Here is a 112,310-nt window from a genome sequence, read left to right as displayed (position 1 = left end):
CCCCCCATCCCCTGATATTCACCAACCTTAACCACACGGCTCAAATGTAAAGCCAGAACACTTACACTTCCTGGTTTGAAACATTTGCATTGCTCAGCTCGCCAGAAAATTTGCTCAAATGAGGCCCAATTACAGTTTCTTACAACAATGACAAATATCAAAACAAAATAAAATTTAAAAAATCAGCCAAAGAGCTCTTTCTGCACCCATCTTCCTGCTTTAGTGCAGTTTTTGCGGCAAATATCAGAAGCAAACAACCAGAGGAAGCGCTATCTCGAGGAAGCCATTTTGTCAGGCATGAGTAAGCTTTTCTGTCTGAGCTGCACATTAAGAAGTCTGTTAAGATAAGTGTAAGAATTACTGTTATTGGTTCAGAAACAGGGCAAAATGCAAAAATCTACAAGATGACTTAAACATTTACACAATTAGGATGATACAAGAAGCAAAACTTTTGAGAATTCAGTTTTAAATACAGTTTTTTAAAATCCCAAATCCAAATAAAATAGTAAAATAAAGACCACTTTACCAAAGTAAAATCAAAGAAATGCAGAAGTAACGTATACTGATTAAGTACAAACTGTACAAAAAAAATGTCTCTTTCAATACCTCACACATGTAAAACATTTTTACCATCTTGCCATAATAGTTCCAGTAATAAATAGACAATGTCGTATGTCATACTCTACCTGAACCCCTCCTTTTTTTTTTTTTTTTGTCTCTGTTTTCTAAGTTACTATTGTCCGCCAGCCTCGCAGGTGTCTTCTGTCCGTCCAAGAAGTGGATGCAGAAGAAGAAGATGTCTCCTTTTGAACCCTCCACAACCACGTGATGCAACCACAGGAAGAGGTTTAACAGTCACAGCCGCTCTCTTTCTGCGCTTCCGCCCTCTCTTTGCCTCCTGCAGACGCCTTTTTTTTTTTTTAAAAAAAGCCGACAGCAGGTCAAAAGACTTGATGACACACGACTACGAACACTAGAACGTCCCACAGTTTCTTAATAAGCCTCGAATGAAGATATTTAAGGCTTAAGCTCGGTTTTTCCAAGTCTGTTCAGGTGTGTTGCTCTGCTGCAGAAGCTTGAAGATGTCATTTATACTCGCACAGAGACCTCTTGCAGTTTCTTCCGCAGTGCAGTGCAATTTTGAAGTTTTGTAATGAGCCCAGAATGAAGTGGAAAGAGATTACAACACACACGGCAAACTTATCTGCAATGACCTCTTAGAGGGAAGCTCATATGTATTCCATCAGTGGAACAGGTTCATGTTTGTATGTTAGTGTGTGAAACGTATATTTATACAAGTGTCCTGAGCGTGTCAGTTCTGAATTTGGCTCAAATTAGATCTAAGAACACAGAGGTGCAGTTAGGCTTGGTGGAGCGCTTCCTGTGAGAAGATGGTAAAACTGATAATCTAATGCTTCCTCACGAGAAAGAGCTCCTTTTACGATCATCACATTTACTGTTAGAGTTAAACACAGAGGAATTTACACTGTACTTGAATTCAGTTGATAAAAGAACAAGATCAAATCCACAGGTCTCACTTAAGAATATGTTCTTGTACAGACATGTACATCTGCTTTTGTTCCCCACTATTTATACTGAAGTCAGTGGCCCTTGATTTTATTGTACTTCTGTGCAATGACGATAAAGCTTTCGATTCATGGGGGGCATTGGAGTGCATCCAAAAGTGAAAGGGAACAGGTTTTAATTCCCCTATAAATTTAAATGTCTAACTGTAAATGTGGTTCCCCATAAAGCAGACCCTGGTGGAGAGTCCGGTGAGTCTACAGAGCTCTTACACTGCACTGCATGCATTTCACAGCTATGCTTACCTCTTAATCATCAAATTCAAATTTTACACACAAGACATGTGACGAGCCAACAAATCTAGTCGTTTTATATCGGTTAACTACCTAAAATTAACATTGGAAGACAAAAATATTCCTGACATACATCTGAGTCTGAGAGCTCTGCTATGTATTGCCTAAGTTCACAGTTTAATTTAGGCCACCTTAAGATGCAAAGTGATGACATCTGATCTCATTTTCAGGTCAATAGCCATAATACAGAACTGGTTTATTCGTAAGCTCATTAACAGTAGCTCTAAAAATAAGCTGCTCATACCTACTCATTTATGTGGTGGCTTAACTTTAAACCGTCCTATATAGCATTTATATACATAATAAAAAAAAAATGTAATACAGACAGTTGTATGTTGCTCATGAGTATTTACAATTATATTGCCAAGACTAAATGTTTAGGACACATTTTTTCTTTAATTTGGCATTATTTTTCAGTTCTCCTACCACCCTTTTCGTATCTTTATTATTCTTCAAGTTAAAATATTCCTAAAACTACATATGTGAGTGTAGCGCTGGGACATTTCTCCATAAGAGTAGCTGCACAAATATTTACATTATTGCATTTAATTTTTGTTTGCCTTTTCGTGGGAAGACCTGATTCCCTGACCTATTTGGTGGTATCAAACAGCAATAATAAAGTTCCACTCTCACTACTGGGTTTCAGATTCATTCTCACGACATCTACTCCAGTTAAGAGAAATGGCGCTCGTCACTCTGACATCAACACTTTCAGGCCAGTGGATGTGAGAAACAAATTAGTCTGCCCTGCAAAGTAAACGTATCCAATTCAACGCAAAGGTTTTAGAGAAAAGATGACCCAAAAGTTATCAAATGTGGACCAGATTGAATGTCTCATCCAGACAATCTCCTCTGTGCTCTAAGAAAACTGTAATACTACATGTTTTGCCTTTACTAAATAAACATCTGTCTATGAATAAATATTAAATTAATAATGATGGGTAGATAGAATACCATCAAATGTGTAATCTTGGAGGAAAAAACTGCCTTAAACTTTTAAAAGAAAACCATAATCAATGTAGCAGATTGCATTCAAACTAGTTAAGACTTGCTGGCACGCTCAGCTAAAGCTAATAGGTCACCTTTTTCAGCTTCCTGGAATGTGGATATCAAATATTTTTACTCCATTGTCTTAAGAAATGAATTATCTGTACCACCAAAAGCAAGATGCTTACTAAATCGTGAATGAAAGAGAAAAAAGTAACTCACAGAGATGTCACCCTAAAAGCTAATTAGCCTAGCTTAGCAGAGTAGCAGAGTAGCAGAGTCTGCAGCCTTTTACTGCAGTGAAATTCAAATAATTTAATTAAATGGATTTAAAGATTCACATATAAAAAAGTTCAAGACACATAGTGTTAGTAGCTCTATTTTAATCAGGTCTTATTTAGAGGGCCTGTGACTACTTTTACAGGCTGTTTGAAGTATTTATAACTTATTACACAGTTTAGTGAAGAGTCTTCAAACTACAAACCCCTTTATGCTCATACTCAATGTGTTTTATCTTGTGAGGTATTAATATGAGGTTGTGGGTATTAGGATTATTTATTAAATGAAAGGGTTAGTAACAATTCCACAGATACAAATATAACAATAACAGCCTAAGGTGTCTTTAAACACATCTTGTTTAGCCTCAAATCTACTCGGCATTCTTCTGCTCTCCTCAACTCACTGAGGCACCAGCCTTCATCTCACAGAGCAGTAAGTCTTCTATGCCTGAGCCTTTGATGAAGTGATAAGGTAAAGGTAGTAAAAAAAAATTTAAAAAAGTAATATTGATGTACAGGAATAGATTTAACAAAAAATACAAGCTGAACTGGGCCCATCACTTTATAAGGAAATGAAAGCCTTGACCAAGGCAGGCTTCTCTCGGTTCTGTAGCTGCTTTCTAGTCTGCCAAAGAGAGGAAGTTTGGTCAGCCTTATGAAACACAAGCACACTCACACAGCAGTTTGAATGTGTGTGGGTTCTGTTGATAATGTCCACCCCCCTGTAAAACACATCCCCTTACTTCCCTTTCTCCATGTTATCCCTGTCAGACAGCACATTTTAAGACAAAGCTGAAGAAGCTTCCACCTTCTTTATCTAACAGAAGTCCCAGAGCAGTAAACCTTCTGTCAACACCTCATCTTCTGATCTTTGCTTTCCCTTTAGCTTAACGCCTTGATATAGCCAAATAAGGGCAAAAGCTGTGGTTGCAAGCACAAAAGAAGTCTCGCTGGTGTCTCTAAAGTGAAGGGTGTGCTTCTACAGCATTTGATGTGTGGAAGACAGCACATGGGCGGAGCTGTAAGCCTTCCTGACAACGCCTGTGGTCGTCAAAGCTGAGTTCTCGGTTTTGTTTCGTGAAATGACTTCACCCTCATGTAGATTGAAGAGGAGAAAGTTCAACTCGCACTGGAAAAAAAAAAAGAGGGAAAAAGTGCACGTCTAGTGTTAATAGTGGTTAAAAGTGAGCAATTTGAGTACCTTGAACTTGATCTATAAGACCATCATGGAGGTGTTGAACTGAGGCCTCTGGTTTATTTATTATTTGGTTATTAACTATCTACAACCAAAGAAGACAAGGTCTCAGATGAAAAAAAGTTTATTTTCTTCTTGTGAAGGAAAGAAAGACTCAGTACTCATTTGAGACATTTGAATGGCAGCAATATTCAGTGTGTATGTAGTTCAGTTTCACGAAATAAAGGTTAAGCTTGTGTTAAAATCCAGAATGGTGAATAGGATAAGTGTTTGCTGAGCTTCAGCATGGATATTATTTTCAAAACTGTGCTTCAATAGAAACAAATAGCCAATACATATCTCCCCAACAGAATGCGATGTTACAAATTAAAGTTTTGTTTCCTCTGTTTGTTAACGTGGCAGCTTCAAGAAATGGAAAAGGTGAGCGTTGCTGAAACATTAAAGAGTAACACAGGAAATACAGAGGTAGCGGTTACAAAGTGGGGGGGGGCAGAGGAGCAGAGCATTGGTTACAACTAAGCCAAGCAATAAGAAATAGAATCAGGGTATTAAAAGCAATATGTGCTTTATCAAAAGATACTGTGGTTTAATGTGTTTGTAGGTCTCTCGCAGATGAACAGGTGCAGCTTGGTTGTTGACCCCTGACCTCAATGTGGCAGCAGAAGAAGAAAAAAAGTTAACAGTGTATTAGATACTGAAATAATTTTCATTTCTTGAATGTAATGTTCATTCATAATCTGTGTACGCATTTATTATCTGCACGGTAGTGCAGAACACCTATACACTTATTTAATATCAATAGCTACTAGTTATGATTTAAGGAGATTAATATCATTAAAACACACTGTGTGTGATGCATTACAACCTGGTTTCAGAGCTAACCATGGCACTGAAACACTGGGTTTGTACAGCTTGATGCCTTCATAGCAGTTTGTTTTGTTATCCTAATAGAAAAAACTTAATGGTTCTATTTATTCTTATTCTTATTAAAGACACTATTAGCAGAAACTAAAGTGGGGTTCAACAGGGGTTGGTCTATAGTCCACTGTGCTTTAACCACTACTGCTTAACACAAAAAAAAAGAATCATAACATTTTCTACCATTTAAATCATGCAGATACTGTCAGTTCTATTTAAAAACATTTATGAATATTAATCGCTCGATGTTCAGAAACATTTTAGAGCTGAACAGAAACTAAACTGAGATACTCGTGGTTGATCCAAAAGCTCAGAGACGGGGCTGTCGGTGGCGTAGTGGGTTAAGCAGCCGCCCCATGTACAGAGGCTACAGTCCTCGCTGCAGCTGGCCCGGTTCTAGTCCCGCACCGGATAGCCCTTTGCTGCATGTCTTTCCCCCTCTCTCTGCCGCCTGCTTCCTGTCTCTCTCCAACTGTCCTATCCATTAAAGGCATAAAAAAGCCCAAAAAAATATTCAAAAAAAAAAAAAAAAAGCTCAGAGACAGAAAATTTCTTCACACATAGTTATTTCTGAAATACAGACAGCAGGTCAGAAGTGTTGGTATTATTAAGAACATATTTATATTTCGTGTAAAAATTTCACCGACTCAGATGTTGACTCATGAATTCATCTCAAGCAGGTTAGACTGTAGTAAAACTGTAATTGCAGGACTAATTAGACAATCATTTGAACAGCTCCTGTTAATTTGAATTGAGTTCCTACCCTCGCATGCATATCACTCCAGTAGTAAAGACACCGTCACTGTGAAACTGAATCTTTGAAGAGTTCATTGTTCAAACTTGCTCACTATTGCAGCCTCTTAAGTCATCAGGTGCAGCTCTTCTCGCTGTGCCCAGATTTAGGTCCAACTCAGGTGATGTTGCTTTCAGTTACTGTTAGCTTGAGGTCCATAAGTACCGTTTCCACCATCAGTAGCAACTCGCCATCAGTCCTAACTCGCCTTTTCTCCCGAACCTTCTGTGCGTCTCGTCTTTGCTTGTGTCGTGGAACTTGTACAGTTCGTCATATGTGTGGATACATTGATGTGTTTGGGTTTTAACTGATATGTAATATTTTATGACTGAGTTAGTGTTTTCTTTATTGAGTGAGAATCTGCCTTTTAGATGCTTATGCTCTCAGAGATGCTCAGAGATATTTTCAATTTGCAACTGTTGCCTCATATTTATGCCAATATTTCTATATTTTATTTCAATCAAATTCGCAACCTTTTTTTAACAAACGCAAGTAGAAAGGAAATAATTTTCATTGTCTTCACTGACCAACTTCATTGTATTTAGAAAATATTAAAAAAATCTAACATTTTAATGCCAGCAACACTACACAAAACTTCGGGATAGAGGCAAAGAAAGACAGAGAAGTTTATATATAAACTTTATTACAGGCTCAAAGCCCACAGTGGAAACATTACAGTACAAACATAATTAATACAATACATTACACATTCATATATACATATACTAAAAAAAAGGGGAGCTAATGAAGGCACTCATACCAGTGTTCCCAGATCATAGAGATGTACCTTACAGAGCTACGACTCGGATCAACTAATTGTGAAATAAGCTCATTTGTTGCACGGTCAAGCCTGCTCATGAACTTAAAAGTAAGATTTCTCAGCAGTGCCATGAAAGTAGTAAGACCTAGATTGCAGAATAAACCACTTGCTCTAGTACTCCTTGGTTTCTTTAGGAGAATCCTGAGACAATCATTATAAGCTACCTTCAGTTTCAGCAGACTCTCCTTCTTGTATCTAACCCAGAGTGGAGCTGTATAAAGAGGGGAGCAGTAAGTTCGAAACAGGTTAACTTTAACATCTGTAGTGCAGTGATGGAATTTTCTAACCAGCATGTTAGCTTGGACATATAGCACTCTCCTCTGTCTGCTCATGTCAGCGTCATCTTCCAGCGTATCAGTTAGGATGTGCCCCAGGTATTTTGTGACATTTACTCCCAGCTCTTCTCCAGATAAATAGAAAGGAGGGAACTTAATTTTCAGATCATCCTTGGTTCTACAGATCATTACCACACACTTTTTAGCATTATATTTAATATCAAACTCTAACCCATAGTCAGAACAGATATTGAGGAGCTGTTGGAACCCACTACTACTAGGAGATAGAATGGTAAGGTCATCGGCATATAAGAAATGATTAATCATCATATCACCAACCATACAACCTGTTTGACATGTCCCCAAATGTCTTGACAGGTCATCCATATAAACGTTGAATAAGGCAGGAGATAAAATCCCCCCCTGCCTTACCCCGTTGCTGACATTAAAAGGTGTAGAAAGGATGTTACCCCATTTCACCCGCACACTTTGGTTGGAGTACCAATAGGCTAAGATTCGTACCAGACTACTGAGGACTCCCCTTTGCTGAAGTTTATTGAACAGTTTAAAATGATTGACACAATAAAAAGCTCTAGAGGCATCAATAAATCCTAAAATTATAGTAGAGCCCTGACTCCTATATGCCTCTACAATCTCTTTCAGTGCATAGATACACTGGTCAGTGCTATGCATAGTTTTAAAACCAAACTGATTGTCAGTGGTAGTGATGCAGTCACTTATAAGGTCCAGTATTAGACTTTCAAGAACTTTTGAGATGATGCTAGCAAGGGCTATAGGTCTATAATTATCAATACTACCAACCTTGCCAGCCTTATCTTTGATAACTGGGACAAGAATAACTGACATCATGGAATTAGGCAGTATGCCATGACACACCAAATTAGAGAAACAAATAGACAGCAGCACTGCCAACCTGGGGCCAGGTAGTTTTAAGTGCTCAGCTGTAACATTATCAGTGCCACGGGCTTTTCTATCTGAAAGTTACCCTATGGCCTTAACAACTTCAAATGTGTGAAAAAAGACATTTTTATCCTCTATGACACCAACATCATAAGGCTCACTCTTTATACAGTTAAACAGAGCTGTATAATGCTGCCTCCAGAGGCCAGCAATGTCCTCTGGTGCAGTTACCCCCTCTATGTTACAAGGAAGAGAAGTTTTGGCTCTATTAATGGTTTTCACCTCATTCCACAAGTTAGTGACATTATTTTTAAGCAAATGGTCAGTCAAAAAGGAAGCACTCAAAACCTGTTCTTGCTTAGTTATATATCGTAACGCATACTCATATTTGGCATTCATCTTCTTTTTATGATCAAGCACAGGTCCCTGTCTGGGCCGCCCAGCTAAGACCCAATAGAGTGTAAAAGTAAAGGTAACACCATTCTGTAAGATTCTTAAATTGGCAGATAAATTGGGGGCGGGTGAGGGTGTCAGGATTGGGTATAAAAGGAGCGTCCACCAAGGCGTTTCTAAGATGGGATGGATCATGGTTCACCACTGCCAAAGTCAGTATTTTTGATTGCAAAATTGGAAAGAACTCTAGTCTTTCAACATCTACAGTGAGTAATATTGTAAAAAAGATTCAGGGAGTCCGGAGAAATCTAGTAAAGGCCAAGAACTACAACCTCACTTGGACGGTGGGACCTTTGACCCCTTGAGCAGCACTGCATCATGCCGCCATGATCAGTATAACCACGTGACTGAAACTTTATTGCTGAGAGATCAATCCAAATATCAACTCATATTAAGTTGTCTGGACATGAACTCCTCTCAGATAGACAGAATGACGGTGGACACGTGTTCTGTGGTCAGATGAGTCCGATCTGACAGCTGGTTCTATGTGCCAAAGTTGTTAAAGACCATCCACGCTGCTATCAGAGAAAAGCGCAAAATTCAGGATCTATGATGGTATGAGAGCGCATCATTGTTCATGGCATGGATAACTCACATGCATGTGGAGGCACCATTGATTCAGAACCGTATACTGGAATTTTGAGAGATGTGTGCTACCATTAAGATGACTTCGTCTCTTGGGAGGTTAAAGGTTATTTCAGCAGGACAATGCTAGACTACGCGCTTTGAGACATACATCGTAGCTTAGTGGATAAAATCTGTGGAGCATCATGAGGAGAGGAATCGACAATACTGTTGAGCAGCCGATATCTTGTTTTCTCAAGAATGATTTAACAGACATTTATCATCCTCAGTTCACAATCTATTAAAAGCTGTCATTAAAAGGACGATAAGGTAACACAGTGGTTCTGAGTGGTTCTGGACTAAAATTTGAATTAAAAAGCAAATTAACAAATTACAGATTTAAGATTTTGTTGCAGTCAAAACATTTTTACCGAAACTTTTCTGGAATTGGGGTTTCTATTTCGGTAAACGACCACAAACCTTTATCAAGAAGAGAAACAGAAACCTTTCAAACTTCCTGGATACCGATAGGATCATGATAATGTCGTTTCATCCAAAACACACTGAGCAGGTGAGCCACCATAACCACAAATCGCTGTACAACACATCCAGGACATACTCAATACAAAAATCGTCTGTCCTAAAGTACTTACTGGTTGCTGTGTTTGGGAAAAATCAATAATTTCTCCAAAATAAACCTACCTGAGCTCTTATGGTAGGTTTATTTTGCTCTTAAACATTTATCATAAATGTTTATTTTAGTAACTCATGTTTAACTCATCTTCTTCTAACATCAGTCTGTAAACATGTGGCAGCTGAGGAGACCGGTTGTTGGACCTTTGGAGGAGGAATGTCGCCCCATTCTAGTCTGATGAAGGATTCCAGCTGCTCAACAGTCCTGGGTCTTCTTTGGCAGGCCAGGCCAGTCCAGCCCCAGGACTCCATTACTATGAAACCATGCTGTTGGAATAGATGCAGCATTTGTTGGAACATTGCCTTGCTGAAATATATAAGGCCTTCCCAGAAAAAGATGTCATCTGGATGGGAGCATGTGTTGCTCTAAAACCTTTCAGCACTGATGGAGTCTTTCCAGACGTGTAAATTGCCAATTCAGTGGGCAATAATGCAGCCCCATACCATCAGAGATTCAAGCTTTTGAGCTGAATGCTGATAACAAGCCAGATGGTCTCTCTTCACTTTCGTCCGACGACAGAGCAGGTATTCCACTTGGTCTCAGTCCATTTTAAATGAGCTTTGGTCCAGAGAGGACAGCAGTGTTTCTGGATCATGGTCACATATGGCTTCTTCTTTGCGTGATCGAGCTTTAACCTGCATTTATGGATGGCACGGTGAACTGTGTTCACAGACGATGGTTTCTGGAAGTGTTCCTGAGCCCATGCAGTGATTTTCATATGTCTGTTTTTAATGCAGTGCTGCCTGAAGGCCTGAAGACTACAGGGCATCCATGATGATTTTAAGCTGTGTCTCTTGCACACAGATGAGAAGTTTCCAGATTCTCTGAATCTTTTGGTGATAAAATTTACTGGAGATGATGAAATATTCAAAGTCTTCACAGTTTTACGTTGAGGGAAACCTCTGCCTATCTTTACTTCTGAGAGACTCTACCTCTCTATGGTGCTCTTTTTTATACCCATTCATGTTACTGACCTGTTGCCAATTAACCTAATTTGTTACATGTTCCTACAGCCGTTTCTTTAAAGTACCACTTACTTTTGCAGCCTTATGTTGCTCCTGTCCCATCTTTTTTGAGATGTTTTCATCCCATCAAATTCAAGATGAGCTCATATTTTTTGTCCCACTTTCAACATTTAACGTGTTTTCTATGTTGCATTGTGGGTAAAATATTGGCGAATGATATTTGAAAATCATTGCATTCTGTTTTCTTTTAAATTTTAGTGTCAGAGTCTTCATCCCATATCGAACTTTCGTGAGCCATTGGGTGTGATTTTCCTGGATTAAGAAAGGTGGGATATCTTTCTTGGATATATCACGATGATACATAAGTCCTTTTTTTTTTATTTGTTCTTCACATCATATGACAACTTAAGATCTCTACTAGGTATCTTGTTTCTTTACTTTTGCTACAAGTCCTCAGTCAGTTGTTTCCTTGGAGTATGACAGAGCCTTTGAATCATATCGACAGCATGTACCTGCGTAGTCGAGACTCACTTTACTTTCATGGATTAGCGTAATTGGGGTGAGTGACCCCGATATTTCAGATACATTTTAAATCAGAAAGTGCTCTGACACCCTGACATTACAGGTGGTTTCTTTCCAAAACAACGCGTGATACACACAGCAAATGGCAGCTTGAAAACCTGTGATGTTATCCAGTCCAGAGAGATTCTTTAGGGTTCACCTCGAGGGATGATGGGCAACACTGAATGTGACTAACCACAATTTAACACTAAATATCTGGACCATTGCTCTCCCTATCGGCAGTGTGTTGCTGTTGCATGCGATTCAGGATCTCAGTAGAAAGCACCACCTTGTGGCCCAACTGTATACAACACTTTTTTCTGCGGACAATCTGTCCAAGCAGTCTGTCCTTTCTGCCAAAGCGCCAAGTCCATGTTCTTTGTGGAGCATATCGAAGAATTAGAGTCTACAGCGCCAAATTCCTAATAATAAACTTACCGCACATAAAAGAGAGGATTCCAGTAACATGGAGGAGGCTGTTTGTGGCCAAAAGGTGATAGTCAAAGACACAAATACTGGTAATAAAATACTAATATTGGTATAAAATGAATTGAAAAAGAAGACAACACATCTTTGTTGTAAGCTAGGCTTCATTATCATGACAGCCCTAATTACACCTGAGGTCTTTTAACTGGAGACGAGTATGAATGAGTTGAATGTACAACTGAGGGTTCCGTCAAGCTTAATGAACAGAAAACATCTGCAGATTCCCAGCATGGGTCGTTACGTGTACGTAGGTGAGTGAACGGTCTTTATCAGTGTTCTGTAGCTTTCAGTTCTTTATGAGGAAAAAGGGACTTTTGAAATTAAATGAAAAGCATGGTCACTGTGGCTTAAATGTTGAGGTCAGACACTTAAAAGACTACTAAGTCATGTTCAATTAGGTTCTGTTTTTAAGGCACCCAGAAACCTTTTTTTTTTTTAATCCCCAACTCCATTATCTTGTTTGCGTGTTGAGGTTTGTCAGCTGGGCTCAGCTATTCACTCAGTGATGCTGAATGCTGTGTCATGCTGCAGTCTGATTAGCTTTGCTGCATCAGGCAGAGAAGCTGGCTATTTTTAGAAAAATGTTCTGGGAAACAGCATAATCGCTGGCAATGTTACACACTTTTCAGTACACTAACAAGCTGCTTAGAGTAACAGAATGGGGAATATTGGTCTTTTATAGTAGTCTCTGACCTCTCTGAGTTTGCACAACACAGACACATTAATATCCAAAACACTGTTTGGTTGTTTGTTTTTTTGACAGTGACCCACATTTCTTATAAAAATGAGCTTTATTTTTTTCCACAATTACTCAAAGAAATACGACCCCTCCCCCATCCTGTAGCTTGTGATAATCACAACAAAAAGTTTAAAAAGTTAACAGTTCCATAAGACATCAAAGACGTGGTACTTCAGCATGCTGCAGCTCTGATGAGGCTCATCAGATATGCCATCTGAACAGAAAACAGTCCAGGTCACGACTTCACCGCTGTGTCTCTGGATTTGTAGATCACACCTCTGCTTTTCAACTCTCTCACCACACCTTCAGAAAAAGAAATAATGAGCAACGCAGCTGACAGGAAAGTGAAACAATCACAACACCAGTCAGGATACAGGCAAACATTTACGTTCCAAGTGTGTTTAAGCGTACCTGGAGGTAGTCTGCCTGTTACTGACACGGCATATACGCCTGGCTTAAAGGTGCCCTGAACCCTGCCTGCAGAATGAAGCAAAAAAAGGAAAATGAAGTGACTAACAAAATCATTCAAATGAAAGTCTCTGTGCACAGTAAAAACTGGATTTCAAATGTTTGGTTCAAAATAAGGACATTTTAAGAGCGTACACATAGCTCTACAATAATGATCTATCAGTTATTTCTGTGCAATTGCCACAGCAGGCATGCCTGTCCTGCACTAAGTAGGTGGAACCTTCATACATAAGGTCCAGCCGAAAAGCCTGTTTTACATGGGAAGGTTCTGAACTAAATTAAATGACCCAGATAGATCAAAGGGGCAAGAGCAATAAAAACAGGCAGAATCTTGTAAATGCCTCAATGCTTCTTTAGCCATCTACTTTAGCATTTGGAAACACCTTTGGACCATCCTTACTGAAAGGAAAGAACATAATTACACACCACTATTTTCATTGGGGCACCAACATTAAGTGCTGCGCTCGATTATTTTTGTACAGTCACACTGGATGAGATTTATCCAAATAACACATCGCCACATTTCCTTAACTTTATGACGTTTTCCAACGGGGTTCGTTTTTTATTAATTCAACTGTATCAGCCTGTCCCAGCAGTAGGCGCTAAAATACAGACACTTACCTATTCTCTGCCATTTAGCCACCCAGCTGTCTTCAGGACTCATCATGGCTATAACCCTGTGAATATTGACAGCGTTTGTTAACAAGAGGGACATCAGCATAAATATATATATTTTTTTTAAATGCACCATGAGTGTGTTGAATCAGTGTTTACCCATCAAACGATGAACTTGTGCATTCGTAAACCATCTCTCGGTTCCCCTTCATTTGAAGGAACGACTCACAGTTGTCACAGCCATCGTATTCAAACTGGTCAATGGTCTGAGGAACACAAGAAGGAAAAATTCACCATAAATACGCTATTTTAATATTTCGGTTCATCTGTGAGACTAAGCAGCAACACGTTAGCACAGTAGCTAGTTTGGCGTGTCTTTGGTCGTAAATGTCGGTTTACCTTTACGAGCGAACAAAGAAGACAGGCCCGTAAATGGCGCAGGTCTTTGGGGACTGTTTCCAACGCCATTATGTTCAACTACCATACAAAATACCGCACCAATACTTATAAAAGAAAAGTCAGGCCGTATAATGTTTGTGATATTTTCTTGTCGCTGTGGATCGACGTCACCACAAGGACCTCGTATAGGACCCACTTAAAAGGCGTCCTTAATGTGTGCCTGAATAAAAACCTCCATCACACGATGATACAGTAAAACTAATTTAATGTTGTTGGGTTTTTAAAAAATGTTATTTGACCTATGGTGGCCTAAGACTTTTGTTATCTTGGGAATATAAGTGTAACAAATTACCCCCAATACTCCTGACTGGTGGGAAAGACCTCCATGACCATTTGTCAATCAACATGTAAGGAATGTTTAACTTTACAAGGAGCTTTCCCCTCCAAATCTTTTGTCATAATAAAACTTTTTTTTAATATCAAAATAGATTATTGACTTCCAATAACATAATTTTGAATTTCCCCCATTGGGGGATGAATAAAGTATTTTTCTATTCTATTCTATAAAGGAGGTTCACATAAAAAAAATATTGCATATTCTACACTTACAATTAGCTATTGAACCAATTCAAAGTTTGGCTTTCGCCAACATGCTCCTTTTGCAAATCTAACACCGAAGCCATCTGTCACTTGTTTTTCAAATTTGAAGTTGACTCCAGTGTCTAAAGAAAATTTTTTTTTTTTTTCTGAACTACATTGGTCATTCTTTCAAATCTATATATCTTGTTGGAAAATGCCATATTCATAAGCTAGAATACTCCAAGCCATTCCTAATATCCAATTGTTTGTGGCAGAGCTTCAGTGTCTCTTTGACTCAGTTTCTAAGATTGACAAACTCAGGCAAAAATAATAAGAATTAAAAAAAAATAAAAAATTACAAAATTATTACGAAAGAACTGTGTGAAGAATTGTGCATTTGACCTGCTCTTCCCCCTTTTTCCCCAGTTGTATAAAAATTTCTAAACAGTATCTGTCTTGTTTATTTCATTGATGGCACGTCTCTGGTAAATGTTGTCTCTTTTCTATTCTTTGTGTTGTTCTGATGATGCATTTTACAACAGTTCCTTGACGGGATTTAAGACGCATTTCTATCTTTTTGCTACTTTTCCCAACAGTTTGTGGTCTAAAAAAATAATAATAATCATTATATTATATTTATTCTCATAATTTCATGCCCTTCATTGTTATTCAGCTTGCATTAATTGACCAATTCCTAGTCTAGTTTAAAGCAGCTCACACTACAAGTCCAAACATTCATATATTCTACCTATTAAGGACACTTTAAAGGAGAAGTTTTTTTTTTTTTTTTTTTTTTAAACTTCATTTCAATGGAGGATCTCAAGCTGACCTTTCTGGAGAACATTTGGCAGGAAGACTCTTAGTAGATATTTTATTACTCTTGCTCAATCATTTCACTATTCAGGTTCCTCCAGCTGCTGGAGGAATTGTGGTTCTCAGGATGCTAATCACTTTCATGTGTTTTGGGACTGTCCAAAGGTACACTCTTTCTGGCGTAATATTCATTCCGAATTAGAAATCATATTCGTAACAACAATAACTTTCAACTGGTACGACCTTTTTTTTGGACTCCAAATTTCAACAAACACAAACATTACAACGAATAAACTGTTTGGAATGCTGAGTGCAGCTGCTAGGAAAGCAATTACAAGGAAATGGCTTAAACCAGATACCCCATCTATTAGGGAATGGTATGATATTGTATATGAAATCTATCAAATGGAGAGAATTACTTTCTCTGTGAGGCTCCAGGACTGGAAATTTGGAAGAAATGGAAAATGTATATTCTCCCGAGATGCCCAACCTATGTTTAACAAGAAAGAAGCCTATTAACATCTTGCTTGTATGTTTTAGTGTTTTTTTTTTGTTGTTTTTTTTCCCTTTGTGGTCTTATTTTTATATATCACCTCATGTTCTGTTCTAATTATATATAAAAAAAGGAAAAGGATCAGACTGTAAAGGGATGTAACCTGTGATGATAGTATGATTGACATGTAACGCTCGTAAATAAAGACAAAATAAAAAATAAAAAATAAACCTGGACCTTATTTCAGGCATAAAATCCGTTCATCTACTCATCGATAACAGTTTGGTGAAAGTCTGCGTCCTTCAGAAGATATTTAGATCCGCATATATTCATATAACAGGAGTGAACAGGGGCATCGGCCGATTTTATGCCAGAAATAAGGTCCATAACTTCTCCTTTAAAACCAACATGGACCTAAGTGTGATTCTGCTGCTCAGTGAAGTACCCACGCCCCTTGAAATCTTAATTGGAAAGAAATTGGGAGAAAGAAACTCCAAAAACAAATTTGGCACGAGACTATAAAAATCAACTGAAAAAGATAAACATAAGCGTCCCACTGATCGGGGGCCCGTTGCACAAAAGCAGGATTTAGACATCCAGGATGAGTTACTTAGCCAGGTTCAAGGAATCCAAAACATGGGCGCCCAGGCTTAGTTGGTTGCACAAAGGCCAAGCCAGGATGAGCAGACACGGATTCATCAAGCCAGGTGAAACCGATCCTGGATTAGTGCTGCACACGGCTTGCTTAAATAGACCCCACGATCGATCATAGATTCACTGATTCACCATGGCAACAAGGGCGGCGTATTTCTCCCCAGCGGAGCAAGAATTATTAATGGAAGCATATGAAGAGGTGAAGGAGAAAATAAAACAAAAAGGAAATACTGCCACAGTTAAAAAACAAAGGGAGCAAGCGTGGCAAACCATTGCTGACCGCCTGAATGAGTAAGTAGTGCACAAATACACACTCACCACTCCACTGAAACCATCACAACTAGGCTACAATCCAAATAAAATGTTAATTAACATATTTGAAAACATATATGTAGCCTACTTTGATTATGAATAAGTTGAAATTCACTGCATGTGAGTGAAACTATCTAAATGTAACTCCATGCTCCTCCACTGTTTCATTGTGTGTTTTTGTGTGTGTAGATTTAACATGACTGGGCCAAAACGGACATGCCAGCAAGTCAAAGTAAAAAATAAGAACATCCTGCGGAATGGTAAGTGCCCTGACAAATACTTAACAAGTGTACTTTTTATTAAGAATGTGCCTGCCCACACAATGCCTGTACTGTTTTAGCAGTGAAAAAAAAAAAAAACGCAATTAAAGGACTTGCAAGCATCTTCATCTCCTTCCCTGGGCATAGAAGACTCTGTGACATCAAGGAGGAGTTCTATAGGATTGCAGGTAAGAAAAAAATTTAAAAAATTACAGTTACAATTACAATGTTAACATTCAGAGTAAGATACTCATTGCATCGTATTACAGGTTTCCCCAATGTCATTGGTGCAGTGGACTGCACACACATCAAAATAAAATCCCCCTCAGGTGGCCATGAGGGGGATTTTGTGAACAGGAAAAACCTCCACAGCATCAATGTACAGGTGAACATGACTTTTGATAAAGTTAATTAATGAACACTGTACATTGCCTGTGATGTGCATTAATTGGTTTACAATCCTGCCATCTTCCCGGATGACGACTGTGGTCGGCTGGTCAGAGACCAATATGTGTTCAATTATTTTAATTAATATGCATGTTGATTTAAGTTGGGCCTGCAATGGCAGAAGATTTTTTTGTTAGGTTTTTGTGCAGTATAGGCAAGGCAATTTTATTTGTATAGCCCATTTTTACAAACAATTTGTCTCAAACTGCATGCTTTGATTCTGTGCTTTTTGTCTTGTAGAGCACTGTGTGACTTCAGTTTTAAAAGGAGCCGATGGTTTACTTGCTTTGATTCATCCTTGTTCAATAAAGGAACATCATGGTACTCTCTAATGTATATTTATATGGTGATGTACTGTATGTGTAGTCTGTGGGAAACTAAATTATCTAATGATTGCAATTAATGATCACAAATGTTTCAATAATGATAGTGGGTATAGTTAAATGTTTTAACAATATGTTTTAGGCAGTGGAATAAATATTGGTTTCCATCTGACTGAGATAAGGAATGAGATTAAATAGATCCTGGAAATTAGCCTGGTCTGGAGCAGGCTAGCTTCACAGAATAAATCTCCATGGTAACTTACGTCTGAACATATCCCATTCCCTCTATCCCCCTTTTGTGCAACTGGATCACAGATAAGCTGAGCCAGGATAGCCAACATATCCCCGCTTAATCCCTTATCCTACTTTTGTGCAACGGGCCCCAGGTCTCTCTACACCACATATTTAACCCGCTTTATGACCTCAGTCACATATGCATCATTTTAACATGTTCAAGACACACGTTTTTAATTTCCAAAAAGGACTGACAAACACGAAGGCAAACAGTCATTTACATTCAAAGTTTTAACTTTAACAAAAGGCAGTTACTTCACGTTGTTTAGTATCTTCAGAGACCGAGAAATAAAGTTTTATAGAAAACACCCTTGTGTTTAGCTGTTATGTGGAATTGTTGGGGCTTTGATATGGTGCAGCTTATAAAAAAAAAAACTTACTGGGACAACTAACTTGAAACGGACCAATAACAAAGTACAATCAAGAACTATAATGATTCTTACTACTTTAACTTCCAACAGGTTATTCAAGCTTTTCAAAGCTCCAACGCCGCAACAACCGCTTAAACTTAATAGAGTAACTTTAAACGGCACCACCCCATGGACTGTCTAATAAAGGGCACAGCAAACTTCCTTAGGAGCCCTGGTATGAAGGAGCTTGTAATAAACTGACCAGCCCAGCAGAATAATGGGACAGAACGTGGCAGTTGGAACCAGAATCAGTTTAAGATGGAACCGTTGGACCTTCCAACAGCTCCAACGGTTCGGGAACTTCAAACGGTTGTAAGTGCGGCGATTCAGGTACGGTTGTCTTTATGTTTCCATTTGCTGTCGCTTTACTTCGGAAATAAACAGGGAAATGGCGAAAGATTTAAACGCGCCCTTTAATTATCATTACAGCACGTTATTGTCAATTACTTTTTTTTTTTTAACAAGTACAGAACCATTACACCAATGAGAGATATGCTAGCTACGTAGCAGTCGCAAAGCTAGCATCATCGGGCAAAGTCTCGATCATTTACAGCATTTTCTTTGTAAATTTGCACTAATATTATCCACACAGGGTTTTTTTTTTTTTTTTTTTTTTTTTTTAAGATTGGCGCAGGGAAAAGTTTACTTATTAGTTGGGTAAATTAAGTTATTTGAAGTTTTTTCTCATGAATCCATGCCTGTAAAAGTAACTCTGTTTCCAGCTCCACGGACTAAAGCATGGACGATGATGATCATTCCCTCCCCGACTCCATCAACCCCAATAATTTTCCTGCCAAACTCTGGCGTTTGGTGAACAACCCGGCCAACCAAGCCATCCGCTGGGACAGCCTGTGCGAGGTCATCGTCATCGATCAACAGCTCTTCGAGAGGGAGATCTTGTCCCCCGGCACCATCTCCCCAAATGAAGGCACCTTCAAGACCACCAACTTCTCCAGCTTCGTCCGGCAGCTCAACCTGTACGGCTTCAGGAAAGCCGACCCCGCTGTTAATGACCAAGTCGCAATGGACAGCGGGGCTTATCACTATTTTTACAACCCAAACTTTCAGCGGAACCGCCCTGAGCTGGTGGCGAGGCTCCGGAGGCTCACCGTCGACAATAAGGCCAAGATTCAGGCGGGTCTGGACGTGAGCTGTCGGCTTCCGAATCGATACCAGCGATTGGGTGGAGATGGGGATACACCTCTGAAAAGAAGTTAGCTGCTTTTCATTCATGATTTCATATTATTTATTATCTCAGCCATGACAGCCTACAGAAGTAATACAGAAACCTTTTCCACAGTGTAGTCCAGTCTAACAGGTTGATGTAATGCTGTGTTTGCTGCAGGAAGCACCCCACTGCCCAGCCACGCACACCAGCAATTCACCCATCCTTGTCATACTGATCAAAGCCAGGCCATGAAAGCACAGAGTGGAACCCCAGTTCCACCAAGATACCTGATTAGGGGTCATGGCGCAGCCCTCTCTCCTACAGTCTACTCTGCAGCCAAAAAGATGCCGGCGCCCTCAAGCCACCACTACACTGGAGTAGCCTCGAGCTCCAGTGCCATGCATGCTCAGCCAGGTCTGCTGACCAGCGCCAACCATGGAAATCCAAATTTCTGTAGTTTTAATCCTCCGAATGCCCACTACCAGCCCGGCTTCTATCCCACAGGTAAGAGTGGGTTTGGGGTGGATGAAGTTAGACACCACATTGGTTGATTGGCTGTACTTATAAATACAAATGAGGAGACACTGACATATTTTCATGAAACATTTTGCCCGTTTTGGTTTGTGAGATGTGCGAATCATTGTATTTTTATGTTGTTTACATTTTTCAGTGTCCAGACTTTATTTTTAAGTGCATCTGCAAAGGATGCAGGAGCACAAACGCTTCGTTTGATCGTCTAAAATCTTTTGTCTTTCTTGAAGTATGCCACTGCTGCCATCCAAACCTGGTGGCGCCGCATGTTGCAAGCCTTCAGGCCGGGCTGTTTTGTCCCCAAAGTTATTATCAGGTAGGCGAACTGGAGTGTACTTCCTTCGTCTTTGATCGGTGATGTTCTTTTTTCTTAACATATCCGACGTCTAAATGTCCAAAACTTGTTTTTATTTGACCGTTTTAGGCAGGATATCCTGCGAAAGTGTTTGACCACAATCGGGACTTGCAGCACAAGGAAAACCAGGAGGGAAATAAATGTGACATTAACTTGGATGCAGTTTTCCAGATTGCAGATGAGGTGATGCAGACTTTGCCCAATACGTGTCTGGTTAAAGTTGAGACTCCTGAGAAGCCTGCCCCTCTGTTTGGGTCTCCCTCCAACGAATGTAATACCACTCAGTGTGAAAACAGCAGCAGCACCGCCACAGCTAACTCCGCCTGTGCTGTCCCGGTTATTGTGTCCGTGCTAAGCGCTCCTCCTGTGCTGACATACAAACAGCAGGAGGAGTCTGTGGTGTCAGTGCCCGAACAAGTGCCCGAGGACGCTATATTTGAGGTAAGCCTCCATGTACTGTATACATCCTGAAGGCATTTAGCTTCATTTATAAAGAAAATATGCTTTAAAAGTGTTAAAAGGATTTAGCTGGTTAAGATGAAGCATTTAGTTTTCCTTTGGTCAGCCAGTGAATACAGCATGTACGTATAATCTATCTGAAGTCTGTCTTATTTGCTGTCTTCTTCCTCGGTTCCCCGCCAAGATTTCTAGTGTTCAAACAAACGACGATGAGATTATAAGTGTTGAGATTTGTGACATCAGTGGTGGAACAGGTCAGGATTAAAGCAGCCGGAGCACAAGAAGTACAACAGATCTATAGGTGAGACGTGATCGAACCTCAAAGCACATTCAGAGGAAAGCTAGCAGAAGTAGCTTAATTTACTGTTGGTTGCATCTTTAATTCAGATCTCAGGTGGATGACATGGCATGAGACTCCCTCCACCGTGTGATCTTAAGTTCTCTGAGGACTTCAGTTTCCACTTTAAAGATTGTCGTATGAAAGTTTGTTCTCACACAAATCTTTTTCTTTTTTCTTTTCCTGCCAAAGTAGGAATATATATATATATATTTATTGTACTTTAGTGATTATACGGTTGTGTTTTCATGACTTTATTCTAAACTGTTTTAGATATTTTATAGTAACTTTCATTCAGTTCGATGCTGAAGTACTTGTGCCTCTGTGCATTTTAAAATATTAATTTTAAACGCAGCTGTAATGTAATCTGTAATGTTTTTAAATTGTAATTTGAGAATTTAAGGGTCACACATTTCAATATTTATATTTTGGACACGTAGTGGAAATCTTTTGCAAAGGAGAAAATAATTTATAGTGAATAATTTTGTAAAGAAAAGAAGAACTAACATGAAGCATTTAATATACTTTGGATTAGTTTGCTTTGAGGTGGTGACCAGGTGATGGTGGCGTTTTATCCACCTTTTTATTTTTCACTGCATCTCCTCAGGAAAGGACTGTTTCTCCTTTATAAAACTGTCGTATTGTTAAAAACTCTTGTGCAAAACCATTATCATTAAAATGAAATCTAGTCTGGGTGGTTCGTTTGTGTGTAATCATTGCTGATGGGGAGTGTGCGGACACTAGGGGGCGCCACTCACCCGCTGTTCCGCTGCTCCGCCCTCGGGCTCTCAAAATGCTGCCTTCAGGGATGACTCGGAAGTTGCGCTTACATTAACCGAGTGTCATCTAAAAGGATTATTAATTATTCTCCTTTATATATTTATAAGATTAAATGCCTTTGGATGGGTGAATCTAAGCTCATAGAAACGTATTATGTGATAACCCTCCATCGTTAAAAAAGCATGTACTTTTTTCATTGAACCTTGCAGCAACTCCAGTGGTATGAGATAAACGTGTAATTCATGTGTAAAATATTCTAGCAGGATTAACTTTTCTGGATTTTTTTTCTCCGATATTATGTATCGATCTATATTGTTTGTGATATTTGAGTGAATTGTTGATAGAAGCCGTATTTCCGGTTGTACGCGGAGGCAGCAGGACGGAGAGCAGGTAGAGATCCCAGGGGAGCGACACAGTCCGGGAGATAAACTTTTGGGACGGTGTCATAGCTGTTTCTCCACACTATCACCTTTAAATGGACACTAAGTGGAGCCGGGACTAGTGTTATTTCGCTTCTTCTGCGGCGTGTTTTCTCCGTACTTGTTTCTAATTTTCATAAACGGTTCGTTTCCCCTCGGTGCTCTCTGGAGGATCGGCTCTAATTTCTCTCTGTGCAGCGGAGGCTCAGAAATCCGGGAAAGCCACTCTCTTCTTGTCGTTTCTTTAAAATAACAGAGATTAGGGTTTAAATGAGATCTAGTTAGAGAAAAATAAATTATAATAATAACAAGTTGATGCTGGTTGAGAGAAGTCATTTAGTTTTTGGACCCGATTTAATTACAAAGTTGTTGTGAGTGAAGTGGAGTAGTCGGTCCGTTTGCTTCGGTTAATAATTAGATAGAAGTGGAGCACAGAATTGAACAACTTCGAGGATTATTTTCTTCGCAATTCCTCGGCTGTAAAAGAAACTTCTTACACAACGTTTCGGCATCCCATTTATCCTCCAGCACGCCTTATATCCCTCCGGCGGCAACCTGTAGCCCAGCCTTTGAAGTTCAAGTCGTCGCTTCCCAGCGTTTGCGGTGGATTTATCAAGAAAATGTGGCGCCCACGGGACGGGCTCTGCTCTGACACTTTAATCAAGTCGGGATTTGGGTCACATAGTGCGATTTGAAAGATACAGCGATCGGCGTGCACTGTGCCATCAAACACAAATCGGATACACCGTAAGCAGGACCAGTCCTTCTGGAAAAGGGATACAACAGTTCAGCTGCAAATGAGGATATCTGTTGTCTGATGGAGACCAGCCTGGTGGGAATCACTGCACACTTGAGGTTTTAAAAACACGGTGCGTCTCCACCACCCGCACTAATGACACTGGATTCAAGTTCATTAGAGCTCGTTTTTATCACAGGGGGGGTGAAAAACAAAAACAAAAATGTATTTCTGGCACCATCCTGCGGAGTTTGACTCTTAACTCTTGCTGCTGAATGGAAGTTTTAGGACGTTCGCGTTTGAGTTACGATGGAAGTCCTCCAGCTTTAAAAGTTTGGATTATATCTGTTCAGCAGTAGTCATCAAGGCAGGGAAGAATTAAGTGGGACCTGCACGTTTAACTGTACACAGACATTTTCGACGTTTCGTGTATCCGCGGTGCTTTGCCTGCTTTGAAGTCCACCATGTGCGGCCGGGCACCGCCGCTACAGCCGAGGCCATGACCGTCCCCCAGCGGAGCCTGGCCGGGCTCTGGGTGCTCATGGCGGCCCTGCAGGTGGTGCTGGGCCAGCCGGGCCTGGAGTCCGAGCGGTCGGCACTCATCAAGGTGACACTGGTGAAGCATGAGCCGACGGGGAAGCCCATCGTTTTGGAAGGAGTATTCGTGGGAGGAAGTGCCGGCAGAGCGGAGGGAAAACTAATGCAGGTAAGGTGTCATTAAAGAGCGGTTCCACTGTAAGAGCTCAGCAGGGCTTCTGATCCTCAGTTACCATTTACCCCCCCCCCCCCAAACACAACCCACCACCCTGGCACCTGGTGTTAGACCTGTTTCAGAGTTTCTACAGGCCAGGTGAATGGTAGCCTCAAAACTGTTGAAAGCAATGCGGATAAGTGGGAATATTTGCTCATCTCATGTTGGAATTTGTTGACAGCTTTTATTACCTCCACACTTGTGGAGATCAGGTTGAGGTGAAACAAAAACTAACTAAAGTACTGTACTGAAGAACAGAAATGTGTTAGAAGAGGTTCATGTCGATTGAATATAAAGACAATTCTTTGAAAATGAGTTCTTAAAACACACTTGCAGCTCACCGTGGAGTGATTTTTGGCCCCAAGTGTCTGTCTTAAGAGTTTACACAGCATTCACCCTGATAATGATGTTAGCACCTGTACTTGAATAAAATACTGAGATGACCATGAGTGAAGTGTGCAGTAACTCTGAGAGGTGCTCTACAATATCACACTTTCTACCGAGCATGTGATGACAGAATATCTTAATTCCTTTTCCAGTAGCGATGACAAACACGCATTACTAAGGTTAGTTTGTTTTTAGGCTATTTTTACCTACCTCTGAGAAAACATGTTGACTGAGGTTGCCAACTTTTGTAGGTGTATCATTTCCAACATGACAACTTTGTTTTGCCGTAACTATTTTTGGAATCTAAGGCTCAGGCAACGCAGTTGATATCGAAGTGTGGTCAAAGGCCGTTAAATAGCAGCAAATCATGTTGAGACCTGTGTAGGCCTATAATTTCTTTTTCTTTTTTCTCCTTTCTTTCTGTTTTCCATTTGGATAAGAACATGGTGTTAACCCTGTAAATGTAAAGCATGTGGTCCATTCAGTGTGCATATTTAGGATTCAGGAGTGGATTAAGGTTCCCGGGCCATAAAGCGCGACTGCGTGAATTTATTTACCGTCTCCAAAGAAACGGGACGACAGATATGAGGCAACGTAAGATCCCGTCTCTCTTCACTCACCACGTGTGGGAGAGTATGTGACTGGTAAGCCAGATGCTTCAGTTTGCCATAATTGATAAGGCTGATAAGCCACTGATGTTTTCCTCTCTGCCTAATGCTGATCTGACTTTGGTGCATCTGTGTGAGATGTTGACAACATGTTATGGATGCATATTACAGCACTGCTCAGATCAAAGCCACTTCCAGTTCTCTGGGATTTCCAACTTTCTTTAGTCCCCCGACCCCACACACAAAACGTTGCACACTTTAAGGAGTGATGGATCTTTATTCTACTCCAAGGATAAAGACAGGTTATGAGGCCGTACATCCCTAAAGGTGTGAAAGAAAGTCCCACATTCAAGCTAATGATTCCTATATTTGCTACAACCGAGTAGCCACAGCCTACATCACTCTTTTTGATGCCTAAATACCCTGCTATGTTGTTTCTTGTTTCCATAAATCAGATCATTGATTGTGTTTCTGTCCAAGACAGGGAAGGCGTACAGTAGTTTGTGGCGGACACTCTCCTCAAAGGCTGTTCTCACAGTGCACAGAGGTGGTGTTATGCAGCAGGATGCTCTATGCTCTTTGTTGCAGTGCAGGCCTGTTCCAACAGGTCTTTTTTGCCTCTGCAGGCAGCTTTATGGTCCCACTTTATGCTCTTGTCTTCCAGTGGATGAGGAGGATGAAGGCTGGGAAGTTCCATAGATCCATTATTTTTTGGCCAGTTTCTATCTTAGTTTCTGCTCTCCTCTGTCTTAATACATCAAAGTACAACAAAAGCTCCCCGTCAGTTTAAAAAAAAAAATAAAAAATTATAGCAGGTGTGCATGAGGAGTTTTAGTAGGTTTGAACCACACTGACGCAAGACAGCCACTCACCAAATCAAACCTTTGGTTATCTCTTTTGGAGGGGTAAGTCTTCCCGGGGTGAAAATGGTGTTAATTCTCGCATTAAAATGTTGCATCCTGCGTCCAACGTGTTTGCTCACATGAGGGGGACAAATTCATCCAATACTTGGGATGGAAGAAGTTCCAAGGTTTCTTTAGTGTGTCCAAGTCATGAGACTTTACTTTGGTACGACTTTCCCTCTCATCTATTAAACTGTGATCTCTCTGGAAGTATGCCCTGTCCTCTGAATGAACACGTTCATTGGAACACTCTCTGGGGTCTGGCCAGCAGTATTTGGACAAATACAAGTGCTGAGGAATTTTCGCTCCCTCTCCCCTCCGAAATGAAGCTCAGTGATCAGTGGAGAACTCCACAAGCCTCTGAGATAATGCTGAACGTGGGAGGATCGTCGCCGACCCTTCCTCAGGTCTCCGTTGAGAGACGGAGACGGTTTTTATCCTCTTAGCAGGCACAGAGCCCAATTATGGAGCATCATTAAACTCCACCTATTTCCACTTAAAACCATCTTGACTTTCTTTTTTTCTTTTCCTGCATTGTGTGTTTGGTTCATTGTTCTTTGAGACGCCATATTGACCTGTGAGAGCTCCCTGAGACACATCAGCTGTAATTAAGGCTGGCCGGACCGCTGACTGAACACCAGTTAGCTCTGCACCACTTCACATTCTTTCGTCTCCCCTCTCAATGTCCCAAAAGGTACTGAATGCCTCCTCGTCTGTCTCTCCCGGGGCCCTCGCCTGTCCGAGGCCGCTATCTGAGCGCCCCCCTCTCCCTCGGCCCTCAGTGCAGTCGTTTGGGAACGAGGGATGGGAGGGCGGAGGGGGCGCTGAGGGAAAACATCAAAGTGTGTCCAGTTCCGAACGTGAGCTGGGATGATTAAAAGCTGAGACTGTTTACACTGCACTTCCCATATGGCCCCTCTCCTCCCCCTCCCTCTAGATTTCCTGTTCATACTTCCTATCTCCCTGGATGAGATAACAGGCTGTCCAGGGCTCCTCGGGGCTCCTTGCTGCTTTACAGTGCAGTGCATAGTTTTACTTATATGATTGGAGGCATAACATTCACATCACAGTATTATCTGTTGTTTTAGGCTTTTCTGGAGTGTGGTTCAGTGCTCCTATCATTTGTAGTTCACATCAAGCCCCAGTCTGTGTAATTTATCTTTTGCATTACATAATGTTGTGTTTTTCATCTCAGACAAACTATTTTTCACTCGCTCTTTTGTTTCCTCCTGATCTTCGCTCGTGTCTGAGTGAAACTTCAGGTGACGAGCCCCTGAATTGATCAAACGCTCATCCTCGTGCATCTTTTCCTGGCACAGTGACAGAAAAGGGCCTCGCTCTGAGCTTTGCAGGAGCCTTCGTTTCACATCCCCCGGTGCTCATATCCAGCACGCAGAGCCGGTGTGGACACCATATGAGACCACAACATGAACAGAAGTAGAATCCCGTGCCCCTCCATCCCATCTGCCTGTTGGCGACACTGGCACTTACATAAAGCCACAAATGAAATCGCCCTAAGCTCACAATTTCCCCCTGCTTTTCCACAGCACCTGTTGAAAAGGACGCTCAGTTTTTTGTGAGAAAAGGGCACAGACTCTAACATGAGCAACATACTCGGCACCGTTCATGCAGACATTATTCACACTCCTTTATTTTGTCAGCTTACGTAGATCTGCTGTTTTTTTTTTCCTTCCATATGGTCATCAGTTCAGCCGACCTGTCGCCGCTTTGCTACCATCTCCTTCCTCCAGTGAGACAGCAGTTCTTTGTTGCCTCTGGCTCTTGCCTCGACCCTATGCGTGTCCAGGCAATCGGACAAGCTGTGGACTAATGGTTTCTCCTGAGCAGGGATCTTACAAACTGAGGCCTGCAACACAGGAAGCAGGGGCTAGTGCTGTCCTGTCCACCCTTTTCCACAAGAGATGGTTGTTGAGATGTATCTTAGGGCACTGGGAAGAAGGGAGAGGCAGGTAGAGGAAACATGGCAGAGCTCTTCATCCTGCAAGCCCCCTTCTTTTTTAGTCATTAGACCAGGTCTGGAATTTTTGAATGTTACACAACACATTCTTGTCTCCCTTTCATAGCTCTCTTCATGCAAATAACCAGGAAAGGTCTCTGCTTCTTCGGTGTACACTCCGCCGCTCTGCCTCTCGTGTAGCTACTTCCTCAGTTATGTTTCCAAAAAAAAGGTTACATTATTCATTTCATGTTTTCTTTTATGGAGATGCACACATACTAAGTGGCTGCAGTATGATGTGGGCATTGCTTCTGGACCTCTGATTGAAAACAAACAGAATTACCAAACTTCACATCAAAGCAAAGACTTTTGCGTGTGTGCTTTTTATATTTGCAAGCTTCACTGTTCTCAGACAAAGTTTTGGAAAAACTAAGAATCCACACAAATGTTGTCTGTCCTATTCACTCATAGCACTTTTACTGTCTGTCATCTGGGAAACCACTGGCACACTGAAAGAGTAGTGAATGAATAGCTCTTTTGCCATTGTATAATTACAATGGAGAGAGTTAAGCACGCATACATTCATTCACACATGCATGATGCTTTGATAGGGCAGTGGGCCTGACATAGGGCCAGGTGGGGCAAGGGTGCTTTCAGGGACAGCGGCATTCAGTTTTTTTTTTTTTTTTTACAAAATGTCCAAGGTTAAACAGTGGAGAATACCTCAGAATTCTTACATTGTCAGTGAGAAATGTATCACGAGCGACCTTTCTGAATTCGTCCCGACAGCTCAGGACAAATGAAGCACCTGTCTCTTTCCAGTTGAAACCGATCCACTGGGAGTACAGAGGAAAGCCTGCTGATCCATAGCGGGTGCCGAGTCCCCTCTTCCGGGGATCAAGGCCACATTTATAGAGATTTACAGAGAACTGTGTTGCAACAGATGACAATTGTACCACACAGCAGGAGAATGTGCTACTAGTGGGAAGGTTGGGAGCATCACTTTTATGTTCTCCCTTAACTCAACGTTATGATCACTGTGATCAGCTGACAAGTGACACACAGCCATGAAAAATAAAGTACTCCCTCTTTCAGTTCAGAGTTTATGTATCAAGACGATGTAAAACAATAAATCTGGTCCTGAACATTTCTCATAATATAAATACTGCCTCAGATGAACAACAACACATGGGATATTACTTTATGTCCATATCTGTTTTACAGAAACTAAGACACAGAATCAGTGTGTGAAAAACTAAGTGCAACAAGTGCTTCTAATACAATTAAGTTGGTAAGAAGCAGCAAGGTGCTGCTAATAGAACTGACCGTCAGCATCTGTGAGCACCTCTATGAAAGCAGAAATTTGGTCAGTTTGCTGGTCTTGATCATACAGAGGTCCGTTTCACGAAGCAGGTTTAGTGAAAACTCTGAGTTGATTAACCCTGAAATGAGGGAAACCCTGAGTTTTCCGTTTCACAAAGAGAGGTAACTCAACCCCGAGAAAGAGGGGTAACTCTAGCCTGTTTCACAAAGAGAGGTAACTTAACCTCTCGGTCAGTTACCGTAGTAACAGACTCTCTGAACCTAACATGGTCAGGACCAGGTTTTCCTCAAGAAACCTCGAGTTTCTTTCTGTCTCCGTCTTCTTTCAGCCACACACGCCATTTGATTTCCTCATTCATTCAGTCAGCAGAGCGAGTTTTGGCGTAGCAGGAGGTTCTTCTAGTTCTAGAAGTCCATTTATAATATATAAAATTTATAATATACAGTAAGAGGCGACTTTTTCCACGAACATGGCATGTCTGTTTGTCAACGATCCCATGGATGAAGGTGCAGCATTAATGCGCAGAGAAATAAATATTCGTCGGAGATGGTTATCAGACCGCGCATAGATTTTTGCATTTACCGACAATTATCTTTTTGAGCGGCACGATCAGAATTTTGTTGGGACAAAAGAAAAAAAAAGACATAAAAGACAAATAAATATTTGTATGAATAGGCTTAAAAAAGACATATATATGCCTATTATATTTATTAGACACTCGTGTCTCAGCCACTGGCCTTCCGTTAGAGGTGGCGGTGCTGGGCACCACCGGTTTTACAGGCATCTGCCTTCTTTCTGTTGGCTCAGTAGAAGTCTGTGTTAGTTTAAATAGGCTTAATTATTTAAAAGAACATGATATAGATGAGAAGACATAGTTGTGTGTGAAAACAGCATTATGTTGGGAATAAAATAACTGTACAGTCAAATAGCCACTTAATATTTACTTTACAGTGTAAAACATGATCAAAATGAGGTACCTCCAGGCCGAGGTCTCACCTGTTTGAACAATGTTTTTATATTTCATCTTAAACTGCTGCCAAGTGCGCTTCTCCCCTGCGGGATTGCACCTAAATGAAATAAATGAATGGGCTACCATTCAAGCAGTTTCCCCTGTAATATTATTGTGATTGCAAAGTGTACATTTAAACTTACACTTTTGCTGCTGCAGCGGTGTTGCACTTATTTCTAAAAACGTATTGAAACTCGCCGTATGAGCGCATTAAGATTTTCAATTCGAGGTTGGTGAAAAACGTAGCCCCTCCTCTTCCCCGTTGCCATGGTGACTCGTCGAATCGGGGCTCCGTTGATGCTGGCTTTTTAAAGTTGTGGCACACACGCTAAACTCAAGGTGAACTTACTCAGAGTTGATTAAACTCACTCAAATCAGCGTTTCTGGAACCGAAAACTCAGGGTTTTCTATCTCAGAGTAGATCAACTCAGAGATCAGGAATAGACTCAGAGTTGGTTGAACCTGCTTTGTGAAACGGACCCCAGGTGTGTGTTAACACGATGCCAAGGAGGAAAGACAGCAGTGATCTTAGAGAAGCAACCGTTGCTGCTCATCAATCTGGGAAGGGTTATAAGGCCATTTTCAAACTATTTGGAGACCATCATTCTACAGAGAGATTATTCTCTGGGAAACATTCAGGACAGTTCCCAAAGGTCAGACAAAACTGCCAAAAACCCAAGAGCTACATCTCAGACTCTACAGGCCTCAGTTAGCAGGTTAAATGTTAAAGTTCATGTCAGTACAATTGGAAAAAGAACAAGTATGGCTTGTTTGGAAGGGTTGCTGGAGAAAGACTCTTCTCTCTAAAGAGAACATGGCAGCACAGCTCAGGTTTGTAAAGTTATAGCTGAACAAACCACAAGACTTCTGGCCGTCTGTCTGACAGCTAAAGCTCGGCTGAAACTGGATCATCAACAGGACAATTATCCCAAACACAGCAGCAGATCTACATCAAAATGTGTGAAGAAGAAAAGAATCGAGGTGTTGCAATGGTCCAGTCAGAGTCCAGACCTCAGCCTGACTGAAATGCTGTGGTGGGACCTTCAGAGAGCTGTGCATCAACCAATGCTGCAAACCTCGGTACAGAAAACAATTACAAGTTATTGCTGCTAAAAGTGGTTCTACAAGCTGTTGAGTCATGGGGTGTACTAAGTTTTTCACACACTGTCACATTTTAGCTTACAATTGAAAAAAGTTGTGCCTTCTGTATCGCATGACTGGACCTGTCCTGAAGTTCCTGAAGTGTTCATACAGCCATGCTGAAACTGCACAGCTTAAATAAAAAATAAAAAAGCGATGAAGGTGCAAAATAAAGGAAAAACAGTTCTATCATCATTATTTAGACTTTCACTGTCCACCACAAAATGAATTGAAATGAAAGAACGAGCACAATGTGAACGGTGTAAAACCGGAAATTTATCAGCAGATGATGAACAACATTGGCAGCCTGGCAGGCATCAAAATGAACATGTTGCAGTCTTTGGCCACACAGCTGATTCACATTTCATCAGGTCACTATGTCCACATCTATATCCAGAAGAAGAACGTCCTTTACAACTAATCTAAGAAAAAACAAAACAAACAAAAGGTTAAGAATTTGTCATCAAGCTCAAATATTTATGGTGCTAGAACGACAACATAAACGAACCTTGTAGAAATGCAGTCAAATTGTAGTTTGTTCAAGGTTGATATGGCGTCCTCGAGGTTTGTTTGGATGTTTAATAATGTTAGAATTAATGTCATGTCATGTTCATTTTAGTCACAAAGTCGACCACTAACAACTTTTACCACAAAAACGGACTTTTCAGCTCTCGCCGACATCAAAGGCTCAGAAGCCTCTCTGCGGTTTTTCAGTTCACTGCCCGTCTTTTTCTTCTTATCCCGGCAGCGCAGCTTCAAATTCCTCTTCCTCACCTCCTCTCCTCTCCTAACTAGCCCTCTCTTGTTTGTCTTGACAGCTCTTTAAAATGGTTGTAATTCATTGCATGTGCTTTAGTTTCAAGGACAAAAATGGCTGCGTGCACTCAGAAGGCAGGAAGCGCTCAGTTTTGCTGAGAGGTTGGAGGAAAAGAGTCATCACCACGCCACAGATAAATGCTGTCTGACAAACTCCCTCCCTCTCCCTGACTCCCTGTGGCTCCTTTAGTCACTCTGACTCTCTCTCTATTTTTTTTTTTTTAAATATGGCTTTGTGCTCGCCGCTTTGGTAAACACGACGTGTAACACCTCCCAAAGCTAAGGAATCTCATTTGAAGTTGTTTGTGTTTCTTGTGACCAGCAGAAAACTATTTGTGGAGCATGTTTATAAAGGACAGATGTGCATGTGTGGAGCGATTTTTCTTTAAAAATGAAGATCTGCAGAGAGCAGAAGCATATTTTCTACTTCTCTGCTTGAACGCTTGGCCCAACGACCCGCAAGAGGAAGAGCTTTCACCTGCGTGATGGTCGGATTTATTTAATGCATGTATGCGGAGGCATGAATGGGTCCTTGTGAGTGTGCGTGTGCATGCACACAAGGAGCTGGGGGTCTCATTCTGAGATCATTTACCAAACTCTATTAAGTGAGATCAAAGTGACTTAGATCTTTCAGTGCTGCATGACTACAAAAGCCATATTGTAACCCCAGATAAAAGGAGATAACGCTGCTCACAAAAAATGCTTTATGCCTCTGAGAGTCACATGGTCACTTCCAAACAGCGAACAGCATGCCCTGTTTTTGACCTTCTTTTCTTTTTTTCCAGAAAATGCTTCAGTGTTAGTTATGATAAAGGTCGACGTGCAACCATGTTCATTGAGAAACTCAATTTATTGATTTTTGCGAAGCCGACTATAGGCGTCAAGACTTTCCTTTCACAAAAACAGTCTGATTCAGTCACTCCCAACAAAGTTGGAGGCTTTTGAATTGGTCTGTGTAACGCTGTATTACGCACGATCACTCTCACAAAGCCACAGACCACCCATCATGCTGGTGTAGGTTGGTGCATGAGCGGTGTCAGGTGGATGTGTAACCAACTGGCATATCTGTTCAGTGTAGCCAAACAAAGACAATATGAGGATTATGCAGTGCCAACCTCGCCTCATGTGAAGCCAGCTGAATGGTTTCATGTAAACCAGGACAGACGAAAAGACTTAGGAGGATTCAAAAAGATGGAATAACGGTCAAACCGGGAAGCACGTAAAGTTGAACCATTTCCTGCATATTTGTTGTGAGCAGATTAGACGTAAGAATTATGTCTAAAGTCTAAAGTTCTAAACAACAAAATAATGCAACACCAGAAGCACACACATGAAAGCCAGGAAACATGAAATGTGTGTGTGTATGTATGTGTATATATATATATATATATATATATATATATATATATATATATATATATATGAGAAAATACATCAATAAATGTTAGTAGAATGAAATGCCAGATCAATTAGAAAGATCGTTAATTTCCTTTTAAGAATTTCAAGGGAGTTCGCCCAAGCCACTACTTTTATTGGTCACATCAAGAGACATTTGGAAGAAAAGCGGTGGAGGACCTTTATGATCTGACTGGAGCATAAAATGCAAGGAATGATCTTCACTAAGAAAGAGCAAGATCATTTAAATTGATAATTTAGCTTTATGAACATATAAAGCTAAGTGACAGGATGGTGTCGTAATATTCTGTTGAACGGCTGCACTAATTTGCACAGATGTGGTTCAAAAGAGGTCTTCTTTCAATTAAGCTAAAGGTGTAGAAATGATTATTGACAGGATCAGTGATACGGTCTTAAATCTGTATGGCTGCAATTCTGTGACATCAAAGACCTTATTGGCTGTTGTAAGATGTCATTCAAACTGTATCGGCAGCTCAGTTTTTAGTTTTTTTGCAGAAATACCATCACGCTGTTCGTCATGTACCTCTGTGAACTTTCAGGACGGCATAGCACCCATGCCCTTCAACGACAGCTGTTTGACATCGATGTGAATGATGGTTTCTCATTCAGTCACATGCCTCCCAGCACGATTGATGGCACTGTCAGACTAAATGAAAAGTGCCTGTCTTTGTGTTAGCCAAGGGGGCAGCGTGTCTGACAGGCTTAAACTGGTGCGCTAATTTCTGCTCTGCAGAGAGAGTTTTCTTCTCGCCCCTTCAGGGAATCCTGTTGAAAAGTGATTTGTTCTGAGGAAACGCTTCCACACTCGGCCTAATAAGATCTGGTATGGTCTTTTTTTCTACTACCGTGGGTCTCAGGGAGGGTCGTTAATGCCGACTTCATTAAAACAAATGTGGTTTTTGTTGCGTTGTCACAGAGAGTAATATGAAAAATGCGGTGAAAACTTTGGTAAAAGTAATAAAATGTCTAGATTTTTTTCTTTCTAAGGGCTAGTCATGGACTATGTCAACACCAAAGACTCCTTTGACTTTAAACTTGAAGCATCATCACCACCACCAAAAAATTTATTAGCTGTACCCCAAACCGAATACCTGATTCAGAGCCAAACGGTGACCTTGTCTGATCCTCCAAAAACAACTAAACCCAAACTAGACTCTGCCTGATTGACTATTCTAAGAGAGGACTATATATCTAGAAGACCAATTCCGATCGGTCATGACCTCCTGACTAGCTGCCCCTAATTGGAGCCAATCCCTCGCAGTGCCTCCCTCTCTTGGCCAAAGTAAATACCTTGGCACCCAGGAGGAATGCTGACAGACTTGGACCGCCATCGACTCCCCTCACGTGTAACAGCCAACACCAACAACGAACACCAGTCAGCAACGGCAACATTAGAAATATTGTTGGTCTACCTTGAAACGTGCATCCTTTATCTTTTTGCTGTGTTGGTTTTCCACCTGGTGTACTTTCAGATTGTTCTCTTTAAATGGCCTTGACCACAGAGCAGGACTTTGCAGGGAAGTGATAGAGTTGTTGGACTATCAGCTACAAGTGGGTTACATAACCTGTGTATATATATTTACTCTGAGGCAGGCTTCCTGTCAGCTGCCCTTGTTGCGCAGTGGTCAACCGAAATGAAGTGGGCGGATCAAAGGGCTGTTAGTTTTTGAGAGAACTGGGCCATGATGTCTCATCGGGACTGTTCACCTGATAATCTCCCTTGTGGGAGCTGCTCCAAAGAAACTAGAAAAAGCATCAGCTGACAGCTCACAAGGCATGCTTTTACGGCTGTATGAAGTTTTGGGCTCCTTTTCTACTTTCAGATGGTTTGTTTGTGCCTGCAGCTGCCAGGCCTCATTCCCTCAAAGCCTGCTATTTAAACCCCCGGATTGCAGTGCGGGAGTGGAGTGCAGCATGGTGTTGCTCTTTGTTCTGGGCCCTAGGTTAAGGTTAGCACAGCGTTACACCACAGCAACCCTGAAAGCCAGCTCTGAAGACTAAAGCAGAGCCGTGTGTGGTTTGGTGTTTGGTCTGCTCACTCTGAGATTAGCAGCAGGTTGGCAGAGGATCGGGTAATGACATGTCTACCGCTTTTCGAGTCCTTGGACTGTCTGAGGCGGCAGGGCTACTTGAAAGCAAGACACACACACACACACGCACACACACACCTAGGCATAGAAGTGTGGCCCCTCTTCTTCTACCAGACCATGACAAATTGTCAAGAGACAGATGTGACATTGTGGTAACAGAAACAATATAACATTTATAATCTCTGCTAAATGAGATGTGACATGGCCAACCACTAATTGTCTCGGGCACACAGATGCCATATCATACTCCGGATTTCTCACTTCATCAAAACCTTCATTTTCCAGAGTGTCAGGTCTTTACGCATGTTTTTAATAGCAGCGAAACAAAGCAGTAGGACACGAGAGGAAGTGTGTAGTGACCAATGTCATGTCGCTACAAGTAACTGCTTGTAATGTACGGGAATTATGGTTCAAAGATTTGCCCATATACATTACATACTGGAACAGAATGCGTGTTTGCACACTTTTTATAGATCTCATTCTTGAAGCAGATGTGAGTTCCAAAAATGTATCTGCATCACTCTAATTTAGGAGATGATGTTTTCTGTTTTTTCTTTAAGAAAAAAAACCCTTTGTATTTTATGAAGAAAGTTCTATTGAGTGCCCATCACTTTGCTGTGTTCTTTATAAGTCAACAGCATGTTTACAAAGCTCCAGTCCAAATCTAAGAGCCAGGAGCAGAGCCAAGGGTTGCAGTGCAATGCCAGACCTATCTGAGAGAGATGGTGGGAGGGTTGGGCTGCCCTGGGGAACGGGTGAGGAGTGGGGAGGGGGTTAGCACCATGTTCACTGCAGTTCTCTGACCTACCTCCACGCTGCTGACTTCCACTGTTTGCCCACTCGGTTAACTATTACCAAAAGGCTGTGTACTTTGGCATCAGCCCAACGCTCTTACACATACTGTGCGCCATTATCAAAGAAGACCTCTATTACAAGCCCTGGAGTCCTTCCAAAAGGGCCACAGCCACAGTTTCAAGACCGATCCCTGCACAGCATCTCTCCTGTTTTGCCTCGCTCATCGCTTTCTGTGTACTTCCTTCGTTCTCTAACTTCTCGTGCTTCTCCTTTCCCCTCGTCCCCTCGCTTCAACGCGCACGTGCTGGTTGAACTGCCCTCGGCAGGTTCCTCACCCACTCGCACTTCTTTTTATAATCCCCTGTGTGTTTGCATTTATTTTCCTTGGTGTGGTTTCAAAGTACAAAAACAGTAGAAGAGTAAAAGTGTGAGCGCTTTACCACAACCGGTAAAGTGGCTGTTGATTGCTGTCATTATCACTGTATTTTAGTACAGAGTTTTACAGATTATACATTTAGCTGTAAAAAAAAAAAAAAAAAAAAGACAAACTTTCAGAATTCATTCATTTATTGAGCAAGTTTTTGTTTTTTTTCTTTGATAATCACCTGGTTGAGAATTGAAACACAAGTCCAGATTGGATCTGATAGGAACATATCCTGTCCCAGATACTAAAGATAGAAAAAGTAGTTTTTATTCATCTTATGAATTCCCGGGTTAGACTTGTGGCAAACAGCTATGTAGGCGATAGAATTTTGCACTCAATAGGACCCCCAATTTGCAAATAAAGGATACTTCTCTGTCAGGACCTGGGGACGTGATTACATCGGCGTCGGCTGCAGGATTATGTTGTGCATCAGTGTACCATTGCTGTTATGGCCGGGACTGTGTGTACTTACCTCACTAAAGTCAAGGCATTGCAACAAAAACTTATGTTCATGCTTCAAAGAATAAATCAATTACAAAACTATGAAAATATTTATTTAGCACTGAATACTGACATTCCAATAATAGAAAATATAAGATAAAATTAAATGTTTTACTTTGCTCCCGAATAGCCTACATGCCTATAACTGACTGCGGAAAGATGGTAAAAATTAAATATCTTCTCTCATAAAACAAAAAGTCCATTAAAGTTGAGTGTATTCAAGCAACATAATAGTGTAAAAATAATGAATAGTGTGTTTTTTCTCAAAATAACCATGTCAATCAGGATGTTTTTATTTTAAATGGTGAATCAAACCCGACTTTGGGAAATGCTTTGCCGATGCACCCCTTCCTGAGATTTCAGCATTACGTGCTTTACTCACGACTATACTCAGGCGCACGCTGCTGCGATTTTTGCTTGCGTCACAACATCCTGTTTCGGTCGTGTTGTTTCGTTGTAAAAAGTATTTCGGCCGAAAATGCATCTTTTTTTGGGGCCATTTTCGCCCGAAAATGTTCGGTGGTCGAATTTTTGGTGCATCTCTAATAAAGAGCTGATGAGTTATGTGAGGAGGTTTCCTAATACAATTTCCCCCAGCTGGTCGAGGCGGGTGGCCGGCCTTCTTGAGTCTGGTTCTGCCAGACGTTTCTTCCTTTTAAAAGGGAGTTTTTTCTCTCCACAGTTGCCTCGTGCACGCTCAGGACGGGGGATTGGACCGGAAAGTTTCGGTGATAAATAAACTTTAAAAATAGCCAGAAGCACGTAGTTTTAAGGTTTTTGAGGGTTTACTTTAGCATGTCTGTATTTGATATATCGTGTCATAAAATCAGCAGTGTACAAAATGTACAACTAATGTTTTTTATGAAGTCTCTGTCATTCTTCTTTCTTTTCTCTTGCTTTTGTAATTGGGGCCTGCCATAGCATTGCATAGGAGAGCAATGCAAATGCATGGCAAGGCACCTATTACTATTCCGTTGGCAAAAGTCTATGGGATTTAACATTGAAAACGTGTCTCTTTATTTATAGGCTATATTTATTCTTCCGTCCACATTAATGCTGGCCCTATGGGCCCGCACATCCCAACAATATATATATCAAAACGACCGGCTCAATGAGTTTTCGCGGGCTATTACTTTTATTGAAGATTGGAGTTACCATGGCGACGTAATAAGCAAAAAACAGCCCCCCAAAGCCCCCCTAGGAATAAACAGGGGGATGACCTGGAAAAATCATAAAAAACCCAAAATTTTGAGCAGTTACTGTGTCATCGTGCATTAACCTAGAAACACCATTCAAATGTCAGTTTGTAGATACGTCCGTGCTGTGTTCAGAAGTGAAGACGCCATGTCAATACCTGCTACGGATTTCCCACAGCATGCCTCCAAGCGACCCAAAGTTTTGGCCAAAATCTGCAAAATTTGGATTTTTAGAGCACAACTGCCATTTCATTAGTGTGGGAAGAGCAAGAGTTCTGACCTCAGATTCATTTTCGAATCGCCCTCACGCCTACAAATATCGCTCCAATCCCATTATGTACTGTCATAATATAGGCACGCATGTTGGGATTCATAAAATGTTTTCATATTTCATCTAGGGCTGACCGTTTGCTCTCAGAGCCCCTCAGAGCAAAGTGATGTCGGGGCTCAAAGACCTCAAATACCAATTTTATTTCATCCAATTCTCAGAATCTCAGCAGCTCCTGCAGCCCTTCTTTCTCTCATCCGTGCTTTCACTGTGAATGTGCTACAGATCTGAAACGCGGGAATATTGAAGTCCAAAGGCGTCCCTCGCTCATTCTGCGAGAATTTTTTCCGTAGCTCTTACGGTTTCCAAATGGGAAGCATCTGTTCGTAGAGGTTTTTTGGCTCTGAGAAGCCTGAGTCTCATATAATTAGTGTAGCAGCAGCTGGGGCAGCTTAACTGTCAGAAACTACAGGATTAACCGCTTTAAAGGGACAGTTCGCCTCTTTAAAGGGACAGTTCGCCGCTTTAAATTTTTTAATTTAAATGGCTTTGATGCCGTTTAGGCTTGAATGCTTTTTCTTTAGGCCTTCCGAACCATTCCTGAGCAGTCGTGATTGGTTGAGTGATACGCACACTTTGGCAGGCCCCTTCTAAATTTCTTCACAAATTTTCTAGTTCATATTCTAACTCTGTGCTTAATTTGTAAATCAGGAAGTCCAGTGACTCAGTCATTGGACAAATGAATTAAACGGGCCTAGACACAAGAAGAAAGTCCTCCCCGTGCTGAATTTGAGTGATATAATTGTGAACACTCTGATCACTGAATGTATGCCTAAAAATATACACATTTGCTTGTGGAGACTGTTTAGTTTAGTTTTAGGAGATATCACAGGGGCTTTGTGGACTGTGCTTCAGGCTCTGCAGATTTTATTGCTACATTCTGATGAACCCGAACTGCTCCTTCTCTGGATTCTTGGATCTCCTGATGTACACAATAAGCACCGAGTATGAACATGACCTGAGACCACACTGTCTATGATCAAGAATAAGAAAAAATAATTTCCCTTTGACATGCCAGTGAGGTCCAAAGGTTTGTGATCACACATTTATTTTGCATGAACAAATTCAGTAGAACGTATGAACAAATTCAACATGGGAATGGATTTATCTCGCATTTTGTGCAACCAAATGTGGTAAAATCTCAAGTCGAGGCAATTGTTTTTATATTCCTGTCGTCACCTTTAAACCATGTTACAAAACTGCAGGTGCAGCAATGAATGTGAAAGCAAATGTTCCAAAAAAAGAAGCTGATGTTTTGGCTTAAAAAGAAAAGATACAAATCCTCATTGAAAATCAAAACACAACACAAAAACTTGCCACTATTAATTAAATGTATTATTTCTGAAAGTGAACCAAAGCATGCCTTTATCTCACCATCCTGATGTGATGAAAAAATAAAAAAATCATAGTTTGGCTGCAGTTGCTTTTGTCTCTCTGTGGGAAAAAAAAAAACAGCCGACGACGGCGGAAAGCACCACTGACCATCAGACCAGGTTTTCTATCAATCAGCTGTTAACTTAAACGTTTAATGATTACATAAGCAGTCGGCCTAGTTTGATAGATTCACTATCTAATCTAATTACATTAGCAAAGCTGTGAATTTCCTTTGACCAGATAGAAAGATACATAGATCACAAGAAAACTATTTAATGTGGAGATAATTACATAATCATGTCATTAGTGAGGCTCATGAGGATCAGAAAATCCCAATTAGTTATTTCAAGATAAGGAGATATGCTCTAAGTTTGGAGTGAGTTATGAGAAGCCCGGGCCAGTTTTCATCTTCATAACTGTAATAATTAGATCATGAGAACAAATGGCGCCTGTAATCATCCTTTGTGGTCTTTCTTGGTGCCTGAGACACATGATGACTACAAATCAAGCTTTGTCTCCCCGTCTTTGAATTTTCAGACAATTTACTATGCATGACTCAAATAAACGTGCTCCCACACAGCTCGATATTGCCAACTCTTAAAAGTACAAGTTCCAGCCTTTGACTTTTGTGCCATCGTGTCACAAGGGATTTATTACAGCCAAGTTCCAAATGCTGTGTAGCACTGGGCACATGTGAGCCAGATGTCATCCACATTTAGAGACCACAATTTAATGCATTTGTTATGCCCCCTGTTGGTTGATGCTGATATGTGGCTGCCACATTGTTCCTCTAATTTTAGGCCGCATAGAGACTGTTTGTCTGTGACAGTGCCGTGCATAGAAACCATTCTTCACGCCACATTTTTGATTTATTGTGCAGAAGAGAGAGGCTAACAGCAGCCAGGTGAATACTGTGAATGTGTGCCTTTTTTAGTGCATTATGTGGCTTATTTGATCAGGTGGCCTCTGTGTCATACTTGGACCAGGTGCTCACCCATATAAGGTCGAATCGGCTCACATGGCACTCGAATGGCATGTAAACATCTCACGCTTAAAAGTGTGGATGTTTGTCTGTGTATTAAACTTGGACTCAGATTCTTTAGAACTGATATGTAAACAGTGGGTGCTTTGGAGAGCACGTACGGCATGATCGCTTCAAAAATGTATCCTCAGACCATATGCTATGCTCTTCTGTTGGCTCCCCCCTCTCCCACACACACACACTCCTTTAGCAAGCTCACTTCCTCTCACCAGCAGGAAGTCCTGCTCTTTTTCATCATGACAAAGCAGTGCAGACAGTAGCTTCTCATCTGAGCCTTATCTCTAAAGCTTTTAATTAACTGCGAGGCGTGTAGTCCCTGCTCTGTCAACCCGACTTTTTAAAGTCAGGGGAGGGATGTTTAGGGACACAATAGCAGCACTGTGTTCACGTCACTTGAAAGTGGTTCATAAATTATATTAAAGTTGGCTACGTCACGGATTATCTGCTGTATGTTTGCTTTTCACTTACTCTGGATATGATCAAGTTTATGAAGCATGTAGCCCCAAACTAAGACATTATGTTCAAGGTCAGAGGGACATTTTGAGTAATGGATCTGAAAAGGGTCAGCTCATGGCATCAGAGCAGTACATAAAACCGTGAAACAGGATATTAACACTTGTGTTGGCTATTGTTTCACAGTCGGCAACAACGATCACATGATTGTGAAGACTGCAGTTTTTCATACAGCTCTAACACGCTAACACGTCTACACTAACTACTCTTACAATGCAAATGTAAGCCGCTATGCTAATGTCCATAATATCAGTTATGATCATTAGCATGCTAATTAGCGCTGCACACAAAGTTCAGCTGAGGGATTTTATTAGCTGCTGACATATTTCTGAACCACAACGCTAGTAGGGCTCATAACAGGAGCCCTCTAACTGTAACTGACCTAAATATGTGTCATTTAACTGTTTTTAAATGATGCTGGCAGCTGAGAACTACCCAATAGAGTAGTCACAATGAGGCGCAGGCCGCAATCTGCAGAAATTACAACTCTCAGGTTCAAATGTGTGCCATTGTTCATGGCACAGTGTGGAATTATTGCTCTAAGGGGCCTAATTTAGCACTACTTGAAAAGTGGTGACTAGTGATTTTACTAGTGGGTTTTACACACACCACCCACAGACTCACAGCAGGCACACAGACATTTCATGCCCCGCAGTGGTTCCAGCCTTCATGGCGAGCAGGGAGAAGAGAGGGCAGAACCCTTAAGAGAGTTTCTCCTCCACACCTACGACGCCTTTGTATTCCCGCATAATGATTTCCTTTTGGGTCACCTCTCCAGCCTTTCAGGGCAGTGAAAGTGGATCTGTTGAAGGCCTCTCCATTACATAGCCCATCAGATAGGGAGCGCTAGATAAGTCCCCCCTGTATAATAAATGTCTCATATTTGATCTTCACAGGTGGGAGCGATCTCACAGCACTGTAGCCAGGGAGCCTCTCCTGGGACAGCTTGCACAAACACCTGTTCTTTAGGGGGAGAAAGACATGTCTACGTGCCTTTTTTGCAAACACCGTCACACACAAACATGATTTATAAAAGAAACAACACCTTCACGGGCTGTTTCCTGTGGCTCTACACTTTTTGTGCATGGGGAAGGTGAAAGGTTAACATACCCGTGCTTATTCAGCCCGAGTGAACTTTGAAGAAGCTTTACGGTGCGAATCGTAAATGAGTTAACCCCCAACCCAGAGCCCTCTTTCCATGCCTCACCTCCCCTGCAGTTTCTGCCCGGCAGGTTCAAAGTTCACGCTCCGGCCCCGACAAATCATTGACACGGTAAAGCAAAACCGTATGAATGGAGGGACGGAAATGTGCCTGGAAATCAAAAGTGAATTATAAGAAGGGTTGGCTTTAAAATAGGCCAACGATCATAAATACAGAGGAAAGTAAATAGTGGAGGCAGAATGTCAGGCTGCCTTGTTAGCACGTCTAGTGTTGCACGGCTGTGGTCTGAGTTGGAGGCATTGGAGACATGGTAGGCAAACCTAGCTGTGAGTTATGCTTCCCTAGCTGCATAGCTATGCAGTGCTCGTTCCCTCCTGAGCGATCACCAACATTCAAAGCTGTGGCTTGTCACTTGCTTTTTTTTTCAGGGTGACAATTTCTTTGGAGATCATTGACCACCCGAGGCAGGGGAGTATTCCACTGTACGGCCCACTTAGCCCCCCCCCTCCTCTCAGTGCCACCTATCTCTTCGGTTGACACTCGGATGCTTTTTCCTCTGGTATGATGGAAATGCAGTGAGCTGTTGCTTGTTACTCTGCCTGTTGCTGTTTAACAGTATTTATTCAATCGTAGTGAAAGTGCTGAGAAAAAGGGAATACTGGACAAAAGAAGAATGTGGGATGTCGGGAAGGAAAAGTTGTTAAAGTTGTAGGTTTTCCCGCGATGAGCTGTACCCAGATCAGTTTCAGTAATTGACTTTACTTCACGTCTCCCATTTGTCTGTTCTTCAGATATGGCTTCACAGCTTTGCGTTCTCTGTTGTTTCACTGTTATTTAGATGGCTTATCCAATGGGAACAGAAGATAGATCATTAATGTCAGTCAGATATTTTGAATCAAAGTTTGTTTTTCCACCACTGGAAATTGTTGGTTTTTACTCCCTCTTCTTTAAAAAAATAAAAAATCAATCAAAAACATAGATTAGATTAGTTTATTCAGTCATTCAACTAAAACAATACAATTATAAATTTGTTTTCTACAATATAAACAAGTTCAAACATTTGTAATTACTCTGTCAGAAATCATTCGCTCTTATATCCTGACCTTTATATAACTCTAGAAACCATCCTTTTGAAAAGCCAAAAGGAAATCCACATTTTTAGATTTCTTTGGGCATTTTATCATAATTTAACTCCAAGAACAGATATAAATCTCCTTTAATTCCTTTTTTTTTTTTTTACACATTTACACACATAGATCTCTCTCCTTAAACATGAAATCAGTTAAAGAAATGGCATTTTGAACATCATTAACATTACAATCTTTAGTAAGTATAGAAAGGAGTTTTATGGTGGATGATCCACACATGCAGACTGTGAGTCTATGGCAAAGTTACCTGAGAAGGTGACCCAAGGCCTGCATTGTTGTTGCCACTGTTTGTATCCAGTTGCAATGGAAACAGGCATTTCCCCTTTTATCTTCTATCCTCCACTATACAGATTCAGTCATTGTAACCTGCATGCTTGGCTTTGTCGTCGTCGACCCGCTTCTTAAGTCCCTTATATATTTAGATCTCTTATCTGATATTGTCATGGCAATGTAGAATAAACAAACCGTTTGGATAGCTGGCTGGGACCTTGCTCCAGGTCCTTTGATCAGAGAAGCCTTTTATTCTGCTAAGAAGCTTGAGAAGCTGGGAGTGGGCTGGTGCCGCAGTGAAGCAGCCAGAAACAGAAGTGTGCGTAAGTGTGAGGAGAAAGGTGTAATGATAGTCTCTGATGTACAGTATAACTAAACTCAGTGGGATGCATCTCGAATGACTGACTACACAATCTTAACCTGCTATTGACCCGACATACCAAGCATAGGATGGAACACTGACCGCTCACTCACTCTTGACCCGCTTGTGTTCGGTCAGATAAAATGGTGTCTGAGTGGATTATGTTATTTCAAAGAACAGAAAGGCCTGTCAGGCCTGTCTGGCCTGTGGCTCATTTGTTTTGGCATGTCGTGTAAAGAACAAACCATTTGGTTTCTCTTTGTCTGGAAACCTTTTTGGCGCATTATGGACATAGAAGATAAAAAAATAATAAAGTCAAGGATCAAGTCTTAAGTGGATTTTTAGCAGATTTAGCCGGCATCCTTTCAGACTTTCAGAAGGTCCACAGTCTGATTTTCCCACATGAATTCTATCAAAGGATCCACTATGAAACTGTTCGTGTCGTACATGTCGTACATCACAGTGCTGGGTGAAATCTTTTTAAAAGGCTGCGACAGATGTGCAGCAGAAGCAGAACTCTCTGCTTATCCAAAGTGTTAAATTGTAACTGTGTAACTGTAACTGTGCTGATGCTGCTGTCTTGGCAACAATTCTCATGTAAAAGAGATCCTTGATCTCAATGACATTTCTTTCCCCATCAAATAAGAGGTTTGAAATATGATAAAAGAGCTTTGGGCCTCATGCAAGAACATTTTTGTATTTTTATTCTAAATTTCTCTCACTCTTTTCGTACGAAGGTCTCGTACGAACACGCCACGTCAGATTCTTCTTAACTTGGGAAAAAGTGTGTAAACGGCCTGCGTAAATGATGAATGCCACCCGTGCGTATTTCAGTCCACGTGCACGAAGATAGCAAATTTGCATACTCCACGCCCTAAATAATACCATATTAGGAGCTGTGCTTCCTCTGTCCTGTGCCAGGAAAAGTTGAGTGTTGAGTCATGAGAATGGCGTCAAGGCGCAAAAAGAACAATTTAAGGGGCTTTGAGACTGAAGTTCTGCTTTCAGAGATCCAGAAAGGAAAATCTGTCTTTTTTTAGCAGTGTCAGCAGGGGAATTAAGGGACCTGCTAAACCGAAGAAATGGGAAGCAATTACGAGTGCTGTTAATTCCATGTCACCTGTAGTTCGTAATGTCACTGAAAAAAAAACCCAAAAAACATCTTGTCATGGCCAGGCGCTCGATGACTGCAACTAAAGCCGTTCAATCAGTTGTTGCCTCATCATGATGGCACTTTGATGGGGTGGTCCATGAGGGGGGTCGGCTGCCACCACACCTTCTGGTCTGCCTGGGCTGGTTCAGGTGGAGACCCTCATTTATGGCAATATTGCGCAGATCTGGCATGCCTTCTCTGGGCTATAGAGCAGTTATGATTGTCGACCACAAGGTCTTGCCGTTATTGTGGATTGGGCAGTGCTATGTTGGCCTAATGTTTGAGATTAAAGTCTTGGTTCTGTGATTTGTAGCAGTGGCAAAGATAGCATTGCTTGCAGATGATGATTAGCCTTTGCTTATTTTCTCCAGAAATAGCAGTCACTGTGGTAAATCCTCCCAGAGTTTGCTGAAGCAGCATCGTTTCAAGACAATACCTCCATCCCTCTTCCAGGCTTCTTTGTTCCTGATCATATATCAAAGTTTTTCCAAGCACACTTGACTCACACTGGGACAGTGCCAGCCCCCTCTGAGCACCCACACCACACCCCTTGGAGTTGAATTTTTTACTGCCACCACTCAAAGCCCATCAATGAAAGGCCAGCTGTTCCCTGCCCTCTGCTGGCCTGAGCAGGCCTCTTCTGGATGCTCGATGTTTAGCCTCCACCCCTCCTCTACCCCCCTAACTCACACACACTCGCAAAAAACACACACATACACATGCACACACACTCTGACAGCCTAGGCTCGTGTGAAAGCATGAGATGCCATCACCGGCAGGCGTCGGGTTACGTGGGCACAGCACCAAGCTATGTCCCCGCTGCTAACGAAGGATTTGGTGAGAAACTTTTGTGCTGCATGCTACAACTGCTTCTCAGCACAGCAACGTTGCACACATGCTTCTGCTCTGGCGGCTGGTCGTCACAGCACAATTCTGTAAAAGTTAACCATACGACAGGAATAGCACACAGCAGTCTTTAATGTTCGAGGCTCCTGAAGAAAACACAGGCTGCTGGTGGGACTCGTTGGCATAGATTAAGGCTTGTGTGGCAAGCTCATATGTTACTATAAGAGAGGAGATCTTTGACTGTTTTGAAGCTGTGGCTAATCAAACACAGTGTGGAGAAATGTCACTGCGACTGTGGCATGCAATATAGTTACAGCTGAAGTTAACCACGTTGTTCACTTTTATTTCCTCTCTTTAGCTAGCAGCACAGCTACGAATTTGCAAAACAGCCTCCTGGACCTTGCTGTACAGTCATCGCTTAGTTACAGAGCCCGAGAGCACAATGCAGTGAACAGCAGTTTAAAAAGTTAGTGAGACTCTGTCTCATTGCATTACATATTACAGTAAATTTTATCTGCATTAACAAGCTACACTACCTTTTCAAGTCAAACCCGACACGTCGACATGGATGAAAACCTGATTCTAGCATCACACTTAGCATTCTATCTGAATGCATCAGCTGTATTTTTATTTTTATTTTTTTTTTTTATTGTAAAGATGTCCAGAAGACATCTAATTTGGTTCAGAAGGGAAGGTTTTGAAGACCTCTTGACTTTGTTGAGGACGTTGATAACAGGTTTGCGTTTAGCACCGATTTCACCAAGACTGGCCATATTAATTGAAGGCACAAACTTGGGAATGCAACTCTTGACCTTTTAACTAAAAGCAAATATAACAACTAACTGAGCAAAACCACCACATAGCTGCATGCAGCACCACCTCGATAACGTACGAAAATTCCTGGCACTTATTTTTATGTACTCAGTTCTCCCCTTTGATGACGCATTGATGTTATAACCACATTTTCGGTGACTGAAAAGTGGGTAAAAAAAAGTTCTTAGTAGTGAAATCACCAATGTTTAATAGGTTCTGGGCTGTGGAGAGGCAATTTATATCTATAAATAAAATAAATTACAAAAATAACTTAATTTAAGCGTGTATTGTGAGATTAAGAGGAAATAAAGAAATGCATAAATTGGAGGGAATAGATAGATTAATGTAAAGGGAAATTGTACAGAAATAGATATAGGAATAACTTATTAACAAAGAAAGAAATGAAAGACACTGATAAATATTAAAGCGGAGAAAATTCCTGTTTTATGCAATTATCATTGTGTAAATTAATTTCTAACTTCATTGTAGTAGCATTTACCATGCTATAAAGGTATTGATTTATTTCTGCATTCAGAAGTCACGTCTTTAACGGCATTTCATTCTTAAGTGAAACCATACTCATTTCTACTATATAAAGTCAAAATATAAATAAAAGCATAGAAATATAATAAAATTACATTATTAGTTATAGATATACATCAGGAGTATGTTGGGTGGGAACAGTGAGGCAGCCATGCGATTAATTACAGGAAATAATGTCGTGTCTAAGGTAATCTTTTGGGGATCAACAAAGATAAAGACTTAACCATACAGAGCAGACAAAGAGGCTAAAGTTGTTAGCCTTGTTGTAAATAAGAGAAAACTATGGAGGTGAGGGCTGTGTTTATAGACACTCAGTCTGTTTTCATTGTTACAGATCAATGTTTCTTGATTCCCATTAAAGCTGTCATAAAAGTGACACGATAAAAACCACAATGATGCTGGTCAGCAGATATCTAGGGCAGTTGGTTATGACAAGGCACCACAAGATCGCTGTCAGTTTTGTTTTACTGTTCACATTTGTTTTAATTACATAATGCCTGACAGCAGAATGGCTTTCGGAAGACTGATAACATGCTGTTGCAGAGAGCAGAAATGGTGTTTTTGCAGAATGAGAGAGAGATTGGACTCATTTTGGCACGTGGGTAGCATGCTCTGCGTAGCCCGAGGAAACGACACCACATATCTTCTGCATCAGATATCGGTTACTATCAGTTCTCGAGTGGCATCCATGACCGACAGCAAGAGCTTTATCTTTTATATGGGAAAGTTAGGTGAGAATTCATTTTTCGGAGATTCCTGTTTTCGATACATTTGTTCCTGCTCGTTCCCTCGGCCTGCATTTGTCTTTGTCTGAGGCGGGTTTGCTTTAATGAGTGGACTCTATTGTTGCTTTGGGCGGCCGCCTGTTTGCAGCTGTGGACGAAACTATCTGGTGTATTTGGCACGGCGCCCGCCTTCCGCCTCAGTTTCTTACAGAGGAGGAGGGGGACATTTGATGTGCTTGATGTGGACTGAGGGACAGCAGACAGCTTGCTATGTCTCCACGAAAACATAAGTTCGTTCTTAATCTACTTAGACAGGAATCCATGGAAACCAAATGCTTGTGGAAAAAGGACAGGGACTAAGGGTAGATGATAGATTGGCTAGCAGGACTCTAAGTGAAAGTAGCTCTATGTTTCTTTATTTTTCCAGCTCAGTTGTTGTCCACGCCTCCATATTTCGTCTCTGATGTTTTCCTTGTTTCCATAGAGTATAATCAAGTTGTACGGCTTTCATGCTGGAGTGTATAACAACATAAACTCTGCCTTTACCTGTGGGTTCCTCTGCCCTCCCTATCATCATCATGGCCCATCAGATGGTGCTGACAGACAAAACACTGTTATCATTTAATCCCTATGGGCTTCCCTAGTAGGTTTTAAACTTTATAAATCCTATATAAAGCATCAGCCGAAGTCCCACGATCCTGAATGTAGACTGAGGTATATTGGGGAGCAGTGGGTATACATGTGTGTTGACAGACTCCTGAAATTCCAGTATCTGAGGAGCTTTATATTTGTTCCAAAACAGAGTACGGGCTGGATGAGTGAGTCCGGCCAAAATAACGGAACACCTGGAAAAGTCATTGTTGACTCTTTGGTATTTATCACCAACCATATTGTGTAATGTTTTGCTTGATGGCAATCCAATTCTTAAAGACTTTCTTCCCCCTCTTTTTTTTGTCGGCCTTTCTGAGTGTGCGTACAGGAATGGGCGTCATAAAGGCCACGCTCAGTGGTTTGCCTGCAGAAGGAGATTTGACCCTGTGAGCGGTCTTTTGTGTGGTTTGTGTAGTTTATTGTGTCTCTGCCGTTTTCATGCCGCCTGGACCCACAGCATAACAGAGTTACTGTAGGCGGCTGGGTAGAAATAAAGGACGTGGATGAAAGCGGACAGATTACGTATTCAACCGGTCCATTTAGAGGAAGCGAAGCCTACACAGATACCTGTCGAAGCGCACTGACGAACTCTAGATTACTCACAGGTGCAACTGTGTGAGAGGCAAACAGGAACCTCCATCTACCCTCAGTCTATCTCACTCTCTATACCTTAAAGCTTTCTTTCTTCCTGTCGCTCCATTTCAGATGCTTGTGTTTCGCCACCTTCAGCTCGATGTTTCTTATCAATGGCCCTCATCTCTCTGGTACTGGCGCGTTTCAGCACGTACAGCCTTTGTCTCTTATCGCCAACCTGCACTGCTTATCAGTCCCCTTTTATGCACAGGATTTTTCTTTTTTCCTTTGTCTGCAGTCGGCATGCTTTTATTCATCCACAGTTGTTCATAACAAGACATTCACAGGCTGGTCCTGCTCCAAGTTTGGTGATGTTTTCTTCTCATTGACAGACGGAAACAGAGGTGACCCAATAGAGCTGGTGATGTCATGAGATATGCTTATTAAATGGACGGATAAGGAAAACTGTCATTTTTGCATGGTGGTTGTAGGGAAATATGCTTTGTTCTCCAGTCCAATGTCTCACTTGCTTTGCTTTTTTTGTCTTTTGTCTTCATAACATACTTCTGTACAGTTAGTTAAGCCGGTCAAAATAGCATTCCTTCGCTACTCGGTCCTCAAAGCCAGTCGCTGACATCACCCACAATAAAACCTGGCTGATAAAACTGGGTAAGTTATATAGTGACTAATGTTGCCTTGATGTTCTGTAGCTGTAACACCAGAATTATGTTTATCATGGCTTCTTTATGTTTCTTTGGAGTGTAGTTTGTGCACATCCTCAAAAATTAACACTACATGTTCACAAGCTGCAATATATAGGTGACCTGAAGTGGCGGTGCAGGGCCAAATTTGTCCAAATGAAGGGTCATAGGGTTGGTAGTTGTAAAAAAAAAAAAAAAAAAAAAAAAAAAAAAATGTTTTGAAGACAAGCTAACAGTTACAACATCATGCTTGTCAAAATATCTGCAGAGAGATCAGTTCCATTTTGGAAACGTCCGTTTTGATTTCTAACTCTAGCCATGTTATGTTATTTCCAAAAACCAACTGGAAAGTTGCAACGTTTTGCCATAACATGCTGTGGTATGACAAAACCAAGGCATCTAGGAAAATGGTGTCCATGAGGTTGATGGTAGGTTGTAAAAATAATGTATTTTAGATGTAACCATGATCATTTTCTAATCCTTTCAAGTAATGTATTTGCTTCAACCCAACCACGAAGTCCATCCATCCATTTTCTATACTTTCTTAATCCAATTCAGGGTTGCGGGGTAGGGGGTGAAGACTCTTCCAGCTGACACCGGGGCAGGAAGCCGGGTACACCCTGGACAGGTCGCCAATCCATCACAAGGCCACACAGATACAAACGAAACCAACAACTATGCACACTCACACTTACTCCAAATGACAATTTAGAATCACCAGTTGGCTAAACCCGACATGCATGTTTTTGGATGGTAGGAGGAAGCCAAAGTGCCCAGAAGAACCCACGCATGCATGGGGAGAACATGCAAACAGAGAGAGGCCCAGGGATTTGAACCAAGAACCAAGTTGCTGTGACGCGACGGTGCTAAATACCACACCACAATGCAGCCCCAACCAGGAAGTAACAAAAAGCATTTGGTAAAGTGCTGTTGTGTCATTGATGGAACATATGTTGGTCTCGATCACAGGTCATGCAATGGTCCATGGTTGAAAGTGCAGCACTTAGAAGCTCCACTTGAGAATGAAGTCTGCTCTGATGTGGGAATGCTCACATGAGTCACATTTTCCTCCCGCCGCTTGGAGGGACGTTACTTTACAAGACGCCTGAATGAGCTGTATTGAGGGGTATGAACAAACGACTTTATATGACCGTTTCAGTTTCCACCTGCTCTCTATCTTGGCTGCCCCCTATTACAACCGTCTGGAAGAGATCTCGGGCCCCTGTCCAGCTGGACTCTTTGTTTACAGGTGTCTGAGCTGCTCTGCATCACAATGTCAGTCCCACAAATATTAAAATTTGCAATTTTATTCAAGGTTCTAATCAGAAAACCATCACGATTAACGGCATGACTTACTTGTCAACAGCAAGCAAGCCACTGCTATGGTTTGATTTTGTCTTAAATGACGATCCAAATAAGAATCAAAAGCTCTGGAAACACTGACACACTTTGAGCCTCTTTTCATGCCGTGGACTTCTGATGTGTTATTTTTGACCCTGGTGACTACAAATGATTTCCTGCACTTTTTATAGGCCGCACGATAACAAAGTCACCGCTGAAACGGCATCAATCATGACATTATCAGTTAGATTTACTGCCTCTTACAGAGATTATGCACTGGCTCGAGATAAGCTCTCTTGTTGACTTTATGTGGAGGAGTCCATTTCTGAAAACATAATGAAGGGCATGGTCAGCAACCTGATGAAAACAAAACTCCTTGAAGCTTTGGAAGAAAAAGGTCTGTCGCTCCCTGGTTACCTCAACTTGTTGAGGAGAATTAACATGTTTGGTCCTTTAAATGAAGCTTTTTCTTGGTTGTGGCTTTGCTAACTTAAACAGAAAAGCAGTCGAGCATAGCAATGCACCTCTTTCCCAGATTCTTTTATCCACACATTTGTGAGCATAACTGCACGTTTCTTGACTCCGGTCTCCTTCAGGGTCTCTCAGCTTGACAGACGTGTTAATGATTCATACCTGATCTCTACACCTTTCTCACCTTTAGCCTGATTGGCCTGAAGAGCCAAATAGACAGCTTGCATCAGAGAGGATCCACACCAAAGGAGTGCAGCAGCTCAGCTGTCGCAGCTCTGTGCCTAAGGCCAGATCATCGCGTGCAACCGCCTCAGCCTCTAATTAAGCTTCTAAAGGGAGCGACAGCCTGTATTAGGAATACAGATATAACTCGATATACAACTACCCCCCCCCCCCCTTTTTTTTTTTCTGCCTCCTTTTACTTTGTGGCCCTGCTGTGAGAAAGGCGGGGAAGTAAATGACAGACTGCCTCCATTCAAGGCCTTTTCTTTCATTATTTTAAACTTACTTTAAACTGTTGATGAAGAAGTATTAATGTGTGGATTTGACTGTGTCTCTGCATCATGTTAGGTGGTGGACTGGGTGGAGATTGGGGGGGCTGTAGCTACTGGAGGAGGATGAGTCCTCCAGATGATCCAGCGTGTAGCAGCAACAGCGACGCAGCTGGAATTGTTATCTCCTTTGATATTAGGCCTGCATGTAATGTGGAAAACACCCTGGGCCAGCTCCACTTCCTCCTCAGACGATAGGGTTTTCACATGCCAGTTGTTTTTTATAATCAATATTTCCCCATTGCTATTTAGCTGAAAGGAGAATATTAGGATTACATTTTAGTTTGCTGTTTCTGAAGCATGGCATTCGATAAGATGTAGAGACAGAAGACTCTTAAACCTACGAGAAATGCTTTACTTTTCAACAATGATAAACTCACTGATGGTTTGACGAACAATGATTTCCTCATTCTCCTTTTAGTGTTCCCATCCTTAAAGGAGAAGTTAGTTTTTTTTTTTAGTTTTTTTTTTTTTTTTTTAAACCTGGACCTTATTTCTGGCATAGAATACGTTCATCTACTCACCAATAACAGCTTGGTGGAAGTCGGCGTCCTTCGGAAGATATTTAGATTACTCGAGATCCGCGTATATCCAGATAACGGGAGTGAACAGGGCATAGACAATACAGCCTCTAAATAAGGCATTATCTGTCTTTATTTCACCAATACTTTAAGACGAATGAATGAATGAACGTGTAACTATTGCACTGCTAGTTCAGAGCTGAGCATGTTGTTGTTATTGGGGGCTATCGGGAGGCTTATAGGAAGCTTTCTACACACGCGTCGACTTGGATGACGTCATCAACGTGCGCCGCTGCATCACAGGTCATTCACTCCGTGCTCTGTGACAGTCGGCTAACTTCGCACGGAGTTTGCTACTGCTACTTTTGTGCAACAGGGCAGGGTATTTATCAGATTCTGACGACGTGGACAACGACTTTGAGTACGAATGAGCTGTGCTGCAGCGGCGCGCGTTGATGACATCATCCCAGTAGATGGGTGTGTAGAAAGCCCCCCGATTGCCCCCCCATAACAACAACATGGGCAGCTCTGAATTAGCAGTGCAATAGTACGCGTTCATTCATTCATTCGTCTTAAAGTATTGGTGAAATAATGACAGATCATTCATTATTTAGAGGCTGTATTGTCTATGCCCCATTCTCTCCCATTATATGGATATACACGGATCTCGAGTGATCTAAATATCTTCCGAAGAACGCTGACTTTCATCAAACTGTTATCGTGAGTAGATGAACGTATTTTATGCCAGAAATAAGGCCCAGGTTTTAAAAACCCGAACTTCTCCTTTTAACAGCTTTACCTTAACAACACGTTCCTTTGGAGGGAGTACAGGGGAGGAAGTGCTTTGGATTGCCTGTCTACCCAGAGGGGCTGCATGTCGAGACGCACCCCTCCCTCCTCCACTCTTTCCCTTCCCGCCTTCCCCTCACACCCCTTGCACTTATCTCTGGGCCCCATCTCTACCGAGGCAAAAGTCCCGTCTCCTTTGCTGGAGCTGTCTGGCCTAAGGGACCCAAGTAGTGTCACAAACACATCCTCCCCATAAAAACACTGCCAACATCACTTCAGCTCTCCAAAATAATACAAACTTTCTCAAGCTCGTGGAACTATAACTATGTGCAGTGTGTATGTTGGGGGAATGTCTAAAGTAAACCACGGATAGAGTCATTAATTCCCATTCCCACTGTAATTGATAAACCGATGCTACTATACAATTGTTTCACAGCACAATTTACCCTTTAGCCTGTGTAGGTACAAAAGAAGAGTAAAGTCCCAAAATACTTTGTATACAAACACAGTTTTTGTTGTTTTAATTTTTGGTGAAAACCTCTTGAAGTTCCAATTATACAATAAATTTGGGTTCGAAGTACAGACTTGGAGGAAAGGTTGAAGAATTACAGCCCTTTAATGCATAGGAGCGTCTATCAGCAACTCGAATGTAACTGGACTATTCATTTTAAGGATAATAACCATAACGATGGTGACGAGAGAGTAGGTTAAAATTCGGTTGATTTCTACAGCAGAGAAATCAACAGCGTCTGTATTGTAAGGGGAACTCAGGCAGCAGTAACACATCCAAAACTTTGGCTTCCCTAAATAACTGAAGTGTTTGTTGTCTGCATCTGGCTAAGTATAAGATCATTTCCTTTGATATTTGTAGACATAAGATTGAAACCCACCCAATTAAACAGAAGCGCAGACGGAGAGCAGGAGCGCGTAATCTTACCGCTCCACTGCCTAAAAGTTACAGCCCAGAAGTGTTCAGAGGCAAAAGAGGAGGAAATTAATTAAAGGAACACCTGAAGTGCACCGTGTCTCTGATGTATCGTAGCTCTCGTCCGACTCGGTGTTGAGTTGTGGTGGCTGAGATGGTCTGAGCAGCTTGTGACAGCCATACATGCGCACTCTGCAACGCTGCTTCCATCATGTTTGAGGCGCTTTTGGATCACAAGCCTTTTCCATACTCTTCCGTCTTTCTACAGAATAATTTTTGTTTCTTCTCTCCAAACAATCTTTTTTATGGAACAGGAGAGTTTTTAAAAAAATATTTCATATTTTGAATATGACCTTAGTTGGCTATGGTTGCATTTTAAGGATATTCATGGAAGCAAGTCTTGATTTAAAAACATTGACGAGGATAAGCGCTCTTATCTTAGCTGGATGTTGTGTCGAGATTTTCCTCTACAAGAAAATAAATCTATTCCATCAAGGGAAGTTGTCCCCTGTGAAGTCTTCCAGGCTTTTTGGTGGTGTTGGGCTCAACCGGTGCTTTCCTTTGAACCACGAGTTCCTCTGGATAGTTATTAAATGCAAATTTAACACTTAGAATCATCCAAAAGTTATTTTTTTCCTCTCAATTTGTCATTTGAATAACGATGAACAAAAAAGGGGTAAAGTCTACATTTTAATCGCATCTTGGCAGTTTAATTTCAGATTCACTTTTAATGGCGCTGGTAAAAATTGTGACTTTGTGTATTAGATGATAATTTAATAATAAGCACATTCCTTCAAACAGCTGGAAAAGGAGCACTGAGTTAAGACCTCCCTGTAGTGTAGTAAATCGGTGCTTTGTAACTCTTGAGTGTCCTGCTTTGAGGAATTAAGAAGCGTCTGTAAAACAACCGTCACGTGATGGAGCTGAACAGCCCTGAGTAACACAATAAGAGAGTCTCTTTCTGGCATTTGTTCCAAACACCCTGATGAATTCTTTTCTCCTTCGAGACTAATGATATTGCTCTGTTTTGATAACTTGGATCACATGTTGAGCTGGCACCTTGCTGAAAAGTATGCCTCAAGCGTGTTTGAGTGCCAAGAATCACAGAGGGAAGCTACTTAAATTCATGGTAATACTGCCGAAACGTGACTAGGACGACAGTCTACCCATCAGGATGACTCACACCAGACTCGCAAAGATAATTAGTTGGCAGAGTGTCAGCATGACTAAACATCTGCTTGAATCACACACATTTAACTATTCACTCTCGGCACCAGGGCTGGTCTGAGTACAGAGATACGTAAAGGGGCACACCTACAGATTATGATGCCTTATTAGTATTTTGCTGAATTGGCTCCTCTGCAGTTCTGAGCTTAGTGAACTGAATGAGTCACATCTTTACGCACACGGATGAACTGAATTAAACTAAAAAGAAGCGGATGAGGAAATAAATGTGTGATTAGTATGGTCATACAGCAAGTGTGTGTTTTTTTTTGTTTTTTGTTTTTTGTTTTTTTTTGTCACCATGGAAGAAAATCTGAGTAGAGGTGGAAGAGACCAGGACACTCTGGTCAAACACACCAACAGACTGCAACTATAACAGGCTACATTACAGAGTTGTGACATTGCAATGACATAGAAATGATAGGAATGTCAAGGATGCCCATTGACATAAACTTGAATTATGGCAACTCAAGCTGCAAAACAAGAAAGTAACCAAACATTACTACACCTGCAGCTGAAAGAGCGAGCAGGATTCTCCATTTTCTTTAAATGCAAGTTCCTGTATTTTAGCTGCCTCTCTTTAGCCATTATCATGCACTGGTTCCACTTTATACTTTTATCACTCTTGAAGATGGAAGCTGCATAAATTCGTTGCTCACACCTTTTGGAAATTTCTCAGACACGCGATCCACATCTGGAATTACAATATGTTTGCACCTGTTCTTCTCAGCTTCTCTAATTGTGTTGTTTGGTCCAGATTTTCTTCTCTGATTTTTGAAGTGTTGGTGCTCATTCAGTCAAAAAGCAGGTAAACCACTAAACGGTGTTGAGACTTCCGTCTTCTTAAATGTCTTCTTCACAGAACAGTCAGAAAAGGCAGCTTGTTCTCTTACGCATCCTCCCCCGTGAACTTGATGTTGCCGTCCACCGAGCTGATGTGCTCCGTGAACCATGACTGTGATGACTGAGAATCTACACCAACATGGGTGTTAACCCTCCTGAATGTTAATGTTCGGCGAGTCTGCATACTCGCAACAATAGCTGCTTCATACTTTGTCTTCTGACATTTATTTGCCTTCCCTCTCACTCAGTTATATTGCGAATACCCCCGAGTACAAGTGGCATTGATCAACCCGACACATTCATTATGAATAGGCAGGAAGCATGAAAACACAAGTCGACATATAGTTGCATAGTTTTTGCAACTTTTCCAAACATCTCTGCATGATCATGGAAACACATTCCCCATCTTCAGCCAACAGCAACTCTGCTGAAAGACTGGACCTAATTTCAGACGTTCTTTGGCGTCCATGTGTGAAAAGAGCTCAAGATATTTGTCCAGGAACATGCAATTGACCTGTTTTCCTTTGACACTTCAAACAGCCTCTAATTTTAAACTGAATACCTGAATTATCCCAAAAACATTTGCTTTTATAGTGTATTATCTCTACATTTTACCTTTAAACAAATGTCTCTGTTACAGCAAAGCAGTAATGATTAAAGTGGATGTTTCCCTTGGATTTATCGTCACCTCTCAGCACGCAGGCAGATGTTTAACATCAGCAGCGCAGCCACAAGAGCTTATTTTGAGCAGTTTAACTGAATCATTTAATGGTGATGCTGTGCCCCCAGTTCCTGTACTCTTTTATTATCCATTATTATCATTATCCTGCAGTAAAAGGCGTGTGTGAATGGGAATGGGATGGATGGGACAATCGGGAGGTGATGAGAGGTGTTAAGGTCAGAGTCGCTGCTGTTATGACTCTGATGTGGTTTACCAGGAGTGTGATTCAGTTTGATGGAGTGGCAGCTGGCCTTTGCCACACAGAGCTGATTCCTGGAAGAAGCTGGTTCTGATTTACAGCCCACCCACATAGCACCGCAGCGTAGACTGACCTAACCGAGGCAATCGCAGTGCTTTCCCTCAGCCGGGAGTTTGATTTTATGCAGTTATTTACTGAGTTCCATTGCTTTTTTTTCCCCCCACTCTCCTTCTTTCAGCAGGGCGCAGGTGTGTGTTCACTCGACTGAGGTTTGTTGGCTTGTCTACAAAGGCACTGACATAAAAATGGATCAAGAAAGGAGTCCTTCCCCTCGCATAGCAGTAAATGTCACAAACCAAGCCCCTAGCCAACCCACAGCAGCAGGAAAAGCTGATGTAAAGTTACTGCCACATTGTTGTCGCCGTCTTCATTTAGTGCGAAACTTCAGTGATTTGATTAATCAGACAGAAAGTCAGAAAAAAGAGATACGGGAGGGCTCTTCTTGGTGCCCGCGGCCCCTCTGCAGCCAGCGTGACTCAGGTGACAGATAATTAGCCTCTGCAGGACTGTCGGCATTGTGGACCCTCCAGTTGACTCCAGTTGAGGCAGGATTCTTGAGTTGCCTTTCATGTCACATGAGGTCACTCTCCTTTGTGTCTATGCAAACATACACACCATCACAGAGACCCACAAACTCCCGGTCCTCACACCCTGAGGGCCAGAGGAAGGAGACCCAGCAGAGGAAGTGAAGAGGTCTAATGTGAGGCCGCTGAGTGACTCTGGAAGGTTTCTAGATCGGGTTGCAGGGCCGGCCAGGCCTGTATTGTAAAGATGAGTTTATCTGCCCCTGTGAATGGGACTTGCATCCATCAGCGGAGTCCCGTTTGTGTCGGAGACCCCTGGACCTGCCTGTAGGCGCAGACTGCAGAATGCTGCTCTGGAGATTTGGATTCCTTTGTATTGCAGAGGAATGCCATTCATGACTCTCTGACTTGAAAAAAGATACGGGACTCAGTGATTCATGACACTGTTTTCTTATGATGTTTTTGATTAGACCAGGCTCTGTTTGTCAGACTTTGAAGTTTTTGTACGAGAGTTTGCTTTTCTACATTAACGCCGCCACCACAGAAGAATAAGTGAGCTTTTCCGCAGGCACTGATGAAAACACACACCATTGCAGAGCCTGTCTTTCGGACTTTATGCTGATAACAGTGTGGTGTTCATTTCTTCTAGAGAAGATCTTTAACACTGATGGGTCTGACCACAACGCACGTTGCCACTTCCCAGACGCCTCAGAGCCCAGAGGAGTCGACGGCCCGTCTGGATGAAGTTAATAAAAGGCTTCTTTTTTGTACTGTACAGTTTCAAGCGGCATTTTTGAACGAGACACTGTATTGTTGTGCTCAGAAATGGTTTCACACAGTAATCTCTTGCCCATGCAGTTATATTAGATACCAGCAAATGATGGTTCGTTGTGGCGTGTGAGGGATCACAGATTTCCAACTTACAATCACAGCGTTGTCCTTCAAGCACTGACATGTCTCTATATTCCTTTAGTTATTTATTTCACGCTGTAGTAGGAGAAATGTGCAGTCCTCTCCAGGCTTTCTCTCAGGAACAATGTTTTTTAAGCTAGCCCTCTGTGGATGCCAGATAATGACTACAATCATCTGTTTTTTAAACCTCGTCATTAGTCCCAAACTGACCCCATCCCAAGTTTTTTTGGCATGTATGACAAACCACAAAATTATCCGAGCGCATACTGCGAACACAGCAAACTTTGTGTGTGTATGTGTGTGTGTGATCTTTGCATTTTCTATACTGTCCCCTACTTTTTCTACTTAGAGTTGTAAATCCACCCTAAAGACAAGGCAGTGGCAGAAAGAGGAATGTTTTGAGGGGGTCCAGAAGACAGTTCTCAGGAGTGAAGACGGTGACCCCATGATGAGCTGAGCTGGAAATAAATAGTCCTGCAGGAAATGACTTAAGGAGCTTCCTGGAACTGACCCTGGACTGGTTAAGTCATTTGCGTTTATTGAAGATAAAAGATGGTAGCAAAATAAGGAAGGCACACTTTCCGTCGGCGGCATACGTTTTTTTTCTTACTGCAGAGGACACAACCCAAGCCAACTGTTGTAAGAAGAAGAAAAAAGTGCAAACAAAACTCGGCCTGTTTCCCTGCGATTGAATTGAGAGGATTGCTCCTTTGCTTCCAAGAATCTGCACAAAAAAACAGCAGTGTTTTGTCTGCAGGCCGGCAGAGCTTTCCTGTTAGGAGAGCTGCTGCTGGAGTTTCACGCACCTTACCCTCCGGAACAAGCTCTCTTCTTACTGTGTGCCTACCTGTGGAATCAGCTGGTCACAGACAGTAAATGGATCTACTGGGTAGCGGAAATCAAGGGCAGACCGGCCGTGCCAGGCAGCGCAACTTCCAGTTTAAAAGCTTTCCTATAATGCGGTACACTTCAAATCTGTGGTACGCACCCAATATATTTGGATGATTTTTGTGTAAACGTTACTGTACAAAGCAATTCGGTTCTGTGGAGCAGCGAGTGGTTATGTTTGATGTTTCTCTGTCTCGTCTCTTCTTCACTGGCGCCCAGACAAAACTAAATGCTGCACAGTTCATTCATCGGGCTCACGGCTGTGTGCAGATGTTCAAAGACACTCAGATTCTTCCAGCTGAGGTGACACAACGCTGTGAAAATGAAATCCTTCCAGTGGTCATGACTCAACTCTACTTTGTTAGTCTCTGTGTATGTGATGTATACATACATTTACCAAGTATCACCAAGAGATTAATGTATGTATACACTGTCCAGACTTTTATTTGTGTGCATATGGATGTGTTGTGTGTGTGCCGTTGTTGGAGCAGGCAAATGGTTATTTACTGTATTACTGTAGCTCTCTAAACAGATTCTGTTCGTTTTGACGTGTTCATATTGCTTCCGATCATAAAATAAGTTCAATTTTTGATGGTGAGGGGAATAACTTGCACCGTTGTCGGGGGAAACTCGGCAATTCCCTGTTGAGAAAACACCTACTGCAGTAACGGAGAGGAGGAAGAACTCCAGTGAAGAGGGGAAAGGACAGAAAGCTAGATACACAAAGAGCATACAGGGTGCAAAAATGTCATATCAATGTGTGATGAGAGAAAGAGAGGACAGGAGAAGAGTCGCTGAGTGAAGTGATCCGTCGGCAACCAAACTAAGAAATGCTTCAAGCTCACTGCAGCCAGCACTGACCAAACATAAGAGAGTTTTTGATTACACACACCAACATAAACACAAGTTCGTGTCAGCTTCACGTCAAAAGTAAAGGAGAAGCTTTAGAGGTGTGGGAATGATTGCGTGGAATAAAAGCAGAACATTTTGGTATTGTTCCAGGACAAAAAAAGATAAACAGGCTGCTAACGCTGGCTCACACTCACTCAGTAATCCCCACTGACGACTTAGAGAGTTGTATTTAAAGGACTGTATGTGTGTGGGGGGGCACATCAATGGAATGAAAAAGCACTTTCAGACATTGCTCGGGTCATTTTCTATGCACCGTGAACGACGAGACTGCTGTCGCACATTTTCGTGCCCCAGGTCGATACCGAGTTGCATCTTTGTGAAGTTCCCTGCGTTTTGTCGGCTGTTTTTTCTCAAATGAACAATTAGCATATTGAGCTGTTATTAATACTACTGAGTTTAAAACTTTGTATTTTTGTCACAACTTGTATTTGTCTTGTACCTGCAGCGAAATGAAATTATTATTATTATTATTTTTTTTTAAATCTGTCAATTTTTACTTCCTTTGTAGATGATACTTCCTTTTATAATACTAGTGATTTATGAATTATATTGGCAGAAAAAAAACTTGAAATATCTAGTGAGCTCTACTCGATTTGGTCAGTGTTGGCTGGGTTAGTGATCATCAGTTATACACTAATGTTCGCAGTGCATTGTGGGATACTCTGTGTAGATTATATTGGGAATATAAAATCTCACAATACATCCAGACATCACTACAATATGGAAATCTTATTATATGGTCTACTATATATGGTTTATGGAGTTAAATTTAGTGACATCTAGTGGCGAAGTTGCTGATTGCATCCAACATACATTACAGCATTTATAATCCACGTAAAAAACATTGCCAGGAACGTTGTTTTTTTTTTTCATTCCCCCTAAATGCTGTAAGACCGTTAAGACCTTTTTAAAAGGACTGATGACAAAAGAAAACGGTGGATAAGAAAGATGCTCCAAATGCAACCCCGTGGCATGAAGATGATAAAGTGGAGGGTCAATGATCCGATACCCATACAGGTTAAAACCGGGCCAGAAAAGCAAACGAGCAGCACCTGTTTATCCCACAGTAGCACCGCGGAATTAAGACCATTTACCCCCAGCTGCTCGAGTAAAGGGTACGGTACGGAGTGTACTGGGAAGTGTCCAGCTGTGAATGTTTTAAACTCTAGAAAAGTGAAAAAGTTCCTGGGGTGGAGGGTGGTTATTAAACCTTCAGTTTTGCCACAACCATAAACCTCTTAGTGGAGAGTGTTTTTTTAATAAAAGCTGGATATAGTCTCAGGCTTACTCACATGGGTTGTAAGAGTGAGTGGTGTTCCAAAGGACAGCAGTGTGTTTACCTGCCCACTTGAGTGGATTCCTCAGCCGGCTGGCTCAGACGCTGAGGTACAGGCCTCGGTGCCTTCATGTCTGCTGTCTACACCGGAGACATTCTTAGCCTGATATCACCGCCGCACGCTCAACAAAGACGTTGAAAGGCCACATTGAGGAAGGAGTGGAGAGTGGGATGGGGATAGGAGGGGAGGGGGGGGTTTGAGGACATGGACGGACTCGGCGCAGTGAGCCGGAAGCCTTGAAGTGCCGTGCTTGTAGAGGGAGAGCAGGTGTGAGCCTCTGTTTGCGTTGGTGTGTGCGGACGAGCTGCGTCGTGCGTGGGTGAATGCGTGCGCTGAAGGGAGCGCATCGGTGTCGGAGTAATAAATGGGAGCATGTGTTCCAGGCTGGATGTGGATCCGAGCCACAATTACATGCTGCCTTCATGTCACAGCCTAAACAACAACAACAGCTCAGCGTTCTCTGGTTAAAAACCTTGCTTTTTTGTTAATCAGCACAGCAGTAGGTGACGTGTGTGTGTGTGTGTGTGTGTGTGTGTATGTGTGTGTGTGTGTGTGTGTGTGTGATGGCGAGCTGGAGCGACTTCAAAGCAGCGTTGCAGCATTCTCTCAGCCCAGCCTGTTTACACTGCTCAGTGAAGTCTGCATTCCTCTGTCTCATTTTTCCATGGCATTCCACGAAGAGCTCAGTGCTGCTGGCCGTGTGCCCTACAAAGTTTACTCCTCCCCGACCATCCACCCTTACACGTACTGTATAGTGCATACATACTTGTGTGCACACAACTGTGCACTCCATTTGGCTATTACAACAAGACAGAACCCAGCTGGGAGCGAAACGCCCACGAGAGGAGCAAGTTTCTGGAAAAGCGGCAGAAAAAGCTCACATGCGCCACATGAGGGCAGGAGATTCAGCCTCCCGGAGCTGCTCTCTTCCTCTGCTGACGGACTCAGGTGGATATCTAGACGCACAAATGTCAGCCTGCGACACGTGCGCCTTTTTGTCTTGAAAACTCACCGTGCACTCCCTGACTAATAAATCGGGCGGCCTCAATGCCTGACTCTCAGCCAAAGTGAAATATAACAGAGGAAAAGAAAACAGTTATGCTGCCAATTACGAGGTGTGTTGCAAAGCAGTCTGTGGGCCACATCAGAGAGCTGCTGCGCTGATGTTTGGGACTGTTTACTGGTGGTGGTTGCTAAAGACGAAGAGTGCGCCAGTATGCTTACATTAACATTTGCGGCAGGCAAAAATACACACACGCACACACACACTCCTCGGGTTAGTCGTGTTTACCAGCACTTTGCCTTCGTGACTGCATTTCTCCAACATCAGCCACAGGTGGTTATGGGATACCCTGTGTTGTGGACTGAAGGGAGGTGGCAGACGGTGACATTTGTGGAGAAATATGTCTCATTTTCCTTTCCACTGGATCCTCCTATGGATTGCATTAGAGACCTTCCATGACGGTGTAGTAGATAATGAAAACAGCAGAGGGCTTTCATTTAATTGGGAAGCTTCAACTGTGTGGAAGATCTTGCTAAAAATGTAGACCTTAGCTGAGCTAAGTTTTTTTTTTTCTTCACGGCAGATGTCTTCTTTCACAGGAAAATGAGACACGAGGCCGAGCATGTAATTGCATCACGTGTTAGTCTGAAGTTTGACGAAGTGTGTACCGTACAGTGTTCACACACGAGGACAGATGTTTAAAGAGTCGACTGTGAGAAAAGAGGAGATCTGTTGGCCAAGTCCTCTCTGTTTGTCATCCGTTCTGTGCAGATGGGAGGATGGGGGTGCCTTGAAGGGTATTTCATGAAAAATTATCTACGGTGTCAACTCCAACCCCGACAACGAAGCTGGAACGGTCGTCATTTATGGTCGTGTTTGCTCCAGCGAAGACGGCACAAACGTCACAATAAATGACCTCACTTCCTCCTGTTGTTGTGCAATTTATCAGGTTGTATTTGTAGTTTCTGCTTTAGCTCCCAGCTAATATGAAAACAAGATAATTGAGGGTGAAGGCTTATTGTGCAGCATTGTGTTTTGGATTGGAGCTTTGATTTTCTTTTTTTTTCTTTGTCCTGTGGTATGAATCCAGTGCACACTTTTCCCTTCTGGTGCTGCTTTTCTTGTCGACCCTAAAAGTCCAAACTCCGTCCGTGTGAAAAGTGTCATTTAAAGAAAGGGTGATGCTACACAATGATTAACGATGGATTTGTACGAAAAACACTGAAACTTGTCTTTTTAAATAAAAAGGTTTAAACAACACTTTTTTTCCTTTCTTTTTTCACAACCACGGACTGTTTTGGTTGGACATTTGGATGTGTTCTGATGGTAGGAGCCTGAATCTAGAATACCACAGATACTTTTTATAATTAACTTGTAGTTTTCAGCTCTGAAAGATGTGACTTTTTTTTTCTAGATTTTATCCAGCTTCCTGTTTAATAACAAAAAGGCCATGTACAGCGCCCCCCCATTGGTTGTTTCAGTGGGCTCCTGCCCTCACACACTGCTTTGTATAAAGATCAGCTCAGGGCCATCACTTCCAGCCCAGAAGCTGTGTTTTGGTTTTAGGCTTCATGAACGGTTTGGAGGCTGGAGCAGGAAAAGGAAAAGGGTAGAGGGGAAAAAAAACCAAAAAAAAACCCCTCTACCTCTCATATACCATCGTAAAATCTGACCTCTTTTTAGGAACAGCATCTCGCTAAAAAAGGACATGTTGATGGATGGGTTTGAGTCTGGGGTTGCATTTCCTCATAAAAATGTGGTGTTAAAAACACCCCCAGCAGCCTACTGTGTTTTTATTTTATGTGCAAGTGTGTAAAAAAAGAAAAAAAGGCACCTGTCTCTTGTTAAAGAGAAGCGCAGTGAAACCTCTCTGTGGTGTCACTTTCAGTTTTAAAGTCATCTTGAACTGATCTACAATCGGACCCTTATCTTCACTGAAGGCCCTCCACCAGCTGTATTTTGATTGGTTACACGTTTTTCTTTTTTAAACACGCTGGCAGAGTACTTGTAGAGATTGTCGGAGGGTCCGCCACTTAAGGTTTGGATGGAAACCTCTCATTAGAAAATCGCGATTCCCGTGTGAGAATTACCAATGAATCTGGTGATTTACTAAATCAGTGATGTAAAACACAGTGCACACAGACATTGATACCACTTGACAATCACAACCCCATAAAGATCGAGCTTTTGGAGCGCAGATTACCTCAAAAAGCTTAACGTTTGCAGCACTTAAAATACTATGTCATCTTTAAAGGTCTACTCCTGCTCCTGTTTCTTACACATCCATCAAGTGGCCTCCTGTGATATTCTCTCTTTGTCTGCTTCTCATTCTGTCTCTTTCTCCTAAAAGAAAATATCACAGATGATATGATGTGGCATCTGTAAGTGAGAACATTTTCTAATTGCTCTCTAACTGGCTTGAAATCTGAGTAAAGTACATTTAGGTTATACGTTTATCATATCTAAAAAGTTTTCTGGATTGCACGACAAATGCTTTTGGATTTATTATTTATCTATTATTATTTATTTATCGCAAAGCAGGTTATTCAAAAAAATCATGGAGAGGTGTGTGAAATTGAATGAGAAACACAATGTTGAATATCAACTTGAATATCCGTATAGCAACAACTTCTTTCTGCAGAAATAAGTTGGTTCTTGAGGTCATTTAGAAACGTGGCCCCCTCCCTTTTGATAGATTCATGCAGCATTGTGTGTGAGACAGTTACTGTCTCAGAGGTGCGGGTCTTCAGATGAAATACGGGATGGATTTCACTTTTTTTTTTTTTCGACTGCGGTGAGATGATGTGAGCCGAGACATCTGTGGCATTCCTGAAGTGCTTTTTTATTATTTGTGCATAAAGATAAGATTTTTGATTTTTATGTAACTTGATTCTTTACAACACCCTTAGGGGTTGACACTGTTTCCACAGAGTCCAAACCTTTATTCTAGCCATCATCCAATAACATGAATGTTAATTGGCGATGCAAATTGACTAAGTGCGAGCATGAAAGGTCGTTATGGATGGATGGATGGATGGATACATACCCACCTAACCAGTGAGGCTAAGGACAAACAAACCACATAGAATACCTGGATCCCATTACTGAGATTATTCTGTTTTTAGAAGAACTAATATAAGTGACATATTTGTTTCGGTTTATATTATCTTATAACAGAGAATAGGTTATTCTTCTGTTTCTTTGCCTTTTATTTCCCTTCAGACATAAATCAGTTTCCCTCTGTGAGCACCCTTTCCTTATTCTCCCAGCTAATTGCTTTCCACATAGCTGACCTCAAGGCTCCAGCTGTAAGTGACTGACACTTTAAAAAGTGTGGGTTCTCTCTCTGACTGATGTTGTGGAACCTGAGAGTTTGCGAGTCCTCCTGCAGGCCAGGGACGGGTCGGAGGAAGCCTGGAGGCCGTGTGGATGTGGCCCCCGTGTCCACAGGGAAGGGGGATCACTGCAACACTAACAAACTGCGGGGTTACCAAGCCACTGACTTGTTATGACAGGGAAGTGCTGTGTTTATGTTTAACTCTGAGCTTTGAAATGTATAGCGCAGCACTGGCCTGAGGCTGATGGAACGACTCTGGTCGTCGATGATGTCTATGTTAATATAGGTGTATATGCAAGCGTTTATGTTGGTTAGACCGCAGAGCCTGCGCATGAAAGTGTGGACAAGATACCGGGCTCCATCTTGAGGCGGTTTCCACCACAGTCCCAGTGCATCTAACACACTGTACACGAGCTCTCATCACCAGACAGAGAGCTAGCAGGTGGTAGTTCTGCTGTAGCTGACCAAAGCACCATGAACAACAGTAACTACCTAAAGGTAGCAACGAGGAATGGTATGCATCCCGCTTCAAATGGTCAAGTTTGCAGAAACCTCCCTGGAATCCAGATTACCCGTTTATAAGGTCCATTTTGAAGATGCAAAAGTGGTTTCAGATCAGCCGTTCTTGTACTCTGTATCATGACTGATTGCTAAAATTAAAGATTGTGCCATTGTTTGGGGTGTAAAGTCGACACTACTCAGCTGCCTCCACTGCCTCCTCAGAAATCCGTTTCCCAGCAGATCTCCACAGTTGTTTTTCTTGTAATGAGGAGACTGCTTCACCGTACAACAAACTGCAGGAACTCGATTGATTTGAGTTGTTATACTAATCTGGAATATTCCCAGTTGAGCTAAGGCCACAGCACACTGTTAGTACACACATTGGAGGCAAATTTAAAATGCAAAGTCGATTTTCATATAGGGAAGTATCGCTGTGTTTACATGGAGAAATATTTCAATCATTCTGTCAGAGGTTCAAACTTGAATTTTAACATGGACACTATATAAACAGATTTTTCCTACTTTATTCCAAACCAGAATGCACATAGGCCTACTTCCTCTGCTGGTTATAAACAAACAGAGACAAAAGTGGAGTTATCCTCATTGAGTTAAGCGTTCAGGGATGGTGAACTGTAAAGATACTTCATCAGGATGTTCAGCAATCCGGGACACTTCTGAGGTCCTCAACCAAAACTTTCCGTCACAGACCAGTTTAGTTCTGCCGCCGCCATGTTTTTATTCCTCGGAAACTCGTTGCGTCAACTCACCGCCGCGTGGTTTGAGCATGCGCAAAATTTGTTTTAGTCTGATCTGGTTGAGGTATTTATGTAGGGCATTTTCATTCTGATTGAGCTGGTAATCCGATTAAAAGCGGGCCATCCAAACGCAGCTTCTAATTCAACCCGTGAGCTCTAAAATCCTGCATCTGGTGTGGGTGAATGAAAATCACCCGCACTCATCAAAGCACAGGTGCGGCTGTACCCAGCTTGGCGCCTTGGTGTGCAAAGTTCATCCCACTTGAACTTTTGTGCCGCATGTTATCTAACAGAAGCAGCTAATGGGGAAGGCAGAAAAAAGAGCAAAAGTGTGAAAGGTGAGCAGTGTGACCCATAGAAATATTATGCGACACCAACAGTTGTTCCCTCATCTGGCATTCAAGGAGTACAACTTCTCAATTCACCCCTCAGCTTCCTTTCTTTAAGACCAGCTCGCCTTCCCTCTCCAGGTTCTTTCTTCTCTGTCTAATCCCTTTTATGGAGCAGAGACAGTCTGACGGGCCTGGAGTTGGGGGGAAGCGCTCCTACTTAAAGAAAGCGCCCGGGCAAATTTGGGGCTGGTGGTAATTACGTGGGCTTCATTATGGGATCACGTTTCCCTAAGTCATTCCCTGTGGTAACCGTTACTGGATATGGGGCTGACACTGTCAATAAAGCGGGAGGAAAGATGACACGCCTTTTGTTTTGACAGGACCAAAGCAGTAATGGATTCTGTTCGTTCACATTTGCAAAGAGAGAAGAGCTAAAGGCCTCAGATCCCACTTTTCCAGATGCTCAGACTCAGAAAAGAACCCTCTGCTCTGCACCCTGGGCACTGGGCAGTCGGGCGTCTCTGTTATATCATCCTTTTGATGTAAATGTATTTAGGGTCATGTGATACAAGGATGTCTGATGGAGGAATGTATGTCTGTGTCATCTATGGCACAGACAGCTGGAACGCAGTGTGTGTGCAGGAGTCGGTGCTGCCTGATTCTGGTCCAGGGACAGATATGACATTTGAGTAAAGGCTCGGTGCTTTGCCTTTAAGCACCCGTCCAGTTCACTCTCGTGCACTCCTGCTCGGGTGCCGTTTTACACTAGTGGAGAACGCTCGTGTGCACATATGCGTTCACATGCAGGCACATGCTTGGCCGCCTCAAGCAGGGCTACGTAGCTGTGCCCACGCTCAAACTCACACACTGGTGTTGGACTGATTTGCTACCTGATTTGTTTCCAAAGTGGCAGGTTGGGAAGCAAACGGTCAGTGCCTCAACCTGTCCTGTCACCTAAGGCTCCTTCATTGTAGCAGTGCATTTTTGCACAGTAACCTGGGCAACCAGATTCTGATCTCTTTTAAGCTACTAAGTGCGGTCACGTTGCTCCTTGTAGAAACCACTTTTCCTGTAATTAAAACAAACAGGTGCCTTTGTTGTAGAATCTCCTGCCAAGTTGAGTAACCTCCGATTAGACATTCAGATAAGACTCAGATCTGATGCAGAAGGTGTGATCCGTTTGGCTACTTATATTTAGAATACTTGAAGCTCAGCTTTGTGTGTGTGTGTGTGTGTGTGTGTGTGTGTGCGCGCGTGCGTGTGTGTGTGCGCGTGCGTGTGTGTGTGTGCTGAAAGTGCGTCTTTTATGGCGAGTTTCAAGATAATTAGAGATGAAGAGATTCAGTTCAATTTAAGATGTGGCTCAGATGTGTGGATGTGCTGATTCTCAAGCAGAAGAACAGGACAGAGGCCAGGATTTTTTGTGTGTGTTTCCACAGGTATGCATGAACCAGGTGAATTGAATTCCTCCCTGATATGCAGTAACCATGTTGACCTCGCTGCAGAGCTCCACAGACAAAGCTTTTTTCACCTTCCTTGCTCCCAGTCTTAATTCTTGTGATGGAATAATCACGTACTGATGCATTTCTGTCATCTCCTACTAAAGAACTCTGTTGGTCTGAAGCCCTGTGACCCGGACAGCTGGTAAATGGGTGGTAAAGCTCGATGAGAGGTGCGCGCTCTTGCTTCCTCCCTCTCAACGCACACTGACATAACAGCCTGGGCCTGGTTCCCTGCTGGCAGCAGATGAACTAGAAAGCTCTCTTGCTGATTATTGGCAGACGAAAAAAGAAGATCCGCAGGGCTAAGTGAGGGGGAAAAAAATATTATTGACTTCTTGCTGCAGCTACCATTTATTTTCTCCTTTTTCTGTCCATGTACCGGTATTTGTTTTTAGGCTGTTAGATTCTGGCCTGGGAATTTTTTGGGGGGAATTGTCTTTGATTGAGCTGGGGAGAAATGCCTTTAATCGTTGCTACAAAGGATCCGAGGGACATGTCCCCGTCAGTTTTGCAACAGATCTAGACAGATGAGGAGGAGGAGGCGGAACGGAGGAGTGAGCATTGTTAACAGTCTGTGGGGAACAGTTTGCGTTGCCTGTGGTTTCTACTCCCTGTGAAATGGAGACTCGGTGATTTGGTTTCCCACGCTCTTTTTTTCTTCTTCTCTGAGCTATACAAAAAACAAATCAAGACGTTTCAGACTGTCCTGGTGCCTCAAAGTGGTAGATGGCACCGATGGGGGCACATGCAGAGTGTTCGCAGCCATCTGAGTTTAAGTGGTGTGGACAGATCTAAAATAGACGATAATGCTTAGTCTAGTCAAGGATGAAAAACATAGACACTGTGACCATTGAGGTGGTTGTTCTCTGAGCTTTAGAAAGCCAGAGGAAAGTTAAAGCAGCCACTCCTTCTAAGTTTGGCTCAGCTTTGGGGTTATTATCTCCTTTATCAGGTATGATTGCACAGCCCCGTGCATCAACATGTTTAATATCAAAGCAAGATCCAAACATGATCAAGTTAGCCTAAAGATTTAAAGTGATTTTACAATAAAAATCTTACTGAGAGCAGCTCTTTCGCAACATTTCCACAGGTCAAAGCCCCAGAGTTGCAATGACATTGAAGTGTTTTTTTTTTTTTTTCATTTCTTTATTTCTTTTTTCCTTAAGGGCCAAGTTCAACTCCAGCCCTCTAATTTGAGCCTAGTAAATGCAGATTGGTAGAGGCAGCTGGCAGCACAGCAGGCAGGCCAGCCAGGGGGTTCTGACTGCCCTGCAGCTTGCTTTCCCTCCCAAGGAGTTGAGACTGCATGCAAAGGTCTGAAAAACATTATTCAGAGCAGAACCCACAAGTTTTCATACAAGTGAATTATAACTGTTCAGGTTTGCCGTAGCTGAGTCACAATTGCATCTAAATGTCTACCAACACGGTTTCTTTGCGTTGATGATCTAAATCTGATCGCTCTTTCTCAGTTTATTCATTCTTTTATTATTTCTTTATTTTTGTGCATTACTCTGAGTCACAGTGCACGGCATCATGGTGTTGCATCTGAATGTGCGTACAGTGCTTTCACTGTCGCTGTGCTCTGCAGCTTCAGATTGCAGAACACAGCCCCCGCCGCCCCTCGTTCTGGCCGTTTTCTTTTATCTTGCTGTCCCACCCTTGTCCTCCCAGTCTGCTGTCCATCTCTCCTTCTGACAGACATGCACCAGCCCTTTGCAGCGCATTACGTCAGTTTCCCTGCCCGGGGGTGCCAGCTGTTGATGTCACCCTTGGGTCTTTTTAATTTCGGGATTTCCGCTGGGCGAGACGAGGTGGGGGGGCGGTGGGCGGGGGGGGGGGGCGGTGGGCGGGGGGGACCCCGTGACCTCAGCCACATGAAGAGGCCCATCGGGCCAGAACCAGGCCGGGTTGGGCCCATAAAAGGGATTTGAAAGGGCAGGGCAAGGCAGAGAAGGCTGGAACCGATCCACTGGGGTGTGGGTGAGCACAGGTTGATCTCTGAACTCGGACGAAGACCAATCTGAGAACACATTATTGACATGCCCTCAGATACTGAACGGGGTCCATCGGGACCGCTGCCTCCCGGGCTGCCGTGCAGCTCCTGGAACCCTTGACAGCATGTCTGCGACGTGTAAACACCACTGCTATCCCTTGAGCTCTTAAATACAGCCTTTCAGCAGCTATGAACTTCCTCCCTTTCAGTGGGGATCAAATGTTCCAACCAAAGGCTATCTCCAATTCTTTCAGTCCTCGAGGCTTTGAGTGGGAGTAAACATCACCATCCATGTAATTGATTTCATAGGATGCCAGAGTTCTTCCACTTGATATCAGCAGGGCACGGTTTAGGAAGGAAACGCCTTAGTTTAGCAGAAGAAGACCTCCAACTGTTGTTCTCTGTTGATGTGAAAACAGCCTCGACTGTCTTTTAAAAAAGCTCATCTTTTATCTTTCATCCGTTTTTCTGTTGCCGTTTCAATGTATGACATGTAATGTCGTTATCAGTTCAACCTCCTCTTGATTAAAAACAAATACTTTCATTCTTCACAGCCTCTGTTTTTACAAAACAATAACTTTTTTTTTCTTTAGCTACTGGTTATAATGTTAATCCTCCAAAAATTGTTCAAATTTAAACTTCAAACCTTGTTGAGGGGAAGAAAAGTTGTGGAAATTTCCACCAAACTGCGCTCATAAACACACAATTGGTATCCATCACTAGTAGTTGTTTTAGCTGTTTATATTCCATCCATCTGACATTTGAATTTACTTTATATTTCCCTAACTTCAAGATGCAAAAATGATGTTTTTCTGACATGAGTGTGATGACATGGACAGATGTGCCCTACAAAACCATTAGACATGCTGTTTCTGTGTTTCCGCACATCTGTAGAGTGGTTAGCTCTGCAAAAAAACCAAACAAAACATAAAAAAGGAGAACTTCTGATCTGTGTACATGATTATTTTCTTCTTTTCTCTCGCCGTGTTTTCATAGTATCACCCCCTGTCTCTTTGCAACACAAGCGAGGATGAGCGACAAGAGAGCGACTTCATCACCATTGTCAAACTGGAGCACAGGGTACCCCGCTGTCTGCCGCTGCTCGATAAGGTAACCGTCACACACACACACACACACACACAGACACAGATGTGGCGATGAATGCTTGCTGCATTTTTCCCACTCGGACGCTGTGAGAAACTCCTCTCTGTGACCTCCTCCTCCCTCAGACATGGCAGCAGACAGATAAAACATCTTGCCATGCTGTCCTCTCTCCTCTACCCCCTTCCGCTCTTGGATTGAGACTTTAAAGAGAAGTATATCTTGGAGGGAATTGTTTGGCAGGAGCTTAAGGTTTTGTTCAGGACTGAGATCTTTCAGTGCGAGGGCTCGGACAGGAGGGGGTGGGCATAGCTCAGCGCTGCTATGTAGCAAGTGGCTATGAGCCCTGGCTTCGGATGTGAGGCTTTCAAGCTCCAGCTGTCACTGGTCCGATCCCAGCCAGCCAGAACCAGACACTCAGGGTTCTCCATTTCTGCTTCCCTCTAATATGAGCTCAGCCAGAACTCCATAGATTCCACCCACAACGGTTTAGATGCATGTGTAACTCTGACGGAGCTGACCTAAATCCCCCCTGTGTTTAAGTATTCTACCATACACACTGGCTGGCATCCCCTAACTTTAAAGTAGTGTGATTTAAACTGGTGCTATTTTTTCCCTTGTTTTTCAAGTGGTGACAAATTAGCAGGCATGAATATAGCTGGGCGACTGGCTTTTTTTAGCCTGTGTTTTCTTTTCCCCTAATTTAAAGCCATGTTGAGGAGCTGCCCGCAGTGGCGACGATGTAGAGACATTCCCACACTTCCCCGCTCCTCTCTTCCTCCTCCTGTTGCTCCTTCAGCTCGGAGCCAAACTGGGGATTTTTGCAAAAGGGCTGCCAATCAAGGCTGACTCCAGAAACTGCGTTTTGATGAAGGCCTTAATGGCAACACTGTGTTGTCCCGTCAACAAAACACACTCTCCCTCTTTTTCAAAAGTACCCTTGAACAAAAGGCAACTGCTTCCGAGTGCTTTCTCCCTCCCTGCTGATGGCGTTTGAAATCCGGAGAAGTGAAGGAGGGAGGAGGAGCATGTGTCTGTGTGGGGGGGCTGAGGGATAAGGGGGGCTTTCTTGTTGTTTTGGATGCCTAGGAAAGTATGTGGTGCAATAAGCTCCACTCCAGCCACCTGCATCCTTGCTTTCTTAGCAAGATTCAGTGCTTTTGGTCGTGGTGGATTTATCAATGTTCAACATGCAGCTGTTGAGGAGTTTTCTCTCTGCCTTTTGATGAGGATGAATCGGATGGGATGGGATGTGCGGTGCCGGGTCGGCCTTGGTCTATGGATGGGACCTGTTTACAGTTTAGTCTGACTGCAACCCGCACCGCCAATCTATAGACACTCTGACAGCCACAGAGGGTTCATGTTGCACCACAAATACTTAGAATAGACCGTAAACCAAACAAAAAGGAGGCTCAAAATCTTGTGGGATAGAGTTTCATTGTTGTCCTGTGTTTTTATATTGGTTTCCAGACATCCTTTCATCCGCTGCAGGGAGATTCCTTCGCTGATTTGCTGTGATTTGCGCTGCCTTTTTAACGCTCTCCACCAGCTAATTCTCCGAACAGTCTGGAAATGTAATCGCTCATGATGTCTCGGCAGCTCTTTGGGATGTTGTTTTAACAATTCATGTCATCTTTGATTAAAGAGGGAAATATCTTAAACTCTCCCGTCAGATAATGTGCATCTAACCATCACCCCCTCTGGTACTGCCTGCCTCTGTCGCACGTCCACATATTGGTTTGAGATGAGCAGGATGAGCTTTGATTTGGAATTCTTTGATAAACTCTTTTAGCAACACAATTAATTTTAGGATATTTGTTAGAATGTGCTCATAGAACTCTGGAAAGGCATATTGCTGTGAATTGCACTTCTTTAACTGAGCATTTCTGAGGAAAGTAAGGATCCTCCACTGTGTCATTTTGGCTCTACCTCATTAGGGCTACCTCAATTGTTATCAAATACGACAGACTTTCTCCTCCAATGCGTAATAATTTTTCATGTAAACATCATAGAGCTACAGTTAAAGGGTTACAGTCAGAAGGTCCTCCCTTTTAAAGAGCAACATGCTAATTTCTGCTGATTTATTACATAAAAAGATATTTTGTTTGCAAGTACAGAGGTTTAAAACTATCTGTTATTGATAGTAAATTCTTGATGCGTTAAACAAGTTAAGTCTTTTAACTGGCATTGGGATACTTGCATTTATTATATTGTTAACTTGACAGTTAACTGGGGGGTTAACTGTATGTACGACTATTTCCACCGGCTTGTGTTACAGATGCAGCCCTCTCTTTCCAAAAGCTTGAATCAAAACCTTCGACCGCTCCTGTGGTTTTTGCGTCATTGCACAACACAACACGAGCGGAGGCCACGGGCTTTCTCTGCCAGCATGTTGTGCTGCAGCCGAAGTGATCCTCATGCTCTCTGCTTGCCGGCCTGGCTGTTTACATGGAGGCTCTGGAAAGGTTCTCAGGCCAAGTCGCAGAGCAACGCATGACTCGAGGTGAAGAAGGCGTCTCAGCTCCAGCTCAACAGCATGCCGACTTTACTCTGAATAAGTGCTCTAATCTGGTGACTTTCTCCCACTCCAGCCGCAGAGCTGAGAAACACCACGAATTTAAAGTTGTTTTGAGAAAGCAGCTCCGACAGGGATCGCGTCCTTGGCCCAAGTCTGAACTTGTTGACTCTCATAGAGAGCCTTTCTTATTGATTCTGCTTCTCGGATGAAAAGGCCTCTTGGCTTGATTGTGCAGTAATCCTGTTTTCTTTAACTAGGGCTTTTATGTGTGTGTCCGTGTGTGCGTGTGTGCATATTGGATGTGCATGTGTGTTACTGGATCACGTTATTTCAAGAGTGCATTCCCAAAACGTTTTGAAATTTCAAGGCACACAAAGAGATCGAGAGGCAAACGGCATTCTAGTGTTCCACACAACCCTCAGTTTAAAATTCAGCTGAATCATAACAGGTTGATCTTTTTTGTGTGTCTGTCCTGCTGGCTGTTGTTGTTTTTGTTTTTTCACTAAACCTCACCAACAGCACGGCTCTGTAGATCACAGAAAGACTCCTGCTTCCCAGATGATGAAGTCCTCTTTATTTCAGTTATGACTTGAGCATTCCCGTAGCTCCAGCGGCAGGTAAAGAGTTTCAAATTTTGTGATTTCGTTTTTAAATGAAGTTTCCCTGGCTATGCTTGTAAAGCCATCCATGGGTTGCTATAGTAATTGCAAACCATAATTCAATCACACTGGCTACCAATATCATTGTGGGCCAGATAGAGACACAGCTTTCTACAGAAGTAGGATGAATAGGAGAGTTGCTTATATGTTGCATTAGGTCTTAATGAGTTGAAGGTCTTACGGTAATCACTCAGCGCGAAGAAGCGACCACTACCGCCAATGTTTTCTCACACAGTCCACGACCTTCCGACACGCACCACAGGACCAACACCGCACACGTACAAAGACATTGCAGGTGGGCCTGTCACAGTTGACAGTTAAATCGTGTAATCGCAGTTATTTGTGTGAATCATGTTCATTTGAAGCAGCTGACATACCAAGACCTAGACGTTTACACAATTTTAACGATCTGAAAGTCACTGAAACTGGTTACAAACAAGACTGTAAGTCGGAGCTCCTGGAGCAACTCGTAGATGTCTCCGTTCTGGTCTTATCCCTCTCTTAATAGCTGGAGAACGTTAATCGGTGGAAGAAAGCATAAAAGTTCTCTCTTTCTTTACTGCAAAACATATTAGTATTGTTTGAAGGAAATTAACTAAAAACGCCAAGAAACATTTTTCTATTCCTTTTGTTTTCTCAGTGTGGACATTAAAGGATTGGGCTGTTTTAACAGGACGGTCTTTAAACAAGTTCTCGCATCTAAAAACAGTTTTCGGACTGCATAGGAGGCTGCGTGAGGATATAACACAACCGTGCGCTTACCAGAGCATGCGATCACTCAGTGTTTGTTGTAATCCTAACTGCTGTGCGCTACACTGAATACTATGTTTTTCCACCAAAAGTCTTTCACAAAGAAGGAAATAAGACCCGACTACACTTTGTTTCTGCTGCTCTAGTGCAACACACAGTGTAAGATTTACCAATAAAGTCAGAATCTTACACATCTTGGTCATGAACTTTAAAAACAAGAGCAAGAGGAACTGATATAAGAGGATATATAACTAGATATAAGAGGATAGAGGGATAGAGCGATTTTCAAAATGTCAATAGTTCAACCGCTGACTTCCTGATTGCTGATGTCAGTGTCCTTGGGCAAAATGCTAAACTCCATTTCGCATCTCCTGAGTGAGTTAATGTAGGATAAGAATTAGCGGTTGGATTAAAAGTTTTCGGGGACACTAAGGTCATGTTAGTGGCACTCCTCCATATGAGTCTGTACATGACATGAGCACTTTTCTGGAATTTTTGTTTCCCCGACTCATGCAGTGCGGATACCTTATCATGATTATATTTGGCTGAGTTACAGGTTGTAACAATCATAGTTGATCATCCCTTTCATCTTTTTTAAACGCGGCGCCGCCCCTGTCACGAAGGGCTCCCTGTTAAGAAATCCTCAGCGGTAAAGTGTTTGTGTTGTGTTCTTCTCTTGCCGAAATCCCGTGGTTGTCAAGTTTTCATGGATAGATGCGCACTATTTTGTTTGTACATTACATCAGTGTCAGCAGTTAAACACCGCAGTGCCATATGTGTTGTTGGATTTGACTTTTTCACATAAATGTGTATATATATATATATATATATATATATATTAGTCTCATGGAACACCACCTAAACACTAAAAAAGTTCACCTGAATTATTTCTGTCACATCATGCTGGTGATCGTTGCAGCAACTTGCCTTCCTCCAGGCTATATTTAAAGATAAAGGTGATTAAGAAGGTGATGTGTAGGGCTGTTACTCTGGTTACCAGGTGTTTTGGAAGGAGACATGATTGAAGCATTAGAAACTGAAGAATAATTAATCAAAACAACATGTTCTGAAGTGCAGGGATTCTGAGATTAAACACACTGGAGCCAGCTGCACCACATTTTGGGGGCAGTTATAGACAGCAGGGGTAACAGATACCTGCACTCTGTCTTCAGAGTTTTTAGTAAGTGGGCCTAAAGAGTTAATCGGACAGCTTAGCTGGAGTTTGCTGCCGAGGCTCCAGACTCATTACTCCATATGTTTCCAAAAAAATATTCTAATAATATAAAGATTTGAAGGGTAGATGATTTTGAAGAGCGAGGGAAGATCACATGTGACTGTTGTGCTGCAGCATGAGCTGACTGACTGAACTTGCTCGCAGGCTTCACTCCAATAAATAAAGTATCAAGTCATAAAAACTGCTCTTAATGCTTATGTCGGTCTTCAAGTGTGGCTTGACTTTCAGGCAGAGTCATCCCAGTGGCAGGAAGTGGTTGAGAAAAGGGAAGCCTGTTGAGGGAGGAATAAATCACGACCCCTCATGTCATTGTTTCTGTGTCCTTGTGTCTTCTTGTGTGTAGGGGGTGACACCGGCCTATTTCTGCTGGCTGCTTTTTTTTTTTTTTTTTTTTTCTTAAAGCAAAGACGGGCTTGAAATGCAACGGCAGCTGCCTTAGGCATTACTTTCTTTGGTAGCCGAGTCCAATGTCTGCAGCTCATCTTAGACTAGTCAAGGAAGAGGAACATAGGGGAACATCTGGAAAAAGATGGATACTTCAGCTTTTGAGAGTAAATGCAAAAAGCAGCAGGTACACAATGGACATTTTGGCTGGTATGAAATGCGTCAGTGTTTGCAGAATTCTGGGTTCGCTTTGATTTCTCTGCCAAATGATTCTTCATTTGCTTGTCTGTGCCAGACAGTTGCGCGGTTGTCTTCGGAGGGATAAACCATGACCCTCTGTGTCTTTCTTTTGCTCCTCGAAACTTTACTGGTTAACGTTTGCAACTCTGGCGCTTGCTTTGCTTCTGGAATTGGCAAGGACCGTGCACCCCTGAAACCACTGCGTGCAGCTTTTGCTCATGAATAACCGAAGCAAACAAAAACACACACGCACGCACACCACCACATTCTATCTGTTTCCACTGCGAGATAAACTCTTAAGTCTACTACATAAAAAGTCTGAAAACCACATGGGGACAGTTTAAAATCTGTTTTGCAGTCCTTTGAGCAAACGCTACAAGCCCTTTGTTAATGATTTCCTGAGTGCAATATTCCTTCTGCTGCTTGTCAGATAGTTTTACAGTACTTTGATCACGTCATCTATAAAGCAACAGCTTCAAAATTATTCAGAATGAGCTCTTTGCCTACTGTGGCATACAAATTTGGGAACTCCTGGTTAAAGTAATGGTTACTGTGAGAATTCAAGCAAACGGAATATAAACTTATCACCAGCAGATGTAAAGATGAAACCGTCTATTCAATGTTTCAAGAAAGACTAAAATATTTGTTGGGTTGAGGTGATTGTGCAAAAGTTTGTGATTGGGTGGAAAGAGAAGTTGGAAGTTCTCAGATCATTTTTTTCAAGGTGTCAGACGTATATTAACGTTGCAGCCAGGTGATTAAAAGAACATGTAAAGCTTCACAAGTAACCAGCGTCAGCCATGAGTTCGTCATGAGCCAGCAGTTTCCTCACATTCTGAAAAATTAGGACAAGACCATAAGAAGATAGGGAAGCAAAATCAAAACCTAAACGGCATCTTTACTGGCAAATTTCATCAAACCTAAAAGAAGTTCAGTGTATTGACGAGGTTAAAACTCGCAACAAAAACAAGTCTATTTTAAAATGAATCCCATTCCTCTGTTCCGGCTGGTTTGATCCTTAGGACACAGCTTTTCCTTCCCATTTTACCGGTGCTGTTATTCACCACATTAATGTGAATATAACTCAGCAGGAAGAGCGTAGCTTTGCCTCGCAATGACTGCCTTCTTTTCATTCAGTGCATTTGTTTCGGCTCTTACTGTACGCATGATGTAATTTGTAGTTTGATTAGCGTGTCTCCTACAATTGTTCAGTCTATTTTGTCTTTGAGACAGATGGTCCTTAGACCACAGAGGTATTTTCCTGAGCTAGATTATTTTTTTCTCTTCTTCTTTTCATGATGATGCAAATATTAAACACTCCCAGGGTTTTTAATAAAGCCACACAATGGGCACCTTTGTCAGGCTGTTCGCTGATCCACCTACACAAGCAGGATTACAACCCCACCCCTCTCCAACAGGAGCTGCTGTCTCCATTCTTCCTGTGGTTTTGCATTGGAATCGATGGCAGTAACAGTTTCATGCATTTATGTGTTTTATGCGTCTACATGCAGAATGTGTGTGTGCCTGGTGTGCGGGAATGCAAATTTAAAGGGATTTTTGAGTCACTTATTGAATGTGTTGGCAATTAATAATTACTTTCCTGTTTAAAGAGGGCAAGAAACACAAACCTAATATAAATTTTAAATGACATCTGAGTTGCCACAACTGATTATTTTTTTTTCCTTTATTTTTTTTTTCTTGAAATAATTGTAACAAAAAAAAAAAGTTTAAATTCCAACAAGAATTAATTATACTACTTATAACTGCTGTTAATTGGTTCTGTAAAAGCAAGAAGTTTGGGATTAGAATCTGGATAGCTAGCTTAAAGGGATAGTTCGCCTCTTTTGACATTAAGCTGTATGACATCCCGTACTAGCAATATCGTGCATGAACATTGACTTACCCCCTACTGCGTCCTGTGAGCCGAGTTCCGGCCTCGTTTTGGTTTTGACCTCACAATCAGACCTCACAATGGCTTGGCGCTATTTTCTCTCCCTTCGTATCACTGCATGCTGCCGACAGCCGCGCCTGTTTCACGGTGTTTACTGATTGGAAGCAGGGGACTGCACTTCGGTCTGCACGGTCTAAACCGTGAAACAGGCGCGGAGGGAGAGAAAATAGCGCCAAGCGATTGTGAGGTCTGACTTTTTCTGGATGAACGATTTTTTGATGCAAATGTATTACTCTTTTGAACGCATATTGTTTTGAGAAGCAAAACGCTTTATTTTTTTAAACCCCAGCCAACTAGCCGGACTACCTTCGTCAACACCAAAACGAGGCCGGAACTCAGCTCACGGGACGCAGTAGGGGGTAAGAAAATGTTCATAAATGATATTGCTAGTATGGGATGTCATACAGCTTCATGTCAAAAGAGGCGAACTATCCCTTTTAAGGATTTGCCAGTGAAGTTGTGTACCAGAAACATTTGACTGGAATGTCAAAATTTGAGTTCCTCAATTTCACAACAACAACAAAAAAAAAAAAAGTTTATACTCTCCTCATGTAGCTCAGGCCACCAGTTCTGTTTGCCTCTTACTCCACAGTTTGCGACTACAACGCTAACTGAAACCAAAACACTGTTTGTTGTAGATGTGTAACGTAGCCAACACCTGTTTATGAGACAACTTATGGAAATGAGTGTGATAGTTTACCTTAAATTTGTTTCACAACTGAGTGAGGGCCACAAAAAGCAATACTTTATCTAATGGGAAAACAGAAAGCTGAACGTTTGATCGTTTACCCTTTGATTAAATGTCTCTGCTAAATCTGAGGATGATTACTTCATTCATAATCTCCTACACTTAATTTAGCACTGAAACATATTCAAAAGCTGTACAGTGACTGTTGTCCCTGCTTTGATGTTAATTCTGTATTTTAATCGTACTTCATACTATGGCTAATATTTGCATGCTAACATGCTAAACCCTCAAGTGAGTCACATGTATTCATTTACGTTTTCTATATTTAGGTGTTAAGATTGTTTGCTTACATAGCTAGCTTTCAATAAGTTTCGGGTTTTTAGTTAACTTTATTTCTGAATGCAATAAAGTTAGAATGCGTGTGTTATACCACATATGTCAAAGTCAAGGAATTAATTATCTATGGCCCCCTGGATGATATTTAATTACTATTAGAACCGGCCCGCAGGCCACAGCCGCCCGCTGGTGTTGCGCATGCACCAACACTACATTCCCCACAATGCAACGGTAGCCCGCAAAGTCACTGCAGCGCGCACAAGTGGCTTCATTAGTCATCAGCAGTCAGAGCAGAGATCAACTTTCAGCTACCCCCCTCCTCAAAAATGGCTAAACGTATTCATTTAATGTACAGGACATGCAATTTTTCTTTGAAGGAAGTTCGTTTTTGTCTGTTTGCCTTTTGAAAATGTTTTCACTTGAAGTTACTGACAGAGCTATAACAAAATATTGCTTTATTCATTTAATCATTAAATAATATACAGTGTGTTAGGTCTTGGTTCAATAGGCTATGTGCAATCATTTCAATATGTTTTAATAAACATTGAACCAGTCCGGCCCTCGGCTTGTAACAAATTTGTTTTTTTGGCCCTCGGTGTATTTGACTTTGACATCCCTGTGTTATACTGAGGGAGTCGGTGAATCATTATTGAAAACTTTAAAACCAGTGTCTGGATTATTATTTTGGATATATTTCCATTGTGTTCGACAGGGTGATATACAGGGGGGCACACGATGGGGACACCCCTGGAACCGAAGTTACAATGAGCAGCCGGTTGTACGCTGCTGTGTTAGTAGTCCAAGGTTAGGGAAGCATGGTGATAAGTGTAAAGTTGTGGTAACAAACAGGAGACTGCATTCCCATGGGACTCCACCAAAGAATATTTGGATGTTTAGATTTGGAGTTTTGAGCTGCGGGAATGTTTTTCAAACCTCAGCCACCAAAGCCAGCCTTGGGCTACTGCTTGTTGATCTCAGCTCATCTCTGAAGAGCTGGAGACACAATTTCTGGAATTTTATCAGCACATTAGTGGCAGACAGATGCTGTACTCATATTATTCTATGCGTCAACTGACTCGGGGCTGCGTTATCTTGAAAGAAATTTCCCGCTGGTTACAATCGTGTTTCACAGACAAGGTGGAAACTATGGACGTGGGTGTGGCAGTGACTGTACTCTACAGCTGTGTACTTTTAACAGCAGGCCTGTGCAACTCGAGGAGTATTAACAATAACTCAGATAAGCCTTTTATTGCTGGGAGAGACCTTTCACAGAGAGCTTTGCCTAGTGAGCAGCCCAACAATGATAGGAGTACTTCAGGTTTCCCTACTTGGTGGGAAGTGCATTCCTCGTTTTGTCACCGCTTGGAAAACAAGTGGTGTCCTTTGCATTTCACAATCACGAGGGGTTTTTGGAAGAGTGATTTTGGTGACCTGCGAGAGGCAAAAAAACACACACGGATTTATTGTGTGTGTTCAGGTGAGCAGTTGGGATACAAAAGGATAGCACGGTCCTTTAGGCTCTGTTGTCTCGCTGCGTGGGGGACCGAACAGGGTTCGGCTGCTAATTGAGACATTTTTGACCTCAGGAACAAAGGTGTGAATCTCCATATAGATACATGAAAGACGAGTGCTATTTATATCAGAACACAGATGGAATCGGCAGCTGCAAACCAATGTGCAAGCATTTATAGTTTATTAATCCCAATCGATCAGACACCTTCTAGCCTGTTGGACACCATGAGCATTGGCGTTTCTCTGTGAGACTCTGAGGTTAGACGGGCCTGCAGGTCGCAGCTTAGCGAGTTACCTTGACCTGCAGCATTGTTGACGTTCAGCTCCGTTCAGTGCTGTCATCACTCTTCCCAACAAGGTGTGAGTGATTTGCAGAGGGTCTCTGCTGAGCTCTCTCCACTCATCCTGCCATGTCTTAAAGGTTTCTGCCAGCGTTGCTAAGCTAAACATTGACTGAGCAGATGACCCAGCAAACTCTCCTCCCCACACGCACATAAGATCAGGAAGACGGGCTGTTTGCTTTGAGAGGTGATGTGTTCAGATGCTTGCTCTCTTTTCCCAGTGGCTGGTGATAAGCAGCTTGTTGCAGCCCCAGTCTCACTTTTCTGTCCTTCCCTTTTCCCCTCCCCTCACTGAAATGACACATTGGTTGTGCACGGGCTCTGCATGGTTACTGTAGGCATGGGGCAGCTAATACAGGCTTATCTTCTTCTGCAGTCCAATTGGAGTTTGTTGACAGCATTACCACAAACTTTTTGTACCCAAACAGTGAGATGTCTCCAGTACCGCCAGGTGGGAAGCACCGCTTCAAAATAGAAGCAGCTGAACAATCACCTGCTTGTGTGCGTGTTAGGATTGTAAAGTGTGCCCCTCTAACGTGTGCTGGCTAATGTGTTCTTCTTTTTCCTTTTTTTTATGAAGACTGGCAGCTACTAAACACGCTACTTATTGCGTAAAAACAGCTCATGACTTGGTGACCACCATTTTAAGAAAAAAAACAACAAAAGTAGGGCAGCGTTTACGCTATTAAATCAAAAGAAAAAGAAATAAAAACACAAATCATAATTTCGCTTATCATCCATGTAGGTTAATACTTCTAAGTGCAGCATTCACATGCACCATTTGCAGCTGATTTTATAAACCTCGGTCAGCATTGCAAACGGTGTTCACAAATGGGACTCGCACAGGTACAGGCTGTATTGGCGTGATGACAAGGATCTGCGGTGGCTCTCTAGCCTGTGGAAAAGCAAGCTGGTTCGTACCATAGCACTAGCACTGAAATAGCACTAGCACTGGCCAAGAACTAGCGCTTACCTGTGTGGTCAGAAAGTGCGACCAGTGGACTGAGATAATGACATCCTTATAGACGGGACTCAATGAATAAGAATGTTTATGACAATTCATGTCTTTCTACCCGCGACATGTAACAGAAACTACTTACTGTTAAACGTCGTGAACAACACATGTGCCAGCTTAGTCTTGCATTGTTAGCTTGGACTGTGCCTATTATATCAATACATTCTTTATCAACTAGACTGAGAAATGACTGGATCTTAACAGCAAATGCAAAGTAATTGCATGGCCTGAAATACATGTCATTGAGAAGCCCGGTGTTTCTACAAAGGAAACATCGGCGCACAAACAAAGCCTTCGTTACATATGCTTATGTTTTAAGTCTTATGACATGGGATCAGAGTTTTTGAGTTTTTAGACACAAAGTTGCCACTACAGAGACTGAATCATAAACATTTTCTACACACCCATGGAGTACTACATTTGCTACAATTAACTGTCTGGTTATTTCTGAGCACTGCTTTCTGACTCCTTTTTGCTCTCGATGAAGCAAGTGAAATAAAAGTGCATTTGCAAAAGTTCTGCCTGTACGTACAGACTTCACTGACTCATGACCTAAAGTAGGGTCTGTATTAAGATGTTAATTAAGGAAATTTAGCACTATTTTAAAGCGCCCCACAATAGCTTCCATGAGCTGCAGCTTCATGTTCGCGGTGTGTTAAATGAGCCAAATCAGCTGATTCATCTGCAGAAACTAACTTCCTCTTATGTTGAAACAAAGACCCCTTTTATGTGTCAGTGTCTTTGCCCCATGTCATGATTGAATTTCTTTAACCTGTTAAGTCAAATTTAGCAAACTTACTGGATTTTTATAAGTCAATCCTCCAGTTCTCACCGAACTTAAGTTGAACCAGTTGGAATTGTTTGACAAAGTACTGTCAAGTAACCTTTGAAATAAGGCAGTTCACAAAACTGACATGTCAGCAGTCGGACAAGCATTTGAAGATGAATATTCTTTTCCTCATATGAGCGTCACTGCACGCTAGGCTGTTTATTTGCCGCTCGAGGGCAAACACGCCACCCTTTTTGCAAGGCTGCTTCTGGTATTTAAGAGCGAATGCGTCTCAAGGCGTTCATATTAGGTCGACACATCTCTCACTTGTCACTTCAAAGGGAGCGTGTGAGGGTCAGGGTTTATTCACACTGTTGCTGGCGTTTGGCACGAAAGATCTGAGAAAACTGCTGAGCTAAAAATAGTATGCCGTGTCATGCTCAGCAAGACGTCGGAGCCCAGATGATAGACTTCTGTGAGAAATTTTTGTTAAAATGCGCCCATGCCAACTGTTTGGGAGACACCTTCGGCTTGCTGCTTGGAGGGAAGGGAGGTGCCATCGTGGTTAAGGTGGAGTGCCAAAATTCTTAGTGTTGGCGATATAGTCACAGTGTTGACGTTTAGTAACAGTTCAGATTATTGGCAGTACGAGCAAGTGCTCATCCCTCATTCTCACTCAGCCTGCAGAGCTGAAGATGTTTTTCCACATGGGGATGGCAATAAAGGATCCTATGATGAGTGCTTCATGGCCCTGCAGTTACAAGTGTACTATATCACTGCCTCTCCCTGATGAATGAGTCGTTCATAGGGCAGTAACTCATTATTACTGGAGTATTAGTCCTTTGATGCTCCAACAGTTTGAACCCTGGAGATTCTCAGAGGGGTGGCTCGTCAAAATAGCTTTGCAGATAAGCCCGGTCTTGCCTCGGCTGTGGGGAGAGGAGCCTGGAGGTGTGAGGAGGCACCAGTGTGCAGGAAAACCAGACTACAGAGGCATGACACTGCAGTCTAATGGTCCTCTGGTTCCTAATGTTTGAATGGATCAAATAAATCTTCCATGATTATACATTTGTGACTGATCTGTGGCATTTCTCTTCACTTCCTCAGCATGGAGATTGATGATTCTGGTGTCTGCTCTAGAAGGTTTTATTGAAGTAGGGGGAAAGCCCACTTTTATCTTCAAAGCCCCTTAATATAAAGGTGCTGCCCTTGAATCCCTGCTGAGGAGCCGCACTAAACCACGAGTTGCCATTCTTGCCAAGACATTCCTCTATTAATGACAAAGGCGAATGGGGAGTCTCATGGTGAAACATGAAGAGGGAGAGGAAAAGGGAACAGAGAGTTGAATGGGTTGATTCAGGGGAGTGGCAGGCGAGGCCAGTGGGTGACCTTTAACAGTCCTGTCTGTTCGTCTGACTGCCTAAAGGTCGGGTCTACTTGGTCACAAACAGCACTGTCGACAAGAAGATGCTTGTTGCTTTGATTTGACTCTGTCACGTCTTTTGCCTCCGTCCTTACGGCTGCTTGCATTCTCACTTATTTCTCTTTCCAGCCGCCCCACCTCCAGCAGTACGTCTGGCACATCCCAGCTCTCATTGTGCAGGCTGAGCCGCTGGCCCTCTTTAAGATCTGCATTAGAATGTTGTTTTTATATAGCAGCAAGCGGAGGCATGTGGAGTCTCTTTTGAACTGCTCAGCAAACAGATGGAGCTTTTCACGGTGCCTTTATGAGATTAAGTGAAACATTCCCATAAAAAAAAGACATTTCCTCGTGTCCTTTCACCCTTCACTGTCTCACTCCGTCTAGTCCTTCTTTTTCTGGCTCTCTTCACCTCTGTCCCTTTGACTTTTCCATTATTATTTTTCTGGCTTCCCTTAGGTGTAGGCAAGGGCTCACTAGGGTTTGTGTTACCAGCAATAACTTCATCCCCAGGCAAGCAAGCACTAAACATCAACTAGAGTTTAGAGCGAACAGTCTTGTGAGTTCGACACTGCAGGCAGAGGGGAGTGACTTCTGGTTACTCCTCTGTATTATGAACCTGTTCAACTGTGACTCAGGTGGGCTTGTGCCAAGTGCCCCCTGCCCACCCTGGCCCTTTAACATGGGTTTGACAAAACACATTCACAATGCAGACTGTGAGGCTCTGAAGGATAAAATTTACTGGAATACAACGAGTCTCTTCATACTTAGTTTTGCATGGGGTAGATGCCTGTACACCATTAAACATAGTTGATTTTTTTTTTGATGGTTATTTTTTTTTCCATGCAGACCTACACATTAAAAACGGAGTTGTTCCAGAAGCTGTAGGAAATTCAGAAAGTCGACTGCCTCTGAGCCACACCAGTGTCCGTGTGTGTGAGCTGTATGGACTTACTGCTCCAGTTGGGGAAACTGGTTAAAAATCTTATTTCATCATTCACTGTAAAGTTCTGACAGTTCTGGAAACACTTTCTACCCCACACATTCTTACGCTGCCTCTGCCAGATTTGAAGGGTTTGGCAGGATTTCCAGTTAAATAAAATAAGTTGTGAAAGTTAAGCACTTCGCTCTACTCTATAAATCACGGGGCGTGTCCACTAAAGAAAAAGAGGTACACACGGCATCTTTAACTTCGCAAAGTAGCCCAGCAAACTAATAGATGTAGTGACTCAGCACTTTGTGTAAGGAGCAGTGAATGTCATCGCCTTTCTGGTTTTGATGATAATGTCAGAGAGGTTCAACACACTGAGAGAGATTGCACTGGAGAAAAAAAATCAGTTTACAACCCTAATTCCAAAAAAGATGGGACACTGTGTAAATTGCACATAAATAACAGAATGCAATAATTTGCAGATCTCATAAACAAATATATATATACATACATACAAAACATATCAAATGTTTAAAGTGACATAAAAGCCTGGAACAGGAGCAACAAAAGGCTGGAAAGGTTAGTGCTACTAAAAACTGATTAGGTTCATTTGCAACAGGTCAGTAACATGATTGGGTATAAAAAGAGCACCATATATAAAAAGAGGCAGAGTCTCTCAGGAGTAAAGATGGGCAGCGGTTCAGCAATCTGCTCAACAAACTGTCTCCAAACAGTGGAGCAATTGCATCATAGTCCATCATCTACTGAACATAGTATCATCAAAAGATTCAGAGAATCTGGAGACATCTTTGTGTGAAAGGAACACAGTTTGTGGCCCTCAGGTGGCGCTGCATTAAAAACCGACATAATTCTGTCATGGAAATCACTGCATGGGCTCAGGAACACTCCTGCAGAACACCATCAGTGAGCGCAGTTAGTTGTGCATCCTTGGGGCTGCAGAAGAAGGAGACCATCCAGCTTATTATCGGCACAGTGTTCAAAAGCAACCCGTGATGGTGTGAAGCTGCACTGCTGTGCTTGGCATGGACACGCACATCTGTAAATACACTATCAATGTCCAATAGCGTGTGCAGATTTTTCTATAACATGTTGTCCATTTTGCAACAAAAAATATGTTGTGCACCAGCCAACAGCACAGTGGAAAAGCTCCATCACTCCACTCACCACATATAAGTAGTAATAAGATGATATTACACATTTTTTGGTTCATTTGTTTGTGTTTAGGTTGGACTTGTTTACAGACAGCGTGTGTGTTCAGCGTTCGCAGTGCTGGTCGTGTGTGTGCGTGTACGTGTGTTTGCTCTGCAGAGAGGCGCAGAAAGTTCCAAGAATGAATTCCTGCAGGCTTACAAGAGCTGTTGAATGAGATGGAGGGCTCAAGACAGGAATGATGGGAGGAAGGGAGAGGAATGGAGGCTGCTCTGCTCTGTAGGAGGGGTGTCGGGCTCTCACTTACAGGCCTGATTAAATAACAGGATGCTTTATGAAAACAAGGACATTATCTGCCTCTTAAAAGGCCGGGAAAGGCCCTCTAATTGGCTTCCCCTGAGTCGCCATGTTGACGCCCATTGGTAAGAGCCAGCCACAAAGAAATTAGGCAGGACTCTATCTCCATCTCCTCTGGTCATGCCCTCATTAATAAGATATTATAGGAAATCATCAATGGGCAGACACAAGGCTGACAGAAAAGGTAATTTTTCTCCACTCAGATGAGGATCGAACTACACAAATCTCTTAATTGTGCTCGATACAAATGATAAAGAGATAGCAGCTGATCTGTGGCATCGGGTGGCTTCATCATGTGGCGGCTTTTACAGCTACGCTTTTCTAAAGGTCCTCTGTATGTGTGGAGATGGGAGGAGTGTCAGAGCTGGGGTTAACTACTGTATGTGTGCATCCTAGCGAACATCAAAGACCCCATTTTTCCTCTTTACATCTCTACTTGCCATTTAAGCTGAGTGGTCTATTTATGTCATACTTAATTACAGTTAAATGAAACTGTATGTCATGATAGTTACAGCTTGATTAATTGCACAATATGCTTTCACAGCTTCGGTTGATAACAGAGATTGTTTAGAGGAGCAGCAATCTGTTACTGATGTTTAAAATAAATAAATAAAAAAACAAAGCCAGGTTCATGATCGTGTTAGAGAAATATCTGAAACTTTGACGTGCGTATTTTGCATTCCCATGTATGAAATCGAAGTAGTTTGGCTCATGTTGTACCATCAATTACCTCTTTTAATGAGGGACATATTTAAGAAAATGTGTGAGCTAAAAGGGGACAACTGCCTCCCAGTTGTGAACATTTTCAGTTGGCAGATTAATAAACTAAAATATTAATCAACAATCAGCAGCCAAATTGGCATTATTAGATACAGTGTTTATGTGGAGAGAGGTCTGTTCAAAGTTCACCTCTTTGCTGCCCCCCACTGGTAGTATCATAAAAGATACATACATGTCATGTATCATGTTTTTCATGACTTCTTTCTTGAAAATATTTATACTTGAAAATATCCTGTATACTTCTAAATTAAGCGGATATGAGAGAGCTTTTTATCTTTAAGGTCCTTCTTCAGTGCGTTTTAAATATCAAGTCATGGATGGATGGAAACTTCCTTTGACTTTCCTCGGACAAAACTGAGGTACTGGTCACAGGTGAGGATGGTCGGAGCAGGTTAAAAGCCTGAACAAATAATGCATTTCTAGAGGCCGAGACTCTGGTGGACGCCTTCATTCCCTGCGGGACTCGGATTACTCTAACACTCTGCTGTCTGGTCTCCCAAATTACAGTATATTAGAGTTAACTAACTACTTCAAACTACTTCAAAGCTCAGCAGCACAAAGGTTGACTGAGACCAGAAAGAGAGTTCACATTGCACTGATGTTTAAAGACTCCTCCTTGGCTTTTTGTCAGATTTAAAGCTGATTTTACGGTACCATTATTAGTTTTTTTTTTTTTTTAATTCTACGTGGCCATTTTCCTGTCTATTAATCACATCTACTTTTAGCCTATGAACCCCCCAGAACCTTCAGGTCTGGAAGAGAAACTTAGTAATCAAACCCAAAATAAGAACTAAAAACCCACAGTCAGGCATCCTTTTCTTGTTATGGCCCACATCTGTGGAGCAGCCTTTATGAAGACCTGAGTTCTTAATTGCAGTTAATTTTCTTGTACTTTTAAGTTGGCTTTAATTAGCTTTCACTTGTTTTTATTCTCATTTTGTTGTGAACTAGCTTGTGATTCTGGTCCTACAAAAACCTCTAGGATTTTATAGTTTAACAATTTTGCGCCTTTTTTTTCTGCTTCTGGCGTTTCTTCACACAAATTGATGAGACTTTTTTAGAATGTCGTTGTTGTTTTTTTTAGATTTAGATGTGAATGTGCCTTCTCTGTTCTTGGCTCTTTATTCTGAGCATTGTTCAGACCACAAACCTGTGGCGCAGTGGAGCTGGGGTGGGACGGGACTGTGTGGTGATTAGTTACCTGAAAGCAGGCTCCTGGTTTGAATCTCGTAGAATTGGCTATAGAAAGTGGGTGGATGGATTAGAGCTGGGGCAGGGCAGGATGGTATGGGATGAGATATATCGCTTTTAAGTCTCTTTTTGCATTTGCATTCTGTCAAGCACTTTGTGTTCCATTCAGTTTGTATGAAGAGTGCTAAATGAATAAAGTCTGATTGATTGATTAATGAGGAGCAGCGCAGCCTGTTGTGGCTGCTTTTCTTCTTCTTGACACTTGGCTGGCTGTTAACCCTCTGTTAACACTGAGTGCCTGACGCTGGACTGGGGTCAAAGCAGGAATACGTAAGGTTGCATGGTGAGGTGTGTCCAGTGGAGTCTGTGGAGTCTCTTGCCTCCATCATCACTGCTGTCACTGGCAAACACATCAGTCTGATCTGCTCACACCCCCAGGGCACAGCCGCTCGCCGCCCGGGCCCTTTGATGTTTCGATGATGTGTTTAGCAAGTGATAGTGTATCAGATGACAGCGGTCTTTCTCTGTCACCTTGTGCTTTGCATTTCAAATGTGTGTCACAGTGGCTGCTAATGAAAGTGGAGGGGGTGCTCAGTGGCCTCTCTAACCACCAGACATAGAGATCAGGTTCATAACTTTTTCCAGTATGGCTCTTTCCTCTGCAAGAGAAAGTTGGCCAAGCCCAGCTCCTGGATTTAATGTCTCTGTGTGTGTGGGTGCACCGGGATCAATGCAAGGTAAAAGTAGGGGGAGGAGTGTTTCATTCAGGTCCACCCTCTCAGGCTTCTACTTTTCCTGAGTGGTAGAATCTCCTCACCTGCCCTGACTTGCCTGCCTGCCTCCCTCCTCCTTCCTCTTCATACAGTATGTGCCCCCTCCCCACATCAAAGAAGTCATATGAGTAATGGATACCCAGCAGGGCCACACCCTTCCCTCCTCCAACCAACTCAGCTGCCGCTCAGCCAGAAGGAGCACCCAGCAATCATACCACACACACACACACACACACACACACACACACACAGCAATTATTTGCTCACAATTAGACTTAAATACACAGCTTCAAAGTTAGGTAAACAATATTTAGAGGAAATGTGGTGCTTATGTTTTTACAGTGATCACATCTCATCACTGTAGTGATAGTGTATCTCTGTAGTATCTCTCATCCTGTTGTGTTTAGTATTTTTTTAGTTAGTGAAGTGTGTAGTGAGTATTTCGACTGTAATTTAAGTAGTCTGTAGCTGTTAAATAATGAGAAACATTCTGTAATGTTCAATTTGAGTTAGAAATAAATGTATATTCCACAACAATTCACGTTATTCCTCTTCTGTAGCTACACCTCACTGCATTCTGGATCCCAACCAAACAGTGTTTTTTTTTACTCTGAATCTTCAGGGACAGACGGGAGGGATTCCCTCGAATGCGCACTTGAATTTAGGGAATTGGAAACAGTCACATGATGCTAGATCAGGTGAGTAAAGAGGGTGGGAAAGAAACACACTGCGGCACTTGACCACCCACCGCATTCATCTGATCTGGCATCATGTGACTTTTCCATGAAATCAACTCTTCAAACAGCATTTTCCCACAGCTGTGGCCTCTGTTCTGATCCTCTCTTGCTAAGTGTCTACAGGCTGTGTTTAATACTCAGGGCAAAGGAACTGAAATGTTAGGTACTGATTAGAACTGAATTACTTATGTTTACTATCACACTTCATATTAACAGTAATCAGGATTTTAATATTACTTCACTTATTGACCTTTTTTCCAAACAATTAATTTCTGATTTCCAAAAACTGCTAACACACCTGTTTTCAGCTCTAATTTGCCACCTCTGTCATCTCCAGCCCCCATCCCTCCCCTCATTTAAGCGTGTGGTGTGTCCCAGTAATACCTCGATAATGGTTCCAGTGTGCCGCTCTGGAGGAATGACAGGGCAAATCGTTGGCCTCAGACCTGTAGGGCCAGAGCTCTGCACTCTGTCATTAGACACTCGACTGCAGGAGCACCTGAGGCCTGCTCGCCTCTTTCCTTTCAATTCCACTTGTCTCTTTTTCTTTATCTCTTTTACTCTCACTCCTTACGCCCACGCATGTTATTCCACATTACAGTGTGTAGACTCACTGAGCAATTTAGGGCATCATGATAAGGGATAATAGACCTACCAGGTTTCCGCAAGTGTCATAAAGTTAAACTGAGTCTGTTGGTTGATATACAGCCGTTTCATAATTATAGCTGTTAAGCTAATACAGCATGGCCACGTGTTTTCATGCACATTTTGGACATTTTGGAAAAGGCTTACGGCAAACGTGTTTTTGTGTGACTTGAAGGGATTGCTTTGGGAGATTGTGGCTCCAGGCTGACTGCTATGGCCCAGGATGTGTTTGTATAAACAGGACAAGATCTTTGTTTGCAACAGGTCCGAATTTGTTTGCTGTGGATGTTCGACTCTGCCTGGATTCTGCTCATAACTTCCATCGGCCGAATTTCTAGAAGTAGCGGAGAGTATCCAATTTGCTCGGTTTAGAACTGAATTTTTTCTCTTTGCTGATGATGGGATCTTATCTGCTTCACTGAGCAGGGCAAACCATCTGAAAGATTTTTGCCAGCAGGTTTGCAGCTACGCCTGAAGCTGCTGTGATGGGAATTTAGACCTTAAAATCTGAGGCCATGGAGAAATTAGAGTATATCCAGATACAAGCTGTGGAGCAGCTGGTGGTTGGGACACCTGTGAAAGACACCTCCTGGATGCCTCCCAGCTGAGGTGTTTTGGGTTGTCAGGCCAGATCTGGTTAGATTGTTCCACCTAAGTACCAGAAATTAAATGACTGATGAATGGATGTTTCCCCCCATCAAGAGTGAATGCTCATACGTGCTTTCTGAGTCATTATTGCCCTGCTGTTTGTTCTGTTACCCCAGAACGAGGCTGCATATGACAGGGACTTTATCTCTGGTTAGAGCTGGCTTGGCTCTGCCATCCACAGCACATAAAAACCTATGACAAACGCTGGCGCATCAACAAGCGTTGAGATATTTACAGACTATGGAAAAATCCTCAGCCCTGTCCTTTATGTAAAGTGAAGACATCAGAGCAGCGTAGTTTGTCTCTGCTCGGTGAAGTGATACCAGCTCTGGCTCACCGACCGCACTTTGGCGGAGATGTAAACAAACAGCGTTGGCTGGTGTCGACGAGGCCACCCACCGCTGGAGTGGGCAGATCGCTGGCTTCCACTGATGTTTACGCAAGATGAGCTGTGGTGAATAGTAAGATTTCAGATTGGTTCGTATGTGTGAGTCATCTTCTCCTGACGGCTCCTCTCTCAAGCCTCTGGAGTAGAGTAAGATTTTAACGAGATAAAAGCATCGCACTACTGGCACATGAAATAATGGTGGGGAAACTGGTGACGTCTATGGGATGCTTCCAGCAAATACGTTTCAAAATGGTTTCAAAACAAAGTAATTGCACGAGCAATGCAGACAGACACTTTGAGTGAAGTGTGGGCTTTTCCTGCATTGAAGAGTGAGTCTGCAGTGAGGAGGGTCGCAGCTCTGTTCCCTCAGCTTTGTGCTTGCTTTTAGAGAAATCTCTACTCCGCCTGCAGCCGCTACTCAGCCCCCCTTCATCTGAAACTATTCCTCATCGTTCCACCAATTGCCGCTGAACTCCTCTCATGTCTTCCCGCACCCTCCATGGAAAACCCATCTGCGTTAAAAGTAGAAGCAGACTGTTGTGGCTTGTGCCTTGTTTGTAAGTTTTTTTGTGATGACGTCTTTGCTGTATAGCTCTGTAAACCACAGTCATTTCCGATGCTGCAATTTTTTCTGCTCGCATGCCAAATAGTGTGTAATCACATGTGTCAAGTTGCACCTCGTGAGGATGGGTGTTTACTTAACCGCAGCCATGTCTGTTTCAGTTCCGACCATAACAAACCTGGAGATGTTGAAACACTTGTGCTGATAGTACCCTTAACTGCCTTGTTAGCGTCAGCCCTGCATTTTCATTGCTCCATTAAAGTTTAAATATATTCCCCATTAATCATGTAATGAGATCTCTCAGCCTGCTTCCGGATCTGTGGCTCAGTAGATGCACATAGTTTGGCAAACCACACTCTGGAACTGCTTCTACTAATACTGAGATGTAATAAAAACCACAGCACTCATTTGAAAAGTATACTGCGATATATCCCTGAACTGTATTGGGCTGCGTGTGTTTGTGAGTGTGCGTTGGACCACATCCTTGTGCTGCGGAGGGAACTTTTGAACTCCAGGTGAAGCAAATTCCCACATGACGAAGGTTCAGAGCTTTTTCTTCCCGTGTGACCGCACCCCATTTAGGCCCATGCATGTACTGCAATTATAGTTGTGATGAAACGGGGGAAAGGCTGTTGCAGCAGAGCTGTGAGCCACTTGACCTCTCTCTGACATATAACGCTTTATCAATGCTTTGACTTCCACCGGCAGTTCTGTAGGAGAGGAGAGCGTTCCACCTCTTTGTGCACACATATTTGGACGGAAATGCCTTGTGTGTGCGTGTGTGTACCGCTGAGTGTTGTGTTTGACCTGGGCCGTTAGGTGTTAAACATTGTGCCTCCTCATTAAGCATTTCAGAGCATATGATGAGGCCCTGATGAAACTGCTTTTCTTTCAGCCGTAAGCTTTCCTGGGCTTCAGTGGATGACAAAAACAACACTCAGAAACAACAGAGACATGCATACTTAACTGAAACCGTCAGCTTTAAAGTGCACAATAAAAGACTCATGACAACATACTCACACTGAATAACCATCCTGCTTCCCATGTCCAAGCTGCACTTTTTCCACTGCATTTCTACCTCGTGAAATGCCCCATCAACAGCGCTCGGTAAACACTTGATGTAAACCACTCAGTTGTTAGAATACATCCATTTTTCAGGTGTTTAGATGAACCTATGTGACTTCAGGCAAAAAATACAAATCACCTATAATTGAATTCCCCAGCAATGAAATTCAGGCTTCACAAATTTAATATAGTTGGAATGTTAGCTCCGTACATGGTGCAGGTCAACCAGTAGCTTGTGGGGGTTTAAGCTTATCTAAGGCTACAAAGGAGAGCTTTAAAGCAGCTCTAATACTTTTTTTCACAGTATCTGACTGACCACCTGATTTATGCAAGTTGCTTTTTTTTATTTGTGAAAAAAAATCCCCAAGCTCTCTGCAGTACAGTTTTTCTCAATTTCCCGGTTTTCTTTGATTCTCCGTGTGTTTCAGGTTACAGGAGTCGGTGGATTTTCACCGAAATGCTGTCAAGGCAACTTAAAGCTAATTTATATTTAACACCTAATTTGCATTGAGCCTGCTGTAACGGTTTAAACAGGTTAAACAGGTGTCTTGTCACCTGCATGAGTTGTTTTATTGATGCACAGCTCTCTACCGCACACACAACACTTTTGGGGCAGACGGGTCAAAGGGTGAATATATACCTATGGATACATATACACCTCCTACAAGTACAGAAAGCCACACCACCCTCAATTTCTTGACGTGTCTTTTTTTGTAGAAATGTCTTTTTTTTTCTTGTTTAAGCTGCGTTTATCTGAAACATGGAGGTAGTTTAGGTACATCTTCAATTATGGAGAGTGAATACTAAAAACTAAAAGCTCACTCAAATGGTGCACCCTCTAAATGTTATTTGAGCTATGAAATCTGGACATGAAAGAAATGGAGGGGAGAGGTGCGGCAAATTTCCAGAGCCTAGTTTGAATATAAAATTGGTCTCATTTGCATGTTAGACTTAGACATTGAACTTATTCTTTCATTTGGCATTTCCCCCCATTTAGTTGTCACACTATCATATGGCTGTTCCCTGTTTCATGTAGCTACAGTCTCTAAAAAGGTTTAAAGAAAGATTTGAAAACGGGCTGCAGTTTGTGCTGTGGCCTTAGAGCACTTTCTAGTTTGTGTTTGGCTCGGGCATCTGGTGGAAAAGTGACCGGAGGAGCCGTGCTTCAGTTTGCTCTGTGAGGTCTGAGGCCCGGGATATGACTGCCACCTAGTGATGGGTTAATACATGTACACGTATTAACTTGAGCAGGCCACTGACCTTTCAGATCAGATTTTTTATTTTTTTTTTTTTTTAAATCACTTGGATTTTTACTCATTGCCACATGTGCATTTTGTGTTTGTCTCCTTTAGGCCCGCATGGCGCTGGATAAAGGGGCTCAGGCTGTTATCTTTGATATCAGCGATGACGCCAACGCTGCTGTTGAGGTGAGTGTTGCACCAACAGCTATGGCTACAGCTTGACTCACAACAAATGTTAGTCCACAAAAAAGCGTGCAGGAATGTCGCCTATAACGGCTTGTTGTGTTTCTCCTCCTCTGCTTCTTCTGCCATCTTTGTGCAACACGCAGCTGCGGAAAACGGATTCCCTTCCATTACCAGTTGTGCTGGTGAAGGCTAAGGATGCTGAAGTACTGATGGATTTGGTCAACAAGAACGAAGAGGCCAAAGTGGTTATTGAGATAAATATGGGACCGAAGTGGGTAAGCATGGATAGAAACACACAATTCTCAATTCCCCCTTTGGCAAAGGGGGACACAACAACTGAAGGCAAAATATGAAGAAGTAAAAAAAAAAAGTAAAAGTAAAAAAGCGTCTAAAAACATTTGCTTTTTGATTCTCTTATCAGCAGCATTATGATGTGAGTATCCTTCTCACCATCGTCGTGGTCATTCTCCTCGTCGTCCTGATCTTTGCTTTCCGCTACAAGTGCAAGTCCAACAGAACCTGGGTGAGTGGTAGCATCAGCATTTTGCAAGCAGGAGCAATTGTGTCAATTCACAACTCAGATAGAAATCTTTGAAGTAGTTTTTCTGACTCTCCACAATTTTTTGCATCCAGGACTCCGTCCATCAGCAGACCATGCGGGCCATTAGTCGACTGGAGACAAAAACCTACAGCTCACAGAGCTGCTCAGGCTCACAGCTCCACCGTGGGGCCTGGGGCTCGGCCAGCAGCTCCAACTCAAGTCCTGTCTGCGCCATTTGCCTGGAAGAGTTCCAGGACGGACAGGTAAGAGGGGAGCAAGGATTATGTTCCATCTATACGTTTAACTGCTCCTCACTGGTTATTTCTCCACAAACCTACCTCTGTCTCACTTCTGTTCCAGCATCTGAGGATAATTTCCTGTGGTCATGAGTTCCATAAAGACTGCGTGGACCCCTGGCTGCTGCAGCACCGCACCTGTCCGCTCTGCATGCACAACATCATGGGTGAGCTTAAGCATTTTTTGCTGTAATGTTTTGGTTAAAAGAGAGGTGATCTTTCTACTTTTTTTTGGCTCAGTCAAGATTCATGGACTACTGCGAAGTTAAGCTTTTAGTAAAACTAATCAGGTTTATTATTAAAAGCAACTAATCTATGGTGAGAATCCAAAAGCAGCACAGTCAGTTGCACAGCAGCAGCTAAGAATTTCTGAAGTTTTTTTCATTAAAAAACGCTTACCGTTATATTCTCATTGCTGGTCCACAGTTTCAGAGCGGCAGCTCCAGAGGAACAGACCCCAGCAGATTCCAGAGCAAAGCCAGGGTTTCCTGCATCATCAGCCCTACAACAGCCCTCACAACCACCCCTTTCCCCAGCATGCTATCCCCTTTTCTTTGAGGCCCCACTATCCCCGTGGGCCCTCTGGACCCTATCCAAATCTTGGCCACTACAGTGGCTCTTCTCCCATGGACACTCAGACTCTGCACTTCCTCAGCAGTAGGCAGCTGGGTGGAGGCTGTGGGTACCACAATTCTGCAGAAGGTCCAGGGAAGCCCCACAGAATTGGAGGTAACTGCAGGACTTCTACCCATCACTATACCCCCCGTCGGTCTTGCCACAATTACCGCTCTTCCTGTACAGCGCAGCGCAGCGCATCCAGCTCCAGACTGCAACACACTATCACACCACAGACCCGTGGAGCAGTGGTCCACAGCCGGCAGGAAGAGGGGAGCTGTTCGGGAGGCAGCTACCACACAGAACGCAGCGGATACTTGGCCGACGGGCCAGCGAGTGACTCCAGCTCAGGGCCCTGTCATGGCTCCTCCAGTGACTCAGTTCTGAACTGTACTGATGTGTCTCTGCAGGGAGTTTATGGCAGCTGGTCCACCTTCCGTAGTTCTCTGAGTAGTGACTATGATCCATTTGTGTATTACGGGCCGGGTCCTGGGCGCACTCCCCGCAAAAACAGCCTGGAGTCTGATGCCCAGGCCCGGCCCAGATCTCTGGAATCTGTGGTGAACAAAGCAGGCTGCCCTGAGGAACAGCCGCAGACTGTTTTCAGCCACATCCACTACCATCGCCACAGGCACCACCACTATGAGGAGGGGGAGCACAGCCAGGGCCTGAACAGAGGCTCAGACGAAGAGCAGGGGGCCAGTGCTGCTACAGCTGCACCCTCTGCTCTTGTACTGGACAAAGACTCACCTGTTTGCCCCCCGAAGCACAGGCCCTGTCACTGCCCCAAGCCAGACCCCACTGATCGGCTCAGCCCTGGACCGGAGTGTCAGGACTGTGACCCCAGCAACCCCACAGGACCTCCGGTCCTAGTGTCCCCAATCCCTTTACAGCTCCAGTCCCACTGCTGCCACCAAGGACATGGACACCCTCCCACCCCTCTGGGGCGAATGGGGGGCTGTCTGCTTGACGGCCCCTCTGTTCGCTTCCACCAGAGCCTGGATATGCCGGACGACCACAGCATCCACATCCACTATGGTCAGGGCCCGGGCTTCTGCTGCTCTCCCCCTGAGCTGCACCCTGCTTTGCTCCCTGTGCCTCTCATTCTGGACTCCGGAGGGATAGAGGAATGGCCTTGCTGTGCTGGAGCTCATGTTGTGTGGCAGAAACGGGTGCAGCAGGCCCATTCAGAACCTCAACTTATGGGACCTGGGACCTCTATGGACCGGCCACCCTGCAGGTTCCACCAGGGGCCTGCCGGTGACTGCAACACAGACATTTGTTTATACTGCCAATCATTTCACCACAGTCAGGGTGGGTATCACTACCTGGTTTTAGAAGAATTTGGTTCAATTTCAACTGACTATAGAAACACTGTATTAACAAAAATTATTTGTAAGATACGTGAATATGACACGTTGGCTATGATATCACTAAGGAGTCACGGCAACAAGATGAGAAGAAGGTCAAAGTTAAAGAGTTTTTTCACAGCTTTCTGCTTGTTTTTCTATTTAAATCTGACTTTTTCTTAGACAATAAAAGATCAGACATTATCTTGATCAGGAAGGATATTTTTATGACCGAGGGGGGGAAATAGAGAAAATGCTAAAGAATAACTTGAGCTGTTCTTGTGTCCACAGGATCAGAGGAGGAGTCTGGGGTGTGAGAACTTGTTGCGTCCCCACTGCTACACAGGAGCCAGGATGGAAAAGCCTCTCAGTGGCTCTCATGTCTTCCACAAAATTCCACCAGCAATGCCTTCATTCAGACTATTCTCCAGCTATGATTCCCCGACTTTCCCCTATTTTAAAATAATACATAACTTTTCATTATGTTTGATATGAATATACTTAACAATCTGTATGTGTGAAGTCGGGGTCTTGCTGGGGAAACGACTAAGACATCACAAAGGGGGAAAAAGAGCAGGAAGAGTATTTCTATCGCAAGCTCTCCTTGAAGACCACCAACAAATGATCCTCGGTTCGGGTGTTGAGCCTGCATGAAGTGAGACTCCACCTCTGCATCACTCTCTCTATAACAAAATAACTTGATTCATCGTAGAGGTACTTAACTTTCACACGCAAATCTTCGCCTTCCTTTGCTGAGTCCAGTCTCAGCTGAGAGATACTTTTCTCTCCAGCCTACCTCAGCTCAGATTTCTTAACATGCCTCACACAGAGGGTCTTTAAAGGTACTGCTGTAGTGAATTTCTTTTATATAACAATGTAGCTCCAACAAACTCAACAAAAGGTTACCCTCTTGGCAGTCTGGCTTGTCCAAATGGAGAGGGAGGTTTAGCTCAGCCCCTCAAAGGAATTTGCATGGGCCTCGTTTTCATCATTTCAATCATGGCAGCTGTTTCTTTTTTTTGTATTTTGTTAATTTCTCACCTTTCAAAACAAACCTGTTTGACTGAATTGTGTTATTGTCATTGCAAGCTATTGTCATGTTTTTGTCACCTCTCTTGCCAGTGGTTCATTCACGTTTGAGCTCAGTGCTGTTAGAACCCCTCAAACGGTGGCCTCATCGGAAGGACGGCAAAACTCGTCCTCTGTCTCTTTAATTCATCACAACGTTGTATCGTCCTCCTCCTCCTCCGGAAACAAAATGACTCCTAATACGTATAACCAGAGTAAAGCCATGCTAGATGGACCTAGCAGCCGCAAGCGTCAACCTTGACTGTCGTACCAGCTTCACGAAAGCTTGGGGCACCTTTCCAATGATTTCAAACGGTAACGAGTAGAGCCTGAGAAAATGTCTCGGGAACAATCAAACACTGGATTAAAACGAGGAGAATTAATCACAGTTACAGTTACCAGAATGGGGGGAAAAAAAATCCTCTGTTGTGGTAAATGGATGTGGCCAATTCCAGAATGGCACTTGAAGGAAGATCCTCCTTAAAAAACTTTTTATTTTATTTTTTTTAAATAAAGTATTTGTACAAATATATTTCTTAAATGTTTGAACATCCCAAAAAACTCCAAATCAAAGAATTAAGGTTGAACTCTTTGTTACCTGGTCCTCCCAATAAGCCAGTCTGGTGGAACGGACTTACAGAAAATGTATTTCAAGGAAAATAACTGAAAACTGTGCCTCGCTGTGCCATCAGATGACAATTTTCTACTTCGCCAGGACTAAATAAGCTGAGATCAAATGAATCACAGTTCTGTTTTAGCATGGACTTTCTCTCAGTGAAAACATGAAGGGATTTATTTTTTGTTTTGGCACTCAGATCGCAGCAGAGAAAGGGCTTGCGGATATTGCAGCATGAGAAGTAGCACTTACTTAACCCTCACATGTGCCTTATTCGTTCAAACTAAATCAGGAAGCTCCCAACACACAGCTCTTTAGCTGTCGAACCAAAGGGGCAAAATCTTGAACACTGAATCTTGTCATTCGTGGTCCCTCCTTTCAGGCTCACTGTATACAATCACTTTTCAAGAGAGAACATGTTAGAATAGAAGTGGAAATCCTTTTGGACAGTCATTGCAGAGTCATCTGCAGTTCCTCTTACTAATGCCTGACTTTGAATGTGACAGCATGGAGTTCCTTTAGCTAAAGTATCATGGTTTCCTTATTCTGCCCAAATAGTCCCAGGGACTGACATGAAAATGACTGAATTGTAAGCAGCACTTTGGCTTAAGCAGATTTTGTATAAAAAGAAAAAAAAGACAAAAACACACACATATAAGACTCATAGTATTAATGGAAACAAGCCCAAAAACCATCAACATGTGAAAGTAGCATTCAGATCATCTGGTGTGAACTCATCCTGTTCAAGACCTTTCTCTTTGTGTTGTTTATGTGTTTGTTTTTGCAAAGGATTACAAGCTGAAACTGCCTTTTCTAACAGAGTAAAGAAAAAGAAAGTCCCTCCAGAACTTTAAGGGATATATCAGTATATTTTGGATACTTTGTTTATAAAAATGAGAACAACAAAACAGAAATGTATTAGTGTTGTATTTTATATATAATAGAACATTTCAATATAGTGACATGTCACTAATATATTTATTTACTAATATATTTATCCATTTTGTCCAGGTTTGAAAGAATGGTTTCTGTATAGACTGAATGTTTCTGTATGGAAACTGACTGGTGCCATCGCAAATATATCAACCTGCCTTCATTCCAATTATATGCAAATAAATTATTTTGAAATAAAAAGCCTCTCTGCTTAATTTATTTTTTATTATTATTAGAATGCAGGGGAAATGACTTAATGCCAGTCTTGTTAAAAGTATTAAAAATATATAGTAACTGGGCAATTTTTACAAGACCTGAAGAGAATTCTGCTGGCTTTTTCTAAAGAGGGAGCACAAAATGATTGAAATATTTCAGCCTTAAACAAAAGGCCAAATTCATACTGAGGTCAGCAGCAGAGTTAATTCAAATAATGATCAACATTATTTACCGTTAAGACCCTATTTACAGAAGGGGAGAAAGGATCTAAGTTTTATTGCCTGAGTTAAAATCAAATATTAACACTAATGAATATTTACAGCATGAATTCCAAGCTCCTGTGATTTAGTCTTCTTGTAAAAAGATTAACCAAATTCTCACCTGAACTATGTCTAATATAAGATACCCCATGGGGTGAAAGGGTTGTGTTTTTGTTACCGATTATGGGTCCACTCACAGAAAGAAACGATATCATTAATATTATGCGACAATCAAACACAGCAAACATTAAAGTCACACAGGTAACACTGTTTTCTTTGGCCAAGCTGATTTAGACCGCCGCACTAAAGAGGAGAGGGACCATCCAGCTTATTGTCAGCACTCTTTTCTCATGGTATGAGGGTGCATTAACCAGCTGTGGAACTGGCAACTTGCACATCTGGAAAATCACCATCCATGTACAAATGTATGTCCGGCTTTAAGAGGCTCTTAATAGGAGCACATGCTCCCATCCTTCTCAGGGAAGGGCCTGCGTGATTCTGCAAGACGATGCTAAATCACACACTGCATCTATTACAACAGCATGGCTTCGTAGTGGAGGTGTCCGTGTGCTGAACTGGCCTGCCTCCTGACCTTTGACCAGTTGAAAACATCTCGAAACCCCAAAGTATGAAAAAGAATTGAATTTACCAGACAAGAATTGGACAACAATCATCTCCCAGAGGTCTCCTCAGCTCTCGGACGCCCTCTCAGCGGTGAACATGGCCCAGCTGTCCCAACTTTTTTAAGATGTGTTTTGACCTGCGCATCAAATTTAAGATGAGCTAATATTTTTCATCAAACCGTAATAATTCCCACTTTCAAGATTTGATATATTTGCTCTGTTCTGATGGGAAAAAGAGGAATTGGTTTAAAATGTTTGGAAACCATGCCATTCTCTTTTCATTTACATTTTAGACAGTGTCACAACTTTTTGGTAATTGGGGTTGTTTTACAGAGATGATTTAAATGACATGGAACAGAGGATAAAATGAATAAAAATGATAATTTGACTTTAAGAAGTTACGTTGAGCCACTGAACATGTTTCAGTAACGATACGACTTGTGTTTATTATACCATATGCTGAAGTCATAGTTTGATATGTAGGGAAATCCATTTATTTGCCTGTGAAGATGAGAATTAGGTGAGGAGACAGACATTAGTTTCAGGATGTGAAGTAAACATGAAAGTACCACCAGCAGATGCTTAGCTTAGCTTAGCTAACAGGAAAACAGCCAGTGAGACTATGTTCACAGCCTAAGGCTAAAATGCATGAAATACAAGTGTAAGAGCAATATGAGAAGTGCCTGGCTACACAATCACGGTCATTTCTTGTCATCAATGGTTTATGTATTTTTTCATTTGCAGGGATTAAATAAGACCTTACAGAATACTGAATATGTTGCCCAAAGCTACGTTTCTCCAAGCTGTAATTTAGGACTTCAATCAATCAGTCAATGTTGTATCTTTCTTCTGAAGAAAGCAAATAAGTGCCGACTATTCTTATCATTTCTGAACCTGCTTGTCAAACTCACATACTGACACAAATGAACATGAGAGCCTTTATTCAGCCAATCATAGTGCAATCTACTGACATCTTAAGGCACAACCAATGACCCCTTGTTTGTCACATTAAGATTTTCAACTCTCTTATGTGTTTGATGTAACTACTGTAGTCATAGTGGGTGGTAATGATTGCTTCTGAAATGTAGCCTACAGCCATTTAGCCATATAAAGTCTCAGTGTGGTTTGGCAGCAGTAGGCAGGGGATCAGCGAAAGGCTTTGGCCTGCCCCTCGGGTGTCAACGCGGTGAGGTTGCCCCTTGCATCTTGGTCCTTCTCAATGGCCTCAAAGAGCGACTTGAAGTTTCCTGCCCCAAAGCCCTGGAGAGAGAACAGACACTTAGATGACTAACTGCTCAAAGAACGGCCTTCTTCCTTGTCATTTTTTATGACAGTTCTCACAGACAGCTTTCTGGGTGTGTAACTCTTTGATGTCTGATCACAAACGGCAGATAAATATTCTCTCTGGGTTCAAGTATCCCCATCACGCTTACAGGGAGCTGCGCTCATCCAGAGCTCACAAATGTATCACGTAAATATTTTCATAGGTCATCAAAAGATCAAGTGTTGGTGGTTTATTTGAGGGAGTCTTTGCTTGCGGATTCAGTTTCTCACTTTCATGCATTCTATCCACATCTGCTCTGGAAAGTGACAAGATCTGCCTGTCCTGACAAGCAGAATGGGTGCTGGTTGTCATAAATTAAGTGCCATAGGGTGCAACCCAATCCAAAGATCCCCCTTGCTGTGAAGTAGTGAGCCTTTTAATCTGTATCTGTGATAGATTTACTGAGCTTTTACAAGTAGGCTTGTCTTATACTGTTCACACTGGGTGGGAGCTGTAAACAGGTGTTCAGGGAGCTCTGTATCTCGCTCTTACATGTGGTGAAGGAGGGAAAAAGATCACAAGCCTGTAAATCCACCAAGTCAAGGACAACCAACCAGACAAACAGGACAACTGCCATGCACTACTGAAGCAGTCGACCCACTGAACGATTATAGACTCATAGAAAGGTAGTCACTAAATGTGTTTAAGCTCTAAAGCACCGGTTGGTTACTGTGGAGGTCAGTCAGTGCCCCAAGACAAATATTTACCCGTGGGCCCCACAATAAATGAATCCAGCAGCGCTTTCAGTGACAAACTGAACAATGTCAAAGACAAAAATCACCTTAAGCTTACAGAAGATACACTGCTTTACTGGTCACTTACAAAGTGGTTATTCCTCTGTATGACCTCCAGGAAAAGAGTGGGTCTGTCCTGCATGGGCTTGGTGAAGATTTGAAGGAGGTAACCTTTGTCATCAAAATCAACTAAGATTTTCAATTCCTAAAACAAGACGCACAGATCATTAGAATATCATATAGAACTCAATCAAAAAAGGTCTTTTTAAAGACCCACCTTGCTGAGAGAAGCCTCACCTGTAAACGGTTGAGGTCCTCCTTCACCTTTATTTTGGCGGCTCTTAGATTCTCGCGCAGGCTGTCATAGTACGCGTCAGGTGCTGCAAGGAACTCCATCCCTCGTTCACGCAGGTTCACGATCTGTTTAATTCCAAAAGTGGGAAAAGAGTAGGAACTGGAATGCACCTTGCGGAGCTGTTGAATAATGTGGAACTTTCCAGCTAATCAATCATGAGACTCACAGCTTGAATAATGTTTGACGTGTTGAGGGCGATGTGCTGAACACCTGGTCCCCCATTATAGTCCACATATTCCTGTGGACACAGAGGTATTGGACACAAAATGCACAGATATTTACGTGACGGTTACTTTCGTTAGTGTTTGGACGACAGCTCTGGAGCCTGCAGGAATCCACGTCACGGCTCAAACCTCTAGTGGAAACAGTAAGACTCAAAGAAAGTGAGGCCCACCTGGATTTGTGACTTCTTTTTCCCCGTGGCAGGTTCATTAATCGGCATTTTTATAGTTTCCTCGTAGTTTGTCACCACAATGGACCTGAGCGCGCTGTACTGTGTGTGGATCTGCTTGTCGTCTATTGACCAGAAACGGTGGAACATCAGACACTTCTGATACCTGGAATTTAAGAAACATAAACACAAGTAAACATCAGCAGCTAAACGAACAACACATACGTTATTAACAATGCTTAACTGAAACTAAATCTGGACTTTTATGGAGCAGGAATTTTGCACTGAGGCCTGTTTTTGTGCACTGACATGTCACCCTGCAACAGTGGTACAGTATTTACTTTGCCCTTTTGCCTTGTGTCATTACTGTGTCCACAATGGGTGTACGTGCACTCAAACAGGAATCTTACCAATCTGAAACTGGCACCATTTCATCATCTGGCTGGTTTCCTACAATGTGATCAATGAAGTTCAAACCCACTGGTGGACTATAGAGATAGGAAGAAAAAAAATAATAAGCACTGCCTTGGTAATTTTCCACAAAATTCCAGTGGCAAACTGATGAAAACACCCTTTGTTTTACACATCAAATCCGCCCAGAGTTTTATTACATTTCCATCAAAGAAACCCAGTGTTGCAGAGTCAAGAAATACATTCACCCAACCTAAGTGTATTACATTAGGACATAAAAGTGGGATAATACGGGGTAATGCACCACATTTATTTGTTACAGAACAATTTGAAAAACCTTATGAAACTGCAATGTTTTATTCAAATCTACCCAACATTACACCAGTTAAAATGACCTCTACTTGTGCCAACATCAACATTAAATTCTGTTGCCACATTAATGCAGGAACAACAACCCAATATTATCCACGTAATAGTTACATTTATCAGAAGTATACACATTTCCTCTACATACAAACCTACAAATCACTGGGGTGAATCTGTTGATGTAAGGAATATATTTTAAACTGCTGATGCTATTTATATATCAACGTTAGGGTTTTCCACCCCAAATGGGGGTTTAGATTTACCAGGATCATCGCCTTCTGCATACTCATGAATGGGGATTGAATCAAACAGACAGGCTCCCTTAGCTGGGCAACTTTAGTGTGAATTGGACTCATTTGGATTTTAATGAATTTGATTTGATCGGATGATGATTGCATTACAATGAATTGGATAACTGGCTCGAATTGGAATGTATTTTTGAAGTGCCCTGAGATTAAATTAGTTGTGATTTGGCACTATATAGATAAAACTGAACTGGGTTGAACTGAAGTAAAGTGTGTTATATCATTTAGACTTTTAAAAGTAATGGAGCATTTTAACACTTAGGTATTGGCTTTTTTTTTTACTTGTGTGTACTTGTGCACGTACCTTAATGTCTAGGCCTTCATACAATGTATACTGAGAACATTTACATATAAACACTCTAACTACATATATATATATTGAAAACTAAACCAGAACAATATAAAAGCCCCCCATGTGTATTTTTTTTATAGGACTTACAGTTTGGCCAACAGAGGATCCCTGAACATAGGCTCTTTGTAGCTTGGCAGGAAAGGTCCTTTATATGGTCCGAGGTACTCAATGAGTGTGTGTGTTGTATCTCCATACTGAAGGACAAAACATGTGCTCGACATTAGTATTCGTTTCTGTTTTTTAGTCTCATCACACAAGGCTTTTCAATGTGTCACCCTTTATTTACCGTCTGAATCACAGCATACTTGACTCTGCCGTGGCTGTCTTGCTCAACCCAGGGCTCCTTGACGATCACAGCCCCTCGCTCCATAGATGTCTGTCAGTGGGAAGATGTTTGGGAAAACTGTAGTTTACAACCATATTTCTGCTAATAGACGGCCCCTGGAAGCCCCCCAGTGGCTGAAGAGTGAATTTATTCCTGGGCATTTTCTTTTGCCAGTTATGACCTGCTCATCTATATAACGTACGGTGGAAAGATGATACTTTGGTATTGATCTCTGTAGTGAGTCAGTGGTGACTCTGTATTCTATTAACAAACCTCCGGTCTGACCTTGATTGAGGTAAAGAGTTCAAAGAGTCGCATCTGAGTAGAATCAGTTATGACGCTGGCATGTTTGCCCTTATTTCAACACGCACACAGTGTGTGTGTGTTACACCTTTTACCCCATGTGGGAATCTACAGTACAGTTTTTGAAAATGAATAAGTATAAAACCAGTTAACCTAAAACAGAATTAGTAAAAAAAAACAAGCTTATTTGAACACAGTGGAGCTCAAATCAATAACCCTTATTTATTTATTTATTACTCAATATCTATCACCACTCAGTGATATAAATGCCTAAATAGTGGCAACAATGTCCTGAACCTTTGCACAGTTTTAAGATTGTACTTTGCTCTAGTATTTAAAATTTTATTGACTTAATTCTCCCACGTCATTAGTGCTCAGAGGCACTTTACATATCGAAGTGACCTTGAGCAAGACACACAAAACCTAAGTATATGTTGGTCACCAGAGTCAGAGGGCAAGCGGGCAATAGTTTTGACTTAACTATAACTCAAAGATCCATTATTAAGAGAGATGCAGAAAATAGATATGTTGGAATCTGGACTGATTTAAAAGCTCACATTCAAATTTCACATTCAAGAAATTACGACAAAAATATGTTTTTTAAATGTATATTTGCATAGAAATAGGATCCACTTCCCAAGGTTTGTCAAAAGAGAATTATTAAGGCTGTTTTGAGTCAGTTCTACATCACAGTAATGTCATCCATATACAAGCCCTTGGATTCAGTTTATCGCCCTGCACTGAGATTCATTACTGGCTGTTCCTATAAGATTAATCTCTACATCCTTTAACAGAAAGTATGATGGACTTCTATAGTTGCGAGAAATGTTCAGTCTTTACTGCTGTTCATCTATAAATCCCTTATTGGAAAGCTACCATCACATCAGAAGGCACTGCTTGACTGGTGCTCTGGACCATGACCGACAAGATCAAACGACTGGCTTTTATTACAAGTGCCTCAGGTTTCTACTAAACTAAGCTTTTATGTTCTGATCTTCTGGAACTAATTACAAAAAGCACATTGAAAATCAGTTCCTTGATAACCGTTGGTCTTTTTAACTAATTTTCCACCTGTTTGCATATGTTTTTATATTAATATTTTGTATTTCTATCACCAGCTTGCATTGCTTGCATCCTAATGAGTTTGTGGATTGTTTTATTTTGCATAATTTTTTACTATATTCACAAGATTTAAGACTTTTTAACAATTTTTGGATGTTTTGCACATTTGTGCAGCTTGCATCATCATAAATAATGAGCAGCCCTCAATGATTTTCAAGTTGAAATAAATCAATGATAAAATTATACTGAATCCTACATTGTTCTTAAATATGTTTCTCACTTATAAGGGATTTTGGATAAAAGCGTCTGCTAAATTTGTGTAATATAAATGCAATGTAAAAGTTTAAAGACTTCCACAACAGGTGAATTAGAGACTTAATATAGTTTGCTGATGTACCTTGATTAAGAAGTCACAGTCCTCCACTTGGAAAGCGATGTCTTTGACCCCGTCTCCATGTTTATTCAAATGTTCCCCCATCTCTGAAAGAGTAGAGTAATGTTAAAAATGGGAGAATACTGCACACCATGTTCAAATGGTCTCAAGTGTCCTGATGAAAAAAGTCACCTTCGTTTCCGGGATTGAGCGGAGATTCAAACACAAAGATTATCTGTGAGGGGAGAGGAGTGGTTGTGTTTGTGCAGAGGATGGACATGCTGTAATTTCAAAGACTCAGTTAATCACAATATTAAGGAAATATTAAGGAAAACGTTATACCTTATCCTGTCTTATGGCATGAGACACCACATTTCGGCTGCCAGTCTCTAAACCTTTGTAGGCCAGAGACTCAAAGCCCATCTTATCACAGTAGAATGATGCAGCCTGTAAAATGATGTGATTTTTGTTACCGTGAGAAGAATTTACGATGAAGTGACAATAAATTAATGTATGTCTTGTATATAACAGTCAATTTGGATACTGACTTGCTTAGCGTTGCCAACCCAGAAGGTGACATGATGAAATCTGACAAACTTCCCCCTGGCGGGCTAAAAAGTAAAAGTAGAACAGAAGAATTACATTTGCAAAGTATATAACAGTTTAAAGAGTCATAAGCTGTCAGTAACACAGTAAATGTATGACTCAGGCCTTCTTTTTGCAGAATTAAAGGGAATGTTCGTGCACACATCAAACTGCATCTCACACACACAGACTCCTGCCAAAAAGAGAAATTAAACCTCACCTTTTCTCCTTTATCTGTGTAGCTCGTCTAAAAAAACAAAGACATACTTTCATTAGCATGGGCGCAGACTAACTGATCGCATATTTCTAAAATAACCCACTCCTCACAGTTACTCAGTTGTGAGACCATCCAGAGCCCCTCAGCCCATCCTAACCAACTTGGATTAAAGTGAAGTCGCTTACCATGCTGTGATTGCAGGTGGGTCTCAGTACAGAGAAGAAAGAGGTCAAAAAACAGGGTTTGGCCTGACAGCGTTCAGCTAAGTACTGACCTGATGACCAGCTGTGATTGGTCCTCGAGGATCTACACCCACCTGTCCGCCTACCCGTTTCTTCATGCAGTTAAGCAGAAAGGCCCAGCCGCAGTGGCCCAAATTTTTGTCACCTCCTGTCGGACCAGCGTCTATACAGCTGTCGGTCCTCAGAGAATCAACATGGACACATTAACTTCAGCGAGGGAGAAGATCAAAGTACAGACGTTCAAATGTAGGGTGTACCTCAAACACAGAATGTCTTACACGAACATGCAACTAAGCTCAGAGAAACTACTGATGTGTA

General features: G+C 42.2%; 4 protein-coding genes across 5 annotated transcripts; 2 read left to right on the top strand and 2 right to left on the bottom strand.

The window, feature by feature from the left end:
• Positions 1-11,951: 11,951 nt before the first annotated feature.
• Positions 11,952-14,189, bottom strand: supt4h1 (SPT4 homolog, DSIF elongation factor subunit). The gene is made up of 5 exons (XM_075487201.1): positions 14,009-14,189; positions 13,769-13,875; positions 13,616-13,671; positions 12,938-13,003; positions 11,952-12,829 (listed from the first exon to the last, which is right to left on the bottom strand). Exons 1-5 carry the CDS (start codon positions 14,075-14,077, stop codon positions 12,762-12,764), a joined length of 366 nt encoding a protein of 121 aa, XP_075343316.1. The 5' UTR covers positions 14,078-14,189; the 3' UTR covers positions 11,952-12,761.
• A 5,142-nt stretch (positions 14,190-19,331) lies between these two features.
• Positions 19,332-23,203, top strand: hsf5 (heat shock transcription factor family member 5). Its single transcript, XM_075487391.1, has 5 exons — positions 19,332-19,806; positions 19,939-20,265; positions 20,523-20,608; positions 20,717-21,088; positions 23,171-23,203. The coding sequence occupies exons 1-5, from the start codon at positions 19,332-19,334 to the stop codon at positions 23,201-23,203; spliced, it is 1,293 nt and encodes a 430-aa protein (XP_075343506.1).
• Positions 22,607-103,749, top strand: rnf43 (ring finger protein 43). 2 transcript variants are annotated; one of them, XM_075486406.1, is made up of 9 exons: positions 22,607-24,084; positions 73,535-73,648; positions 98,056-98,130; positions 98,274-98,405; positions 98,555-98,653; positions 98,764-98,934; positions 99,032-99,134; positions 99,394-100,896; positions 101,223-103,749. In XM_075486406.1, exons 1-9 carry the CDS (start codon positions 23,878-23,880, stop codon positions 101,246-101,248), a joined length of 2,430 nt encoding a protein of 809 aa, XP_075342521.1. In that variant the 5' UTR covers positions 22,607-23,877; the 3' UTR covers positions 101,249-103,749. The 2 variants fall into 2 exon arrangements, with proteins under 2 accessions (XP_075342521.1, XP_075342520.1); XM_075486405.1 differs by having other exon boundaries at positions 98,552-98,653.
• Positions 103,750-105,793: 2,044 nt separating this feature from the next.
• Positions 105,794-111,774, bottom strand: hpda (4-hydroxyphenylpyruvate dioxygenase a). The gene is made up of 13 exons (XM_075487200.1): positions 111,754-111,774; positions 111,497-111,559; positions 111,291-111,395; positions 111,141-111,183; positions 110,973-111,055; positions 109,172-109,261; positions 108,973-109,079; positions 107,862-107,939; positions 107,455-107,617; positions 107,227-107,298; positions 107,003-107,125; positions 106,794-106,910; positions 105,794-105,907 (listed from the first exon to the last, which is right to left on the bottom strand). The coding sequence occupies exons 3-13, from the start codon at positions 111,369-111,371 to the stop codon at positions 105,794-105,796; spliced, it is 1,071 nt and encodes a 356-aa protein (XP_075343315.1). The 5' UTR covers positions 111,372-111,395; positions 111,497-111,559; positions 111,754-111,774.
• Positions 111,775-112,310: the final 536 nt, after the last annotated feature.

This window comes from Odontesthes bonariensis, chromosome 16, assembly GCF_027942865.1.
Source record: "Odontesthes bonariensis isolate fOdoBon6 chromosome 16, fOdoBon6.hap1, whole genome shotgun sequence".
NCBI lineage: Eukaryota > Metazoa > Chordata > Actinopteri > Atheriniformes > Atherinopsidae > Odontesthes > Odontesthes bonariensis.
The sequence above is the reverse complement of the archived record's forward strand: the minus strand, read 5'-3'. Positions and strand labels throughout refer to the sequence as shown.

Coding starts and splice junctions, on each gene's coding strand:
- supt4h1 (XM_075487201.1), bottom strand. CDS start 14,077: ATGGCGTTGGAAACAGTCCCCAAAGACCTGCGCCATTTACGGGCCTGT. Junction 13,004..13,615: donor GGCTAAATGGCAGAGAATAG/GTAAGTGTCTGT, acceptor TTCATTCTGCAG/GCAGGGTTCAGGGCACCTTT. Junction 12,830..12,937: donor AACAGGCAGACTACCTCCAG/GTACGCTTAAAC, acceptor CTTTTTCTGAAG/GTGTGGTGAGAGAGTTGAAA.
- rnf43 (XM_075486405.1), top strand. CDS start 23,878: ATGACCGTCCCCCAGCGGAGCCTGGCCGGGCTCTGGGTGCTCATGGCG. Junction 98,131..98,273: donor ACGCCAACGCTGCTGTTGAG/GTGAGTGTTGCA, acceptor TGCAACACGCAG/CTGCGGAAAACGGATTCCCT. Junction 99,135..99,393: donor CTGCATGCACAACATCATGG/GTGAGCTTAAGC, acceptor GCTGGTCCACAG/TTTCAGAGCGGCAGCTCCAG.
- hsf5 (XM_075487391.1), top strand. CDS start 19,332: ATGGACGATGATGATCATTCCCTCCCCGACTCCATCAACCCCAATAAT. Junction 20,266..20,522: donor GCCCGGCTTCTATCCCACAG/GTAAGAGTGGGT, acceptor TCTTTCTTGAAG/TATGCCACTGCTGCCATCCA. Junction 21,089..23,170: donor CCGAGGACGCTATATTTGAG/GTAAGCCTCCAT, acceptor TTTATCCTCCAG/CACGCCTTATATCCCTCCGG.
- hpda (XM_075487200.1), bottom strand. CDS start 111,371: ATGGGCTTTGAGTCTCTGGCCTACAAAGGTTTAGAGACTGGCAGCCGA. Junction 109,262..110,972: donor ACTGTGACTTCTTAATCAAG/GTACATCAGCAA, acceptor TCCCACTGACAG/ACATCTATGGAGCGAGGGGC. Junction 109,080..109,171: donor AGTATGCTGTGATTCAGACG/GTAAATAAAGGG, acceptor TTTGTCCTTCAG/TATGGAGATACAACACACAC.